The 142,841-nt window shown below is 49.3% G+C and overlaps 2 protein-coding genes and 1 long non-coding RNA gene across 3 annotated transcripts; 1 reads left to right on the top strand and 2 right to left on the bottom strand.

Moving 5' to 3' along the window:
- Nucleotides 1–76,292: 76,292 nt before the first annotated feature.
- On the bottom strand, nt 76,293–136,116 carry LOC105485217 (transmembrane protein 132E). The gene is made up of 9 exons (XM_024793912.2): nt 134,455–136,116; nt 88,553–89,483; nt 86,893–87,039; nt 86,398–86,590; nt 85,445–85,588; nt 82,699–82,904; nt 80,521–80,809; nt 79,409–79,600; nt 76,293–78,432 (listed from the first exon to the last, which is right to left on the bottom strand). Exons 1-9 carry the CDS (start codon nt 134,519–134,521, stop codon nt 77,377–77,379), a joined length of 3,225 nt encoding a protein of 1,074 aa, XP_024649680.1. The 5' UTR covers nt 134,522–136,116; the 3' UTR covers nt 76,293–77,376.
- On the bottom strand, nt 98,084–100,174 carry LOC139359560 (uncharacterized). The gene is made up of 2 exons (XR_011615612.1): nt 98,659–100,174; nt 98,084–98,171 (listed from the first exon to the last, which is right to left on the bottom strand). It is a non-coding gene; the product is annotated as an uncharacterized lncRNA (long non-coding RNA).
- Nucleotides 136,117–136,328: 212 nt separating the features above from the next.
- Nucleotides 136,329–138,849, top strand: TMEM132E-DT (TMEM132E divergent transcript). The gene is given in 3 exon segments (XM_011747378.3): nt 136,329–136,392; nt 136,395–136,719; nt 137,989–138,849. Coding segments are annotated over 3 exon segments (480 nt in total). The 3' UTR covers nt 138,080–138,849.
- The last annotated feature ends 3,992 nt before the right edge of the window (nt 138,850–142,841 follow it).

Here is a 142,841-nt window from a genome sequence, read left to right as displayed (position 1 = left end):
CAGATGTCCTTTACTAATAAGATGTTACATATATTTCATTCTGTTCTTGCCTCCCTACTGCCAGGACATCTTTGCAATGCAACTGGAAGCCCTTGGGGAGCCAAGCAGATGGGGGCTTAGAGAGATGGGGTTGGAATGAGGAAGGGAATGGTGGATGTTTTTTTCTTCTCATGCAGGTGCTGGGGCAGGGCAAGGGGAGAGAAATGGTTGGGAGAGATGTTTCTGCTTTCTCCAGGAAGGGGGTCCACCCTAGGGCCGGAGCCAGCTTCCTCTCTCTGTTCTTGGCATCATTGCTGCGTCCAGGGGTGTGCACCTAGATCACCCAAGACCAATGTGTGAGTATGTGAGTGTGTATATGAGTGTGAGTGTGTGAGCACTCATGCACAGATATAGCAGTATAGCAGAGATAATGGCAGTTAAGAGGTTCTGATGCCAGACTGTTCAAAATTCACATTTGGGCTCTAATTATGTGTCCTTGGACTAGTGACATAACTTCTCTGTGCCTTGGTTTCCTTATCCAAAAAAATAGGGATAATACATACTTACCTCCTACAGGTGTTGGAAGGGTTCAACCTGATGAATACAGCCCTATAGAACAAGGCTGGTGACAGCGAACCCTCTGCTAGCTGCATGTGTGCCCACTTGCCAGTGAGAGCATATGTGGGCATGCGTGTGTGCACTGTGGGCATGCTTCAGTGGAGAGAACACTAGATTTGGAGTCAGAAACCATGGATTTGAGCTGCACCTCTGCCACTTCCAGCCTGGGTGACATTGACAGGCTACCTTACTCCTCTGGGCCTTTTTACATCTGCCATCTGCCAGTGGGCTTGGGGATGAGACCTAGGCTTCTGAAGGTCCTCTCTGGGTGGGACTAAGACTCAGATGGGGGCATGCAGCCCCTCCTGGAAGCACTGGACACAGGTGAGGAGGCCCGCCTATGCATACCCACCTACTTACCTGCCAAAATACATGCATGTCAGGCTTGCAGCTTATGACGTGCTTCCAAGCAGGCAGGTGCATGCACCTGTGTGTATGAATGCGGTCAGGGAGAGGATCTGAAAGAGGCTTCCTCCATGTCCTACAGGGCCCTCCTCTATGCTCCTCTCAATCAGATCTTTCTCTGGTCTACAAGTGGACATTGTTTCCCCCAGGCTCCTGCAGGCCACTCTTGTAGACCACAGAGCTCAGTGGCCCCTCCAAGGGCCTGGTGGTCAGAGAAAGTGACAGACATAAGATTTAACATGTTCTCCTCTGTCTCTGCTCCCATCGAATGATGCTCAGGGTCAAGATCAGGACATGATCCAGCAGGAGCTTCTCTTACCCTGTCACAGGAACCCAGGCTTGGGGGACCCCTGGGCCTCTCCTAAAAACATGATTTCCTGGTTTCTGGGCTTTAATTTCCTTTAGAGGCTGGAGAACACATTTTCTGTGAGTCTCATCTTGGATATTTTTGCCTCCCTGGCAATGTTTGGAGAAGCGGGTGGAGAGGAGAAAAATGGACAGGGTCTGTGAATGAGTACTAGAAGGAGAATCATGCATGTAAAGTGCCTACTCTGTTCTGGGCACTGTGCACAGCACTTTGAATGCCCTGACCCATTTCATCCTTTAACGACACAGAGATACTATCATTAACACTTTTACAGGCGGGAACATTGAGATTAGGTAGTTTACCTAAGGCCACATAGCTAGCAAGCTGACGCTTAAGTCAACTGTGTCTGAAGTTTAATTCTGTCTTCTGCAGGTAATTGTGTGAGCTGCTGACAGGGCCCTGGAAAGTGTCAGGAAGCCCACAGCCTCTGCAGGAGAGAGCAGCTTCCCCTCTCTGGGCCTCCATCTCCTCCACTGCAGTGAATCAAATGAGCACCAGCAACATCTCCTGAGATGGGGTTTGGAGGGCTCCCTGGAGAACAGAAATAGTGCAGGGGTTTTGAGGGACTGGTGTGCCAGCAAGGGCCAAGTCAAAGCTGTCACTCACCCTGACTCATTAGTCCTAAGTTCACCTTTAGGGTATGAGATACAAGCTGAGGGCAGAGTCATAGCCAGGACCATTATTCACCACGGCAACACCTCTGCTGCCTGTTACCACACACTGGTGCTGGACTCAGCTTCCATGGAAAAGAATGGAAATTGCACTCATTTTCCAGGAACAAAGAGGCCAGCTTGCTGACCTTGCCTGTCTCCTCCCACTCTTGCTCTGTTCCCTGCCTCTGATTGGTTGCATGAGGACTTTCTACCCTTGAAAGACCTGGAGGGGACCCAAGAACTCTTGTTATTAGTCCCTCCTTCCTCACCCACTCTGGAGGGGAGTTGGGCATATAGATGGGGCAGGAAAAGAGAGGGCTGAGGAGTACAGGCTGTGGGGGAAAACGAAAGAGCTGGGGAAGGTCAAGAAGGAGCTGCAGATAGACTGCCATTGAGAGGAATCAGAGTTGGGGAAAAGAATACATCTTTTGACCATCTGGTACTTATGATGCACTTCCACACATGTCATCTCATTAAATCCTCACAGTAGCCTATCCTCACCCCCCATTTTAAACACAGAGGAAAAAGGTCCAGAGAGGTTAAGTGACTTTGCCAAGAACACAAAGCATTTCAGGTGGCAGGGTCAAGATTTGGACACCAGTCCTGTCTGACTTCAGAGCCCTTTCTACTTTACCGCAGTGCCACTTTCCTGACCAGGTTTGGGAGTTCTGAGTTTCAGAGATGAACATCAATGCTAAATTGCTTTGTGAATCCCTCTGAGCCTATATTTACCCATCTGTAAAATGAGAAGATGAAAAGAGATGATTTCTAAAGTCCTTTTTAGTACTGGCTTTCCATGCTAAAGACGTGAGTGTTCAACCCCATTAAAAAGTGGGCAAAGGACATGAACAGACTTCTCAAAAGTAGACATTCATGCAGCCAACAAACATGAAAAAAAGCCTCAATATCACTGATCATCAGAGAAATGCAAATCAAAACCACAAAGAGATACCATCTCATGCCAGTCAGAATGGCCATTATTAAAAAGTCAAGAAACAACAGATACTGGTGAGGTTGCCAAGAAAAAGGAATGCTTTTACATTGTTAGTGGGAGTGTATATTAGTTCAACCATTGTGGAAGACAGCATGGTGATTCCTCAAAGATCTAGAAGCAGAAATCCCACTAGACCCAGCAATCCCATTACTGGATATATACCCAAAGGAATATAAGTCATTCTATTATAAAGATACATGCACACACATATTCATTGCAGCACTATTCACAATAGCAAAGACATGACATCAACCCAAGTGCCCATCAATAATAGACTGGATAAAGAAAATGTGGCACACATACACCATGGAATACTATGCAGTCATAAAAAGGAATGAGATTATTATGTCCTTTGCAGGGACATGGATGGAGCTGGAAGCCATTATCCTCAGCAAACTAACACTGGAACAGAAAATCAAATACCACATGTTCTTATAAGTGGGAGCTGAACAATGAGAACACATGGACACATGGGGGAATACAACACACAGTGGGGCCTGTCAGAGGGGCAAGGGGAGGAAGATCATCAGGAAGAATAGCTATGATGGGATGATCTGTGCAGCAAACCATGACACACATTTACCTATGTAACAAACCTGCACATCCTGCACATGTACTTCAGAACTTTAAAGTTGAAGAAAAAAAAGAGTTGAGAATTTGGAAGCTTTCCCCAACCCAAAGTTCAGAAGGCTGAATGGCTTGGAAAGACATCAAGGCGTTCAGCCTGATCTTTGTCATCAGTGAACTAGGGAGGAGACTTTCTGCCTCTCAAGGCCATGTCATTGCCACCTCCAGACACCTCGTATACTTTGGCTATTGGTTCTGGCTCTGCAGACAAGTTACTGCATTCAGGAGGGGAGTAAAGGGACAGTCCAGCCTCAGGATTCCAGCAGGCAAGGAAATCTGAATATATTGTGTCTCTGGGGCCCAACAACTTCTGTTTCCTTGCCCCCTCCCTTCAAGCCACAGACTCCAATTAGCAGCTTAGCACCAAAGTTCCCAGACGTGTTCATGATTTTGGAGACACTGAATAATGGAGATGTTTCTGAAGTTGAGATGAGGAGGGTGGGAGGTAGGATGTGAACTTGTAAAAATGTAGTGAGAGAGATTTCAGATTCTTAAATGCTTCACTTTCTTTACACTTTAAGGAAGGTGTCTGGTTCCCAAAAGGACTCCTGGCCTCAGTATAATTTTCTTATAATTGCTCCATTTTTCTGAGCAATCATCCCAAGTATTGCAGAGTGAGAGGAAGAGACAAGGCTCTGCCTGCAGGAGGAGATGCATTCTCATCTTATGGGAAGTGCAAACCTGATGAGGGAAGAGTGGCTCCCAGTCAGAAGGAGCACCAACCTGGCAAGATATTGTGGCTATCTCCTTTATGGAATTCTTGGGCTGGTGGGGCAGATATTATCCTGGTTTCTGTTGGTGGGGTGCTGGTCCAAAGGAGTTAGGGGAATTGAACATAAAGTTCAGATGCAGAAAGATGACTAACAAAGAATATTCAACTGGATCCTAGAGGTAAGAGGACGGTCCCTAACCTCAGGTGGCCTTTATCTTGGAGAGAGGTGAGTCAAGCCCCTCACTCTTGGGGAGCACAGTAATAAAGGAGATCATAGTTGGGAAAAGAGTGGTGTGTGTGTGTGTGTGTGTGTCTATGTGTGTGTGTGTATCTGTGTGTGTGTGTGTGTGTGTGTGTGTGTGTGTGTGATTCCATGCCTAGGAAAGGAGCTCTTATTCTAAATTTGTTCAACAGAGAATGTAACAAGGAAACCTTGAGAAAAAGATTCTCTTGTTCTGTTCCTTGTCATTTGGGACAGAAACGCTCAAATTGGGAACAAACATATAAATATTATGTCTCACCCTACAGAGTTGAAGTCATTTTTACACTTTCTTGAGTTATGAGAAAATGAGCTGGCAGTCATAAGAACTCACCTGGTCACTGCATGACTCCGGAATAATTCTTGGGCCCCAGTTTTCTATCTTTGAAATAAATGATTTGATTTAGAAAATCTCTCAGGTCTTTTCCAGTTTCTGACACTCTAGTTTTTGTTTTTCTGCCATTCCGCTCAACCACTTTTCCCTTCTCTCAGCTGTCAGGAGCTGTCCACGGTTCTGAAGAGCTTGGGCCCGGGGAGAATCAACCATCTTAGATCTGGCCCAATTACGGTTGCACTTTTTTTTTCCCCATTTGTCAGTTGTCATGGTTTTTAAAATTTTAACTTTATTTATTTTTAAATTGACAAGTAAAAGTTGTATATATTTATGGTAAACCACATGATGTTTTGAAGTTTTGTGCATGCATGTGGTAAGTCTATAATCAGAGCTGTGGGTGACATAGCCAAAATCTAAGATGCAAACTCTGCCTCCAAGCAGCTTGTGCAAGTTGGAATATACATATAGTAGGATCGGTACTAAAGGAGATTAGAGGACATTTAGTCCAGCCCTATCACTTTATTGTAATGTTTACCCTCTGGTTGCACTGGTCAGGACTGCCGTTGATGCCTGTTTTCCCAAAATTTCCTGTGTATATGGCAGAGGAGTCATGAAGAGGAATTGTGGGGAACTGGAGAAGACAGGGAGCAAGTTATTTAGTCATATGCTCCTCCTTCTTCTTTATGGGATGAGTGTGAGTGTGATTCCATGGGTCAGGCAATAGTCCTCTCATCACTAGCTGATCTCCATGACCTCACTAGCTGATCTCCATGACCTCAAGGTTTCCCTCAGATATCTTTTTTTTTCTTTAAATACAGAGTCTTACTCTATCACTCAGGCTGAAGTGCAGTGGTGCAATCATAGTTCACTGCAGCCTTGACTTCTCTGCGCTTAGGTGATACTCCTATCTCAGACTCCTCATCTGGGACCACAGGCACATGCCAACACACCTGGCTATTTTTTGTATTTTTCATAGAGACAGGGATTCACTATGTTGGCCAGACTGGCCTTGAACTTCTGGGCTTGAGTGATACACCCACCTTGGCCTCCCAGAGTGCTGGGAATACAGGCATGTGCCACCACTCCTGGCCAGATATCTTAACAAGAGAATTGGCTTGAAAAGGCTTCCCTTTCCCCTCTATTCCTGGATTTAGAGCAGGCAAGGGGGTTGAGCTTTGGTAATCTGATGTTCAAGTGGCTTTTGCCTTCTTGGATTTCTTAGATGGTGTTCAAAGTCCCATTGAATATTTGAGAAAAATAAGACACACAAAGGAGGGTAGAGGAAAATCTATCATCTATTGAGTCTTCACCATGCTTTCAGTGTTTCACATTTATTATTTCATTTAGTCCTCCTAAGATCCCTGTGAAGAAAGATGTCTTAAATTCTTTGTGCTGCCATAATAAAATACCATGGATTGGGTGATCTATATAGAACATAAATATATTTCTAACAGTTCTGGAGGCTGGGAAGTCCAAGAACAAGGCATCAGCAGGTTCAGTGTCTAGTGAGTATCCGCTCTCTGCTTCCAAGAAGGCATCTTGAATGCTGCATTATCTGGAGGGGAGGAATACTGTGTGCCCACATAACAGAAGGTTGGAAGGAAAAAGAGAATGAGATAATTTCCTTGGTCAACCCCTTTTCTAAGGGCATTAATCCATTCATGAGGGCAGAGCTCTCATAACCTAAACATCACCCAACATGCTTCACCTCACAACACTATTGAACTGGGGACTGAGTTTCAAACACACGAATTTTGGAAGGGGACAAAAACATTCAAACCATAGCAAAGGATTATTGTTGTTGTCAGCTTGACAGATACGGAAGCAGAGGTACAGAGAGATTAACTGCTTGGCCCAGACTAACCAGGTAGCAAGTGACATATACTTCTCCCACTCCAAAATGCATACAGGTCCAGGAGTAGGAAGAAAATGGGCCTAAAGTAATCTCATATTGAGTTCTTCCAAATTTCCTGTCTTTCCTCACCTGCAGCCCCTGTCTTTGTTATAGCAGGTAAAATACCAGATTCCTTCTTGGGGTATGTCCATTACTCTTTCTTCTCTGGAGAGTGGAGCTGGAATGGAGCTTCTCCCTTTTTATTCTTGCCACCTACTTCTTAAATATGTCTCTTGAGAGAGTTTTTGTCACACTAAGTGACTTTACAAAATTAGAATGGTTCAAACTACATGTTCTGCTTCACAAGGGTCGTTTGGTGGCTCGCAAGAATAGTAAATCTGCAGGTGGGAGGCATCCTGCTGGGACCAACTTTACTCACCTAGTAGCTCCTGCTGGTGCCATCCTCTTTCCACTTATCACCTCTACACTGTGTGCTGAGATTATGTGAATAGCAATGGTGTTTTAGGGAGAGGATCACCTAAAATGTCCAAGGGAAAATACTTTCTTGTAAATGTTGGAAATGTGATAGAATTGTCAACATTACTTGAAACCCATTGCAGCAATTGTGAAACACATGTCATGATTCTGTTTATTCTGCAGCAGTGTAAAAATGCTAAACTGCCATCAGAAAAGGAAATACAATCAAAAGAAGGTTGAACAAGATTCTCCAGAATCCTAGGGTTCTGAGAAATAATCAGGACGTAGTTTGCAAGCATGAGTCAACACCATGGACAGCGACGGAGCTTGTCGCACACCCCGTTCCCTTGGCTCCTGCTTAATGATGCTGTGCCCTATGGCTAGGGTCAGGTCCTCCAACTGGCAGACCTCCTAATCCTGGTCTGTTTACCTGACCCCTTCCTCCCCTTTGCCCCAGCTAGGACATCTCCTGGGGCCATGAACAGCTGGCACTGCCCTGGCACATTTACAGGACAAACTTGCCACTTTCAAAGCTGAGACCTCCAACATGGAGGGCATCTGGGCTGTTCAGGCCTCCTCCCCACGGGGTAGGTGACCTTCTTCTTTGATGGAGGAGCAGGTGGGTTGATTTGGCTCTAGCGAGGATTTTTTTCTGTGACAGGTTGCCTAGAGCCATTGGGCAGAAGCCCTCTCCCTTCCCCCACACCCAGGAGACTCTGGCTACAGGGTAGAAGGAGAAAAATTAAAACTAAGACTTATTATGGAATTAGGGCCATAAAATCACAGGCTACAGCATGCAACAGCTACAGCCATAAACCTAGAGCCCATTCAATCATGGAATAGGTGCTGTTACATATTAAGTAGGAACATTTATGTACAGGTAACAGAGAATAACTCCTGATCTTGGATTTGTGGTAATAACTGGCTCTTTATGCAGCTTTTGTGGCTGCTTAATTATGGTGGATGAACAAAGAGGTCTGGGACAGAGAAGGTCAGTGTACGTAAAACTGTGGCCAAGGTTGAATTTCATGACCAAGGAAGTAAGTCAGTTTGTCCATGCTTCTGCCTCCAAGAATGATGGTGCCAGTATCTAGGTCATATTGGTGATGCTTATGTGGGGATTTAGGAAGCATGATGTTTTGAAATATTCCTTGGATTCTCCTTTCCTATCCCCCCAAAAAATCTTGATTCAGTAAGTCATGGTCACTGTTAGCATTCAGAACTCAGCTCTGAGTCTGGTCTTGAAGTTTAGGCTCCTTCCTTCCAATCTGCTGATGGCTTCTGGGGCCTCCCCTGATCCATTCAGCACATAGGACAGAGACTAATTTATGGGGTAAACCTCTTGCTGCTCCCTACTTCTGGAAAAGGCAATAAGCTACATTCTAATGACACATTCAACTCTCTAAATTCAACAAATATTTGCCCCACACCGTTTTGCTAAGCAGCTATGGTATGTGAGGCTCTGGACACAAGGGGTGTAAAGTGAATTTGACACAATTCCTTCCCTCAAAGAGTTTCTAATCTGGTGTGGGACTTGTAAAGGTAACAAATTGCAATATAGTGTGCTAGATGTAGTAATAAAACCATTGTTATTATCATTATATGAGAGTTAATGAATGCATTACCTGTGGCTAAAATACTTTAAGGCTGAGATGTGCTCACCTACCCCAAAGAGGCTTAGCAGAGGTGATTAATGTATATTGAAACCTGCTTTGTGAAGAGCAAATGTCTGTGATTCCATGTCAGAGAGTTGGATACGCTCCTACTTGCTTCACAACTGGAACAACTTCTCTCCCTTTTCTATCTCCACCCCTAGCTTCCTGACCCCAAGGTTAACTCCTTTCTGTAATTATACCCATCATCCCTGGCCCAATTTCCAAGCTCCTTCTGAGAAGTGAGCACCCCCAGGTCTAGAGCTCTTCTTCCCCACAGTAATTTGATAATATATAATGAAAGGTTACTGCAGTCTTGTTTTATTTGTGACTCAGGGCTATCTGTGGCTTCCCTCTACTCCTCTATGTTCCATTGCTCCATTTAATTGAGAGTTAGCCATTTATGCAAGGAACAAAAGCATCCTGGGAAGGAGAAGAGGATCAACAGCTAGAAAACTCTAGGCAGTTTTTCTGAAGGGAGTGTCTGACAGAGGGCATTGAAAGATGTAAATATATGCAATTAGCGTGGTTTCACCCATAGGAGCGTTGTAGGTGCTGGGGGATGGTATAAAGTATGTAAATAATTTGTCCTGTTCCACCCCCCTCATGTCTATTCTTGGGCAGTACCTGGCTAGGATTGTGCACAAAAGGCCCTGAGCATCTTTCACTGTCAGAAGGAACTGCAGCCCGACACACTCTGGAAACTGGCTATTGTTCATGCTTTCCAGAGGCAGAAAACGCCATACCTTTCCCAGTCACCCCCTGATCCCCAATGCACACACCTGTAAAATGTGTTTCAGAGAGTTGTACTGCCAAAAATAATCCTAATATGTTCACAGAACCTCACAGTTCTTGAGTTTTTGACTTGAATCTAACCAAAGCACTGTAGTATGGACAGGTTGAGAAATGATTATTAGATTGATTTTATAGACAAGGCACCTGAATGTTAGACAGACTCTTGTCCAGGGTCTGCCTTAGATGACAGAACTGGGACAAGAACTTAGGACTCCTGACTCCAAGGCAAGATACTTTGGCTTTACCGTATGTGAAGCTACATGTCAGCTGAACCTCAACTCCTACTGTGGCATCTGACTCTCATTTCTTTTCTTGGTCTTTGAGAGAATCCATAAGGGCAGAATCTCCACATGCTTTGAAGCTCCCTGGGCTTAGTCCAATTTCCTGAATAATAGCAACATCTAGCATTTATTAGACATAATTTGCAGGCATTATTCTAAATGCTGCACATGAATACTTGTAGCTGTGTATATATATACTTTACATGTATGCATACGACTCACACAACAACTCTATGAAGTAGATTGAAGACAGCTTTGTTAACCAACTTACCCAAAGTCCCATGGTTGGCAAACGGTGAACAAGATAGCTTGGCTCTGATGAAGAGCCCTTCCTTGAACAAAGTTAAGTCAGGCTCCCCTGAATCCTCTTCCCAACCAGGACTTGATTTTTGGACTTTGGTTTTGTCTTTGCATTGCCTGATTTTAGCAAGAATCCTGCTAAATTGGTTTAGCAAGGTCCTCCACCTTCAATATCTGAGCAAATTCCTCATCCTCTACCATTCCCCAGGTGATATCTGGTCATTCTGGCCTGCCTCAAGCAAAAATCTTGTTAGGTTGGTTTAGCCAGAAATCCCTTTTCCCCCCTGAAATGTCTACTTAGTGATTTTTCACCCATCAATCACCCCCTTTCCATCACACTCTTTGGCTATAAATTCCCACTTTTTCATGTTGTATTGGAAGTTGAGCCCTATCTCGCTCCTCTACTGCAAAACTCCACGGCAGTCATCCCTATACCAATTGCAATAGCCTTGAATCAAGCCTACCTTGAATCATGACAAGAGTTATGACTAATTTCTTCTTTCACAGCTCCAAGGTCTATACCCTTAACCATAATGCCACACTGCTTCTCCTGTGGAAGGAACACTGGAGGCTTAGGTTCAAGTCTTTATTCTGCATTTACTTGCAATGTGACTTTGGATGAGTCATATAATGCCTCTGGGACTCAGTTTCCTTCATTGACAAGTACCAAAAACAATAATTCACCTTTATAGGGTGCTTTGCAGTTTACAAAGTGCTTTGTCAGACATTGTTCTTTTTAATTTGTTTTTTTCTTTGTTTGTTTTGAGGCAGCGTCTCACTCTGTCACTCAGGCTGGGGTGTCCTGGCACAATCTTGGCTCACTGCAACCTCTGCTTCCTAGGTTCAAGTGTTTCTCCTGCACTTGAACCTAGGAGTAACTGGGATTACAGGTGCCCACCATCACGCCTGGCTAATTTTTGTATTTTTAGTAGAGACAGGGTTTCACCATGTTGGCCAGGCTGGCCTCAAACTCCCGACCTCAAGTAATTCACCTGCCTCAGTCTCCCAAAGTGCTGGGATTACAGGCATGAGCCATGGTGCCCGACCTTTTGATCCTCATTACTCAGTGAAGAAAATGACAGTTTTGATTGCGTATGTGAGGGAACTCTGGGTTTCAGGGTCTGACCAAGGTTAAATAGCTATTATGTGCTGGAGTAAGATCTAGAATCCATGCCATTGGGGTTTCCTTGCCATAGAATATATAGGCCTTGGACTAAATTCTCTCCAAGAGTCCTGCTATTCCTGATTCTCTCTGTGCTGGGAAATTAAGAAAGAGGGGTTATAGTGAGTTCTCAGCTTGGGGCCATCCCAAGCTGGTGGTACAGGTGTATATGACACTCAGTTGGGCTGTCCTTTGATACTGTCCTTTGCAATCTCTCACCTGTTTCAAGGCTTAATGGTGGCCTCTCACAGACCATCTCCCTCGTAGAAGATAGCTTTAGAAAATGGACATGAAACTGCGCTTTGACTTTCTCTTCTCCACTCTAAGCAGCCCTATCTCCTTTGCCCTTTCATCCTTTTCAGGTATCAACCCTGGGGTTGGCCAGAAGCATCTCAGAGCTGAAGATCTGTCCCTAGAGAGGCAGAGAGAGAAAGGGCAAAAATATAAAATAAAGATTATGCAAAAGAATTACCCTGTGTGTTCCTCCCACCTCCCTCATCTCCCCGTGTAAATTACCCTATTATTCGTTTCCCTTAGGACTCCTGATCGTCCTTATTTCTTCTTTTGAGCTAAAGTCATTCATGCAGTAAATTAGTTCTTTGGTTCAAAATAGCTCTGATTGTAGCAGTTGCTGCCACCACCAGCAGCAACACCACAGCCCCCGGACAGTTTCCAAAAAATAAAAAATAAAAAAATAAAATAAGGAGAAAAGAAAGAAAGGGGGAAAAAAGCCCTCAACAACTCGACAACTCTCCCTTCCTCCCACTCTATCCACATGCACAGAAGTACATGGGGTGCCCATTTCCTGGGAAATGATTTCTTCGAAAGGCAAGTACATGCTGAAAGGGAGTAAAGACGAAGTCGTAACCTAGAAACAACTCAGGTTGTGACAGGAAGAATTATAGTCACTGAGGTCATGGGTCTGCAGTTTGAAAACTTCGGCTCTGTTCTCTTCTCTCAGAAACTAGGTCTTGGTTCACCTTGGGTTCCTGGAGAAGCAGCATAACATAGAGGCTAAGAACCCAGGCCTTGATGTCAGATGCTGTAGGCCTGAGTTCTGGGTTCTGCCACTTTCTCGCTGTGTGACCTTGGACAAATATCTTAACAGTCCTGAATCTGTAATCTCTGACACATACCTGACTCCAGACTCACTCATATCCCCAGCTGCCTACTCTTGTGTACCAGATGCTGCCTACCCAGCATCTCCTCTTAGACATCTTAAATCAAACTTAACACATCCCTAAAGAAACTCTTGATATTCCCTCTTCTAACCACACTTCTCCCACAGTCTTTCCCATCTCCGTGTCAACTCCATCCATCCTTTGCCCAGGCTAAAATTCTTGATGTCATCCTCAACTCCTCTCCTTCACACACACACTAGTTTTATTCTGTTAGAAAATCCTGTTGTCTTTATTTACAAAACATGTTCAGAATCTGCCTACTTCTTACCACTTCCACTGCTGCATCCTGGGTGCATCCACCATCACCTCTCACCTGGTGATTTCACTAGCCTCCTAACTGATTTCTGCTTCTCTCCTTGCATTTTACCTCTTCAAAACTTTCCAATGACTTTTATCTTACTTAAGAATAAAATCCAAGGACCTACCCAATCTACACCCCTTCCCTCAAGGTGGCTATGGTTGTTATTCATTTTGTAGGTGCTGCCTATGAATAGTTGTTTGCTTTCTTACAGTTTTGGTCTTCTCTTAACATTGCAGAATAAATTATAGATTTGTGTGTGCGCATGTGTGTGTTGGGGAGAGGGGTTTGAGATGGGTTGGGAGAGAAGTGGCACTAAGAATAGGTGAACTCATTTCATAGTGAGACCTCCACCAAGTCTTTAATAGCTCTGGTGGTGACAGATGTGTACCCAAAGGTGCTTCTTAAGGACTAGTTTCACCTCTTTACTTTCTCTTCTCTACTCCTAATGGCATTCTCTCCTTTGTCACCTATGGTTGTGAGTCTCAAATTTTTTAGCTAGAAGCATAATTGAAAGATTTTTTTTTTAAACATGCTCGTTGCTAGTTCCCACCTGCAGAGATTCTGATTTATCAGGGATGTAGTGGTGTTTTTAACAAGTGACCCAGGTGAATGTGATGTGGGTGGTCAGTAGACCACACTTTTGTTAGGAGTACATAGAATGTATATCACCTCATAAAAGTATACATAATTTTATTGCTTTAAAAGGTTAAATTTTTGTTAATTTTCAAAAAGGAAAGTTTGGAAGTAAAAAACACATGTATCAATAAAAAGCACAATGCAAAAGTGGTCAGTACAGAGGGCCAATATACACATTTAGATTTATTATGAAACGTGTTCAGATGATGTCTTAAGTTGGGAATTTTGAGTGGAGCAAGAGGCCCATCTAGGAAGCTGAAATTTTTAAAGGTGAACTTCACCACAGTCCAAGGAAGAGATATGAATACAATGTCCATTATGGACTCCCTCACAGAGAAACAGGCTCAGAGTTAGTCACTCAAACTGATGTTTTTCTCAGCTTCTGAAGTTTCAGCTATGTACACAGCAATATTGTTGACCTTCTTCACTTCAGACAGCCAACAGAAGAGAATTGCTATTTTTTCAGTCCTTTTGGTCTGTCTTTTGTTTTAATCCCAATATTAGACATTATAATAGTAATTACTCCTAACAGACAATGTTTTAATTTACCCATTTATTTACTAATATTTATCTTTGCCAATTTCTTTGCTCCCCTTTCTATTATGCATCTGAGGTTTTCCTTCTGGAATTATTTTCTTTTTTCCTGAAGTAGATCTTTGAGAAGTCCATTTGGTGAGGTTCTGTTGGTGGTAAATTATCTCAGATTTTGGTCATCTACAAATATATTTATTGCACATTTGCTTTTGAAAGACAGTTTTGCAGGATACACATTTCTATATTGATGATTATTTTTCTAGACATTTTAAAGACACTCCACTGTCATCTGGTTTCTGTTGTTTATGAGAAGTCCACTGTTAGCCTAACTCTAGCTCTCTTATATATGATCTGTCTTTTCTCTCTGGCTCTTGTATCTGATTTCTTTTCTCTCGACACCATTTTGGTATCCTGTAATTTCACAATGATGTGTGTAAACATAAATTAAAAAAAAAATTCTACGTGATATATGTCATGCTTCCTATACTTTGGATATATTTCTTCTATCACTTGTGGAAAATTTTCAGTCATTTTTATCCACATATTTTTTTTCTTTGATTCTTTCCATTCTCTCCATCTGGGCCTCTTCTTTGATACCCTCTATTCTTTCCATCTGGGTCTCTGATAAATGCATGCTAGATCTCTTTAGATTCTATCTTCCATATCTCTTAATCTCTCTTTCATTATTTCACAGCATCTTATCTTTGAATAATTTCCTCAGATTGATTGCCCAGTCTACTAAATTATCTCTTCCGCTGTGTCTAATTTATTATATCCCCTTCATTTCTAAAAGTACTATTTAGTTCTTTTTTAGAGACAGGGTCTTCTCTGTTGCCCAGGCTGGTCTTGAACTGCTGGCCTCAAGTGATCCTCCCACCTTCGTCCCCCAGAGTGCTGGGATTACAGCTGTAAGCCACTATGCCTTGCTTCTATTTGGTTCTTCTTATAAATATTTCCAATAGTTTTTATGGTCCATTACTGTTTGCTCATTATTCTGATTTTTGAATTTCTTTAAATATTTTATACATATTTGTTTTTTATGCCTGAGTATTCATCAAATGTTTGTTTAGTGCCTATTAGATACCAGTCACTGTTATAGAGATTGACAATCAGCAGTAAACAAAACATAAAAATGCGTGCTGTCGTGAAGCTTGTATTCTAATAAATAACTCCGATACCTGAAGCCCTTGAGAGCCTGAATTTGTTGTTGGTTGCTTCTGCTGATTCTCACTTATAGTGGTTTATTTCCCGATACAGTTGTAATCTTTGATTGTGAATTCATATTTGGCTGCGCATGATATGTGGGAATGTGAAGAACCTAAATTATAGATGTCTTTTTTCCAGAGAATACTTATTTGCTTCTTCAGGAACCAGGGGAATGTTATTGTTCTGGAACCAATTTAACCTTTTTGAGAGCCCAGATTAAAGTGGGAGCCCTGGCTCAGTTTCTCTACCTTACCACCGCTCTTGGGTTTACTATTCCTATCAGTGGAAGCACTGATATCAGCAACTGTCCATAGGGAATGCTTGTCCTACATTTTTTTTGGTAGCAACATATAGGAACTGTGGCAAAAATTTAAAATTTGTGATTTTAACCATTTTAAGTGTACAATTTAGTGGCATCAATTACATTCACAGTGTTGTGCAAGTATCACTATCTATAACCAACACCCGAACAGAAACTTTCTACCATTAGGCCATGACTTCTGATTTTCTCCTTCACTCAGCCCTTGACAACCTCTGATCTAATTTTTGTCTCTACAAATTTACCTATTATAGATATTTCAAATAAATGGAAACATATAGTATTTATTCTTTTGTGTCTGACTTATTTCACTTACAGTAATTTTTCCAAGGTTGATCCTTGTTGTAGTGTATACCAGAACTTCATTTCCTTTTATGGATGAGTAATGTTAACATTGCCTGTTTATACCACATTTTGCTTATCTGTTTATCTGTTGATGGACTTAGGTTGTTTCCATCTTTTGGGTATATACCTAGTAGCGAAGTTGTTGGATTGTATCATTAGTCTATGTTTAGCGTTTTGAGAAACCAGTATAGCGTTTTCCGCAAAGTTTGCACCACTTTACATTCCTTCCAGCAATGCATGAGGGTTCCGATTTCTCCATGTTTTCAACCACACTTGCTATTTTCCACTACTATTTTTTATTATTGCCATCATGGTATGTGTACAGTGGTATGTTACTGTGGTTTTAATTTGCATTTGCCTGATGACTAGTGATACTGAGCATATTTTCACATCCTTATTGGTTATTTGTACATGCTCTCTGGAGAAAAGTCTCTTCAAATATTTTGTCCATTTTTTAATTGGATCACTTGTCTTTTTATTACTGAATGTAGGAATTCTTTTTTTTTTTTTTTTTGAGACGGAGTCTCGCTCTGTCGCTCAGGCTGGAGTGCAGTGGCCGGATCTCGGCTCACTGCAAGCTCCTTCTCCGGGTTCACGCCATTCTCCTGCCTCAGCCTCCCGAGTAGCTGGGACTACAGGCGCCCGCCACCTCGCCCGGCTAGTTTTTTGTATTTTTTTTTAGTAGAGATGGGGTTTCACCGTGTTAGCCAGGATGGTCTCTATCTCCCGACCTCGTGATCCGCCCGTCTCGGCCTCCCAAAGTGCTGGGATTACAGGCTTGAGCCACCGCGCCTGGCGGAATGTAGGAATTCTTTGTGTATTCTGGATAGCAAGCCTTTATCAAATGATACTCAAATATTTTCTTACATTTAGTAGATTGTCTTCACTTTTTTGATAATGTCTTTTAATGAACAAATATTTTTAACTTCGATGAAGTACAATGTATCTATTTTTTTTCTTCTATTGCTTATGCTTTTGGTATCATACCTATGAATCCATTGCCAAGTCCAAGATTATTAAGATTTTCCCCTATGTTTTCTTCCAATAATTTTATATTTTTATTATATTTAAGTTCTTTATCTACTTTGAGTTAATTTTTGTATGTTCTGTGAGATAGGGGTCCAACTTTTCTTTTACATGTGGAAATCCAGTTGTTTTAGCACCACTTGTTAAAGAGACTCTTTTTTCTTTATTGAAAAGACTTGGAACTCTTGTAAAAAAAGTCAATTGACCATAGAAGTATGAGTTTATTTTCTGGACTTTTAGTTCTATTCCATTGGCCTGTATGACAATCCTTATACCAGTACCACATTCTTTTGATTACTGCTGCTTTGCAGTACATTTTGAGATTGGAAAGTGCAAGCCTTCCGACTTTGTTTTCCATCAAGATTATTTTGTCTATTCAAGGATCCTTGCAATTCCATGTGAATTTGAGGACTGGCTTTTCCATTTCTGCAAAAAGTAGTAATAAAGAAAAGATGTCTGTTGGATATTTTGATAGGGATTGTATTGAATCCGAAGATCATCTCAAGTAGTGTAGGCCATTTGACAATATTGTATTCCTAACCGTAAGCGTGGGTTGCTTTTCCATTTATTTATTTAGATCTTCTTCAATTTCTTTTAACAATGTTTTGTGGAGTTCACTGTGGAGGTCTTTCACCTCCCTGGTTAAATTTATTCCTAGAAGTGTTATTGTTTTAGATGCTATTGTGAGTGGCATTGCCTTAATTTCCCTGTCTTCATTGCAGATGTATAGAAACACAACTGATTTTTGTATACTGATCTTATACCTTCAACATTTTTGAATTCTTGTGTTAGCTCTCATAATGTTCTTGTGGATTCTTCGGGATTTTTATATACAGGATTGTATCTTCTATGAATAGAGATTGTTTTACTTCATGCTTTCCAATTGGATGACTTTATTTTTCTTGTCTCATTGCTCTAGTAGTACAATGATGAATAGCAGTGGTGAAAGTAGGTGTTCTTGTCTTGCTCCAATGCCTGCATGTTGAATTGCCTTCCTACCTACTACTCCTCATCCTAGTTTTAATACATTTTGAGAGATGGGTGGGATTATTATGTATTTCTTTTACCTGTGTTGAGCCGAGAGATGTACTTAAGTTTCTTTTAGCAGAAGTTGGATGTTTTTAGGTAAAAAAGCCTTTAGGTTATCCAGTTTACAATCATTGGAAGGAACATAAAATCACCCTTTGAAAAAATCTGACAGAAAAGATGAGAGATTAATCCTCATGGCCTGGCTTGATAGCCCCCTCTCCACCTTACCCAGAATAATAAAAACAAGCTGTGTTAGCATAATGGGACTTGAGTCTCAAAGATAATCTGGAAGTTAGTCAAACTTATAAGGGTCTGGTGAGAAGGGGGGCCCATGGGAAACTGGCATGAAGGATGGGAGATAAATATACCTCATATCCCATATAATAACCAAGTTTGTTCCATTTCTCAGCTAGGTGTCAACTCTAGGTGTTTAATCATCCAACATCTTGGAAATGTATCATCAGTTGCTAGGGAACTTACTCTTGTGAACATCAGTCATACTTTAAGCTGTGCATCTGTGTATGCATATGCGAGAGAGAGAAGGAGAAAGAGATGGGAGAGAGAGAAAGATATGGGAGAGATGCACTACTTATTCTATGGTGTGCTCTAAAGAGGGAAAGTAGAGAACACACTTTTGGCTCTTCTTCTGTCATCTCCTGCCTGCACTTCTCCATACGATTCACTTTATTTTGCTTGAACCATCCCTCACACAGAGACCTGGAAAACTGGAGTGGTAGGCATTCTCTCCCTGGGTCCTCGGCACTGTCTCCCATTCCCTGACCCCATTCCCATCCTCAGTTCCAGTGGACCCTGGTGTGTGAAGGCACCTGTGCTCTTCCCTGCCAAATGAGCTGTTGAATGCTGTGACCTTTTGCAAATGCCTGGGGGTTATGTTGCCCAGCTACCGTTGCTGGGAGAAACTCACGTTAGAATTTCTTCACGTTAGGATGTGTAAAATCTCTGTCACCACAGTGAATTAATGCTGCTTTTTCCTGGTTAAATGTGAAACCCATATAAGTGTGAGCTCCTGGGATGATTGAAGATAGAGTGCTCCTGTTTGGGTGCATTCAGCCTGCAGAGCCCATGTGAGAGTCATGGGGGACACACAGACAAACTATTGCCAGTCCTCCAAGAAGCCCCTACCAGATGGCAGATACATCCAGAGGAGCCTTCTGATGATGGAATTAGTCCTGTCCTGAGGAAGCTCCCAAGTTGATGGAAAAGACATAGTCTTTATCCTAAGTGTGCTCCTAGTGTAATGGGGCAGACCTTGGTCCTGCTTAAAGTAAACTCCTAGTGTTATGTGGGGAACTAAGTCCACCCTGGAGGAACCTCTGGTCTGATGGAGGAGGTACTCCCCATCAGGAGATGCAGATGTGATAGAACCATTCTGTCTTAGATGTCCAATTGGATAGGGGGTGATCAAGCTGGCTGGGGGTAACTGTTGGGCTGGAGAACTTCTGGGATACATACTGACTGACTTCCTTACACATAAGGGCTATAGAACCCTAACTGAGCCATCACTCTCCCTGGGAAATCCTGATCACTCCTTCCTGCCCTCACATCAAGGCTATTCTGAGTTTTTTTTCCCCCCATTCTTGACCAGCCCTGCACCCCTTCTCCTGGCTTGCCTCTTCCCAAAGCCTTTTAAAATGAGATTTTAAAACATTCAGAACAATTGAAAGAATTGTAAATACTCATATACCCAGTATCTGGATTCTACAATTGTCAACATTTTGCCTTATCTCTTTCATCAAATACCTATGTGTATATCTATTCTTCAATCTTATTTTTGGTATTTTTTAAAGTAAGATGCAGACTTTTGGTATATTTTACCCTTAAGTAGAGTTCAATATTTGCTTGTAGTTCCGTATGTGTGAGGTGGGAAGGTTAAATTTACATCAGTAACGCCTAAATTATAAGTGTATCCTTTGAGATTTAACAAATGCTTACACATGTATAACCCAAATCTCTCTCAAGATATGGAACATTACTATCACACAGAAAACCTTTTCATGCTCCTTTTAATCACTGTTCTCACTTTGCAGAGGCAATCGCAGTTCTCATTAAAAAAAATCCCTTTCTAGAATTTTATATAAGCAAAATTGCCTAGTATGTACTCATCATGCTTCTATTTACTTATTTATTTATTTATTTATTTATTTATTTATTTATTTATTTACTGAGACAGGATCTTGCTCTATTGCCCAGACTGGAGTGCTGTGGTGCAATCTTGGCTCATTGCGGCTTCAGCCTCCTTGGCTCAAGTGATCCTCCCATTTCAGCCTCCTGAGTAGCTAAGACTGCAGGCATATGCCACCATGCCTGATTAATTTTTTTTTTTTTTTTTTTCTGTAGAGACGGGGTCTCACTATGTAGTCTTGAGCTCCTGGGCTCAAGCAATCCTCCTGCCTTGGCCTCCCAAAGCGCCGGAAGGCATGAACCACTACACCCAGCATAGTCGTGTTTTTGAGATTCACCCATGTTTTTGCATGTTTCTTCCTGTTGTTCCACTGAGTAGTGATCACAATTTGTTTACTAACTCTCCTATTGTTTTTGTTTTTTCTAGTTAGCAGCTCCTATGATTAAAGTTGCTATGAATATTCTTGTACAAGTCTTTTTGTTGGCATATGTTTTAATGTCTTTTGGGCAAATACCTAGAAGAGGAATCCCTGGGTCATAGAGTAGGTATATGTTTAGTATACATACCTTATTGTGAAATGTCCATGTAAATATTTTGTCCTTTTCCTTACTGAATTGTGTTTTTATTACTGTGTTTTAGGAATTCTTTTGTACATTCTTGATATGTCCATTAACAGATATGTTTTATAAATATTTTCTTCTAGTTTGTGACTAGCCATTCATTTTCTAAACTTTGTTTTATTCCAGATGTTTTATAGTTTTAGCTTGTATGTTGAGAAATACAATTCATTTTTAAATTAAATTTTATGCATTATGTGAGACAGGGGTCAAAATTCATATTTTTCCTTATGGATAACCAGTTGTTCCAGCCACATTTGTTGAAAAGATTGTTTTACCTATAGGATTGCATTGGTTTCTTATTGAAAATCAAATGACCATATAAATGTGGGTTTATTTCTGGGCTCCCTATTATCTCCCATGGAATTATATCTCCCTTTGTACTACCATCCTTTCTTGGTGACAGTATACTAGCTTTACAACAAGACTTGAAGTTCTGTAGTGTTAAGTCCTCCAACTTTGTTTTGCTTTGTCAAGTTTGCCTTGGGTATCCTAGATTCTTTGCATTTTCATTTCCATTTTAGAATGGGCCTATGAATTTCAACAAATAAAGCCTAATGGAAATTGGGATTGAGGTTATGTTGAATCCAAAGAATTAACAGGGGAGTTATTGATTGGGGAGAATTAACATCTTAACAACATTGAGTTTTCCAGCACAGAAACATTTATTTAAGTCTTCCTTAATTTGTCTCAGTAATTCTTTGTAGTTTTCAGTGTGTAAGTATTACTAATCTTTTGCTAATTTATTCCTAAGTAATTTTTTTTGCCTGATTGTGAATAAAATTTTTGAAAATTTCATTTTCCAGTAGTTTGCTGCTGGTATATGGAAACATAATTGATTTATGTGTAATGCCCATTTATCCTGGGACTTTGCTAAATTCCCTTATTAGTTCTAATTGCTGTTCTGTATATTACTTAGGATTTTCTGCATAAACAATCAGTCATCTGTGCATATGCCTTTTGTTCCTTTTTCTTGCCTTGTTGCTCTGGCTAGAACTTGCAATAAAATGTTATTGGACATGGTGGAAGTAGACATCATTGCTTTATTCTTGATGTCAGGGGGAATGGGTCTGATCATTTATCATTAAATATGATGTTAGCTGTAGGTGTTTCATAGATGTCTTTCATCAGATTGAAGAAATTCCCAATTTTCTCAGTTTCTTTTCTTCTCAATTTGCTCAGTTTATTTTTTTAAATGATAAACAAGTATTAAGTTTAATAAAAATAATTCTATGATTTTTTCTGCTGTATTATATTAATGTAATGAATTATATTAATTAGTTTTTGGGTATTCAAACAATCTTCTATTCCTGAGATAAACCTAGGTGATTATAATGAATTATCCTTTTTATATATTGCTGAATTTGATTTGTTAATAATTTTTAAATTTACATTAATGAGAGATATTGGTCTGGCATTTTTTTCTTTCTTTTCTTTTTGTAATGTGTCCATCAGATTTTAGTATCAGGGTTAATCTGGCATCATAACATTCTCTTGTATTTTCTTAGTTTGTGTAGGATGGGCATTATTTCTTTCTTAAATGTTTGATGAAATTCATAGTGAAACCATCTATTATTGGAATTTTGTTTGTGGAAAGGTTTTTGATTTAAAAATTACTTTAATAGATACAGGGCTATTTGAAATTTCTATTTTATCTTGTGTCAGTTTTAGTTACTTGTGTTTTTCAAAGAATGTGTCCAGTTTGTCTAAGCTGTTAATATTGTTCTCTTATTTTCCTTCTAATATCTCTAGGAACGGTAGTAATACTCCTTCTCTCATTCCTGATATCAGTAAGTTGTGTTCCCTCTTTCCTTCATCAGCCTAGCTTGGCTGGCTGTCCCTGCCCCTGCCAATCCCTTTTTTTTGTTTTAACTAATGCCCTTGCTTCTGGCTTTTATATAAAGGTCAAGGTGGATCTCCCAGGCTTATTAGCTCCCCACTCCCTACTTTAAACTGTCTTTATCTGTTTTTTTTTCTTCCTTCCCTCCTATATTAAAGAAAGCATAGTCCTTGATTTTTCCCATCTGAACTCTCCCCATATATATCTGACTTTAAGTCCATGACCTGAACTCTCATCTCCTTCCCCTTAGAATATTGGTCTAACACCCCCAACACAATATTCTTGATTCTTCCCTCTTTCCATATTACAACCCATACTGTTGTTCATGCAATGGTTCCTTTAGCTATCTCCAGCCTCAGCTCTGGCTCTGACAGCCTTGAGTATCAGCGTGACTTGGAAGTCTCCAGCATGTCATGCTTTTTGTATTTTTCTCATGCTTTCCTCTCCATATGGAGGATATTTCCCCCCTACAATCTCCCTGGAGAACATCTGCTCAGTTCACGAGTAACTTCCTCCATGAAGCCTGGTGAAATCAATCACCTCCTTATTCTGCAGTCTACTTGGACAGATTCTGTGGATAAAAGCATCTGTTATCCTTCATTGCATGCATTTGTTGATGTCTTTGCTTCCACAAAGTCCCTGAGAGCAGGAACTATGTCTATTCATATTGATATCCGTAGTACCTAATGCATTGTAGGTGCTCAGGATATGTTTGTTTATTGACTGTATAACATTTGCATTTTAGGAAGGTCAGGGTTTCCACGTGGAGTCACTCAGGCTTTTCCCCATCAGTTCCCTCTTCTATTCTCTCGCTCACCCTCTCTTCCTTAAAAGTGTGGAGCTACTGGTGATTCCTTGCTCTTCATTAGTTATCAACTTCTGCTCTGCTAGGTCCTTTGGGTTGCACTGCCTTATCTTTTTCCTCCTTTTGACCTCTGCTGTCTCTTCTACATCTTAAAGCAACATTGCCTTGCTCATGAACCACAGTCTCTAAACCAATCTCTTGACCTTCCCCTTTGTCCCACTCCAATCCATCTTTCCTACCACTCGATGATTAATTTCCCTGAAACTTATTCCTAACTCCCTTTTCATCCCTAAAGACTTGTACTGTCACATCTCCAGGCATGGATGCCCTGGATGGAAATTCTGGGGCCCATCCTTCTTCATCTGTTACTGTCTTCCAGAAAGGCCGTGTGCACTACTACCTGGGCTCTTTTCCTTATTGTCCTCCTACCTGGTATACTACCCACCTACCCTCTTTATGTCTGGACACTTGCCCAATTTTTGCCCCTTCCTCAAGCCTCATGCAGCTCTCACTTCTTCTGGGATGCCTGCCTGGTCACGCCATCAGGGATACAATGGCTCTTCTTCGGTGCTCTGTAGAACTTACTGCTGTTTCATTTCTCCCTGAAGTTGCTAGTTGCTTAAACTCAGTGTAAACCCTACAAGGACAGTGCCTCTGCATTCTCTTGGCCGGCACAGGAACCACAAACACAGCAGATCCTCACAAATGCTTATTATTGTACCTCATATCTGACTCATTCATTCACTCAATCTTTCTTTAAATAAGCACTAACAAGTACCAGGCATTAGAGAGGTGACTTAGAGATGAGAATGAGAATGATGATAATGATGATGATAGTTATCTTAGTACTGGTAGCTATAACAAAATACTACAGACTGAGGAGCTTAAACACAGCAGGAATTTATTTGTCACAATTGTGAAAGTTGTAAGTTGGAGATCAGAGTGCCAGCATGGTCAGGTTCTGGTGAGAGACTTCTTCTGGGCTGAAGACTTCTGACTTCTTGTACTGTTACATGGCAGAAGAGGGCGGGAGGACTCTCAGGGGCCCCTTTTATCAGGACATTAATCCCACCCAGGAGGGATCTACCTTTGTAACTTAATTACCTTCCAAAGTCTCTGCCTCCTAATACTATCACAGTGGGGGCTTAGGATTTTTAACATGAATTTGGGAGGAACACAAGCATTTAGTTCATTGCAATAGCACACTGCTACTGACTAGATTCTATTTTTAAACACTTCAGATGTGTTACAGAATTCAATCCTCACAATAATGAGGTAAGCACAATTATTAGCCTTATTTTGCAGATGAGGAAACCAAGGCACAGAGAGATTAAGACATTTACCAAGGTCACACAGTAAATGGCAGAGCAGGAGCCAGGCATCTTGGTTGAGTCCAATCCAAATTCTGCTGTCGGTTTACTATTGCAGAATAATTATAACTACCACTTACTTGGCATTTAATACATAAAAGTTTCTGTACTAAGCACTTTAAATGCATTATTCCATTTAGATCCTTTCAAATTCTTTTTTTATAAAGCCAGTATTGATTTACATTTCACATATGAGGAAACTGAGGCTCAGAGGAAGTTAACCTTCTCAAGGTCACACAGCAAGTAAGATGCAGAGCTGGGGCCAGAGCCCCGGCTCCCTGCATCCAAAGCACACATTTAAACCCATTGCATTTCGCCACCTCTACCATTGCAAGATCTCAGACTTGAAAGAGCCATCTTAGGAAGTCACCAAGCTCTATCTCCTACTTGTAGGGAAAGCTATTTTGAGAATTCTCCCAGTCCAGCTCAAATGCTTCGGGGAGAAAGAAGCCAGCTTCCTCACAGGACAGCCCATTTATGGTTGGGACAGCACTGATTGCTGGAGAACTTCTTCTTCTTCTTCTTCTTCTTCTTTTTTTTTTTTTTTTGGTATAAGCCCAATAAGTCAGCTTCCCTCCATCTCCAGGGCCCTCTCCAGAGCTGCCTGTATCTCTCTCCTGAAGAACTGCAGCTTTGCCTGCAGGAGAATTGGGTCAAATCCCCTGGGCCTGCCCAAGGTTGTGCAGTAGGAATGGGGAGCTGAGGAAGTTGCAGCATTCTCGGGAAGAGATGCACAAATGTTCTGGGTCTTTCATCTTAAGTGGTTTCTGATCTCTCTGACTGAATGAGTGCCTGGAGCCACCCCTGTTGAACATTCATTCATGTAGATTCCAGGCTGGTCTATTGCAGGAGTAAATCCCCTTGCTTGCCTTCATCCCTACCCAATCCCCAGCCCCTCAGGACAATCCCCAGCCCTCCCTGGTCTCCGTGGCAACAGGGCCATCTGTTTCATGTGGCATCCCAGGCCAGGGGAAGTTTATCCTGTCCTAACTCTAAGTAACAGGCAGTGCAGAAAGAAGTCCAAGAAGGAAGGGGATCAGGGAGAGGACGATGTGTCTTCATGGTTCCTTCTGGTCCCACTGTCATTTTGAGCAAGGCAGGTGGTCAGAGATGCAACAGCCCTCAGAGGTCTGCTGACACAACACCCTCATTTTATGTATTAAAAAACTGGGTTCTAAGAGGAAAAATGGCAGTCATATAGTACATTAGCCTCAGAGGAAGGTTTAGTGGGAAACTGATAAACCATTTGTTGAATGAATAATAGAATCATAAAGAGTTAGAAGCAGCCAACACATTATGATAAAATTCCCGTCTCATGCAGGAGTGTCCAGAAGTTATACTCTACAAAACATGGTCATCCAAAGTATGCTTGGATGCTTTTGGTGACAGAGAAATCATTATGTTAACTGATTCTATTGTTGGATATTTTGAATACAGAAAACTCTTCTACACGCTTCTACAGTCATACGTCACCTAATGACAGGGATGTGTTCTGAGAAATGCATGGTTAGGTGACTTTATCCTTGTGTGAACATCATAGAGTGTACTGACACAAACCCAGCTGGTACAGCCTACCACACATCCAGGCTACCTGGTATAACCTATGCTCCTAGGTTACAAGCCTGTATAGCATGTTACTGAATACTGTAGGTAACCATAACACAATGGTAAATATTTGTGTATCTAAACATAGAAAAAGTACAGCAAAAATACTGTGCTGTAATCTTATGGGCCCCCTGTGGTGCATGTGATCCTTTGTTGACTGAATGTCACCTGCAGCACATGACTGCACATCTTTCATAGCCTGCCTCCCTGTGATTTTACCCATCAGTTCCTGGTCCTGCCCTGTGGAACCACAGAGATTCAAGCCCTTCACGTGTATTGTCTTGTTGACATCGCTCTGGGAAAAGCCTGAGATGGTTCTCCATCTTACAGAGGTCTGGAGAAGTGAAGTTATCAACCAAGGCTCAGAGCTAGGTTAAGAACCCAAGTGCCCAGAGGTGTCTTGGTCCATAGTTGGGGTGGATGCGGGAGGGATATTATCTTAGCTCCTCTGGGTGCTCCCCATCTCTTCCCATCAATCATGCTGATATGGTTTGGCTGTGTCCCCACCTAAATCTTCCCTTGAATTGTAGCTCCCATAATTCCCACGTGTTGTAGGAGGGACCCAGTGGGAGATAATTGAATCATGGGGGAAGTTTCCCCCCATACTCTTCTCATGGTAGTGAATAAGTCTCATGAGATCTGATGATTTTATAAGGGGTTTCGCCTTTTGCTTGGCTCTCTCATTCTCTTGCCTGCTGCCATGTAAGACGTGCTTTCACCTTCTGCCATGATTATAGGCCTCCCCAGCCATGTGGAACTGTGGGTCCATTAAACCTCTTTTTCTTTATAAATTACCAAGTCTCGGGTATGTCTTTATCAGCAGTGTGAAAATAGACTAATACACGTGTTCTAAGGAGCTAACTTGGCCCATTTCTTGGCTGTGTGCCATCTGAGCTGTCCCTTTCACCTGCCCGTTCCTCCCCAGCCCTTCACCATGGATCTATGTGTCTGTAAGGCAAGAAAGCAGCCCCCCTGCCCAACTTCAGGCCCAGGTCTTGTAGCTAGGTGGAGGTGGTTCCTGGGCATGTCTCCTCAACCCAGCCCTGGCCTCTCAGCTCCTTCATCACTTCTAGAACATCCTCCATGTGCCTGGGGCGTATGCAGGCTGGGTTAATGAGGAAGGACAAGGTCTCTCTGATGTCGCCACTGGGAGAAATTCCATTCTACAGCTTTGGGGAGGCTACCAAGCTTTCCACAAACATTTATGCTTTTCCTCCCCAATACCCCTTAATGGGTCTTGTACTTCCTACAAGAAGCCCCAAGCAGGGGAGGGATTGTAGGGGGTGGGCCATAGGCATAGTATCTAAAGTGTGATCAATTGGAACTACAGCACCAAAGGAATAAGGGGTTGTCAGGGCAGGAGGCAGAATTAAGGCTGAGAAGCGAGCAGTAGAAAACTGTATTTGGGAGACAATTCTACTTTCTTCCTCTTTACCCATCTTAAACTCTGTCCCTCACTCCTTTCTTCCAATTAGGCTGAGAAACCCAGGATGGTTTTGCTCTACTCAACACACCATCTTTCCTAGTCCTCCAAATGAGCCGACTGCTTGTCACTGGGTTGATGGTCATTGTGCCCTCTGCCTTAACTGGGAACTAGTTTTCTAGTGCAGGCTGTAGCAATTTAGCCAATCAGTGCAGGCATGCAAATGAGAGAATCCTGAGTAGCCTTTTCCCTGGCCACTCATCAGCAGAGTTTTAACCTTGTCTCTCTGATTGGTCTATCAGAAGACAGCTTGGGAGTTTGGACTCAATTATCTTCTTTAATGGGCCAGTGGGCAACAAAAGAGTAGATGTTAGAATAAAGCAACATACTTTTAGTTCACTTGGGAATGCATTACATCAAAATTTTGCATTTTATTTGACTTCAAATATTTTAACAATTAGTTGACTCCTGCTGAGTCAGATGGTGTGGGGAGTGGGAAAGGGTGTGGGAAGGGCAGACCAGGACAAACATGGATGGATGTGGTAGCTATCCCCCACAACTGACACTTCCCACATCATATCTTGTCTCCTTTTTGATTGGTGTTAGAGCCCTCTCTGTTGCTCCCTCCCTCAGATGTGTTCACTGGACCTCTCCAACATTTAGCATCAAAGCCCCCGGGTGTGCCCAGAGCAGGGTTCTGTGTGCACAGACCAGTCATGAAGATGGATTGTTCCCTGCAATAAATATCGACTGATTCATAAATCTGGTTGCCAGATTCGATCAAAGTCGCTGCCTGCATAATCTGGGAGCAGGAAGACGCCAGTTAATTCTGTACCGGGCCGGCTGTTTCTCAGTGGAAGATGTATAAATGTCGATGTCTCTTAGCTCCCTGCAACTTGGGGGCAGTGTGATGGGGTCAGAGGAGAACAAATCGTCCCAGCCAAGGGGACAAGTCTCTGAATGGTGGTGAAGACTAGGATGATCCAAGGGACAGAAGGTTTCATAGGGCAGGACTGCGGTCCTTTTCCCCTCATCAGCCCCTGGTCTCCTCCGCTTCAACCCCTCCACTCTGGCTGAAAGTAGATAATGCTGAACATCTGGATGAAAAGCAGAATCAGCCAGCCCCTCACCCAGATGTTTCTTTTTGTACAGAGAAAAAAAAAAAAACATCCTGACAATGATGAGTTTTCATCTTTTTTCCAGACATTGAATGTCAGGTAAATACAGTCTTGGGGGTCTTAATAAAGAACCCCCTCTTTTTCCGTTGGGGTCCCACAAGCTCCTAATGGGGGAAGGCAGGAATTCTTGCTGTCATATTCCTTTTGGATGCCTTGGGGAGGTTTCTCCTTATACTGTGGCCAGCTCTGTGGCTAAAGCAATAAGGTTTTGTTTAAGGTGGGAGAGAGAAGGGAGCTGCCCCTCACTCTACCTCATTTCTCCTCCTCAGTCCCTCTGGCCCTTGTACTCATTTCCCTGCTCACCTTCTCTCTCACTTATTCATCTGCTCAGTCATCCTTTCATTTTCCTGGCAAATACTTGTTGAAGGTTAGGCGTGGTGGCTCACACTTATAATCCCAGTGCTTTGGGGGGCTGAGATAGGAGGATTGCTTGATGCCAGGAGTTCAAGACCAGTCTGGACAACAAAGCAAGACCCCGTCTCTACAAAAAATATTTAAAAATTAGCTAAGTGTAGTGGTGCATACTTGTAGTCCCAGGTATTCAGGAGGCTGAGATGGGAGGATCACTTGAGGCCAGAAGGTTGAAGTTGCAGTGAGCTATGATTGCAGCCCTGCACTCCAGCCTGGAATACAGAGCGAGATCCTGTCTCTAAACAAACAAACCACAAAAAACCTTCAAATACTTGCTGAGCATCTACCTCATGAAATCTCTACTTCTCTGAGGCATCTTTCTCATGCAGGGCTCAGGATCAACAATCCAAACTGCTCCCTTCTGTAGGAATGATTCCAGGAAACCTTGTCAGGGGCTGGGGTTCCTCATGCCTCTTAACTGAGAGACACAGGAGCTCAGTGTGGCCAGCCTGGAGGCTTGGGGAGAGCCTGTAGTATATGTGGCTACTGAGGACATGGGGTCTAATTCCAGCTTTGGTATCAGCTCTGTGGCCTTGGACAGGTCCCTGAGCCACTGTATCCTCGCCAGTACAATAGAGGTACTGGTAGTAATAGTATCTGCCTCACAGGATTGCTGTAGGATAAAATAAGTTAATACATATAAGAGTTTGTGGGATTTTTTTTCCCCTTCATCCAACCAGTTCTCTGATTCTCTAACACTGACTGGATGTCTAGAAATTCAATTTAAATCTGATATACTAACTATCTGGAGTTAGTGTCAGACTCCACAGATTGAGGACTCAGTCCCATAAGACCGCCCACACTTCTGATGCCAGTCTCAAGTATCAGGCTCTCAGGTTACCCTCACTTCTGCCCGACTTGGCTGGAGGATCAGCCATCCAATGGGTTCATTTTGCCCACTGGCCAGATAGAGCTGATTTATCAAGATAAGGGAATTGCAATAGAGTGTAATGCACCCAGGGCTGGCAAAATGGGAGACAGGAGCTTTATTATTACTCAAGTCAGCATTCCTGAAAATTCAGAGGCTAGAGTTTTTCAGGGATAGTTTGATGGGCAAGGGAATGGGTGCTACTGATTCACTGTGGATGCGATCATAGGGATGTGGATAATGGTCCTTGTGTGCTGAGTTGGCTTCTGGGTAGGGGCCACAAGACCAGTTGCATGAAGAATTGTGGGTCTGGGTGGAGCTATTAAACATCAGAAATGCAGAAGCCTGAAAAGACATCTCAAAAGACCCAATTTTAAGTTCTACAATAGTGATGTTATCTGCAGGAGTAAATGGGGAAGTTGCAAACCTTGTGACCTCCGTAATAATGACTGGCAGTCGTTTATGTCTATGTCTTAGCAGAATTCAGGCTCCTCTCATCCTTCTAACCTGGTGGTCTTTATTGTTTTACAAAGGTGGTTTAGTTTTGGGGAAGGGCTATCATCATTTAAACTACAAACTAAATTTCTCCCAAAGATAGCTTGGCCAAAGCCCAGGAAAGACTAAGGGCAGTTTGGAGCTCAAAGGCAAGATGGGAGTTGGTTAGGTCAGATCTCTTTCACTGTCCTAATTTTCTCACTGTTATAATTTTTGCAAAGACAAAATTTTGCAAAGGGCAAATTTCAGGGGTTCCCGCAATCCCTCTACCAAAAGTTCAATAATTTGCCACAATAATTCACAGAACTCAAAAAAATGCTATACTTACAGTTTATTACAAAGGATAGAAACGAACAGCCAGATGAAGAGGTTCACAGGGTGAGGTCCTGAAGGGTCCCAAGCACAGGAGCCTCTGTCCCCATAGAGTTGGGAGGTACCATCCTCCTGCCATGCAGATATGTTTGCCAATTTGGAAGCTCTTTGAACTGCATCATTTCGAAATTTCTATGGAGGTTTCATTACACAGGCATGATTGTGACCTTTGGTGATTAACTCAATTATCAGCCCTTCTCCCCTCCCAGGAGGTTGGAGAAAGGGGTTGAAAGTTCCAAATCCCTCTGTTCACATGTCTCGTTCCTCTGGCTACCAGCTCCTGTCCTGAAGCTATTTAGGGGCCCAAATATCACCTCATTACTATAAATTCAGGTATGGTTGAAAGGGGCTCTTTATGGATAATCAAAGATGCTCTTATCACTCAGGAAATTCCAAAGGCTTTAGGGGCTCTGCACCAGGCACCAGGGACAGAGACCAAATATACAGATGGGGTTTGACTTCACAATTTTTGACTTTATGATAGTGCAAAAGCAATACTCATTCAGTACATTCCTTGGTCTACCATGGAGTTGTGTCCAGTAAGCCCATTGTAAGTCAAGGAGCATCTGTACCATATTTTTCATTATATCACAAAGCTAAAACAGTGCCTGAAGAATGCATGTGCTCCAGTGTCAGTGGTTATTTCTATCCCGGACTGGAGTCCTTGGCATCCCATTCTACCAAGGATATATGTTAATTTTTTTATTTTAAAATTTTATTTTTAGAGATGGGGGTCTCGCTATGTTACTCAGGCTGGTCTCAAACTCCTGACCTCAAGCAATCCTCCTGTCTCAGCCTCCCAAAGTGCTGGGATTACAGGTGTGAGCCATCATGCCTGGCTTCATTCTACCAGGGATATAAAGCACCTACTGTGTGCAGGTCACTTGCTGGTGTGTGGAGGGTACAAAGATCAGTCAGAGATAACCCCTGACATACCCCCCTGTGATGTTCACAACAAACACAGACAAAGGGCATTGGGGCTGGGCTGGGTCAAATGTTCCAATTGTTTGGAGAGTTATGGGAAATTTAATGGAGAGAGGGGGAAATGGTCTTTGACTGGATCAATGGAGGATGAATAAAATGAATACTGGGACTGGGAGGGTGGTCTAAGAGAGGCACTAGCATGAGCAAAGTTATGGAGGTGGAAAAGAACCTGATCTGGAGAAGAGGAGATGAGAAAGGGAGCTGAGAGTGGGAAAGCAAGGAAGGGTGGTGTCACATCGTGGAGGGCCTCAAATGCCAGATGAGAGACTGAGGCAATTCTGTAGGCAATAGGAAGCCATGGAGGTACTTGCAGGAGGGGTAAAATCATCAGAGCTGAGCTCCAATGTGGTTTCTCTGGCAGTGACATGATGATGGGATTGAAGAGGGGCGAGACAGACGGAGAAGGCCTAGGCCACTCCTGAGTCTGAGTGAAGTTATGCAGAATGGACAATGACCCTACATAAAGCAGAGGGTAGACTGGGACACACTACCAGGAAAAAGAAGGGGCTGACCTCTTGGGCAAGGCAATGAAGCTGGACACACTATATCTCTTCTGGTAGTACCTCAGTTTCCCTCTAGTTAAGGAGAGTAGCTGCCTCCATTCAGGAAGGGGCTCATGCAATTTGGAATAAAACCCCCATAAATCCACAGAATATTAAAGTTGGATACCCTCTGAGAGATGATATAGTATAAGCATGTATTTCATGGATGACTAAAATGAGGTCTAAAGCAGGCAAGTGATGTTTTCACTGACACATGTCTGGTAAAGGGTATAGCCTGGACAAGCCCACCATGGGCCCTTGAGGGAGCTCCCAAACACACCCCTTCCCTTGGCCCAGCCAATTAAATGCAATTAAAACCAAGTCAATTTCTCTGTTGTGAATAGTGCTGCAATAAACATATGTGTGCATGTGATTTATAGTAGAATGATTTATTTTATTTTTTTGACATTTTATTTTATTTTTATTATACTTTAAGTTCTAGGGTACATGTGCATAACATGCAGGTTTGTTACATATGTATAAATGTGCCATGTCGGTGTGCTGCACCCATTAACTCATCATTTACATTAGGTATATCTCCTAATGCTACCCCCCTCCCCCCACCCCACGACAGGCCCTGGTGTGTCATGTTCCCCTTCCTGTGTCCAAGTGTTCTCATTGTTCAGTTCCCACCTATGAGTGAGAACATGCGGTGTATGGTTTTTTGTCCTTGCGATAGTTTGCTGAAAATGATGGTTTCCAGCTTCATCCATGTCCCTACAAAGGACATGAGCTCATTCTTTTTATGGCTGCATAGTATTCCATGGGTGTATATGTGCCACATTTCCTTAATCCACTCTATCATTGATGGACATTTGGGTTGGTTCCAAGTCTTTGCTATTGTGAATAGTGCTGCAATAAACATATGCATGCAAGTGTCTTTATAGCAGCATGATTTATAATCCTTTGGGTATATACCAAGTAATGGGATGGCTAGGTCAAATGGTATTTCTAGTTCTAGATCCTTGAGGAAACACCACACTGTCTTGCACAATGGTTGAACTAGTTTACAGTCCCACCAACAGTGTAGAAGTGTTCCTATTTCTCCACATCCTCTCCAGCACCTGTTGTTTCCTGACTTTTATTGATTGCCATTCTAACAGGTGTGAGATGGTATCTCATTGTGGTTTTGATTTGCATTTCTCTGACGGCCAGTGATGATGAGCATTTTTTTCATGTGTCTGTTGGCTGCATAAATGTCTTCTTTTGAGAAGTGTCTGTTTACATCCTTCACCCACTTTTTGATGGGGTTGTTTGTTTTTTTTCTTGTAAATTTGTTTGAGTTCTTTGTAGATTCTGGATATTAGCCCTTTGTCAGATGAGTAGGTTGCAAAAATTTTCTCCCATTCTGTATGTTGCCTGTTCACTCTGATGGTAGTTTCTTTTGCTGTGCAGAAGCTCTTTAGTTTAATTAGATACCATTTGTCAATTTTGGCTTTGGTTGCCATTGCTTTTGGTGTTTTAGACATGAAGTCCTTGCCCATGCCTATGGCCTGAATGGTATTGCCTAGGTTTTCTTCTAGGCTTTTAATGGTTTTAGTTCTAACATTTAAGTCTTTAATCCATCTTGAATTAATTTTTGTATAAGGTGTAAGGAAGGGATCCAGTTTCAGCTTTCTACATATGGCTAGCCAGTTTTCCCAGCAACATTTATTAAATAGGGAATCTTTTCCTCATTTCTTGTTTTGTCAGGTTTGTCAAAGATCAGATGGTTGTAGACGTGTGATATTATTTCTGAGGGTTCTGTTCTGTTCCATTGGTCTATATCTCTATATCATGCTGTTTTGGTTACTGTAGCCTTGTAGTATAGTTTGAAGTCAGATTGCTTGATGCCTCCTGCTTTGTTCTTTTGGCTCAGGATTGTCTTGGCAATTGGTAGCTTGATGGGGATGGCATTGAATCTATAAATTACCTTGGGCAGTATGATCATTTTCACAATATTGATTCTTCCTAACGATGAGCATGAAATGTTCTTCCATTTGTTTGTGTCCTCTTTTATTTCACTGAGCAGTGGTTTGTAGTTCTCCTTGGAGAGATCCTTCACATCCCTTGTAAGTTGGATTCCTAGGTATTTTATTCTCTTTGAAGCTATTGTGAATGGGAGTTCACTCATGATTTGGCTCTCTGTTTGTCTGTTATTGGTGTATAAGAATGCTTGTGATTTTTGCACATTGATTTTGTATCCTGAGACTTTACTGACATTGCTTATCAGCTTAAGGAGATTTTGGACAGAGATGATGGGGTTTTCTAAATATACAACCATGCCATCTGCAAACCAGGACAATTTGACTTCCTCTTTTCCTAACTGAATACCCTTTATTTATTTCTCCTGCTTGATTGCCCTGGCCAGAACTTCCAACACTATGTGGAATAGGAGTGGTGACAGAGGGCATCCCTGTCTTGTGCCAGTTTTCAAAGGGAATAATTCCAGTTTTTGCCCATTCAGAATGTTACTGGCTGTGGGTTTGTCATAAATAGCTCTTATTATTTTGAGATATGTCCCATCAATACCTAATTTATTGAGAGTTTTTAGCATGAAGGGCTGTTGAATTTTGTCAAAGGCCTTTTCTGCATCTATTGAGATAATCATGTGGTTTTTGTCTTTGGTTCTGTTTATATGCTGGATTACGTTTGTTGATTTGCCTATATTGAACCAGCCTTGCATCCCAGGGATGAAGCCCACTTGCTCATGGTGTATAAGCTTTTTGATGTGCTGCTGGATTCGGTTTGCCAGTGTTTTATTGAGGATTTTTGCATCGATGTTCATCAGGGATATTGGTCTAAAATTCTCTTATTGTTGTGTCTCTGCCAGGCTTTGGTTTCAGGATGATGTTGGCCTCATAAAATGAGTTAGGGAGGATTCCCTCTTTTTCTATTGATTGGAATAGTTTCAGAAGGAATGGTACCACCTCCTCTTTGTACCTCTGGTAGAATTTGGCTGCGAATCCGTCTGGTCCTGGACTTCTCTTGGTTGGTAGGCTCTTAATCATTGCCTCAATTTCAGAGCCTGTTATTGTTCTACTCAAGGATTCAACTTCTTCCTGGTTTAGTCTTGGGAGGGTGTATGTGTCCAGGAATTTATCGATTTCTTCTAGGTTTTCTAGTTTATTTGTGTAGAGGTGTTTATAGTATTCTCTGATGGTAGTTTGTATTTCTGTTGGATTGGTGGTGATATCCCCTTTATCATTTTTTATTACGTCTATTTGATTCTTTTCTCTTTTCTTCTTTATTAGTCTTGCTAGTGGTCTCTCAATTTTGTTGATCTTTTCAAAAAACCAGCTCCTGAATTCACTGATTTTTTGAAGGTTTTTTTGTGTCTCTATCTCCTTCAGTTCTGCTGCAATCTTAGTTACTTCTTGCCTTCTGCTAGCTTTTGAATGTGTTTGCTCTTGCTTCTCTAGTTCTTTTAATTGTGATGTTAGGGTGTCAATTTTAGATCTTTCCTGCTTTCTCTTGTGGGCATTTAGTGCTATAAATTTCCCTCTACACACTGCTTTAAATGTGTCCCAGAGATTCTGGTATGTTGTATCTTTGTTCCCATTGGTTTCAAAGAACATCTTTATTTCTGCCTTCATTTCGTTATGTACCCAGTAGTCATTCAGGAGCAGGTTGTTCAGTTTCCATGTAGTTCAACGATTTTGAGTGAGTTTCTTAATCCCGAGTTCTAGTTTGATTGCACTGTGGTCTGAGAGACAGTTTGTTATAATTTCTGTTCTCTTACATTTGCTGAGGAGTGCTTTACTTCCAACTATGTGGTCAGTTTTGGAATAAGTGTGATGTGGTGCTGAGAAGAATGTATATTCTGTTGATTTGGGGTGGAGAGTTCTGTAGATGTCTATTAGGTCTGCTTGGTGCAGAACTGAGTTCAATTCCCGGATATCCTTTTTAACTTTCTGTCTCATTGATCTGTCTAATGTTGACAGTGGGCTGTTAAAGTCTCCCATTATTATTGTGTGGGAGTCTAAGTCTCTTTGTAGGTCTCTAAAGACTTGCTTTATGAATCTGGGTGTTCCTGTATTGAGTGCATATATACTTAGGATAGTCAGCTCTTCTTGTTGAATTGATCCCTTTACTATTATATAATGGCCTTCTTTGTCTCTTTTGATTTTTGTTGGTTTAAAGTCTGTTTTATCAGAGACTAGGATTGCAACCGCTGCCTTTTTTTGTTTTCCATTTGCTTGGCAGACCTTCCTCCATCCCTTTATTTTGAGCATATGTGTGTCTCTGCATGTGAGATGGGTCTCCTGAATACAGCAAACTGATGGGCATTGACTCTTTATCCAATTTGCCAGTCTGTGTCTTTTAATTGGAGCATTTAGCCCATTTACATTTAAGATTAATGTTGTCATGTGTGAATTTGATCCTGTCATTATGATGTTAGCTGGTTGTTTTGCTCGTTAGTTGATGCAGTTTCTTCCTAGCATCGATGGTCTTTACAATTTGGCATGTTTTTGTAGTGGCTGGTACCGGTTGTTCCTTTCCATGTTTAGTGCTTCCTTCAGGAGCTCTCGTAGGGCAGGCCTGGTGGTGACAAAATCTCTCAGCATTTGCTTGTCTGTAAAGGATTTTATTTCTCCTTCACTTATGAAGCTTAGTTTCGCTGGATATGAGATTCTGGGTTGAAAATTCTTTTCTTTAAGAACGTTGAATATTGGCCCCCACTCTCTTCTGGCTTGTAGAGTTTCTGCTGAGAGATCCACTGTTAGTCTGATGGGTTTCCCTTTGTGGGTAACCCGACCTTTCTCTCTGGCTGCCCTTAACAGTTTTTCCTTCATTTCAACTTTGGTGAATCTGACAATTATGTGTCTTGGAGTTGCTCTTCTCGAGGAGTATCTTTATGGTGTTCTCTGTGTTTCCTGAATTTGAATGTTGGCCTGCCTTGCTAGGTTGGGGAAAGTTCTCCTGGATAATGTCCTGCAGAGTGTTTTCCAACTTGGTTCCATTCTCCCCATCACTTTCAGGTACACCAATCAGACATAGATTTGGTCTTTTCACATAGTCCCGTATTTCTTGGAGGCTTTGTTTGTTTCTTTTTACTCTTTTTTCTCTAAACTTCTCTTCTTGTTTCATTTCATTCATTTGATCTTCAATCACTGATACCCTTTCTTCCAGTTGATTGACATGGCTACTGAAGCTTGTGCATTCATCATATAGTTCTCGTGCCATGGTTTTCAGCTCCATCAGGCCATTTAAGGACTTCTCTACACTCGTTATTCTAGTTAGCCATTCATCTAATCTTTTTTCAAGGTTTTTAACTTGTTTGCGATGGGTTTGCACTTCCTCCTTCAGCTCAGAGAAGTTTGGTTGTCTGAAGCCTTCTTCTCTCAACTTGTCAAAGTCATTCTCCATCCACCTTTGTTCCGTTGCTAGCAAGAAGCTGCGTTCCTTTGGAGGGGGAGAGGTGCTCTGATTTTTATAATTTTCAGCTTTTCTGCTCTGTGTTTTCCCCATCTTTGTGGTTTTATCTACCTTTGGTCTTTGATGATGGTGACTTACAGATGCGGTTTTGGTGTGAATGTCCTTTCTGTTTGTTAGTTTTCCTTCTAACAGTCAGGACCTTCAGCTGCAGGTCTGTTGGAGTTTGCTGGAGGTCCACCCCAGACCCTGTTTGCCTGGGTATCAGCAACTGAGGCTGCAGAACAGCTAATGTTGCTGAACAGCAAATGTTGCTGCCTGATCCTTTCTCTGGAAGAGAGTAAAATGATTTATAATGCTTTGGGTATATACTCAGTAATGGGATTGCTGGGTCAAATAGTATTTCTGGTTCTCGATCCTTGAGGAATTACCACACTGTCTTCCACAATAGTTGAACTAATTTACACTCCCACCAACAGTGTAAAAGTTTTCCTATTTCTTCACATCCTCTCTAACATCTGTTGTTTCCTGACTTTTTAATAAGACATGGAACCAACCCAAATGCCTGTCAATGATAGACTGGTTGAAGACAATGTGGCACTTATACACCATGGAATACTATGCAACCATAAGAAAGAATGAGTTCATGTGCTTTGCAGGGACATGGATGAAACTGGAAACCATCATTCTCAATGAAGTAACACAGGAGCAGAAAAGCAAACACCGCATGTTCTCATTCATAAGTGGGAATTGAACAATGAGAACACATGGACACAGGGAGGGGAACATCACACACTGGGCCTGTTGAGGGGGTGAGGGGCTATGGGTGGGGTAGGAGAAATGCCTAATGTAGATGATGGGTTGATGGGTGCAGTAAACCACCATGGCATGTGTATACTTATGTGGCAGACCTGTGTGTTCTGCACATGTATCCCAGAGCTTAAAGTATAAACAAACAAATAAAAAACCCAAAAAGCCAAGTCAATTTCTTAAAACTGTACCAAGCACCTATTATATATACACCAGATGCCCAGTTACGCACAGGAGGTCCAAGTGAATGCCACAGTGTCTCCACCCTCAAAGAGCTGCAGCACGGGAGAAAAAGAGACAAGCATACCCATAACTACATACAATGTGACAGTGCAACAAGAATTTCGACAGCATGAGGTACCATGCTCAAGCAACCCTGCAAGATATTCTAGGGAGCTCTAGCTCTTCCTTTCACCCACTCTCATCTCATTTTCTGTCTATCTGTGGCTATCTGTTGGCTCTGAGTATCTTTTTCTAATTTTTTCTTTTAACACACACACACGCACACTCACACACAACCCCCAGTGTTAGTATAGACCCTCCTGATTGAATAGAAGCATATGCTGCAATGGAGAGAAATGTGCAGCTATAATTGCCATAATAGTTGGAACTACTCAGTGGAAATTTACTCCCTGGCCTGGCTTTGCATCCTGGTTTCCACTGCCCTCTCTCACACACCCTATCACAGCTGAGTGGTTTACAGGTACCTGGGTGTAACATCTCCTTGCCGTCTTCAAACACCTACTTGACTGTGATCAATGTGGCGCTAGCTAAACTGAAGACCAACCTCATTCAATGATGCACTTCTGCATTAGGCACTGTTGGAAACTGCAATTGCAAAGGCTAGGAGGCAGGGTGGTGCCTGTGGCCTCTGAGGAAGAGCAAAGCAGCTCATGTGGCTGAAGAGAAGTCTGCACTGAGGACAGAAGTAGGAGGTGAGGTCAGCGAGATCAGAAAGCCCAGGTCACCTAGGACCCTGACAGTCATGGCAAGAATGTTGGTTTTACTCTGGGTGAGCACCAATCACATAGGAAATCCTCTAAGACTCAAGCTCAAAAGAGAGATCAGTTTCATTTTCCTACCTGCAAGAGCTGCTGCCTCCTCCTCTTCCTCTCTGGTCTCCCTCTCCTTGCTTCCTTCATTCTTGGCTATGTCAGGAATGGGTGCAGGTGGCCTCCATGGCCCTGCACATTCAGCTTTCATCCAGCACTACTGTGATGCCACCCATGGGTTAGGGCCACATCCTCTGTCCTGGGGTCTTACTGCTTTCTTGGCCTTGGAATGACTGGTTTGTCCACTTGGGTACAGTCAGCCTCAGAGGGAAGTGAAGACAGGTCTCATCACAGTCGAGCATCTAAGCTGCTAGTGATACCAATGGGCCTAGCCAGGCTGGCAATGAGATCAGCTGTCTGCTGACTTGCTGGCCTCTGGCACTCCTGACAGCATCCTCACACCCCCAGCCATGTATATAACATTCCCTCAGTCCTTCTCATGTTTCCCCACCTGGCTGCTTTCCAACCTGCAGATTTTTTTTTTTTAATCTAATCTAAGGGCAGTTATGGGAAGAGCTCGGGCTCTTGTGCCTGATGGCTTCTGATCCTAGATCTACCCTATACCTGTTGTGTGATGTTGAACAAGTTGCCGAATTCTTCTGAGCCTCAGTTTCCGCACTCACAGAGTGGTCCTAGTGGCACTGGTGCTTACCTCATGGGATTGTTGGGAAGACTGGATGTGATGATGCATGCAAAGTTCCTGGCATGTCACCAGCCCTCAGTGAACCTGGGCTTCTATTATGGGAGCAGCCACAACGCTGGGTGGATCCTGGGATCCCTGCCTCCCTGGATGGCAGGGGGCCAGCGGCCCTAAAGCCTCTATTTCTCATGTCCAAGGCCCTGCTCAGGGCCCAGGCATCTCTGGAGGCAGCTGTGGTTCTAGCACTGCACTCTGGCCCCAGCCCTAAGCTTTGCAGTAACACAGTGACTGTCCTCATAATTATGCCAGTCTGTGTTGGAATCAGTTTGGCTTCAGTCCTCTCTAAGGTGACATTTGTTGGTCCAATCTCTTCCCGTTTTTCTCTTTCAGTGCATAGTTTCTGCAAGTATTAAAATATGACCATGTGCAGCCGAGTGAGGAGGGTACAAACAAGGGAGTCAGGAAATCTGGGATCTTGCCCTGCTCACGCTGGGGCCTGGGGAAGGCCACTTCTCCCTGTGTCTGAGCAATCATTTCTGTAAAAGCTCCAGTTTGGCCCAGAGGATCAGGGGGTCCCTCTGGCTGGGAAAAAAAATCTATTCTGAGGATTAAAAAAAAACAAATTAAAAAAAAAAACCCCTAAATCAAATCCAGGTTCTGGTGCCAAAGTCAAAAGCTTCTCATCTGTGAAAAGAGGTTTTAAATTACCCTGTGTTTAAACAGGAAGAGACAGGGAAAATATTAATGGAGCTTAGAATGGAAAGTCCAAGTGAGACCTTGCTCTTCCAGCAAAGCGAGCAAGGGAGGGCATGATTATTATTTTCAGCATTGGAGCATTTTGATGTAATCTTTGATTTTAAAGGTTTTGCAGGTGCGTGTGTGGGGGTGGAGGAAAACTCCCCCTGCCCAACCTGGAGGTTCAGAGTAGGTGTCAGGAAGGGGAGGGGGAGGAGATGGGCCTCCGGGGAGGATGGTGGGGCAGCTGGGGGAATCTGGCCAGAAAGCCCAGTCTGAGAGTGGGGGTTGTCCTAGAGACAGGGTTGGGGAGTAGTCAGAAGAGGGAGGAGAAATTTTCCAAATCGAGAGGAGTCAGCTTTGCTTTGGAAAGCCTGGCATTGCCGGCGGGGTCTTCAGAATTTGCACTTGCTTTTTCCTCATCAATGTGTTTGAGCATTGATGCTGGGTACCAGGGTAGGGGTGGGGATACAGACTAGGGGAAGTATGTTGTGCCAGTGCAACCTGGGGCTGGGCAGGACCAAATTGGGGAGTGCCAGGGGAAGAGCCTGAACAGGTCTGGAGAGCATCGTTGGATGGGGCAAGAGGTGGGGAAGGGGCATCTAAAGGCATCTGGGGGGTGGGAATTGTTACCCAGTTGGAGTACTGGAGAAATCAAATGTGGGCAGAGTGTTCCAGGTAGAGGGGCAGCAAAAGTCAAAGCTCAGGGACTGGCAAGTAGGGGTCGGCTTGTAGAACAGGAAGAGGTGAAATGTCAACCACGGCTTCTAGGCCCACTGTCCATTCTTACAGACCCAAGGCACTTAGAAAGGGCAGTCATGTACAGGGAACTCCATTCCTTGAAGGCACAGCTGACTGGGCCAGGGTGAACCCCTAATCTATGCTGAGCCAATCACAGCCCTGCTTCTCACAATTGAGAATTTGAATCCTGAGAACTAGTCAGATGGATGGCAGTGAGCAGGTGAGGTGACAGGAGACATAGCGTGGGAGTGGGAATTGGTGCCAGACAAGGCAGAGCCACCTGCCATCCCAGTGATGGGGCTGTGAGCAGGGAAAGCTGGTGTGTAGCAAGGAGCAGGAGAAGGGAGTAGGGCTAGGGAAAGCCCTTGGGACCTGATACAAGTTGTCCTGTTGGGTCCTTATGTTAGCTTAGAAACCCTTATGAGTGGGTTTCTATACCTGGCCACCAAAAATCCCTGGGCTAAGACCCTTGGCTTGCTACAGGATGTAGCATGTGTGCTGGGGAGGTGTCAGGTCTTTAGAAATGAATCTGAGGAGTTTGGATTGGGCCAGGCTTTGAATGCCAGGCTTTGAGATCACATGTACATTTGTAGGCAGTGATGGGTGGGGAGGAGTGAGTCACTGATGTTTTTGAGCAGATCTGGAAGCCCAAATGTAGTGGAAAGAAGGGGTCTAACCCTGAAGTTTAGGCTCCAAGTGTCTCCAGCCAGAGAGCCCAAGGGCTGGTTCAGAGTCTTCTCAGTGCTCAGTGCAAGGTGTGGGCCTAGGTCTCCACGGATGAAGGAGGCAGCTTCTGCCAGAGTCCCTATGACAAGCCCTCCTGCAGGATTGTCAGTCTTGAGTAACCTTCCAGCACCCTGCACCCCCACCACACACGCCCATGATCACCAGCCATCCACAGGTTCACCCCACCAGCTCCTGAAAACAAGATCCTCCTCGAGCTCCCAGCACGGTGGCGTCAAAAGAGCCCAGGATTTGAATTTTGATAGATCTGGGTTCAAATTCTGGCTCACATTTATAGCTGCATGACTTTCAGCAAATCCTTCACCCTCTCCAAGGCCTAGGGTCCTCATCTATAAACCATGAACAATGATACTTCCTCCTTGATTTGTCGCGAGGATTAAACAGGTGATGAATACAAGAGACCTATTGCATGCCTGACACATTGCGCAGACTCAGGGAGTTCACTTCTTCCCACAAGAAGGTGGACCTGGTCAAGTCTACACTGCTCTCACATCCAAGAGGGTAGGATCCAAGTGTATCATGGCCACTCTTCTATGTCTGGTGATGATGGCATGTCTGGCGCTTTATGGGTGTTTAATGCATGCTCACTGAATAAATAAATGAATGTATAAGTGATCCTGAGTGACCCAGGTCCTGGACTCCAGAGGCTATAGCCTCTTATCTAACTTCCTTTTCCCCCACCGTGAACATGCAATCTTCAGAGCTGGCCCTCTGCTCATGTCCTGGGAGCCCAGTTCCTTGTCAAGATTTGCAGGGCCTTCCCTGACCTGGCAGACTGACCCAGCCTTCTCAGGGTCCCCTGGAACCAGACAAAGCTTCCAGCAACTCATCTCTCTGCCCAGTGGCCTCTTCCATTGGCATGTAAATATCCCTTCCCCCGGCCCCACCCCAGGCATCTGGCTGAAGCCTTCTGCCTTCCCAGTGCTGGGCCCCTCTATGCCTGTCAGTGGCCCCAACTCTGCCTCTCACTCTTGTACCTTGATGTCAGTCTTGCTGTCCCCAATCCCTCATCCTCTCTTCTTTTACCCTGCAACACTCTCTCTTAGGGAAAACCACCAATTAGAACATAGCAGGTATCCTTCCAGACCTTTTTTTTCTACACAAAGTTTAAAATCCTCCCATAACATCCCCTTATACTTAACATAAAATCCAAACTCCATTCCATAGCTGACAAAGCCTTTTGTGATCTGGCCCTGCTTTCCTCTGACCTCTTCCTCCCCACTCACTCCCCAGGCTTCTGTCTGGTCGTCCAACACTGCAAGCTCAGGGCTTTGCACAGGTCATTCTCTTTGCCTGGCACAGTCTTGGCCTGGTTCTGACTAGCTCCTCATCACTCAGGTTTCAACAAAATGCCACCTTCTTGGAGAGGTCTTCCCTGGCCACACCATTTAATATTGCGCCCTATATTTTTCACAGCATGTAGTATTATCTAAAATTGTCACTTGCTGATTTTCTCGTGTGTGATCATCTCTCCCTCTGGAATGCAAGGCCCATGAGGACAGGACCTTCTCTTTTCCACGACTGCATTATCCCTAGTAACTAGATGAGAAACAGGCACACGAAGATCTCAGTAAATATTTGTTGAAAGAATGAATCTTTCCATGTACATGAATAGATAGTGTTCATTTACCAAAAATTGGGTCACTCTGTAGGGTTTTGTGGCTTTTTTCCCTGGTTGGGTGGCCGGGTGATTTTCTGCCTTCCATGTTCACTGCTCACTATCGGCTTACTTGTCCATCTCTGCCGTGCTCTGAGAGTCCCCGGAGGGTAGGGCTCACGCACAGAAAAGGGAATGGTCTGTCCTTTGCATCTGGCAGATCTGGCTTCCTGTCCTGCCCCATGCTGGCTCTGAGGCTGCAGGCAAGTTCCCTGCAGTTCTTGTTGCCTCAACTGGGATATTAATGGCTCCCACTTACAGACTGCTGGGAGTGAGTGATGGTGTATGTTCAAGCCTCTTCCCAGTCAGCTCCAGGCACCAGTGCCACAGACGAGGGGTTTAATTGGGTCTTTAGCAGCCAGATCGTGGCTGTAAACACTATGAGTGCTCCTCCTCCTTGGCCCCTATAGCTCTGACCTGGGGCTTAGAGCTGTGGCAGCCTCTGGTCCCCAGCCTCCATCCCCTGTAGGGTGACAGGTGGGAAGGGGATCCAAGGGCCCAGGTGGGAGACTAGACAGCCCTAAGCGGCCAGCCTGGCCCACTCCCCAGCACCCTCCCCTTTTCTGGGAAAGAAGAGAACAAAAATAAACCTCACAGTCATCAAGCAATTAAGTGGAAATCAAATAATCCTAAGGACAGAAAAGGCAATTAATAAAGGAGCAATGAAAACTAACAGAACTGCGGGGGCTGCGAGGAAATGCTAAGCAAACACAAATGGGGCAGCGGCGGGAGGCTGTCAGGAGAGGGCTGAGCTCTGGGCTGTAGCTTCTGAGGGTGAGGAAAAGGCCCCTGCGGGCTGGGAGAAGTTGGAAGGAGGAATCCGCTAGTCTGACGGGGGAGACACAGCTTAGCATGTGGGGAATCCTAGACAGACGGAGGAAGCGAAACTTCTGCCCTGGAGGATTAGGGATGGAAGTGTTTTAAAACACTGTTACATGTCAGGTCTTGCACCAAGTGTTTTTTACACAACATCAATTCCCAAGAAGTTTATTTTCAACTTGACCATTCCATCCAGCACCAAATCCAAAGTCCTCCCTCCCTATGGCTCACAAGGCCCTACTTAATGCAGCTCCCATCGCCTTCAAAGTCTTCATCTATAACCCGCTTCCTCTCACCACTCTGATCACCCTTCTGCTTCTCAAACACTCCAGGCACACTCCTGGCCTCTGCCTCAGGCCTTTGCTCTGACTGGCCCGCCTGCCTTGAACATCCTTCCCCTTAGAAATTCACAGGCCTTGATTCACTTCCTTCCTTTTTCTCGAATGCCACCTCTTCAGAGAGGCCTTTCATGACCACTTTTCCTAAAATAGCAACCTGCCCTGTCCTTTGGTCTTTATACCCTTTCCCTGATTATTTTTCTCCACGACAATTATCCCCCACACTGGACATTTTATATGTTGATTTGTATTTTTTTCCCCATCTTCCTCTTGCTAAGATATAATGTCCGTGAGAGGCATTTGGACTCTGATACCCAGAGCTATGAAATAATAAATGTATATCATTTAAGCTGCCATGTTTGTGAATGTGTTACAGCAGCAATGGAAGACTGATACCAATTATGTTTGGAAGCTGCTTGACCTCTGAGTGGAAGCCCTGGCCTAGGACATCTTCAGAACGGAGGGTGGACTTGCGGAGAGTACAATGCGCATGTCCTCAGTATCCTGGACTCGAGCCTCGAGGTTTAGAGGGGATGGATGACTGTGGACTGGGCTCAACAGGGAAGACCCACTCAAGGGGAGAGAGGGAAGGTGAGGTACAGTGGGAGGAAGTCTCAGGTCTGTGGCCTTGGCAACGGGCAGTGTTTCCCTTGCTAAGGCCAGGGCACGGTCTGGTAGCTGGTGGTGGGGCGTTGGGGTGGAGAGCTTTCGCCAGAGTACCATGAAGCCACGTCCCTGACCCACAGTCCCTCGGCCATTGCAGGTCACTCTGCCCTAATCCTGCCCCCTCTGTGCCTGCCTTTGGCTCACAATAAGCATGCACATACCCTGACAAGTGCAAAGTTTCGGCCTCTTGGCTCAAGCTGCAGTGGATCTTTGATTTTGATCCCGGCCTTAGTGAGGTCTGGAAGATGAGAGGCTATCCAGGGAAAGGGTCTGGGTTGGAAAGAGAAGCCAGCTAGGAAGGGAGGGAGAAGCAACAAGGGCAAATCCTGTCTTCCTGAGAAAGTCACTCTCCAATCTAGGACTTAATGCCTCATTCATAGAAATCAAACCTTCCCTGTTTGCCCCTCAGGGGTTACAAGGATCAACGTAGAGACTGGACATAAAAGCACTGGGTAGCAGGCAAGAGGTAAAATCTTATATTGAGTGCCCAGGTAAGGGCTCAGGTCTTGGATGCAGGCAGTTAGACAGACTTCAGCTCCAAGTCTGCACTGTTCAAACTCGCTGGGGGTTCTTGGGCACTTTGCCTAAGCCCTCTTGGCTTCCATTGTCTCATCCATAGAATGGGGACAATAACTCAGGTCCACATCTCTTACCCGCAATTCAGAAAACAGCAATCCCCCAAAACCAAACTTTTTTCAAAACTCATTTGGTGACAAAACTTGACTTGAAAGGACATGAGGCTGTAAATGTATAGGGTTTATTTGTTTTGCTTTGTGTGCAGTCACATATTTCACTGCAGATACATTCATGCATTTGATTACAGGGTACACCCCTGGAGGCATTATGAAATAAAACAGAATACGCACCGAATTACCTTTCAAAAATCTGGTTGCAAGAGTTTCTGAAGATGGATGTGGACCTATAGCACCTGCTCACTGGGGCTGAAATGAAGCAGTCCTCCTGTGACTCCCTAGACACAGCAGGCACTCAGGCAACGGCCAGATGCCCCTGTAAGGCGACAGTAGTGTTCCCATTTTACACATCAGAAAATAAAGGCTCGGGAAGGTTAGGTAACTTTCTCAGGATCACCCAGCAGGTAAGTGGCAGAACTGCATTCAAACACAAAATTCACAGTCTTAGTCATTATACAGGTCACTAAATAAAAATGTCCATTGTCAGGTGATTTGTTTTTCCAAGAGTCAGTCAAGGATGAATTCTATTCATGACTTATTCCCCTCCCACTTCCAGCTTGGCCCTGGCCTCTGTTGGACACAGGACTCAGGGAAAGGCTGGCAGAGTCCTGGGCTCCTCCTCTCTCCACCTGATGCAGGTGGAGTTTGGGAAGCCACAACTACCATATCTCTGGGTGATCTTTGGCCTTGCACAGAGAGCTGGGTTTTGTTTTATTTTTAGAGAAGGAGTCTCCTTTGTCACCCAGTGTTGTGATAATAGCTCACTGCAGACTCAACCTCCTGAGCTCAAACCATCCTCTCACCTCAGCCTCCTGAGTACTTGGGACTACAGGGGTGAGCCACTGTGCCTGGCTTAGAGAGCTGTTATATATCAGCACTGGGAAATGGATCTGTCCAGCCATTACCCTACCCTCCTCCCCTGGGCCATTCCCACCAAGGCCTCTGGGGATCGGAGGGGCGGGATCTTGCTTAATTGCACCTGGAGCTGGCGTGCAGGACCCCTCTTTGCTATGTGGAGCCTTTATGGGCCGGTTTAACCTAAGCCCTAAAGTCAAGGAACTGTGGGGCTTGGGTGGGGGGGGGTCAAGGAATGCTGGCTGGGGGAGCCTCAGCACCACTGGACCACCTTGGGCCATGTGGGAGCATGGCCCATGAAGCTGGGGCCTCCCGTGGGGCTCTCTGTGCAGCTGGGCGATTGTGTGCAGCATGAATGGAGGACTTGGTGGCAGCCCACAAAGGGATCAGCCTTGAAGAGTCAGGGCAGACAAGAGTCCCCTGTCCCCAACAACACTAGTGTCCCCAGCAATGCCCTGGAGCCCAGCCACCAAAGGCTGCTTAGGAACCAGAGGGATGGTGAACAAGCCCGATGACAGAATCAGCATCCAAGCAGATCTTGATGATTAGAGCAAAGTCCAGCATCTAAGATGAAGCTTAACAGAAACAAAGGGCAAATCCTGCTTTGGGGGTCTCAAGAGTCAAGGCTGGGGTCAGCAGGAGTGACAAATACCTGGGGGCTTCAGCAAACACACAGCTGACATCAGGCAGCAGTTATTTTTTGGAGGGGGAGGTATAGATACCCAAATAACTAATATTCTCCTGGGCTCTGTTAATACAGCAGCCAAACTGAAAGGCAAGATTATTCTTTTCTGGGCAAGTCCAATTCCCAGTATAAGACGTGGGAAGGACTTTGACAAAATGGAGTGTGTCAAGGGGATGGCCAGGAGGGGCCCTGAAACCATCATATTTGGAAGAAGGGCCTGGGGCCAGCACTGAACATTGGGGTTTAGAGTCAAGGATCTGGAACTCCTTATATGGGAGGCTGCCCAGTTTATTTTAAAAATTTTTGAGACAGGGTCTCGATCTATCTCCCAGGCTGGAGTACAGTGGCACAATCAAGGTTCACTGCAGCCTCTACCTCCTGGGCTCAAGTGATCCTCCAACCTCAGCCTCCTGAGTAGCTGGGACTTCAGGCGCAGGCACATACCACTATGCCCAGCTAATTTTTTGGAGTCTCGCTCTGTCACCCCCGCTGGAGTGCAGTGGCGCCATCTTGGCTCACTGCAACCTCTGTCTCCTGGGTTCAAGTGATTCTCCTGTCTCAGCCTCCCAAGTAGCTGGGATCACAGGCGTGTGTCAACATGCCTGGCTAATTTTTGTATTTTTAGTAGAGACACGGTTTCACCATGTTGGACATGCTGGTATTGAACTCCTGACCTCAGGCAATCTGCCTGCCTCAGCCTCCCAAAGTGCTGGGATTGCAGGTGTGAGCCACTGTGCCCAGCCTAGTTTTTGTATTTTTTTGTAGAGATGGGGTTTGCCATGTTTCCCAGGCTGATCTTGAATTCCTGGGCTCAAGCAATCTTCCACCTCAGCCTCCAAAAGTACTAGGATGACAGGCATGAGCCACCCTGTCCGGCCAGCCCCAGTCTGTTTTGAGACAGCTGTAACTGGTGAAATGTCAGGTCTAAAGGCTGAATGACACGGAAAAGCATGAGGACCTCGGGGTAGAGATGAAGAAGAACTTCCTAAATGCTTAGGAATACCAGCCAAGGTCTTACTCTCCCTCAGGGTTCTGTTAAGAAAAAGACCCCCGCTGTGGGATCAGGACAGGGGAATGGCTGAGATGCCCACTGGGTGTCCCACCCAGGCCCACCGAGCAGGGAAGAGAGGAATAGGGTGCGAGTGGGGTGAAGAGCCAGGGGTCCCAGCAGCCTCATCAGCGGGGTCCGTGGCCCCAGGTGGGAAGGAGGCAGCAGGGCGAGCCTGCGCACATGTTCTCCCTTCTAATTATTCCCCCAGCTGAACTGATCTTCCAGCCTCCTCTCCTGCTGGTAGGGAGAGGCCTTGTTTGCTGCCTGCATGTTTACCAAGCAAATGGTTTTTAAAAGCTTTCACAGACACGGAGAACCCATTTAGGAGCCTGGGTTGGTAAAATTATTTATAGAGATTAATGGTTATCACTCTCGTGCCTCTAGGAAATCAGGAGCCATATGCTGCTGCGTGTGATGGGGCGGGCGGGGTGGGGGTGTTGGGCCCCTCTGCTTCAGCTCCCTCCAGGCCCCACCTCCTCCAGCAGTCCCCCCTCTGCTTCCTTTCTCCTTTCTTCCTTGCTGCCCCCTTGCTCTGTACCTTCTCCCCTGCACCTGGTCTCTGTGTTTTGTTTGGAATCGCGTTCTCTCAGACTCCCTGCCACACCCCTTCCCATCTTCCTCCCTTTTTCTATGTCTGTTCGTTTCCCTGTTTTCTCACTGCCTGTCTTCCTCAAGATCTATATTGGGATTTGTAGATTTGTTTCGCTGCATGGTTCTCCACCTTTGGGATGCCCTCTGGCTCTCTCTGTATCTTTTCCTGTGGTTCTGTCTTGGTAAATCCCCGTATGTCTTTCTGTTGTTTAATTTCCCCCCATTTCTCAATCTCTGTCTCTCTCCCATGTGTCCTGTGCCCTTCCTCCAGACAACCGCCTCGAGCAACAGCAGGCAGCCTTCCTCACGGGCCTGCCACACATTCATCCTGTGCCAGTGTGGGGTCATGCACGTGGCAGTGGGTTTCTGAGTGTCCTGGGCCCGGCTGCCTCCACCTGGTGGGGATTCTCATGGCTCCATGTGTGCAGGGACTTGAGGTGGGATCCTCTGCTCCCCTCACAGAGACAAGGGGATAGGGTTTAGAGAATTGTCCCCTCCAGACCGCAGGTTGAAATGTGATCCCCAATGTTGGAGGTGGAGCCTGGGGGGAGGTGCTTGGGTCATGCTGCGAACCTCTCATGAATGGCTTGGTGGCTTCCCAGGGTACTGGGTACTGAGGGAGTTGTCTCTCTGTTGGTTTACACAAGAGCTGGTTGTTTAAAGGAGCCTGGCACCTCCTCCTCTCTGTCTTGCTTCCTCTTTCACCATGTGACACTTCCGCTCCCCCTTCACCTTCCACCATGGGGAAAGCTTCCTGAGATCCTGGCCAGAAGAAGATGTGGCTGCCATGCTTGTACATCTGCAGAGCCATGAGCCACATAAACCTCTTTTCTTTATAAATTACCCAGCCCCAGCTGCTGTTTATAGCAGTGCAAAATGGACGAACACACAAGGCCCGGGGTGGAAGGGCCCTCCGTCCAGGGCCGCCCAGTGCTGGAGAAGGGGAGCAGGGCAGTTGAGACTGGGAACCAGTGCACCATGCAGATCTCTTGTCCTCCTCAGGCTGAGACCCCCAGGACAGGAGCTAGGTCCCAAGGGAACGAGCAGGGCTCCCAAGAGTCAAGGATTCCAGGGGAAGCTCTTGAGAACTGGGTGGAATTTGAAGTTTCTCTGAGATCAGGTCCACCAAGGACCACTCAAAGCAGGCCCCCACCTACCAGCAAGCCCACCAAGTGCCCCCGGGCCCACCAGTCTCTGACGCAGGCCTTCCAGGGGAGGAATTCCCTACCTTTGAAGTGCTGAGTCTGTTTTTAGACAGCTGTGCTTGAGGAGGCATCTTCTCTACACTGAGCAGATACCCAGCTGGAGACTGCAGAAATTCTGGAAATAGAGAGTCCCTTATTCTGGGGGTACCTGGCTTGATGTGGAAGATGTGGCCTCCACATGTGTGGGTGGAAGGAGTGCTTGGTGTCCTGGAGTGTGGAGACAGACAGGCTGCGCTCCATTCCTGATGAAGGTGGCCCTGGTTACTAGCCGTGTGCCCTGGGCTACTCACTTCACCCCTTGGCTTCTTCCTCTGGAAAATGGGATTGGTGATCATGCACCTTCATTTCAGGGTTGACGGCAATGTGATATGGTGATCATGAACCCAAACTTGGGGTGAAGGTGGCTAAAGAACCCCGTGTTCTAATTCACACTGTCCTACTTTCTAGCTGTGTGGCCTGTACAAATTACTTAACCCCTCTGAGCCACAGTTTCTTTCTCTATAAAATGGTGATAGAGATAGTCCCTTACACCAGAGTTGTGAGAATAATTCAATGAGGTCCTGTACACACAGTGCTTTGTTTCAACAAGTTACTTAACCTGTCTGTGCTTCAGTTTCCTCATCAGTAACATGAGGATAATAACAGTGCTCCCTTCTAACAGTTGTGAGGACTAAAGGAAATAGCATAGAAAAGCATTTGGACCAGTGCCTGGTACAGAGGAAGCGTCACATGAAGGTCACCTATTGTCATTGGCGCGATGCTTGGCCCAGAATAGGTTGTGATCCACCTAAGCCCCACTCTCTTGGATTCTGACCCTCCCCTTCCTTGGAACCCTTCACCCTGATCCCTGCCAGGTCCACCAGGCCTGAAAGGAGAGGGTATCTTGGTTATCATCAGAAATGCCTTCCTGTTCCTCCTCTCTTCCAAAACTATGTGGGGGAAAAGTGGGGATACAGCCTGGGCCACAGCAGGGGAAGGTGGGGCTGTGGTCTCCTGGGAAGATCTCCCTCCACTCTCCTGTTCATCCATCCATCCATCCATCTCCAGGGCTGCAGTGGAGCCTCTAATAGCTCTTTAATGAGCTTCCATGAAGTCTTTCACATTACCTGCCTCCCAGGACACCTGCTTGCTGCTCCCCGCTGGCTGCTGCAGCCCAGAGAGTGCGAGATAGGGACAGGGATGGGGAGCCCCAGGTGGAGAGGCCTCTCACCCTCCATATCCCCTGGTGGGAGTGTTTGGAGCTGCAAGCTGAAGTCCCAGGAAGACTGCACTGCCTATGTGACCCCTCAACTACTCCAAGAGGGATACAGCAAACTGGGCACAGGACTGCTGGGATTTGGGGCACCCAGGCCTTTGTGGCCAGCCTCCTCTTCCTGCCCCATCTGCCTGTTCAGTGGTCCCAGCCTTTTATCTTCCCCAGGAATTGGTGAGGGGAATTCAAATTGGTGGTAGTGCTGCGGGTGGAGGTGGAGGTGGGGTGTCTCCAGGTTCTTGTTTTCTGGCTTTGTACTTGACATTACATTTAGAGACATTTTGGAATCTCCTTGTCATCTGGACCTCAATTTGCTAGTTTATGAGATGAAATTAAAAGCCCTGACCTCACTTAGCCTTTTATGGGAGCTGGGGGTGGGGTTTACTAATTAATAGTCTCTATAATAGCAGCCAGCATTTATTCTGAGTTTACTGTGTGCTGGGCTTATGATCAGATGTTTTACGTGGTCCCACTGAATGTTCACAACCTTATGAGGTAGGGGCTATTGTACTGTGGTCCCCATCCTCCATATGGGAAATTGGAGCGGTCACACAGAGAGTAATTGGTGGAAGAGCCAGGATTCCAACTTTGCTCCCGCCCAGTGCTCTTTTTACTGAATTATTATGGGAGACTCTAAAGACCTACGACCTTTGCTGGAAAAAGGTGATGATTTCCTCCCTGGGGAAGTAGGCCACATGTGAGAAAGCTTTCCCTTGGGGGCGAGAGAGTGGTCAGTGAGGTGGGTCAGTTCCCTGGAGTCCTGTGGGAGCCCTGCTTCCCATGGGAGGACTTATGGCCAGGTTTGCTGGGAGGGATGGGGTTGGTACAGAGGGCCTCTCTGGTTCCATAAAGCCCCACTTGAAGCCAGGGCCAGTTGGGCCATGAGTCATGAGTCAAGACCAAGGGAAGGTGAGAGAGACCAGAGCGGGGAGCCCTTCTGCTTGGACTCTATTCTCAGTGCACCTGGCACCTAGTAGGTGCTCGATTAGTGCTACTTGAGTGAATGGCTGACTGAGGACCCCCAGCAGAAGATCCTGAGTCCCCATTGTCTGGCCTCTAGAGCCCTCCTCTGTGAGACTCGAGGGCTGAGTATGACTAGGAAGAGAAAAGCCCTTTTCTGCTCAGAGTGTGGGGCTGAGGCCTCCCTTCAGGAGGGAACACAGAAGTCTTTCCACTCCCCTGTTTAAAAGAAGAAAAAAAACTTAGTGAAGCATTTGCTTCACTAAGGGAGGGATGATAGCAAGGGAACAACTACCTAGGAGCAGCAGTGCTGGGCCAGCCAGACGTTGAGGTGCACACCCCTGCCACTGAGGGCACCCTGCCCGTAATCTCAACCATCTCAGTTTCCAGACGAAAGCTGGCCACCGCCATCTTGGGAGCATTCAATAATAATTGATTTTGAAAAAGTACAATCATGACTCTCATAGGGAAATAAAATGAACATGTGTTAAAGATTGCATTTAACTCATTAATTAGTGAGGGACTCCATGAGATATTACAACCTGTTCAAAGCAGAATTCCAGGTACCGCCCATATATAGTCAGATACGGTATGCTGATGTGAAATTACAGAGAGATGCAAAGGCTGGCGATCTAGTCAACCTCCATAGGACAACAATCAATTGCATTCCTCTGCAGACAATTTGCATTTCTATGGACCAGAATTTTTTGCATTATGATACATTTGGGACATGAATGTTAGCAAGGCAAGGGGCCAGGAAAGGGAGGGAGCAATCAGAAGGGACCTCACATTTTCGTTTTCACAATGGACAGCCTCTACCCAGGCTTGGCTTGCCCACTCCCAGTGCTAGGGCACAGTGCACTCGCCCAGGGCACTGCGTACCGGTGCGTCATCAGGAAGCAGGCTGACGTGAGTGGCTAATCTGAGACCTGTATCTTACCTGTGGGTGAGCAGTTTGTGGCCTGAGCTCTCCACACAGACTAGGAAAATCATTCCCACAACCTCACTCCACCCTCTGCATTATGGGTAAAGCCCATCAGAGGTAGTGGGGAAGCAAATGGAAGGCCAGGTCTAGGAGGCTGGGGATAGAGAAAGGGGAGGATCCTTGGTGGTGGCAGAAGGTTGGGAACCCCCTGCGGGTGGTTCTAGTAGCAGGCAGGGGAGAGGGGAGGGAGGAAAGGTTTGCAGAGAGTGAAGGAGAACAGGGAGAAGAGGCAAAGAAGGGAGGAAAGAGGGGAGAAACAGAAAGGTAGCTTGATCTGAGAGTGGAAGTCCCAATCTGGCAACTTGGCCTTGGTGAGTGGAGCCCTCCTGGGCCTCAGCCTCTCCCTTGTAAAGAAAAGGTGAGATGAGAAAATTTGCATGTTGCACATTCATTCTGGCTTCTCTTTGGGTCTGCCTGTCATCATTTTTCCAAAATCATTTCATCTAATAGGAATTCATCAACAGCCTGCTAAGGCCCGGGCACTGAACTAGGCATGGATTTGTTCCCCAAATCTACCAGGCACTCCCATGCCTCTGTGCCTTTGCCCACATGATTCCCCTTAGCTGGAATGCCTTTTCTTCCTTGTCTGCCTGTCAAAGTCTTATTCACCTACCAAGGTCCATCCTTGTCTGAAAGTCACCTCAGCATTCTTAGGTCTTCCCAGGCATACTTGGTGGCTCCTCATTGCCCAGCTGTGGTCATCGTATAAGGTGGTAAGTGAAGAGTTAGTGACTTAATGCCCAACACACTGGGTCTGAACTCTGGCTCTGCCCCCGTTAGACACGGCCACCTTGAGCAAGAAATAGCCTCTCTGAGCCTCAGTGTCCGTACCTCGTGGGCCAGACTTATTTGCTTTATTATGAAGTTGGGACGTGAATGACAGCAGGGCAAGGAACCAGGGAATGGGGAAGGATATCAGAGGGACCCCACGTTTTTGTTTTCGCACTGGACAGCTTCTACCCAGGCTTGGCTCGCCCTCAGTGTTAGGGCACAGCCGCACCGTGCAGTGCACCGTGTATCTGTAGTGCACAGATGTGCTGAGATGGTTCAAGGAGATGATCCTTGTAAATCCCTCAGCTCTGTCCTTGGAACCTGGTAATCACTAAATAAATGTTGGCTATTGGTATACACGTGTAAGGAAACACATCTTTCTGGGCTCGCTGGGGTTAAATTCTGGCCACATGCCCCATGGAGTTGGGCTGTGTCTCGTTTATGTGGTATTTCCATGCCTAGTTCAGTGCCTGGGCCTTAGCAGGCTGCTGATGAATCCCTATTAGATGAAATGATTTTGGAAAAATGATGACAGGTGTGGAGGAGCAGGGAAGGAATGACAGGAGGAAAGACTCAGCTGGGCAAGGTGTGGAGGTCTGAGCTGGCAGGAGGAGCTGCCAGGACCAGTGATAATTGGCATGGGCGGGGGGCAGGAGGAGCCTAGCTGAGCCTGGCTGCTGGTAGGGGAGCTGAGCTCTGGTTGGGGACTTATCTTTCTATACAGGAGCCCTCTGGACTTCTTCCAGGACTTGGGAACCCTCCCTGGATGGATGGAGATGGGAGGTGGAAATCAAGCCACCTTGATTTCTCTAAGGAGAAAAAAGAAAACTTGATATCTGCTAAGAAGTGCTCTCCTTTTTCTCTGAGATGGGGTCAGGGAGCACCATATTGGCTTTGTCTTAGTGCTGCCTCATGTAAACTGAGGCACAGAGAAGGGGAACACGTTGGCTTAGGTCACATAATAAGTTGGCCCATATGTGAAACGTATCCCCTTGTGTGGTCTTATTTTACAGTCACAGAGTTGCGGGAGATAGGATCACAGAGCTTACTCTTTCCTTTTTATAAGTCAGAAGAGGGGAAGCACCAGCCAGGTCAAAGAAAGTTCCAGAGAGGAAGCAGCGAGTTCAAGATGACTCCATCTTGCCTTCTCTGTCTGGGGGTGGGGGCTTTGTTCCAGGGCCACTGGTGATCGTATTTGAGAGCCTGGAGCTTGGTGATGAAATGGATGAAGGATATTACTCTCGGAGCTCAGGCAGGGGCACCTCTGCCCGCTGGTGGCTGGCTTGGCAACATCTCAGGCTGCTTTGGAAACAGAGGGGCTGGGGGCTGCCAGGACTACTGGCAGCGTGGTGGCCATACTCTGGGAATGGGGAGAAGATGGGCCTTGGAAAGCGGCTCTGGGCCCTGGTCCAGCATCCTGGGCCTGTTCCTGGCAGTCCCCACCTGGATCCCAGCTGCTCTGAGCCTGTTCTGCCACCACACAGGGTCCACCCTAGCAGCTGACTCTGAGCCAGGAGCTAGAGCGGCCACCTCTTCCGACCCTCAGGCATGTTACAGGTGGGGACCAATTCACCCAGTTGCTCTGCCAGCCAGGGAACCCGGGGGCCCTGAGCCTTCAGCTTGTCTCTGTCCCTCTCCCTCCCTGTCCCGGCTGTCTATCTGCTTTCAGGCACCCTGAGCCCTGGATGCAGAGGCTACGGGGCCAGGTGAGGGTGGACTCTTTTTTTCAGCAGGTCCTGGGCCTTGCAGACGAATAGGGGAGGAATGTGTGTGTGTGAAGACTAACCCACTCAGTGTTTGTCTGTGCTTGTAGACGTAGTTAATCTTCACAGAAACAGTATGAAGGAACTAGCATTGTTCCCATTGTGCAGACCAGGAAGCAGACTCAGGGCTGATAATTCACCTGGGCAAACCCATAGAGCTTTGAGGTGGTAGAGCCAGTCCTCAAATGCAGGCCTTTCCAGGCACGGTGTCTCATGCCTGTGATCCCAGCACTTCAGGAGGCCAAGGTGGGGGGATCGCTTGAGCCAGGGAGTTCAAGGCCAGCCTGGTCAATATAGTGAGACACCATCTCTACAAAAAAATTTAAACATAAAAAATTAGCTGGGAGTGGTGGCATGCACCTACGGTTCCAGTTACTTAGGAGGCTGAGGCGGAAGAATCACATGAGCCTGGGAGGTCAGGGCTGCAGTGAGCCGTGATTTCGCCACTGCACTCTAGCCTGGGCAACAGAGTGAGAACCTGCCATGAAGGAAAAAAAAAAAAAAGTGGACCTTAAAGCACATCACCTCTTTGTTCATCCCCATACACCCCCCATACCAGAGACCTCTCAGTGGGAGGGACAGATGCAGAGGCAAAGGTGCCCACCTAACATGATGCACAAGGTAACAGGGGTGACAGGATGGTGCTATGGGAACTCAGGGGAAGGTGCTGCAAATTCAGATGACAGGGTAGGCTTCTGAAGGCGGGGCATTTGAAGCCAGGCCTTGCTGAATGACTATGGACTTCTGTGGGTGCAAGAGTGAGAAGGGCATCTCCAGCACTGAGGGCAGCAAGAATAAAGGCCTGAGTATCAGTCAAGGAAATTTGTGCTGGATCCTTTAAGTTTTCTCCCTTGTGGATGTGACTATTTGATAAATATCTGTCTCTTCTTTCTAATTTGTAAGCTCCATGAGGCCAGAGGGGATGTCTTTTTATTTACTTTTTCCTCGTTGTAATCCTAAAACTTAGCACACTGTGGGCAGATACTAGATGCTCAGTAAAGATTTGTTAATTGAATGGATAGTGCCTGCTTCAGCTTGGCACCCCAGGACCCCATTCCTCTGCCCCGCTCTCCCAGGCCACACTCCTGGGCTGGAAGGTAGAGGCTATTCTGCAGCCCTGGCCTCTGTTCTCTCTCCCTCCTTGGCCAGCCCATGCCTACCTACCATTTGTGGGCCCCAGGGCAAAGTGCAGAGGGAGGCTCACATACCACATGTCTAAATACCTATAAGTCATTAATTCAGCAAGCAGATTGGTAAACAAAATATGTTTTATCCATCTCCCTTGGCAAGTATACCTTCATAATGACAAAATGGAAAAATATGTATGAAGCTTTGGTGGCAAATATTGAAGACAACTGAATTAAATTTTTCCTGTACGTGTCCTGGTGTTCTGTTGCTGGGCCGCTGATGTTTAGATGAGTAATAATAGAAAAGCACATAAAAGAAGCCAGATCTAAGAGAGTAGATAATGCTTGATCCTGTTTATATGAAGTTCAAGAATAGGCAAGTGAATCTAGGAGGTCAGAGATCAGAAAAGCAGTTGCCTCTGAGGTGAGTTTAACTGACGAGGAGTATGAGGTGCTTCCTGGGACAATGCAGTTGTCTTTTATTTAGACTGGAGTGTTGGCATGGTGTAAACACTGAGCCAAACGCATTCAACTATATACTTAAAATAAGGGCATTTCACTGTATGTAAATTATACCTCAAGTACAACAAAAGCCTTAACGACATCAGAATCATGAGAAATTTAGAATAAATTGGTGTTAAAAATTACAGAAAAATTGGCCAGGCACGGTGGCTCATGCCAGTAATCTCAGCACTTTGGGAGGCTGACGCAGGTAGATCGCTTGAGCCTAGGAGTTTGAGACCTGCCTGGACAACATGGCAAAAACCCGTGTCTCCAAAAAAATACAAAAATTATCTGAGCATGGTGGTGTGCGCCTGTAGTCCCAGCTACTAGGGAGGCTGAGGAGGAAGGATTGCTTGAGTCTGAGAGGTCAAGGCTGCAGTGAGCTGTTTTCGTAACACTGCACTCCAGCCTGGGTGACAGAGTGAGACCCTCTCTCAAAAAAATGTAATGAAAATTACACAAAAATAGATGTACTTAATACTTAAGTTATTGCTCCATAAAATTTATTTTTCTTGCCATAATGTTTAATTGGTTAAAATTTAACACCAATTTTGTTAAAATGAGGATCTCCATATAATTTGTGTGGCACTGACAGTCGTGCTCTAAAGTAGCCTTGTCCAATACAATTATGTGAGTCAGAAATGTGGCTAGTTGTGACTCATATAAAAAGTAAAACGAAACAAGTGAAATTAATTTTAATAATATGTTGTATTCAATCCAAGATGTCCAAAATGTTATTATTTCAACAGGGAATCAATATTTAAAAACTACTAATGAGATATTTTTTGTTCCTTTTTTCATACTAGGTCTCTGGGATTTGGTGTGTATTTTACTCTTACAGTTCATCTCAGTATGCCAAGCCATGTGTCCAGTGCTGAATAGCCATATGTAAACAACAGATACTGTATTGGACAGCTCAGGTAAAGGATTAGAAAATAAAATGCAATCTTTTTCAGAGTCCAAAATTTGAAGGTATTTTTCTTAAACATTTAAGTTCAAGAATAGTATGAAATTGAAACATTATACTTACATATGCTCTCAAAAAAGTATCCAAAATCACCTATATAATTAAAAGGTATAATTCACATTATGATTAATGAATATAAAAAATTTAACAAATACCATTTGAGTACAGCTGAAATTTAATTTAATTTTTTGGAAAAGATACTTAACTACTATTAAATATTTTATAAAGATAAAACTGTTCACAACTGTAACAAGAAATGTGCCATTTTTTAATGAAATCAATCAGCATCGTACTTTTTACATGTAGACCTACATATGTACCATATGATTAATACAGATTGCTAATGTAGAAAAATGTTTCTCAGCCACCATGTCAACCATAGTAAATGCTACAAATAATAATTTGACAACTCGTGAGTGCTTCCAGAACCATTCATTGGAACAGGAAGACAGCTAGAGCATGGACACTTGGCATTACTTGGAAACGATACCTTTTCAAGAATCTATTGCATTCATGCTGTCAAAGAGCAAGGATTTGAAAAGCTAATTAATTATCTCCTTTCTTATCTAAGAGCTTCTGCTGCGCATACCCTCTCCACATTCTGAAGTGGAGCCTGATGTCACCAGCAGCAGATCCCAGGAACCTTCACAGCATTCTGACTCTGTGGTCTTTTCTTTTGAGAACCTAGAGCAAAATATGTGAAAAACATTTCCCTGGGGCCTGAACAGTGTTAATCATGAAAGTAGATGTTTAGGATTATGGGCTGCATCATGGCAGTGCTGAACATAATAATTCTGAGTGACAGGAGGCACCCCATGTTCTTTAAGGGTGTGTTTGTGTGGTGTGTGTGAGTTCCAGCAGACAGCTGCCTGTTTTTAGAAAGTCGTATCGGAGCACAGCCAGACCAATTTGTCCAGATATTGTCTATGGCTGCTTTTGAGGTAGAAGTGCAGAGTAGTTTTAACAGAACCTGGATGGCCTGCAAGCCTGAAATACTTATTTCTGGTCCTTTGAGAAAGTTTGTTAACCCTGGGCAGGGACCCCTTTTGCCTAGATCTGAGTAGTTCTCCTTCTTGAACCCCCTTGAACTGAGACCAGATGGACAATGGGGAGTCTGTCTAGACTTCTGCTGTAGCTGCAAGCTCCCTAAAGGAGGAGCCCCAGGGAGCTGGGAAGATCTCCCAAAGCAGCTCCTCCAAATGCATTCTGAGGGTTACAGTTGTTTTCTGTAGTGAGTTTGCTGTCCCCATGGCATTTGGGATAATATCCTCTAACCAAAGTAAGCCAGTGATCCGGGGCAAAGTGACAGAATGGTTCTCTTTGCTTCCTCCTTTTTGCGAGGCCCTCCCCGTCCTTTATAAGAACAGCCAGAGAGAATTTTCTACTCTCCTCTCAAGGAGCAGCGCTGACACTAAGCTCTCTCTTCTAGGCCCAATGTTCTGGAGAGTGGTGGTGACGACAGTGGTGGAATCTAGGAGAGCTGGACTCCTCATCTGCCTGGGTGGCCTGATTCAGCTCTAGAGGGTGTGGCCAGTGCTGCTGGAGTTGTGTGTAAATGGATAAAGGGCACAGCATGGGGGTGGGGGCTGCTCACCTTGTCGTGCTGATGGTCACAGCTGTATTTTGTTGGTTTCTGCATCTGTCATCTCCACTAGATGCATTGTTCTTGGTCAGCCCTTTGGGCCTACACAGTGCTGGCTACATAGTGGATCCCCAATCAGCAGAGGCAGTCAGCCATCCATGGCACATGCTGTATGCCAGGCACAGGCAGAGAGTTATAAAAATGAATCCAGAGGGTGTGCGCCCTCGAGTTGTTCACAGCCCAGTGGGAGAGGCAGAGATGCCAGAGCTCAGGCCCTCACCCTGAGGACAGAAGCCTCAAGGAAATGCTCATTCTAGGACTTCCAAGCAGAGTGCCAAAATTCAGCTTGGATGCTTCAGCAAAGAGGTGACAAACTGAGCTCCTTGTTGAATGAAAGCTCAAACAAATGAGTCTGATGCTGGGGCCGTGAACTTTAAAGATGTGGGAAGGGATTGCTTCTGAAGTTTTAAATTGAATTCATTTAAAATGTTCCTGGGCTGAAAGTGGGATGGGAGGAGAGGGCCGGAGGGAGGGGCTGAGTATTGAAGAGATGCTGAGAGCAGGAGGACCCGGGCAGACTGCCAAGTTGGAGGGTGGTCTCCAGGGTCCTTCCCAGGCTCTCACCCAGCCACGCCTGCGGAGAGCTGGGGGCAAGAGAGATGAGCTGTCCTCGCTGGAGGACAAATCTCTTTTAATTTTGTTCTCCAGAGGAGGGGATGGGGTTGGGCTGGTGCTGGAGCAAGAGATTGGCACTGTGAGTAATGGCCTTGCTGGCTCCACTAACACCCCACATGAGGGATGAGAGGTGAAACGCCCCCTCCCCTAGCCTATTCCGGGACTGGCTGCCAGGGGACAGCAGAAAAAGCAGGGACTGCTTTTTCTTGGCCTGTTTAGGGGATGCAGAAACTAGAAAGGGCATCTAAAAGTGGCCTCCATGGAGCTTTAAGGGGAGTCTATGGTCAGGAAGCAGTCAATGCCTCAACCACCCAGCTGGAAGGTGTGTAAGGGGTCCATGACCCCTCCCCAAGTTAAGATCTGGATTCTTCTCTCTTGCTTAACAGACAGGGAGGGAAAGGGGCTTGTCCAGTGTCACATGGGATGGGGGGTGAGCCCTGGCGGATGGGCTGGGTTGTGATCATCTTCATCTTTGTCTCCCCATGGTTTCTGAGGCCTCTGGCTAAAGAGGGGCATTGACGGAAAAGGATTGATTCAGGCCTCCTGATTGTCCTCTACGTGCCCTTTCTCCTGGTGAACCATGGGGCAGGAGGTCTGAGGGATAAGAGGTGGAGACAAGACCAGGGCTTTGAACAGAGTCTGGTGTGTGTCGCTGGATGGATGAGCCATCCTTCCCACTTCCTCAGAGAGTCCTGGAAGTAGGGAGGGCTCTGGTGTTCCACGGGACAGACTGAAAGCACCCGCAAGGGCCACCCACCTGGAGTGGCATAAATGTCATCTCTGCACTCCCCTAAAGGACACCTATAGGGGACAGGGGAAAGGGAGGAGGGCAGCCTCCTTGAAAGGTGACAGGATCAGAGACAGATTAGAAAGATGGCTCTGCAGTTAAAGGCTGAACGTGGGGAGAGCCGGGCAGGGAGGCTGAGTAAGAGGGTGTCATCATTGTCTTGGGGAGAACAAAGCGTGGGGAAACAGAGTAAAAGATCCAGCAGGGGCCTTATGCTGGTGCTGGGAACATTAAAAATGTGGGAAGGGACTGCTTCTGAGGTTTGAATTGAATCCATCCAGTCCTAATCCTTGCATTGCCTTCTTGTCACTTAGGGCAAGACTCATCTCTGCACTGGCCTCAGTTTCCCCATCTATAAGATGGGAAATCATCATAGCAGCAATCAACCCTTCTTAGCCAATGAGGCCTGAGAACAAGAGGGCAAGCAGGCATGCAAGTGCTTTGACATTGCAGAGAATAGATGGAGGGACTGTTGGCAAGGACTCGAGAAAGGTTTTATAGAAAGACATGAGGTGGGGAAAGGGGGAGGTGATGGAGAGTGTCAGGAGATGGACAAGTGTCAGGAGATGGACAAGTCAACTCCCCTGAGGTGTCCGATTTGCTTTCCTGGAAGCACAATGCATTTATTTGACAAGAGTATTTGACACAGTCTTCTAGGAGGCGGCCTCTTATTCGGGGGGGAAAAGGTGAGCTTTGGCTTTCTTTGTGTTCCAACCCAGTCCTTGATTGAGCTGGAATGCAGATAATTCACTATCGGTGAAGCTGACAGGGAGGCGGTGTGTGGGGGGTGGAGGTGGGATAAAAGCTATTCAACTACCTAAAGCCCAATCCAAAGATAAGAGAACCACTAGGAACACTGAGATCAGGCTGGGAAGATCTGGGAAGGCTCCTGGAGGAAGTGACTTGTGCGCTGGTCATGGGAAGGATTCCAAGATGGACGCGGAGAGAGGAATAGCCTGAGCAGAGGGGCCGGCTTCGGGAACCTCAGGGAATCCCAGTCATTTATCTCTGGAATCCATGTGAGAGGCGAGAATGAATTGGATGTGGAATCATGGCCCACCTGACTTTCTAACTTTTAGTTCTTGGAGGTGCACGTGGCAGCACCAAAGGCTCCCAGTCAGTGAGTCCTCCCCAAGGAGCCCTGCCATCGTGGGCCCAGGGACGTGGATCCAGTGCTTTGTCCCAGCCTCCGAGCCCTGTAGGAAGACTGCGAGCTGGGCTGGACTCCAGGCTGCTCTCTGCAAGGCTTGCCTGTTTACCACTTCACTGCAGAGCAGATGGATGACACAAAGGCAACATTTTTCTCCCATAGCAGTGGGAAAATGAATCTCACCAAGTGGTGCTGACACCATCCTCCCGGGTTCCACATCCATCGTGGACCGGGGCTGCTGACAGAGCACAGGCCCATCCCTCAGCCCCGCACTGGGGCCCAGGGGAGAGAGTGGTGACAGGGCGAACATTTAGCATCTTTCCCTTCCTCGGTGTAGCCCTTTCCCTCCCCCAAGATCCACCCACTCCACTGCACAGACCAAGCCTCATGCTGCTCCTCCAGTTCTGGGGGCATTGAGGGCACTTGGAAACAGATGCTCCCAGGCAGGGAGACGATGAGGCTGTGATCTGGGGAGAGGCGAAGAGAAGGCATTGGCTATAGACCTGACATCCTCACAGTCTTAAAGCATGATGAAGGGTGGTCATTTCACTGAAGCACCCAAAGGCCAAGTATGCCTGGGAGTGAGGCTACTGGGAAGATGGAAGATGGAACAGTGGTTAGGAGAGCTGGATTTGAATCCCAGCCCCTTTATTAATAAAACTTTAGGACTTTGGAAAAGTCACTCTTCTGCTCTGGGTCTTGTTTCTTCCAATATTGGAATAGATTCTTCCCGGTACTAAGGATTGGTGATTCCAGACTAACAAGCACACGCTGGGAATTTAAAGACATGGTACTCATGTTCACTATTTATTGAGCACTTATGATGTGCCTTAGACTGTATGGAAAGGATCATTGATCTCCACAACCATCTTTAGAAAAAGCCAACTTCAGCCCCATTTTACATATTAGACTTTGATACTGACTCAAAGTCACATGCAAGAAATAAGGTGAAGAACCAAGATTCAAATCCAACCCTGTTGAACTTCAAAGTCCTTTCTTCTTGCTAGATGACATGTCTGTCCCAGGGCACAGAGACTCCTGGAAGCCTGCATGTTAGGAAATCTTGTCGAGGAATTGAAATGAGGGATTTGGGAACCCTGAGAAAGCTGTTTGGGAAGTATTTCCATTCCTGGCTTCAGTTAACACCTAGCATAGCTTCATCTCATTTAGTCCCTGTCCTTCCGCCTTTCTCCTGCATCATATCTGTTGTTCTAAAACCTATTGGTCTAATCTTCTTGAGCCAGTCTCTTTGGAAAAGTCTCTCCTGGTACATTCCGGGTCAGGATAAAGTCCAGACTCTTAGGACCGCCTTGCCTACCTGCCCTGTCTCTCCTCTCCTGCCATTCCCAGTTTGCTCACTGAGCTCAGTGGGAGAAACCTTGTGGTTTTCTAAAATTTCCCAGGCCCCCTCTTGCCTCTGGGTCTTTTCTGGGGATCTAGATTTCTCCTCTTGCCAGCATGAGTTATCCTTATGTTGTCCAGAAGAAAGTTTTGAACCCTTACTAAAGCCTTTCCCCGCTACGCTATTTGCCCATCGGACTTCATTCCTTCCCTGCCCCACCCCCAACCCCTGGAAAGCTGTCCAGGTGAGAAGGTTGTCCAGGGCTTTTTACAGGAGACTGAGCCTGAGCAATCAAAGGCAGGGGTTCTCCCAGTCTGGGTGTTGAACTCGGCTCCTGCCACACCTGCCCAGAGACTGTGGGTTGTAGGCAGCTTAAGATACGCAGGAATCCTCTACTGGGTTGATTGGGCCCCGCAGGAGCTGCCTCCCAGCCTCTGTGGGTTCCCAGCGAATGATAAATAAAACTGTTGCACATTCATTTCCCTCCAGCAGAAGGATGGGGAGTACAGAGTATCCCAAACAGAATCATCATGCTCCAATTCATATCCACATTGTCTGGGAATGCATTATGGGCTAGTTGGGGTTAGAGATTTTATTTCATTTTATTTTGGTGGTAACTTCCACTGTCTGCTGAGGCAAGTGAGTGGCCTTGTTGACTGTTCAATGGATCCCCCTTCAGGTGTGACCTAGCGCAGGATTCCAGCTGGGACCCTGGAGCGGGAAGGAGAGGTGAGGAGGGCCTGGACTGTGACTTAAGCACTGTTTTATACCTTACCTCAAGTTCTCAATATGTTCAGTGTCAAGGCCACTTTGAGAAATGAATCAAATTCAGAAAAGCCAGTGTGCAAGTGCACACACCCACATTCCCTTTGTGAATCATTTCAGGGGATGTGGACTCCCGGACGTCCTTCATAAACCTCCAGTTAGAGCCCTGCTCCAGGGCTTGAATTCAGACTCCATACCCACTGCCCTCCCCTCGGCCATGCCCTTCCTTCCCAGTGCTTCTGACCAGGGCAGAGTCCCTGCCTGTGAGTCTCCCACCCCACCATTCTCCCCCTACCCCCAGCTAATGGCTGTCATCGTATTGTTGGTGATGGGGTGGTGGGTCCCCCCTCAGCCTGGGAGTGCCCTCAGCTACCTCACAGGCCCAGGGCAACCCAGAATGAAGCTGGCATGATGGGCTGGAGGCCTTGGGCCCCGTGAGCTTACTATGCTGGGCTCTATTTTTACCCAAGATGGAGATGCTCACTGATGGTGCACACCAGCCTGTGATGCTCAGTGGGCTATCCAGCTCCCTGAGTGAAGCCTCTGCCCCTGCTCACATCACCGCCAACTCAGAATGAAACACACATATGAAGTTCCTCCTGTGTGCCATGCCCAGAGCCAGATGCAGGGATACAGTGTTGACTAAAACAAGGTTTCCGTCCTCTTGGAGCCCTTCATCCTAATGGGGGAGAGACAGAGCATTAACAAAATTGGATGCCAGGTGGGGGTGGGTGCAGACAGGACATGGGCACAAGCTAGAGGGATGGAGAGTGACCCAGGGCTGCTATTTTGGGTAGAGGGGTCAGAGAAGGGCCCTCTGAGGGGGGGATAGCCAAGCAAGAATCGGATCACGGGCTTTTCCCGCTGGTCCTCCAGTCCTGGATCAAATCCTCAGGATATGAGTTTCCACAAAACTGACTTCAGGGACCAATGGTCCTGGGAGGAGACAAACAGAAGACAGCTTTTGGGTCCTACCCTGGGATCTGGTGGCCTCGGCCAAAGTCTGTGCATCTCCTTGAACAAACAGGTGGACACCCCCAAGACCAGAGGCTGCAGCCCTCCTAGGAGGCTCATCATCCTGAGGTAGGAGGTGGGACTTGACTCTGGAGGTGGGGCTCAGACACTGGACCAAATTAAGGCTAGCTAAAACAGGGATGAGGTGGGGGAGGTGGTAAACTGGCATGGTGGAAAGGAAGGCACCTTTCCATAAGACATGCCCACCAGTGCGCCTTGTCAATTTACCATTGCCATGGCGACGCCCAGAGGCTACTGCCTCTTTTCGTGGCAATGACCCAATGCCCTGGAAGTTACCATCCTTTTTCTAGAAATGTCTGCATTATCCTGCCCTTAATTTGCATATAATTAATGGTGGGTATAAATATGACTGCCACTCTGCCTTGGAGCTGCTACTCTGGGCACACTGCCTATGGGGTCGCCCTGCTTGGCAAGGAGCAGTACCTCTGCTGCTTCAATAAAAGTCACTGTCTAACATTACCATCTCATCTTTGAATTCTTTCCTGGGCAAAGCCAAGAACGCTCCAGGGCTAAGCCCCAGTTTTGGGCTCGCCTGCCCTGCGTCAATCCCAAGGAGGGAGCATTTGCAGATGAGGCACGTAAATGAGGCATGCTGCTCCCAGGTGGTGTCTTGCCATGGAAAGAGAGTCCTTGCCATCAGAGACAGTGGCAATTCCTGGTGATACCCAGCTCTGAAAAGGGTATAGGTTCCTCTTTCTTCTCTTGCTCTGGTTGCCCCAACTGCAGAAGCTCTTTCCTCTGGAGGGGGCCCAGGCTGGTGTGTCTGGCAGTCCCTGTCCCAGTGCACAGCCCCTTCAGGGGGATTAAGATGCAGGTCTTGGAAGAGGAGAGGAATGGAAGGATGGAGTGGGGAGAGGTGGCAGCCAGCCAGTTTGTGAACACAGCCCAGAGAAAGGCCAACTGCGATAAGCTCCCTACTGCCGGGCCCGGGCCTTATCTCCACCCTGAAGATAGACATCTCTGCTGGGCTAGAAGCTGAGGCCCACCATGGTCCTTGGAGCTCTGTGCCTGATTGAGGAGTGGGAATGGGGCTGTGCAGGGCCTGTAAGCTCCCTGGCCTGCCTTAGCTGAAGGCCTGGTTCTGTAACTGAGTGTCCAGGGCCTGCCCTGCTTAAGGATTCCTATCCCCAGTTAGTGTCGTCTAGACCAAGAAGACTAATTTATTGTGCTCCCTCCCCTCTACACGAAAGGTTCAGTTCAGACCCCCTCATTTTAGAATAATTCCAGGAACGAACCTGTCTTGAAGGATGCTTTAAATGTAGCTACCCTTGACACCACTTTAGAGTAAGCTCTCTTTTGAATTGTCAAACTGATGGCTTGAACTCCTCCTGCCCCAAATTAGCAAAACAACAATATGTTTCTTTGGGGTACTTCTAACATCTCCTCAAAAGTACCCCTGAGAGATGACTTAGTTCAAGAAGGAAGTCCTGCCTCTAAATACCAAACCAAAAAATGAAAAATGTTTTAAAAATTAGAGTATCAGATGGAGGATCAGATCAGATCTCCTTGTCACATCCCTTTAGAAAATTCATCTTTCTTTGGAAAATGATAAAATAATAGCTTGCATTTGCAGAGGTGAGATGTGGGCCAGACATTTTCTGTTATTCACAGACAATAACTCATTTATTCCTCACAAGAACCCTGTGAGGGAGGTGCTATTTTATCCCCATTTCATAGACAGGGAACTGAAGCTCAGAGAGAAATCTATTCTGCTGCCTTCCACAGCCAGGCCAGATGGAACCTGAGTCAACTGAGGTGCCCTTTCGCCCCATCCAGCCTCTGACAGACCTCTCTCCACAGGAGGGGTTTTAAACATCTCTCCAGGATCTCTGGCCCTTTCCTCCCGGAAGTCCAGGGACACCCCTGAATGAGGGCCTCTGTTCCAGGTTGCACCTCAACTGGCATCAGCTCCAAATAAATCATTTCATGAGTTAATAACATAGTCCCTTTAACTGCAAAGTGTTTTCACATAGAGAGCCCACTAGTCTGCTTTAATGAACAGATAAGAATCTTTGTCATTAACTCAGTGTTGGCTTGCATGCAAATGGCTATTCTTCTGAGTGCCATGAGACTATTTATTTATTATTTTAAGTATGGAGTAGATATGCTCCTGGTCACCCCTCCCTCTGAGAAGCTCTTATTCCAAAAAGGACCTCTGAAGGCTATTTACACAGATGGGCAGCAGTTCCCCTCTGCGGGGACCCCATGGGTACACTAGAGTCTGGAGGGCTGCTGTCTTCACTCCAGCCCCTCTCCATTGGGCCCACGCCTGGGTTTGGCCAGCACCCCTGTGAACTCCTCCTTCCCATTAGCTGCCTGGTTATTACTGCACTAGAGCTGTGTGGCTCTAGTAGCCAGGGTGCACATCCATATGCACAAGTGCTCATGTGTGGTGGATGTGCATATGTGCGCCCGCATGTCTGCACCCTGTGAGTGTGGCAGGTGTGTGAGCAGAGTGCTCAGAGAGTGTGCCTTTACAATGTGTGCCCTTTGAGCATGCAGGGAGTGGGTGTGCATGCGTGTGCCCTGCGTGCCCAGTGCCCACAGAGCCCGTTTCCTGTCTCCTGACAAGGGCTGCACTTTTATCACCAGGTACGACTGATGTTTTGCTGTGTTTTCTGGGAGTGGGGTTTTCTAGGGTGAAGGGTCGCCCCGGGGCCCCGGCATCACTAAAGATCTCGAGGAGCGGCAGCTGCTGGAGCATTCTTTCCTCCCCCTCCTCTCCTCTCTCCCCAATCTCTGGGACATGTGATCCCTGCTCAGTAGGCTAACAAGATTCTAGCTCTCCCACCCCACGGGGCCTGCCCCTTCCTTGGCAGAGTGCCATCCCACAATGGATGATTCTGGAACTGAGCCTAGAGAGGGAGGGACTTTGGAAGGAGGACTTGGTGGGCAAGTGTGTCTATATGTAGAGGGAGTGGGCTCAGGCGGGCCCACCCCCGACATCTTCCAGGCTCCCGTCAATGTTGATGAATTGCATCCCACCAGGGGAGGTGTGGGCTGGGCTCTCTGCTTCTTGGAGTGGCAGAGTGCATTGAGATGGAGGTGGCAGGTAGTAAGAAGGGCAGAGGCAGGAAAGAGGAACCCTTCCCTTGCCACCTTCCACCATTTTCAACCTTCTAAACACCCTTCTGCCCTCTCTCCCCTTCCCCTCTTCTGTGTCTGGATGTGGAAGGGTCTGTCAGGTGGGGTCAACCCTCAGGGCAGGGATTGGGCCATACAGTTCTGCTACAGATGAGGCCATGGAGGCTGGCTCCCAGGACATGCCCACTTTTCCTTTGTTCCCTGTCAACTCTCCTCGCTGGCAGCTTCGCACACCTCGCAGCTTGCAGAAGCTATGGAAGCAGCCCCAGTGCCCCTGTCCCATGGGAACCACAGGAGGGCTGTTGGAAATGTTTGTGATGGAGGAGAAAGGAAGCCATTCTAGAACTGCAGAAGGTCCAGAGGGAAAGAGGCCTTCCAGCCCCACAGTGGGGCCCGAAGAGGGCTGCAGGGGCTGCCTCAGGTCACACAAGAAGGCAATGGCACAGACGAGGCTCAAATTCTGCTGGTCTCATCCTCAGGGGACTCTGCAGCTGTCTGCCTCCTGCTCCAGAGCTGGGATTAACACAGGGGGCTGAGGCCCACTCTGTGCTCCAGCCCTGCTCAGTGACCAGGGAGGGCTGTTAGACAGCAGTGATGGTGATACTTGAATCCGCTTTGCAGACAAGTTAGGGTTGGGCCCTGAATGGCGAAGACACTCAGAGAACATTTAGTCCAGATCCATCTCACAGGAGGGCAGAGACCCAGGAAATTCACACTGTGACTGGAGGTGCCCAGGGCTGCTCCAGGCTCTGAGATGTGAGGGAGGGTCACCTCCTCTGCCTCCCTACACCCACCCCTCCTCTCAGCCAAGCCCCCAAGACTCCAGCCCTCCAGCCAGGCTAAATCCATCCCCGCTCCTAATCCTCAGCTTGTTTTGGACATCCCAGCCATCTGGTGGGCCCATTCTAGTACCTCTCCTCACACCATTTCTACCCTTCTCCGGGCTACCTCTCTGATGAACTGCCTGGCTTCTGCATTTGCTCCATTTCCTCTTCTCAAATTACATGCATAGGTTACTTTGCACTTATTTGTATATTTCCCTGAATGATGACATCATTTCTTCACAGTATGGTTAGTCTCCCCCATCAGACTGGGTATTCCTCGTGGGCCAGTGTCTTGTTTTCTCCCTTAGCCTGGGAGCTGCTGTAGGACAGATCCTTTTTCTCTTCTTTTGCCTGAGCACTCCTTGTGGGCAGAGGATAGACGACTTGAACTTTCCAGCTCTGTCTTAACCCTGAGACTCACTGTCATTCTGGCACACACAGCAAAGGGGTAGTTACCATTCCCATCCTCCCTTTTTCCTTCACAATGCCCAGCCTCCTCCAACACAGCAAACCCCAAACCCACAGGAGCACCCGCCCATGGCAGCACCAAATAGAGGATGGCAGAGCTGGCAAAGCTTGGAGGACAGCTGGGGACCCCTGACACTTGTTACTGCCCACTTCTGCCACCTCCCACCACACAACAACTGTCCAACAGGGTGGGTGAAGGGAGGGTGTGAACTGGCAGGTCTGGGTGTGCCAGGCTTCATACCATAAGGCCCAAGAACCATCAAGACTGAAGGGACAGCACTGGAGGGACCATCTGGCTCCTGGCCTCTTGTTGAGGGTCTTGGCTTGCTCCAGATGTGGGCGGTACCAGGCTCATGGCCACATGACCAGTCAATGCCAGAGTGAGAACCCCACTAAGCCCCTGTAATCCAGTCTAACACTCTGGCCACTGCATCAGAATGATTATCTGAACTGCCAGGCTCCACTGAGGAGGGCAGTGTGGAGCAGCAGGGAGACCGTAGAATTTGGGACTATTATAATGAATCCTGCCTCTGATATTTATTTGCTGGGTGGCATGAGACAAGTTATGTAACTTCTCTGAGCCTCAATTTTATCATCTGTAAAATGGGTATAATAATAATACCTATCTTACTTGGTTATTGTGGGGAGTCAATAAAATGACAGCTCTACAGTGGTTAGTATGTAATGAGCTCTCAGTGAATGCCAGCGGTTATTTAATACTCCTGCTTCCTCTGTGCTTGCCACTCTGTCAGATCTATGGCAAGGGTATAATAAACATTCACTGAGCTGATGTGGCAAGGATGAGGGCCATAGGGGATGGTTTCCACTGCCCAGTTTCTCTTGTTTAGCCCAAGAGGCTGAAGGAACAGCCAGTATCTCAAGGGAAAGGGCAGGTGCTGGCTTATGCCCATCTCCCTACATGAGGCATCTCCACTTGTGCCACCAGCTCTCCAAAGAAGCTCAGATCAGTGCCTTGCTCAGGAAGTTCTGCTGGTTCTCTGCTTTCAGAAGCTGATGGTTGTCTGCTGTGATAGTCAGCTAGGGATGGAGTTCCCAGTGGAGGAGGGAGTGTGGTTACTCCAGCAATGGCAGAGGCCAAGCATCTATGGCATATTCACAGTCTTCCATCTGCCCCAACACTATCCCCAATCTGTGACTTAAATGGGGGTCCCACAGCCTTGACCCCACTACTGAGCACATCAAATCCTTAGAGACCCTTCCCTCTTCTTCTCCCACTTAAAAATCTCTCCAACCTCATTCCCTTCACTTTCCAACATCATCAGTTGCCTCAGGATGTAGCAGAAAGCAGGTAGGTTTGGAGCTGCCCACCAGGTCACTTCTAAGCTGAAGGCAAGTTACTTGCCCTCTTTGTGTGCTTGCCTCCTTATCTATAAAATGGCCATAATTCCTATCTTCCATGACTCTTATTAGAAATACAAGTGTTGCCAGTCATGGTGGCTCACTCCCACAATCCCAGCACTTTGGGAGGGGGAGGCAGGAGGATTGCTTGAAGCTAGGAGCTCAAGACCAACCTGGTTAACACAGTAAGACCCCACCTCTACAAAATATAAAAAATAAAAATGTAGCTGGGAGTGGTGGTGCACACTTCTAGTCCCAGCTACTCAGGAGGCTAAGGCAGGAGGATCGCCTGAGCCCAGGATGTCCAGGCTGCAGCAAGCTGTGATTGTGCCACTATACTCCAACCTGGGTGACAGAGCAAGACTCTGTCTCTAAATAAATACATAAATAAATGGAAAAATAAAAAAAGAGAGAAAAAGAAATACAAGTGTTGAAATAGCAGGGCCTCTTCAGGGAGGCCAGTAGACACTGCCTAGAAGCAGTGATTCCCATGTTTTTATGTATGGGGACACCAGGGCTCAGAAATGGTGACATATTGGCTAAAGGTCACATGGCAAATGCACTGTCAGACCCCACAAGTCCCTTCCAATGTATCTTAGAACGTTTTGCCCCTTCAGACGAGAGTTTCCTTCTCTAGCCTACTTACTGTGTTTTCCATTTTCTCAACTGGGCTCCAAACACACCCCCCACTCCCCACCCCCTGAAGCCTTCTCTTAAGGGGAGCACACTGGGCTGAAGTTAGTGTTTGTTAAAGACAGGCATGGAGGAGCGTCCAGGGCTGATGTGGAGAGGACAGCGGGCAGCGTGGGGCTGGGGCTGCGGCAGGGTGGGCTCCGGGCAGTTCCTCCAAATCTCCCGGTCTGCCTTCGCCAGCCCTGGCTGTCTGAGAAATCTCATTTTGCTAGTGATCTGATTCATGGGCCTGGCTCCCTGGTGCTCCCTAAGCAACTCTCTGTCAATAACTATTCTTTACAAGGTCCCTCGATTCGTTTTCGGGGTTGAAGACAAATTTTTAAAGAGGAGTGCAAGGACCGAGGCCATTCCAGAGGGGCTGTTAACTTAATGTCCTGCTGCATTCCCACCAAGCCGGCTCCCGCTTGAACTCCATGAGGGTCAGGAGTTGATGTTTTTTGCAATTGCTTCTGAATTCTCCCATTTGGACAGGGGGTGAGGGATGAGGAGAGAGGGACACAAATTACAGGACAGGGCAGTAGGCATAGCTCTGGCTCTGTTCCGAGTTTGTTGTGTGCCTTTGAACCAACTGCTTCTCCTCTCTAGGTCCTCGTCTCCCTGTTTGTGAAACCCTTGGTGCCTGCAAACAGCATTCCACTTTCCTGCTTGGGGTGGCCTGGTGTCCGAAGTTTATCTGGGAAAGAGATGTCTGCAGCCAAGCAGCTCAGGTCTCCTCCTCATCGTCCCCGTGTGGGATGTACAGTTGGCGAATTCTGCAGCCGAATATCAGTTTGCTCCCAGCTCTCTGTACCTACTGCTCTGGCGCAGGGCCTCATGCTTTCTGCTGCAGCATCCTCTTAACGGGTCCCCTTTCCCCTCCATCCTTCCTTCCTTCACAAGAGCGGAACCTCAAGTCTGAGCCTGATTCCTGTCCTTGCTGGACCCATCACCCTCTCTGGCCTCCGCACCTTTGCATGTGTGTTTTCTGTGCTTCCCCTCCCACCAGGGACTCGTGTTCCAGGCATAGGGAAAGCAAGTGCAAAGTCAGGCAGCAAAACACAGGGTGTGGAGTCTGTAGCCTCTGTCCTCCTTACCGGACTGTCCCTGGCCTTGTCCTCAGCAAACTCAGCTTCGGTTGTCTTCTCCTGTCCTCCTTTGTGCCCTGTCAACCTAGGGTAAAGGTCTGTCATCATCCCAGACGACAGTGGGCAGCTGACTTGTCCATCTTCCCTATGGGCTTGGGGGTTCCTTGAGGACAGATCCAGTTTTGCTTCCCAGACTCCCCATCAGGGTCCAGGGCATAGGAGCTTAATGCATTGAGGAAACAAATGGCTCCATGTTCCAAGTTTCACACCAGCAATCTACCCCACCTGGCACACATCCCCAACCTAGTGTATTCTTCCTCGACTCACATCCCTGCCCTCCTCACCTCTTATAAGAACTCCAAGGGAATGAGGTGATGAACCTCAAGTAAGGTGGTAGAGTGAGCAAATCCCTCAATACGGGATAATGTGAAAACCATTTAGAGTTTGCATTTGGACTTAATTTGGTAGGCAATCATTTGTCGAGCACTTGCTGATTCCAGGCACCAGGTTAAGCACAAGGGGGTTAAAAAATGACTGAGACCCCCATACCCCTCCAGGAGCATGTAGTCAGGGCAATGTTTGAATGGCAGATATCTGTTGTTCTGGGAACTCAAGGCGAGCCCCCTGCCAGGCTCCCCTGTGGTTCTGCTTTAGGCTCAGCTTTCTGTTAGCTCCTTACTTGCTGCAGAGCTGCACCCTTTCTTTGTTGCCAAACGTATCTTGGGCACAGCTGGTCAGTCTCTAGTCTTCCTTTCAGACCTATGCCTTGCCTGAAAATTAAGACCTGGTTGTGGCGAAGTCGGTTCATTGATACCCTCTATGCGCAGCTGTCTGTACTAGGCATGCTGTCTGTGGGAGCTGTGCGGAGTGCTCTTCATACATGATCCAATTTAATCCTCACAACCACCCTGGGCTGCACCATCAGCTGAGCAGATGATTGTGGGAGGCCAGGCTTCCTTCCATAGTGAGCAACAGCATGTCTGGGCAGGTGCCAGTGTAGCCCCAGTTCTGCTGCTGGCTGCTTCTGGGACACATGCTGGTTACTGTTCCTTTCCTTTCCAAAAGTGACTGCCAGAGCCACCTGTCTATGGGCACTGGATGCTGGCCAGGTAGCCTTGGCTGAGCTCCTGCCCTACTCACGCCTGAGCTCCTGTGCCCCCTAGGTTGCTGCCTGTGCTGGGGTGTGGGCTCCCAGGGCCTCATCAGGGGCTGCATGCACACTCACGGGTCAAGTGTGGCATGAGATGCAGCTAGCCCATGGCCCACTGGTGGGGAGGGGCACCCCAACACGCATGTGCTCTCTCCTGTCTGGTTTCTAACATGTAGATCCCCAGGCTTTCTCCATCAACCCCAAGGGGGAGAGAAGGGAGGAGAGGTGGTTACAGGGAGGGCCACCTCAGAGGTGGGCAGTGAAGGAAGCTGGAGTAACTCAGGTGGGCACACCAACCCTCTCACCTCTCTCCTTATTTTTCTGTGTCCCCCCAGAAGATCTTTCTCTGCAGTTCCGAGGCCTGCCCTTCCCTCCCCTGAGCCAATCAGGACAGAGCCTTAGAGGAGGCACCTCTTTATAAGGGCACATTTGTGGGTCAGCGGATTCTTCATCCCTTGACCTGGGCATCCCAAAACACCAGAGGGTCTTAAGGGACCTGCATGTTGGGGGAGGAAGAGCAGGACCACAGCCTGGTCTAGCCAAGTTTTGGTCTCATGTCATGTAGTGTGCCCACAGTGTGCGAGTGTGTGTGCATGCATGTGTGGACTTGTTTGTGTGTGTGTGTGTGTTTGCCCATGCACACAAGGAAGATACAGAGCCAGCCACCGTGTACTGTTTGTTCATGGGAGCTGCTGCCCCCACCTCCAGTCTGACCACTTCCATTTATTTAAGAAAAATCCGACACAGTGGTGGGTAGAACCCGAGAGAAAAATGGCTGTGGGATGGGGTTGGGGCGACACTGGCTCCCTTCTGCGTTTGCTCACCCTAAAGTCCCTCACAGCATTCCCCGGTGCCCTCTACTCCCCTCCTGGGTTCTGTCTTGTGGGGGATAGGTGGCTGCCTGCCCTGTGCTGCAGAGGGAAGGCGCGGTCAGCAGGGTGAGGGGTGGCTAAGGCGTAGTAGTGTTGACCTTGCTGTAGGGGAAGGGGAAGGCAAGGAGGTCCCCAGGCCTCTGGCTCTGGGGTGTGATTTGGCTAGAGATGGATCCAGGACTCTTTCCCCTTTAGGTCCCTGCCCAAAGCCCTTGGGGCCGGGGTGGGAGTCCTGAGAACTCAGGAAGGTGCCTGGCTTGGCACCCAGACCTCTCTGTAGAGTCAGCTCCCAGGTCCTGGGAGGCACGCGAATGCCGGCAGATGCTACAGCTGTCCCCCTAGCCCCCAGATATTTCATCCACAGCAAGATCCTTGGCAGGGCAGGCAGCCGCCACCTCCCCACCCTGCAGGACAGAAATCCCTGAATATTAGTTTGAGGAAAGTCTTTGTGCAGCGTGTGACACAAGACCCCCACAGAACCCCCTGCACAGGGGGACGACAGGGGGGACGGGAGGCGGGGCCGGGACACAGCGTGGGCCCACGTGACCCCAAGCTAGACCTCCTTGCCTCAATCTTGGGGCAGGGAGTTGCTTAAGATGGGAGGAGATTTGGAAAGGGTAGAACAGAGGCTGGGCTTGCTTTCCTCCTTGCGAGCCACTGGAGGAAGAGCCCTCCACCTGCAGGGGGCAGAAGAGGGTAACGGTGTGAGGCGAGGGAAGACCCAGACACTGAGGCGGCCCGACCCGCACAGAGTCAAGCTGCAGGGGCAGGGAGTACAAAATCAATTCAGCCGCCCAGAGTCCGTGTGAACCGGGGGTCCCGGCTGTGTCCTACCCCGAGCTGACCCCGATGGGGGAGTCCCTGCTACTCCGGTTGGCGCCTCTATGCAATCTCTTTGATTCTGCGCATGTAATTGTGCAGGTCCGGGGGTGCAGTGGGCCGCGTGGTGCCCGCCACATCCGGGCAGCCCCAACCCAGGTCCTCTTCCTCCTCCTCGTCCTCTTCGCCGGCGGGCACCGAGTCATAGGCCAGCTCTTCTGACGGCAGCGTGGTGAAGGTGGTGAACTTGACCCGCTTGCGCTTGGAGGTGGGCGAGCTGGCGGGATCCTCGGCTTGGTCCCGGGCTGAGCCGCCCGAGGAGCCGTCGCCCCGGCCGTGCACCTGGCTCTGGACGCTGGTCTGAGAGCTGCCGCTGCTGTGGTGGTCGCCGTGGCAGCAGGCGGGCACGGTTTCCAGCGGGTTGCCTGCCGGCGGCGAGAGCTCCCCTTGCACTCGCAGCGGCTGCCCGTTGCCCAGGAACACCCAGTGGTGAGAGTGGTCCATGCTGGTCTGGCCTTCGGGCGGGATGCGCTTGTGCCGGTAGCGCAGCACGAAAACGATGCAGTTGATGAGGAAGACGAGGATGGCGAGGCAAAAGACGCCCAGCAGCGCGTACATGCCAATCTCCAGGTCGGTTAGACCCCGTGGCATCTGCAGGAAGCCGGTGGGCAGCGGCAGGAAGTCTTCTGTGGGTGGCACGACGGGGCTGGCGGTGCCCGGGCCTGGGGCCTCCGGTGCGGGTAGCGCAGAGCCTGGCGGGCCGGCTCCCCGGGCCTCGTCCTCGCCCCCGCCAGGCCCTGGTTGGCTGGGGCCCGGGTAGTCATAAGTGGGGTCCTCCTCGTCCCTCCCAAAGTGCACCCGCAGGCCCACAGGGGTCGTGGCCAGCACACTCTTGCGTCTGGTTTTCTGGCAACTCTCAGCGATGGTTAGCTCGGCGCGGAGCAGCTCCCCTGCCCCCTCGGCCTCAGCCACTACCAGAGGGAAGGCCCGGTCCTGGGTCACAGTGGCCACACGCTCATCCAGGCTGCTCACTAGCAGTCCGTAGTCTCGGGGACTGTAGAGGGAGAGTGGGGCTGTGGTGCCATCACTGTAGGAGAGCCAGAGGCTCAGTAGGGCTTCCTGGAGGAGGAGGAGAAGGAGGGGTCAGGAGTCAAAGAGCTTGTTTAGCTGGCTTCCTGCTAGATCCTGGGCTCTGTAGGGGCGAGGACCACAGGTCTCTGGCTCCCTGCTGTATTCTCAGCACTGGAACTGTGCCTGGACTGTGGCAGGCACTAAGAACTATTGCTCAAGTGAGAGTCCCCCTTACAGGGTGTGGGAAGGCTAAATCCCTGACCATGGCATCCAGGCTCATAACGCTCTGAGGATGCCGTTGTCCACTTCACCCGTCTCCCCTGGATAAGCGGAAGGTAAGTTTTGCCTTGGGTCTAATTCAAGTCCCTTCTGCTGCTGGAATAGCTCCGTATCTCCATGCCTGACCTTGGGTTTGCCCCCGTCAGACAACAAGCTGTTGAGAATACACACCCACTCCCCACTTCTGCCTGTTGGCTAAAACCTTCTGAGAATTGCCCTTGCTCCAGATGAGGAAGTAGGGTTCAGAGAGAAGTGATTGGCTTGGGGTGATGGTATGAGTTAGGGACAGAGGACCCCTGTGTCCTGACTCTGGGCTCAGCACTTGATGCTCACCTCCTCACTCCCCAGGACTCACACCTGTCACCTCCTCACTCCCCAGGACTCCCACCTGTCACCTTTCCACTTTTGTCCTGTGGCTATCCCCATGGTGTATAATTGGGGCTTCAGAGATAAGTGAGGGTACTTCCTGGGGGTGATGTGGAGGTGACAGCCCTCTGTGAATCCAGGAGGGAGACCCTCAGAGGAAACATCTCAGGTGGCAAGAGCAGCAAGCGAGACCTTGTTCTGACCTCCCATGTAGATGCTGTGGCCATGGGGTGGGCAGGTGTGCAGGGCATGGAGGGCAGAGATCCTCTGTTTTCTAAAGTCCTAATTTGGGGACTTTTGGTGCTAGGGCAAAGCAGAGTCCCCAGGTCCTCCTTCCGTACCACCAAATCCCTGGCTGGTGGGACAAGCAGCCAGTTACCTGCTTGAGGAAGCTCAGGGTCTGCTGGGCAGCTGTGGTGGCTAGGATGGTGTGGCTGCTCCCAGGGCTGGGCCGCAGGGAGAGGGCCAGGCTGGCCACCACCTGGGCCTGAAGCTGTGTGATGCTGACCTTCTCCTCCGTCACTGTCAGCAGCGTCTCCCCGAGCACAGCCTCCGTCAGCGGAGACACCACCTGAGGCAGAGCGGGACCGGGATGGGAGAGAGCTAGGAAAGCGCAACCCCCCTGCCCAAGATCCCCAGCTAGGGAGAAATCCCAGCACTGCTGCAAGAGGGGCCTGAAGGGTGAGGCAGGCTGGGAGGCAGGACTTTGCAGCTCTGGCTCAGGTCTGCAACCAGGAACCAGTGTCCAGAGGTCATGAGAGTGTTAGGGGCTCATAGGAGTCAGGCAAGAACACAAATGAGAGAGGTGGGCCAATTCTAAGGAAAACAACAACCCACACACAGTGATAAGCAGCAATTGATGTGCAACCTCAATGTCAGAGAGACAAAAGGGAGTGGTGAGGACTGTGGAAAATGAGGGAACTCATTCTCACGTATAGGAGGCACCAATACCGGCTTCAGCTGATTGTTGCCAGATTCATTTTTTGTGAAACCAGAATCTATATGTATTTTTTAAATGAGAAATCTCCCAATTGAAAACACGTTGGATCAATTCTTTTACAAAGAAGATATGTCTGCAGGCAGATTCTAGCCTACAGGTCACAATAGTTTCTTAGGTAGATGATTTCTATCCAGACACCCAATTGTCAGGGTTGAAACAAGTCAGGAAAGGTCAAAGTTCAGTTCCTAGATCACCAAACGCACCTTCCTGGACTCCAGCCTGGCTGACTCTCACCTGCTCCCCCTCTGCTCTCAGGGAGGGGTCTGCTTGAGTCACCCACACTGAGGATTGATAAAGGTTGATACAGCTTGGAGTGAGAACTTTTACCAGGATGAAGCTAAGGGAGCTTGACCTTGGAATTTCAGACAAGGGGCAGGCAGGGAAGAGTGTTCTGGGGGCCAGTTGGGGTTGGGAAAATCTGAGTTCTGCACCCACAGGTAAATAAGGCTCCCAGCACTGCCCCTTTGTGCGGGGACAGAGCCCATACCTACCTTAAAGGGGGTGGTGCCTGGCTCCAGCCCTGCCAGTGTGCTGCTGTCCACCATGTGTGCCACTCGGGGGTCGCCCACCCGCATGAAGTCACTGACCAGGTCAGTGACCTCCACCAGCCAGTCCGGGCCTAGCATGGTGACCACCTGGTCGGTGCCCTCGGATGATGTCGTGTGGAACTGGGTGAAGACCTGCAGGGTGGCATGCTGGTACTGCAGGGTGCAGCCCCGGCTTGCACTCTGCCGCCGCTCCTCCTCTTCCTCGTCCTCGTCCTCGCTTTCCCGGACTGACCTGGGGTGGGGACATGCCATGCTGAAGGCTTCTCACCTGGACTCTCACCTGCACAGTTCACACCCCTCACCCTTGCCCTGTTGGGTCCTCCCAGCTTCCCAGAAGCTCTGCAAAAGCAAGCCTCCTCTCTGGTTCATGCCTTTCATCTCTAAGTTTGGAGCCAGGAGTCCCAGTCTTTTCTCTCCTAGAAAAGTACCTTCTCGACCCTACCTCCTGTTCCTATTTGCCTCCTCTTGGCTTAAGCCAAGCCTGAGAATAGCTGGTGTCAAATCCTAACAGCAACTGCTGCCTCTTCTTCAGTACTAAGTTTGCGCCTGGCACTGTTTTAAGCTCTAACCTGGAGCAAATGTGATCCTTTTTATAGAATGCCAGAAATCTTAGCTGAATTGTGTTCTGCGGTTGTGAGGAAGCTAAGCAGAACCCGTAGGTGATGAACTCGGACATTTAACTGAGAAGATTTCCAAGCAAGGTGTGGAAATTGTGGCCTGGTTTCCTTTAGCTGCTTTTAGTCAAATGTGAGAGGAGAGAGACACATAGATAAACTGTTAAGCAAAAGGGAACCTGGACTTGATGATTTGGGAAATTCTCAGCCTGTGCACATTGCAAAAAAAAAAAAAAAAATGCTAAAATTGAGAGGTTTACTGCCAGGAAGGTGTGCTTTGGTGATAAAGCCAAGTGTTTCTCTCTGTAGCTAGTGCTTTGTTGGTGTACTGGAGGATCAAGCAACTAGAATATTCATTTACACCGAGAGTTCTTTTACCTGGGTTAATTAATTTATTCCTCACAAAAATCCTATGAGGCAGGTGTTATTGTGCCCATTTTACAGATATGGAGATGGAGGCACAGAGCGGTTACATAAGTAGCCCAAGTTTACACAGCTAGTAAATAGCAGAGGCAGGACTTAAACCAGGCTGTCTGGCTTCAGAGTCCACTGCTACTCAAAGCAGTATCGCTATCACTCAGGAGCTGGTGAGAAATGCAGAATTACAGGCTTTACCCCAGACCTGCCCAGTCAGAATCTGCATTTTACCCCGATCCCCAGGTGATTCATGTACACATTAAAGTTTGAGAGGCACTGGTCTATGCCACAGTGCTCTTCCAAACCTCTCTGAGTTGAACTCAGCCCATTTCTCACTTGGCTGCCTGTTTCTCTCACCACCTGCTTCTCTCTCCAGCCCCGCCCACCTCCTGCTCTTAGCTGCCTGTCACTTTCCTCTCTTCTCTTCCCTGCTGGGCTTTTCTCTCCAGCAGCTGAGTGGGTGATTGGAATGCGGTGAGTACACACGTATATGCCCCACATATGGGCACCCAGGTGCCTGAGCTTACAAGCCCACAAGGGAGCCTGGGTATGAGTCACAGTGTGCCTGCACTCATGCACTCACTAGTGTGTCCTTGATGTGCCCAGGCTGGGGCACACATGTATAGCTGTGTCTGCTCCATTTTGTCTGCCTGACTGCAGGCAGTCTCTTAACCTGTCTCCCCAGCCAACTCCTTTCAGTTCATTCTTTAAGACTTAGCTCAAGAGTTGTCTCTTCCAGGAAGCCTGCCTTGACTTCTCCTGGAGGGAGAAGCGGTCCTCTCCTTGTGCCACTTGATTCCCTGCACACAGGGCTTCCCACCCATCACCATGTTCTGTGGTACGCACATGCCTTCCTCCCCTGCTGGACTGAGAGACTGGCATGGTCAGGCACTGGTCACAGTCACCCCATCTCAAACACTTGCCAGTGCCTAGCTCACAGTAGCTGGTCAATGAAAGTTTGTTAACTGCACAACCAACCGACAGACTATGTATACCAAGGGCCTTATATCCATATGCAGGTCAGACTGTTGGCCGAGGTTGTATCCACCCATGAGTATCCCAAGTATCTGCCATAGGAGAGGGGCTGTACCTCCGGTCGGGGAGGATGGGTACCCTCCAGCCCTTCACTTGGCTGAGGCGGGCATCTGAGAGCTCAATGTGCAAGGGCAGCTTGGGTACCCAGACCGTCATTTCCAGGGGGGCATTGAGAACGTCGTAGCGGAAGGTGACCCTGGCGTTCATGGACCCTCGAGACTCTTTTCCGCTCACAAACACGTAGTCGCAGCTGCTGGAAACCTGGGGGAAGGGAGGAACAGTTGGCACGTCTTGCCGTACAGGTCTTCCTGTGAGGCAATGCAGGGAACTTCAGTCTGACAAGCAGGGCTGGAGGGAAAGTCCTAGGAGGCTGAAGGAGAGGCGGCCAGTGGAAGGAGGCATTGACTCCTCTGGGAGTCCCGGCTTCCATCACTGCTTTTGCTCTTTCTCGAGATCACCTCTTGGTGCCCACTGGGGAAGGCTTTTGTTCCTTAGTAAGGAGCCAACATGCAAATGCTTTTCAGGGGCTGTTCCTGATCTGCCAGAGCCACACTTTGGAGGAGGCTCCAGGGTGAGGGCCTCTCAGGGCTGGCTCCCCTCCCCTAGCAGGACTGGCGGGGCTCTGGATCCAGGGGTCTGGCAGGTAGAGTCCTCTATGGTGCAGAAAAGGACATGGGCACTTAACTGGGAAGGGAGGACATTGAGGTGGAGGGGATGGGGATGAGGGGCAGGCCCATGTCCTCCACAGCCTCTCTGGCATGGTTGCCCCAGGAGAATGGGCAGGTAGTTAATTTCTGGTGAGGGGGGCTGCTTAACCAGGTGTGGAGATGAGGGAATGGGAGAGGAAAACTCAGGACCAGAGAACCCCAGGCATAGATGGGTGGATGGCTGCCACCAACGAATGTGGCTGTTGTAAATGCCTGCCCACCTGGATACCAACTTGCATTCCTAGAGGTTCCCTGGATGGAAACCACACGCCTGCTGAGTACATCTTGGTGGATACCTGTGCCCACTCACAGAGGTGTCACTGCCAGTACTTTAGGGCAAATGCAGATGGCTCTGTGTGTTAAATATGCCCACGCACACACCTGGCAGCCCAGAACGGATGCTGTGTGTACATGCATCTAGGTGCTCATGCTGGCGCACGTCCATGGATACATGGTCTTGAGTTTGGGAGCAGATCTATCATTCAGCTGGTGGGTTGATGATGCCCTGAAGGCTCTGGAAGGACCCAGGGGCGTTGGGACTATGGCTTATCCATGGAGATGAGCCCCTGGGGCATGCCAAACCCTGCCAGCTCCCATCATCATCTCAGAGGGGTGGGTGGAGGGATGGGACAGCAGCCCTGCCAGAAATGCTCATTTCCCACCTCGGAAGGCAAAGAATTCCAACTGCAGACCTGTAAATTCCACTTACAATGTGGCAGACTCCATAAGACCTGAGTATATTTCATCGAGATTTGTAACCAATTTCATTTAACATCTTCTCTAATTCTCCTTGGTTCTGCTCTGGAGCTGGGGTGGGGGAGTCTGGGTGGCAGAGAAGGTGCTGGGTGAGGGCCCTTGGAAGCAGACCTGTTTCTTCCCATCCCAGTCTGCCAGCCGTGGACAGCCCCACAGACTTCTGGTGAGGCTTCTCTGAAGGGGGTGATGCAGTGGAGTGGGGGGTACCAGACCATCTGCTCTGGCTCCCTTGGAAGGCATCCTTCCTGGATGATGGATAGAAGAGGTAAGCCCCATGCTCCCCAGACTTGGAGGGACCCAAAGGCAAAGCATAGAGAGAGAGAGCAGGAGCGAGCCCAAGTGACCAGGAGGAGGACATCTGCATTCCAACTGTCCTGCTCTTCTTCAAGCTGAATTATTTACAGGAGCAAGAACGAATTCAGTTGTCTAATCATCTGATTTTGATGCCTGCTGGAGGGTGGCATAGTGAGCGGCTGACCCACCCCACAGGTACCAGGGCTGGACATCTGCTCACACCACTGCCCACTCTACTGCCTCCTCTTCCCAACTCACTTCTGACCACCATTCAAAGCCAGGGGAAGGAGCGAATCTGGAGTCCTCTTGGGGAGGTGGCAAACTGGGTCATTGAGTCAGATGAGTGTCGTGTGGGCTGGGCTGTGGAGGACCTGGGGCCAGAGCAGGTCCCTGGGGAGGAGCTCAGAGGTGGGCTAGGAGCTCACGGCTGAGAGGAGCCTTTAGGAGCTGGAGGAGCTGGAGCGTGTGTGCCGGGAGTGGGGCCCTCAGTACACAACCTTCACGCCTGGCCTTACTCACATACTTCTTGAGACTTCTTCCTGAGCTATATTGCCTTCATCCGATCACTCGCACTCTGGGTTCAGAGCAGGTCTTTGAGGGGTTGTCTCCCTCACCCACCCCGTTGCCTTGCCAGGTGTCTGCCACACACCAAGGTTCAATAATGTCTTGCTAGATTGATTTCAAGTTGTTGACACTGCCTTCTCCCCTCTGGCCTGACAGTCTGTTTCATATTCCTATAGGAAGCCCTCCAGGACTGGCTAAAGCAGTATCCAGGGGCAGGAAGACGGAGTACCATGGGAGTCAGTAGACTTGGGAATGAACCCTTTCAGAATGGTGTGGTGAAGCTTGGGATGAAGTAAGGCCAGTGCTGTAGGAGGAAAAGGGTGGGGCAGCTGCTGCAACAGAAGGGGTCCCAGCACAGGGAGGCATGAGTTCTGTCTTAGAGGATGAATAAGAGTCAGCCACCTGGACTCTGGTCTGAGGTTCTGCTCTCCTGAAGGCCTAGGGCTTCTTCCCCAGGGGCCCCACCTCCAGGATGCCCACCTTGATGATGTCTTCATTGTCTGACTCGCATTCCACTAGGGCAGAGACGTCTAGGACGAGGCCATTCACCTCAATGGCAATGACCTTGACAGGGATGGCCACTGTCCTGCCAGTCAGAATGGCAGTGTTGATGATCTCTGTGTCCTGCAGGGAGGAGAAGCAGGGAGGGGGGCTCTGCTTGTGGTCCTCTTCTGTCCTGGGGCACACTAGCCAAGGCCCCAGCTCCTGGACACCCCCCCCACTTCTCAGATGCACATCCTTCCAGTGGGGACACTTGCACACGTGTGCAGGGATAGGCAACCACCCCGCCTCACGCTCCTTGACAGATGGTCTGCTCACTTGGGCTTTTACAGGAACCTCAGGGTCCACCTCACTGTGCTACCAGGAAACAATCCTTCCCCAGGCCCCTGCCGTCTCCTCTTAAACAGCTTCCAGGCTCCTCAGGACTCACATAGTAACGTCCAACACATGCCCCTGGCCATTCAAGCTGCCCTGGGCTGGCCCCAGACAATCATTCCAGCCCTACCACTCCATGACGCTCTTTCTAAATCTATAGTTCTTTTGAACAAACTACTCATATTCTCACTACTGTACCTTTGTCCAAGTAATGCCCTGCCTAGGACACACTGTGCATCTCTGGGAGCCCTCCCTCCCAGGTGACCTCCAAGACTCAACTGCATTGCTACCTCCTCCTGCAAACTTCCCATCAGTGGTCCCTCCATGGTGACATCTCCCACCTCTGCCCCCACGAGCATCAGCTGTCCTCATGGCCTCACAAATATAACACACATGCACACAGCTTCTCACACAGGCATACCTGGGCATGGCAGGAAGTCTCACATATACACACATGTCAATTTGTACATATACTCAGTGGTTCACATTCTTGTCACACAAATGTGCATGCATGCATAGACTCAGGCATGTTCTGGGCTGGTCACCTGTCTGCTCACCATGGCCAGGGGTAGAATGGCTTGCACATCCCGCTGAATGACCGTCAGCTCAGTGACTGCCCGCTCCAGGTCAGGCAGGGCGCTGTGGCCACGGTAGTCAATGTGCCACATGATCCTCCGCTTGACCGACTGGCTGGTGAAGTTCTCCATTTCAAAGTCCAGCTGCAGGATCTCCAAGGGGCCCTGGCCCTCCCTGCCAGGGGAGGGGAGGGAAGGAGAGCAGAGGATGAAGGGCTGGGAGTGGCCCAGGAGCTCAGAAACCCTCAATGGGGACCCCACCCCTCCCCGGGAGCTACCTGACGGGGCCCTGTGAGCCTTCTCCAGCCCATCTGAGGTGCTCCAGCCCCAGGATGCCACTGAGGGGCCTGGACCTCAGAGACCCCAGAGGCCAAGCCCCAGCCCTCCCCAAGTCCAGCCTCTTCCTTCAAAGATTCCCCACCCCTCTCAGATGGCTGCTCTGCAAAGAGGTGGGTAGATGCACCAACTCTGGCTCACCAGGGGGGCAGGGGTGTGCCCTGAGCCCAGGTCACATCCACGGTGGCTGTTGAGTGCTTTGCCCCAGTCAGCAGCTCCGAGGTCACATGCCACTGGCCACTCCTTGACTTGGTACCTAAAAGGGTCACACCCTTCTTGGCCTTTACCCTGGGACAAAGTGGGAGGAAGAAGAGGGAGAGGGTCAGGCTACAGCCCAAAGCTGCCCACCTGGCCACCATCACTAGGCTGTACTGGGGGGAAGGGGACAGATAAGCTAAGTTACCCTGAGTCCTGGAAGTTTCAGATGAATGTTTCAGATGAATTTGGGGAATCTGGTATCACACAGCTGAAAACTCTGACCCTCGGTGAAAGCTGCAATTCCTTCTACCATATCCCTGCCAAGTCTTTGCCTCATCTCTACTGGCATACCTTAGTGACAGGACTCACTACTGCACACATCTCATTCCTTTTTCAGAAAGCCCATGAAAACTAGAAAGATCTTCCCTGGATGTGGTTGAGCTAAAACAGCCACAGGTTCTGCTGGGCAACAGAGAACAATTCCCCTCCATCTTAACTGTAGTAGTTCTTCAAAAAGCTGGCGAGGTGAGTAGGTGTTCTCTGAATCTTCTTTCCTTCAGTTCCTCCAATTGTTTGTTGCCATAATTCTGAATCACCTCACAGCCAGTCACGCTCTTCTGGACACTAAATGTGAAGTGTCCCGTACTAAATACAACACTTCAGCTGCACCCCAATGAACATTGGCTAAAGTGAGGTAATTGCCACCTCTCTAATTCTGCAAGCTCTACTCCTATTAATGCAGCCCAAGATCTCTGATGACTGATTTAACTTATGTTCACATTCAGGTATCAATCACTGAATCAGGCATGACTCTTTCCAACAATATTTAAACTTGAAGGTAGGACACTGAGGAGACAGGGAAATACTAGAAGTTGCAGGCTAATGGTGATGTTTCAGGTCCCATGCATAGTGTCTGGGGGTGGGGAAGCATTTTGGTGGGTGTCCTCAGAGTTACACAACATAGGTCAAACCATAGATTCCTAGTGTGAAATATTATCATGTTTTGGGGGGATGTGATACAATCGAAGGCATTTTTGAGTTTGCAAACTGTGTCCTTTTCAAGATGTAGAAGGATAGAAAGAGCTGAGAATCCTGAAAATTTTTCTCCCAACTCTAGGACTGGAGCAAATGTCCCTAACACACACACACACACACACACACACACACACACACACACACACACACACACACTCTCACGCTTCTGTTGGCTCCCAGCCAAGAGGCTGCTCTCTGGTCCCCATTTCTCTTCCTTGGTCTCAGTCTCCTTGTCTGTAAAATGTCTAAGGGCACTTCTAGTCCCAGTTCTATTATTCTGGACATCTATGATTGTGAAACTGATATTTCCTCTTTACCATGATGCCATTTCTATGAGATCCAGAAATAGGGGCAGGAATGTTTGTTGCCATTAGACAGATAAGAGCACTGCAGCTCCAATAAGCGAGGTATCTTCCTGAGGTTACTCAAGTACTAAATGACAGACCTAGGATTAGGAAGCTGGACAGGGATACAGCTGGGAGGTCCCCCCTCCCACCCACCCACAAGGAGTCAGGTATGCATTTGATCTTGGAAGGGAAACCAGATCCCCACCCATCTTCCCTACTACCTGAGTGTAAAGTGCTCCACGCTGGGGCTGGAGGACGAGGAGGAGTTGGGGGCCAGATAGAGGAGGATGCTGAGCACTTCCCCGGGCTTGAGGGGCCGGTCTGGCAAGCGGATCATCAGGTTGCTGTCCAGCCTGTGCTCCTGCAGGGTCCTCCTGGGGGGCGGGCGGAACAGGCTGATGCTCCCGATGCGCAGCAGGGGGTGCTGGGTAGGGCTCTCCGCTCGGGCCCCCACCCCGGGCCCGGCCCCACGGCGGGAGCCCCCGCAGCCCCCTGACGCATCAGGGGCGTGGAGCGTGTAGTAGAGCTCGGCCTGCTGGCTCTCCCCTGTCGCCTCGGGCTCCAGCCCGTCCGGGGACTTGCGGCGGGCTGTGGGCGGCGCAGCCGGGGCTGGGGGCCCGAACCAGGCCAGGGGCAGCTCGGCCCGCACGAGACAAGTGGCCAGGCCCCCGCTGAGGCGGCAGGAGCTCTTGACTTCCCGGGCATCCCGGAAGGCGTGCAGGCGGACACAGGGTAGCCGCTCCGTGACGCCGAAGTCGTCCCAGTCCCGGCCGGCCACGTAGAACAGCACTTGGGCCACGGGCTGCGAGGCGGGCACGCGCGGGCGGACAATGAAGGCCCGCACCTTCCAGTTCACCGTCAGGCGCTCGGGGATGTCCAGGGTGCTAGAAGGCTGCAGGAGCTCCCGCGCCACCACCTGGCTGGTGCTGAAGGGCCCCAGCGAGACGTTGAGGACCGGCAGCTCCTTGGTCTGGAACACCACGAAGGGCTCGGAGCGCTGCAGGGAGCTGTTGGCGACCGCGGGTGACGGGGGCCGCGCCTCCCGCAGGAAGAAGGCCAGCCGCGTGTGCGACAGGCGGTAGCTGACCGGCAGTACCGGGCTGGCCTGCGGCCCCGGCGGGCTGGGGCTGGCCGGGTGGGAGCGGCCAGAGGCTGGGGACAGACAGAGGAAAGAGGCCCAGGGTGGTCAGGAGAGGGCACGCTGGGACCCCCGGGTGCTCCCAGCCTCGTCTCGCCCACCCCACAGAGGGCTGCCCACTCTTCTAACTGGGCAGGTTCAGCCTGGCTGTCTATCCTCCGGTGGGCCCGTAGCCTGGCTCAGGCCTGGCTCCCCGAACTCCAAGCCTGGCACCCCCTTTGCTCGTATGTGAATTACCCTCTCAGCCACCGCTTCATGTATTTACCTGCGACATAGGTGTAAAGCCAATACCATCGCAAAACCTTGTGAACCTTCAGGAGGTTCTATCCCCAGCGTCCTCACTTGTAAAACAAGTATAAAAATTGTTTCTGCCTCAAAGTGCCATTGTAAGGACTTTCAAAGTCGTGCAAATAAAGGACTGAGTGGACTCTGGTGCTGAAAAGAGTCCCTGTGATCCCTGTGTAACCTGCACTGCGCTCCGTGTGGGACAGGCGTTACTGTATTTCATCCTCAGATCAATCCTTTGAGGTACGTATTATTATGATCTCCCTCCACGCAACCAGTTTTCTATCACTAACTTCCTTTTTGAGTGCCAATTCTAACATCTTACAGATAAATAAACTAAGGTGCAAGGCACTTAAATAATTTAACCAAGTTACATGGGCAAAGGGGCCAGCAGCGGGACTCGAACCTGGGGTCCCCTGACTCTCAAACCCAAGCTCCTTAGTATTGCACCTGCTGTCTCAGCTGGTGTAGGGTCCCCAGCAGCTGTCTCCCTTCTCCCTTTGGCCACAGACTATATAAGCAGGAAATTTTATTCTCAGTCTCGCACACCTAAACATGGGCCTCCTCCCTCCTCTTAACTCCCTCTCCCCACCTACCAAGGAGGCTGCCAACTTCTGGCAATTCCACCTCGGGCTGCCCCTTGCCCTCCCTCCCTGCTCCCATTCTGGCCTTACTTTTGTCGCTATGACGACATACCACTGGCCAGCAGGGTCTCCCCTCCTCCCTGGCATTCTCCTGCCCCACAAAGCAGCCAGAGTGTTTTCTCTCCTGGACACAAATCAGACACTGTTGCCCCCCTCACTCCCAGCTCAAAACTTGTTGGACACTGTCAAGGAACAGGAAGGACGCAAGTGGAGGCTTGAGGTTTGAAATCTTATTTTGGATCTCCCCAAGAACCTCCCGAGTCACATTCCTCAACTGTAAAATCAGGACAATGATAACAGTAATGCTGGTCTCGCAGGAGGCTGTGTTGTCATTTGTTTTGTTTCTGAGAATCAAATAAGAAAGCACTCTATGAATTGTGCAACACAATGCAAATGTGTATATATCAAAGAAGCTCTCCCATCTGCTTACAAAATAAAACCCAAACTCACTTTTGTACCTGAGCGTGACATTCAGGGCCCCCTACACAAAGCATCAGGATCCTTTTTCTCCTAGGATTCCTCCTCCCAATGCCCTGCTGGTGGCTTAACTGGACAACTCACTGACCTTCACACTCACGGATGCTGCCTTATCTCCCCTCCTTTGCTCATGCTGCACCCTCTGCATTAGATTCTCTCCTTTCTTATTTGTGCACATCCAAATCTGAATCTTCCTCCAGGGTCCAGCTTCAATGCCACCTCCTCCATGAAGCCCTCCAAGATGTGCCCTCAACTCCTGGGAGTTTCCTCAGAGCTTTGTCCTTCTCTGCGGGGACCTCCCATCCTGCCTTGTGTAGGAGTTGTTACCTACCTGGCCTTGCACCAAGAAAGCCTTCCACAAATCATGGCTGATCTACACTGAGTGATCTGCAGAGACCTACGTCCCAAAGAGGAGACTCCTAGTCAGTACTAGACATTACTTGCAGTTTATGCATATTTATCATTTTACCACTGTCAATTAAACCTTGGCAGTTTCACAAACTTTCACATCCAGTTCCTCGCAAAAGCAGTGAACTAAAAATTCCCTGCTCTTGAGGCTCTGGTCTCAATATCCTTTAAAACAAAATCTGCAGTAATCTTCCTCGTTCAAAAAACGAGGCAACAGGCTTGGGGTATGACGAAGGCTGTTGGGGTCAGTTGTTTTAAGAGGCGTGGCACGTGCTCTCACCACTTCTCCTGTGGCGTGCTCGGGAGGACCTGAGCAGCCCTTAGGACCAAGTGGGGAAATCATTGGCAAGAAATGCTGGGAACTGACGGTGGGGTGCGGGTGTGCAGCAGAGTCCAAATGAGGACAGGAAGTTGTTTGCAGAGATGGGGAGAGCCTTTCTGGCTGGTGCCTGAGGTCTCATAATGTGTCCCTGCAGCCTGGGGAATGCTGGCCCCGAGGCTGACTGTGGAAATGCAGGATCCACATTTGGACCCTGCTTTGGAAGCAGCAGCAAGCAGGTGAACCAACCAGCTTTGGGACTCAAGTGCAAGGCCTCTCTCTGCCACAGACTCACTGGGCAAGTTGCTTTCCATTTTGAGCCTCAGTTTCCACCTCTAAAGTTGCGGTGGTGACATCAGTCCCTCCCCCTCGCAGGGACATTGAGTAGCTGAAAGACCAAGAACAAGACATCCTCTGGGACCTGCAGAGCCGCTCAGGGCAGGGGCACTGCTGCATGTATGGGGAGGTACAGGGCCTTTGAGTACTGGGGTCAAGGTGGGGCCCCACGCTCCTCCCTCTAGGCTGGGAGAAGTGCAGCTGCGGTCAGTGAGCTCTCAGTGCTCACTATCCAGGCTGCAGAGGTACAAGGTGGTGGGGGGGGACTAGCCCTGCCTTTGTTATCCATCCCCTGGAGACCCCAGAGCTGCTAAGTGGCACTTAGTCCCCTTTGCCCTCTCTTACTGTTCCAACTTCACGACTGACCATCTGGATTCCTTGGAGGCACAGCAGAGGCAGAGACCACCAGATGGGCACCGGACTCAGAGGGGCATGAAGGAAGGGATTGGGGAAGTGTGACTGCATCCCCCACCTGAATCCCCTCACCCCGCTGGGGGAGGAGCTGGTCTAGTAAAACCAGGATCCTGGATCATCCAAACCATCTGCTGTTCTTGGAATATAATGAGAAAATATTTCTACCCCAGGGCCTTTGCATTGCTGTTCCTCCTGCCTTGAATTTTCTCCCCTTGATATTCACATGTTTCTCTCCCCCTCTCTTTTTTTTTCTCTCTCTCATCAATCTTTGTTTAGGGACATCTTCCTGATCATTTATCTAAAGTAGCACTGTCTTTCCCCCATCCGTGCCACTGATCTCTCTCTATCCCTTTTCCTGTTTCATTTTCTTCATAGCACTTACCACCACTTAACTCTATATTATATGCATGTGTCTGTTTCTGCCAACTAGAAATTAAGTTCCATGGGGGCACAGACAGGGCTTTGCTTCCTGCTCTATTTTAGTGCTTACAACATGGCCTGGCACATAGCAGGCCCTCAATACATTTTTGTTGAAAGAATGAAATTCTCTGAATGAACAGCCCAGCACTGACTGGGATGCTGTGGGGGTAATGAGTTCCTTGTCAATGGGGCATCCAAGAGGAGACTGGGTGGCCACTGAGGGGAGGGCTCCTGGCCCCAGGCCTAGGGGCTCTGGACCCTGTTAGCAACCTTGCAGATAAGAAAGCTGAGTTTCTGGAAGGGGAAGTAACCTGTATCAAGAAAACAGCTGGCATTCAGAAGAGGGAGCCAAAAAGCTGACATTAGGGCATTGCAATTTTTATATGTATGTCACTGTGGCCCGCAGCAGCCTCTCCCATCACCACCATGAACCACTCCATCCTGCTGGGGCCCTATAGTCTCCTCAGCGGTGGAGCAGCGTGGGTCTCTGAGATGCTAGCACTAATCTATGCTCTCCCACTCACCTATTCTGGAGCTTAAAGGATCCTGCTTGATCTCTCTGGACCTCAGTTTTCCCCGGGAGGTGGGGAAGGCCCTTGAAGCCTTCTGGTGTGGCTGGAGAGGGAGGAGGTAAGACTGGTGGAATGAATAGACACATGGTCCGTCAAGTTTTCAGAGACACTAAGTGTGTGCTTGAGTGTACACATATATGTGTGCTGACCCGCACTCCGGCCTGCCTCTCGGCACAGAGCTCTGACTGCCAGACATCATGGAGCATGGCATGGGAGGAAAAGCTACTGGAAGGTTCCTTGAAGGAAGACAGATGTGGGGTGGGGAGAAGGGAGGCTGATCAACTTAGAGACTGAGGTCAGGCCAGGACTGGAGGTGGAAGAGGGGAGAGATCGGGGTGGAAGGCGTTGCGTGGACCCACCTTGGACGCACAGCACTAAGGAGTGCCCATGCCCTCCAGACTGACCTGGGAGGACACACACACACACACACACACACACACACACCCGCTGGTACCTGTCTGCCCCTCACCTCCACAGCAGGCTGCCCATAACAGTTCCGTGGGCCTGGTTCTGAACCCTGGCCCCACTGTGCCCCCAGGCTGCACTGCAGCTCTGTTTTGACCCCAGTTTGCCCTGCAGACCAGTTCGTCTGCTGCTTTCCTGTTGATGGCCTGGGCTCTGACTTGGTCTTCAGGCATTTGGGTCTGGCCTTGGGACCCTATCCCTTGCTGCCATCTCCTGAGAAAAGGAGCTTCTCCATGTCTTCTCTGACTTATGGTGGGGTGTTATGGGCTGAACTGTGCCCTGCCCTTGAAATCTTAACCCTCAGTATCTCAAAATATGACAGTATTTGGAGACAGGATCCTTAAAGAGGATACTAGGGTTTAAATTAAGCTGTGAGGGTGGGTCCTCATCCAATATGACCAGTGTCCTTATAAGAAGAGGTGAGGATGCAGACACACACAGAGCGATGTTGTGAAGACACAGGGAGAAGGCAGCCGTCTATGGGCCAGGAAGACAGCCCTCACCAGAAACCAATCCTGCTGACGCCTTGACCCCAGACTTCCAGCCTCTAGAACTGTGAGAAAATAAATTTCTGTTAAGCCACCCAGCCTGTGGAATTTTGTCATGGCAGCCCTAGCAAACTGATACATGAGGATTACTATTTCTGCCCCTCCTAGCCTCAGATTCCCCCAGTAAGATGTAGAGACACCATACAGCGAGGGTCAGCGGGGGGGTGGGGAAGACAGGCTGGGATCATCCAGCTTTTGCACATGGGGATAACGATGATGCCTGAGGCATTCCGAGTTCTCTCCAGCATCCCCGACCCCTGCCAGATTGTACCTAGCGAGAGACCCTTTCCATGTGAGCTGGACCAGCCCTGTTCTTCTCATAACCCAAAGAGACAAATACATGAATAGTGGTTTCACCATCCTGGCAGGAGGGCATCTGACCCAACAGGACCCAAGAGAAGACTTGCACGTGGGACGATGTGGGGGTTCCCTCATCCTTCCATGCCCAGCTCAAGCATCATCTCCTCCCTGAAGCCTTCTCTGATATCTCTCACAGCCACCATCCTGGGCAGACAGCCCCTCCTCCTCTCTGCTACTGCTCTGCTCTGGCCAGCTCTGACTCTGACAGATCAGGAGGAGCCTGGCCTTGGTATGAGTGAAACGCACGTGATGTGGGAACTCTCTCATTAGTCACTTCTGTGATTGCTCCCCTAGGGCCATGAGACACTGGCTCCTGCGTCCCTGTGCCTGCACAGAGGCCTCTCCAGCTGTCTCCACCATTAGATGGCACATAGTTATTTTTCATACCTCTGCCTATCCAACTGAACTGGGATATGGGTGGACATTGGTGCTGGACCAGCTTTGCATAGTACAAGGTCAGCTGGCTGAAGGAGAGGTGATGATTTGGGCCCAGTGGGCCCCGAACACTGCCCTCCCTGACCACCAGGACGGGGCCTCTATGTATAATACTACTGAACAGTTGGTGTCTTGGACAAAGATGCCCAGCTCAAGTGGCACACAGTGGGTGCTTAACAAATGTCAATTCCATACCTTTCTGAGGCTGGGGGTACCTGCTCAGGCTTGCCCTAGGTGCCTGGGAGCACAGCAGGGGCCCTCTGCCTCTCCCAGACAACCTTCTCCCCAGGTGCAGAGGCAAGCCCCCACCTTCCCGGGTGCATAAATGAATCTCTGTGGAAGCTAGGGCCAGGCAGCTTGGGGGTGGGGGGCCCCCCTGACCATCTCCCTGCTTCTAATCAAGATCAGATGCCTCCTACTTCTACCTCTAATTGTCTCCAAATTAAAACTAATCTCTTGCAAATCAGAAAAAAAATTGTCATTAGCTTTGGTGAGTTTGTGGTTCAGGGGCACAGCAGGTATGCCAGCAGGGCTGGAGGGTGCTGGGCTGTGCTGGGAGAGAGCTTGGCCTGCTCACCTGTGTGTGTACACACACAGATGCATCCACACCAGATGTCAGTGTTTAGGGATCCGTTAGCACTTGCTCCTGGGTTTGCCTGAATGTAGAAATCAACCACAGCAAACAAAACAACAGCAAACAACGCCTAAGGAAGGGCCCAGGCTTATACAGTCAGAATTTCCAGGGGACAGGCCTGGTATCTGTATGTTTATGAAGCATCCCAGGCATTGTTATCATGGCAGATGCTTGGATCATAGCGCTAAGTAGGAAGGGTTGGTGAAGACGCTGAAGAGGCTGTGACTTGCATAGCGTTAACGTTGGTGTTGTTGATAGTTAATGATGACAAGTACCCAGAGCTTAGAACAATGCCTGGCCCATATAGATGCGAAACACATCTTTTTATTAAATCTATGAATGAATGAATGAATGAATGAATGAGAGGGGACATGAGCCATGATTAGTGCTGGTGGTGAGAATCCCAGGTGCCATGTGGTCCATGATGCAGAGGCCAGAAATAGCCTCTGCCCGGTGACCCCACCCCAACCCAGACTTGGAGGACCACAGGAGGGTATAACCTAAGGAAGTGGGAGGGACTGGCCCTGGGGAAACACCCCCAACCCAGGAGAGCTGCGGTGGAGGAAGCTGAGGCCAAGGGTACAAAGAAGCGGGCTCTGAACTGGGAGGAAGGATGCCTGGGTTTCAGGCCTGCTCTTCCTTGGCTGATTGGCAAGTCTGACCTAGCAGGTTATTTCTGCTCTCCAGGGCCGTATTTCCCCATAGGCAAAAGGAGAATTATTAGCCTGTGATATCAAATTGTTCCTGTGTAGCAGAGTGTCACAGTGGGAAAAACCTAGGTCTTGAGAAAGATGTTTCATTTTTTAAAAAATCAGTGATACCCAGTGTTAGCAAGGGGCTAAAGAACTGGCGCATTCCTCTGCCCTCCTGGTGGAGGGTGAACTAGGCAAGCTTTCTAGAAAGCAATTACAAGATAGGTTTTAAAGGTCTTAAAACTGTCCATGCTCTTTGACCCAAGAAATTCCACTTTGGGAATCTAATAAACAAAAATCTGCTCAAAGATTTACAAATGTTGACTGGGCACGGTGGCTTACTCCTGTAATTCCAGCACTTTGGGAGGCTCAGGAGGGAGTATGGCTTGAGACCAGGAGTTTGAGACTGGCTTGGACAACAAAGAGAGATCCCATCTCTGAAAAAAAAAAAATTGCCAGGCATGGACCTGTGGTCTCAACTACTTGGGAGGCTGAGGCAGGAGGATCACTTGAGAAGTTCAAGGCTGCAGTGAGCTATGATTACGTCACTGCATTCCAGCCTGGCCAACAGAGTGAGACCCTATCTCTAAAACAAACAAACAAAAACAAAAAAATTTACATAGATGTTCACTGTAATGCTATGTTTACCAGTAAAAAATTAGAAACAACCTAAATGTCAAAAGCAGAGTTAAATTAAATAAATGCAAATGCATAAAAACAGATATATGCAGCCATTGTAGATCAAGTTTTCAAAAAAGAATATTTACTTGAATGGGAAAGTGTTCACAAAACAGTGCAAATTAACAAAGCAGGGCATTAAACTGACTATATAGCATAATACTGATTTTATATAAAAAGATGTAAACACTGGGAAGAAATATATCAAAATGCTAATGGTGGTTATCTCTAGGGGGTGGGGATTATGGATGATTGCTATTTTTTACTTTATGTTTTTATGTATTTTCCAGTCGTCTGCAATGAACACACATTGCTTGTAAAATTAGGAAGGAAACAATAAATACCATTAAAAATAAACAAAAGTATTTGAAGTTGTTCCAAGAATTTTTTTTAAAGAGGAAATTCTAAAAAAAAAAAAAAAAGAAGAAGAAGAAAGAACCTGTTTGGCTTTGGAGTCACATAAACTCTCACTCAAATCCCAGCTCTGATATAGCTGTGTGTCCTTGGGCAAGTTACTTAACCTCTCAGAGCCTTGATTTCCATACCTGTGAAATGAAGATCTTAGAATCTATTTCATAGAGTTGTGATTAAATAAGCAAATTGCTTGATGTAATTTCTGGTACAAAGTTGGTGCTCAGTGTTCATTCGTTCATTCATTCATTCATTCATCCAACATTTATTGGTTATTTAGTTCTGAGAGGTGGGAAGTGCTGACCTGTTCTTCTCCTGCACTGGATGCATTGTCTGGCTCACGCAGTTCTTCTGCTAAGGTCGGTTAAGTCAAAGTAAGACAAGTACAGAGATGACAGGTACATGGAGCAGTGTCCCAAAGGCCTCCAAAGAGGCACTGAGGCTGGAAGGAGTGCCAGCTGTTGAGGGGCCCTAGTATTCAGCCCAGAAAGCTTTGTCACTGATCTGCTGTGTTACCTTGGGCAGTTTCTTTCCTCTCTCCGGGCCTCAGCTTCTTTCTTTGGGAGAAGCGGATAGTCCCTGCTCTGCATGCCACATGGATGACCTAGAAGTGGGTAAGGGTTATGTCTGCAGGGAGTTCTAGACTAGGTAGCAGTCAGCTGGCTGAAGGAGAGGTGATGACTTGGGCCGGGTGGGCCCTGAACACTGCCCTCCCTAACCACCAGGACAGGGCCTCTATGTATAATACTATTGAACACTTGGTGTCTTGGACAAAGGTGCACAGCTCAAGGAGCAAGCAGAGGTTAAAACCCAGCCCCGGCTCTGCTCACCAAGCCCAGTGCCTCGCGAGGGGCTGCTTCTGTATCGTTCTAAGATACACAAAGATACCATCTAAGCTGGTCCCCACAGGCATGTCCCCACCCCAGGCTGGAGGTGTAGGAAATCACACTGGGCCAGCGGGGTGAAGAGGGGCCCAGCCCGGAGACAGAGGAATGAGTGCCTTCCTGAGGTCTGGGGTCTGAGGGAGATGTCCATCCCATCCCCAGCCCTGTAGCACCTCCCTCCTCCAAAGCAGCTCAAACCATCCCCACCACAAAGCTGCAGCCCCATCTCTAGGACCAGCCTGGGTGCTCCTCTGGCACAGGCTAGTGGCTCCTTCGTCAACCTGGAGGCTCCACTTTTCTCTCCCCGCTGTACTCCCAACACTGAGTGCCTCTGGGTGACTGCAGCCTGGGCTGGTCTGGGAGCAGCAGGAGCCCCAGAGCAAGGACATGCAGCCTGGGAATACGTAATCGCTGACTCCATGCTGCGGCCACTCCCCCAGTGGGTGGGTGGGTGGGAGGAAGAGCCACTGAAGCCACCAGCAGCCAGCATCCCCCAGATGGCTCTTGCCTACTCCCTGGCAGGTTGTAAATCCTGGAGAGGCAGCTTCCCAGTACTGTCATCCACCCCACCCCCATGCCTGACTGGAACCCAATGTTGGAATAAAAGTCAGCTGTGGGGAGGGGCCAGCAGGAGGGACGCCCCTCCTCCACTTTGCCCTAAATCCCCTCCCAGGAGACCTCCTGCCTGCTGACTCCCAGCAGCTCTGGTTTCCTGCCATCTGCCTGGGAACTCCCCATCTCTTAGCTGAAGGGATGTCAGGGTCCCTCCCCTACGCCTCACAGATGAGAAAGAAGGGTCACAAAGGTTTGGGTCAGGCTGGCTCTGTCATTTATTAGCTGTGTGATCATGGGCAAGTGGCTTCACATCCCCCACCTCAGTGTCCTAAACTGTACAATGGAGTGAGAATAGCCCCTTTTTCACTGACTTGCTTTGCTAACAAAATGCCTATGTTATGAGATTACCTGGGAAATAGTTCAGCAGTGCCTGGCACACAGATGGCCCTCTTTAAATATTAGCTATTCTCTGAGCATTATTATCATCATCATTAAATGGATCCCCACATGGCCTCTTGAGTCAGGAGGCAGAGATCCTCCAAGACCCAGCGACCGACTCCCCTCTATCCTGTGTGTGAACCCAATGCGAATCCTCCTGTGCTCTGACTGGGGCTCCACTTGCCTGCCGCTAAGGGTGGACATCCTGCTGTTTTTTAAAATCCCTGGCACCTCGCACATGGTCTGTGCTGAACAGAGGATTGTCGAGTGAATGAATGAGTGAAGGAATGACTGGGATGGCCCTGGGAGGTGGTTGTGGTTGTGCCTGCTAACACACACACACAAACACACACGATCTGTGCCAGTCTTCCCCTTGCAGGCACCCCTGCTGTACCCCATCCTGGGACATCTATCTTAAACTGGCCACTCCTTTTACTCCCTCAGCCTAAAACAGGACCAAGGCTGCTGCTCAGTGTGACTTCCTCATTTTTGAGAGGAAGGAAGGAAAGAAATCACAGAGACCTAGGCAGAGGAATTGGGGAGGGGGGTACTAAACTACAGACTGGTGAGTGAAAGAATGAATCAAGCTCAGCTAACTTGGGGGATAGGTCTGTTTCCCGAAAGCCTGAAGGAGGACCAGGGTACCAGAAGGACAGGTGGCCATGAGACCCCAAGAAGCTGCCACCAGGACAGCCCCTGAACTGGCCTTCTAGTCCTGCTCCTGGGGAAACCTAGGCCCAGGGAGGCAAGACTTGCTCAAAGCATACGGCAAGGTAGTAGGAGAGACTTACTGAAAATCAGGGCCCTTGTTTCCCAGTTCCCTGCTAGTCTCAGGGGTACCTTCCTCTGGCCCCTGGAGCCTTGTCACCTATGAGGAAGTAATCCCAAGAGGAGGCCAAGGAAAAGTTCCCTGGTCCTGGGAGATCAGCTGGGCCAGGGTCCCTCCCTTCCCCTCCAGCCTCTGCTCCCATGGGATCCTGTAAACTGCATATGGCGCTGAGGGGCAGGGCCTCAGGGCACATGATAGAGAAAGAGGGTGAGAAGGAGCGGCGCAGGACAGGGTGATGTGGATCTCTAGGGGCAGGGACTACAATATATACAACTCAGGCTGGTGTCCCTGGACTGGAGGGGTCCCAAGGCAGGAGGGGCTTGGAGTTTGGAGGCCCAGTTGTTGCACGGAGAGTCCAGGCAGAGGAGAGATATCAGATATAGGGACAGAAGCTCTGGCCCTTCCAAGTGCACAATGACCCCACGCCCTCTGCGGTACCTGCTCTGTGAGCCTGTCCTGCAAGTTGTGAGCCTGTGTCTGTTAGTCTGTCTGCATCTGTGATTTCAGGATCAGAACCAGAGACATCAACAGGCTTATGAAGACAAGAAAGGCCTTGTCCTTCCATTCAAGCATCGCTTACCCCTGGGAACAGTTCCTTTATTTCTGAAACACTGGAGGGACCCCATCCTCATCCTTACCCCAGCAGCGACCTGCAGGGCAAACCCTTGGCCCTAGACCTCAGTCTGCTCCGTTGTAATGGGCTCTGATGTGAGGTCCCTTCTGTGATAGAAAGGGCTGCGAGGGGGTCTCAGGGATGTAGGAATAGGGGTCAGGAGGTTTATTTGTCTCCAGGTCTGGAGTTGGCCAGTGGCTGTGCAGCTAGAGACAAAAGGACACTGCTGAAGAGCCTCTCGCTCCTAGTGGAAAAGATACTGCCCCATGCCCGCTCCAGGCCACATGAAACAGAGGGCTGTCTGCTCCAGTCAGCATGCTGAGAGCCCTCACCTTCACCCCCAAGCACCCTCGCCTCCTGTGAGGCCCAATTTCTTGGATCTCAGGATGACCACGAGGGAATGGGGGAACGAGGCAGTGAGGGCACACTGATGTGCTCGTGGGAAGCATCTTTTGGAGACAATGGCCTGCCTTTGCCAGCCTAGTCCTCAGCCAAAGAGTGGGCTGTGGTTGGCGGCGGGGGTGTCAGGGAAGGCAGCTGCAAGGAGGACAACCTCCAGAGGATCAGGCCCCAGGGAGAGGGTCTGAACTACCCCCTACAGTCACGCCAGACTGGAGAACTGCCACCAACGCCCCAGGGCCTGGAGCACAGGCTTGACCTGCTCTGCTGGGCTACCCATGGAGGGCTGGGGAAGGAGAGAGACCCCCAAAATAAGGCAAGGGTGCAGAAGCTGGAGAGAAGGGCTGAGAACGGGGAGAGGGAGAGAAAGCTAGGGTTCAAAGGAAAGAGACAGGGAGAGACAGAGAAAGAGGGGACACAGAGAGGAAGGAACTAGGAGGTAAGGCTGGAGAGAGAAAGTAGAGAAAACCCTATCCTGGAGTAGAGGAAGGCGGTGGGGGCCTTGGGGACAGCTGGATGGAGTAGTAGTGAGGTAGGGCCGGGGCCAACCAAGGCGGCCCGGGAAGGAATCTGAACAAACCTGCACAGCCCTGGCCTGGGAACCCAGCTAGCTGAGCAAGAGCGGCGGGGGAGGGGAGTGCAGGGGAGGGGAGTGCAGGGGAGGGGGCTGCTCTCCGAGTTACACTAAATGGCTAATGTGCATTATCCTAATTATAGCGGAGCAAGCTGAGCCTTCCCACTGGCGCAGCCGCCTGCATCTCCTAATAAACAATTAGCTGCAAACAACGGAAAAGGAATGCAAGAACGTGTGTGTGCGTGTGTGTGTATGTGTGTGTGGAGAGAAACAGAGAATGTGTGAGTGCCACCATAGGCCTGCATGGGTGGAGAAGGGTTTCGAGCTGGGCCTTGGGAGGGGAGGCTCTGGGGGGAGCTGGGGAACCACATCACCCCTCCAGCCCATTCAGCCCTGGGCAAGGTAAGAACTGCAACAAACAGCAGCCTTAGAGGTGTAAGGTGGGAGACATGGGGTCCCCTAACATTTAGAGGCTACCTCTGGAGTGCTAGGTACTGGCTGAGTGTCACCCCAACCTCACAATAACTCCGGGGAAACAGCATCTTTCCCCCCCCCCCCCCAATGATGGAACCAAAGCTGAGAGGCCAAGAGCCTTGCCCAAAACACACAGCTGGGGATAGGCCCCACTGGCCCTCCTGATTTCCCTGGCCCTGGGCTCATTTCATGGGAGCAGTGAGCTGGAAGTCGGGGACCAGGCGTGGAGACCCCCTGAGCTATGTTCCCAGACCTGAGCTGGAGGTGGGCTTGGTCGTGAAGGTGGGACTTTCTCACTGCTCTGCCATGCACTTGTGCGTGAATGATCTCTGATGTTTTGACAACATTCCTGAGAATTGGACCATCTTCTGATCCCTGTTTTAACTAAGGCCTAGAAAAGGGAAGATATTTGTTTGAGATCCCAGAGGTTTAGTGGCAGAGAGTGGGCTTTGGAACTCATACTCCTACCCCTGGGTGGGGGCTCCGTAAGCCAGGGCCCCTGCTGGAAAAGTCAGGGCATTTCCAGATGGGGAAGAGAGTGAACCAACAGCAGAGCACATTCCAAGCCCCTCTGGGCACCTGCCCCTTGAGGAGGAGCCTGCTTTCCTCAGCCCTGAATTGACCCCTTCCTTTCTGTGCTTAGTCTTTGAGTCTTAGCTTTCTTTCCCTGACTCAGTTACACGCTCTCTACTTTCCTAGTGTCTTCAGTGGCCTCCAACTCAGGACCAGCTCACATGAAGCCTAGAGAATTGGGTGGCTGGGAAGGAAAGCCCCCTCCTGACCTGGTCCCCAGGCAGCAGGTATGTGTGCGTTGAGAGTGGGGCAAACTCTGGGGGCCTAGAGTACTGCCACCTGCCAGAGGTGACTTGGGCCTCAGTTCGCCACCTGTGGAATGAGTAGGCTGACCAACTTGTCCTGATTTGCCTGAGACTATTACAGGTTTAATAATACACCCTAGGTCCCAGGCCAACTGGGACAGTTAGTCACCCTCAGAACAAGGCTAACCTCCCTTCTCTGCCCCCATAGAGTGGTGAGAAGGCCCAGAAAGAGACCTGCAAAGTGTGCAGAGGTGACTGTGGACTGGGCCAGTTTCTTATGTTGGGGGTGGAGGATGGAAGTCCCTGAAATCATCACCTTTAATTGAAGACACTTAGTCTTTGAACCTCAGCTTCCCTATCTACAAAATGGGGCCAACAAAACCTACTAATACACAATTGTTGTGGAGTGAATATGGGAATCCAGGCAGAGTGCTTCTCCTGGACCCTGGCTCACATGTGACATCCCCACTCTCCAGCTGCCTGGTCTTCCCCACAGAGTCCTCCCTGATGGGCTCTTCCCTGTTCTAACCACCCTCCAAGCCTATGCCTTATTATACCTGGTTTATCTTGGCACCATATTGATTGATTGACAGTTGTCTGACTGCTGCTTCATCAGCACTTCTAACTCAGTGCTGGAAAGGGGCTTTCAAGACTCTGGTTCAAAACACTTAGTTTCCAGAAAAGACTAAGGTCCAGAGAGGAGAAAAACCCTGCCCAAGGTCTCACAGCTCTCTCCTCTCCCATCCGCCACTCTGTCTCATTGGAGCTCATTTCTCATCTCTGAGGGCTGCTTATCTTCCTATTTCCCAATCCAACTTTTCCACAAGTGTTTCCTTTGCCCCACAGTACTTGGCATCATCTACTCCTGCCTGCTCTTGAATTCTCTTCTCCTACTCCCCAACCCACACCCCAGGTCTGGGCATTTCCAGCCATGCTCTTTCTGCCTCTGTGCCTTTGCACATGCTGTTCCCTCTCTCTGCTGTGTTGTTCCTCACACATTCCACCTGGTAGGTGTTGAGACAAGAATAAAAAATTCCAGGCAGCAGTTTCACATGACTAGAGGCTATGGGCTGATAAGACTCTGAAAAACAGGGTGTGAATCAAGTTGCCTAAGACCGACTGGACCCAATATGGCACTGGATTTGATCTAGGTTTCACCTACGACCTCATTATCCGCTCATTAACACACTAAATCACACATCCACCAGTGCCATGACAGTTCTGAGAACATCCATATTTGGTATAAAAATGAGTAGCACACTGCAGTTCCAAGAAATCTCCACTTTTTCAGGAGTTTTCATGAATATTCCAATTCTCAGTTACAGAAATCCATAAACGTAGCAGCCCCAGCCCACTTGCATGACTCTCTTTAGTATGCTCCCGCTCCCTGTTCTTGAGTGTGCACTTCTCCCTTTGCAATAAATCTTTGTGATTTCACTATTATTTGACTCATCCTTGAATTCATTCTCACAACAGTGTCAAGAGCCTGGACACCAGCTAGTTTCCACTGGTTTGGGGACCTCCCTCAGCCCACCAGTATCAGTGTCACATGTCCTTTAACTTCTCCCAGCATCACCTCCTCTTTGAAGCCTTCCTTGACCACTCCACAAGGCTGGGTTAGGCAGGATTCTGGGCTGCTCACATCTATCATTCTGTATTTTTTTCTCTGCATTGCAGCTGTCAGTTTGCATGTTTTGCTTTCTCTTAGATGGAGACCCTGCTGTGGGCAGAGACCAGGCCTTTCACTGTGCAGCCTGACTACTTAATACAATACAGTGTAACTGACACTCAGGAAAGATATATAACAAATAAATATTTATTCAGCCCCTTCTCTGCACCAGACCCTGCTGGGAACTGCCAGGGAGACGGAGATAAAGACGATAGTTTCTGCCCTTAAGGGATTTGCTGGCTAACAGGGAGACCAGACAAGTACATAAATAACCATGCTAAAAGGTAGGAAGTGCTGCTAGGCTTCGGAGAAACGCAGAGCTCCCTGAGCATCTAAGAGCCAGATGCCTACACAAGAAACGCTTTCAATGGGAGGAGTCATTTGAGTAGTAAGATCTTGAAGAATGGGTAGAAACTCGAGAACTGATTGGGTGTGGTGGGACCTGGGTGGGGGGCAGGGATGGAGGGAACAGAGTGGCAACTGGGGTCCAGGAATTAAAGGCAGGTTTGGATTGAGTGGCATGGAAGAGGGAAAGCACAGAGATGGGGCTGGACTGGCAGGTTAACACCAAGAGAACAAAAGGCTCTGAATGCTAGGCTAAGGAGTCTGTGAATTTTATCCCAGAGGTTTTGAAACTGTACTCCTTAGAGCCCTGGGGCTCTGCAGAGGAGTCCCAGGTCCCAGGGTCAGCTTTTGTTGTTATAATTTTTCACATAGACTGTTGGAAAAATGATAGATCCTATGCCTTTAAAAGTTTCCCCATCGGGAGCCTTTAGGGTTCTTGAGCAGGGGAATGAGACCATGAGGTGGTGCTTGTCTTTGTCTCCTCCACATCCACACAAACCACACACACTTGGACAGCAGGGCCAAGACAGGGGAGGCAGATAGAGCTGCTGTTCCATGGGGCTGGTGCATAGGGCGAGAGGCAAGTGCTGTAATTAAGTTCTCCAGCTTAAGTTATCTCAGCAATCTGTCAGGTCCTGGGGAGGAAGGAGCTCCCCTGCCCTGGCTTTGCTCAGGCATCCCGAGGTAAAGGGGCAGCCACTGCTCCCCTCACCTGATGGCCTCATAGTTGTGTTCCTCTTCCTCCCCATGCCTCCCCATCTCACTTCACTTCCATCCATCTCATCCTCTTTCTCACATTCCTCGCCCTTCCTGGGGCCTTACCCAAGCTCTGCAAGGAAGGTTCAGGAAAGGCAGGGCAGCCGGAGGTTTATCTCTTCCAGACCACATACAGAACTGAACACAGACATTCTTCAGAAACCCCCCAAACTCCATACTCAAAACATGCTTTCCTCACATCTGCTTAATGTGATTCACCTCATTTTACAAGATTCTGAAATCCCACCTCCTCCAGGAAGACTGTCCTGACTGCTGTAGAGCCAGGCTGGTTAAAAGGTTTTTCTCTCTCATGCCAAGGAGTCTGATATGAGGAATGATTCAGGATCTGAGTCCAAACTCAGAGGAAGAAGACAGCCATGACTGATTAAGGCTGCCTGCTGCAAGTACTGGGTGAGAAGCAGGGGCCTCCGTGTCATAGCTTTACTATCCTTACCCTTCTGACTACAATAATCAGATGGGGTATTGGGCTGGACATTTTTAAGGTTCCCTATGAGGCCATACAAGAGCAGATGATATTGACATCTTCTTCAATGCTAAGGCCACCTGCTCCCCTGTCTCTGCTAAAAAGACGCCTTATGTGGTTTGAACGGTCCACAGCTGGATCTTGCTGCCAAGCCCCTCCATCCTGATTTCTGAGAGGAAGAGACAAGAAGGCAAATAACAGAGTCATATTCCCAACAGTTCTTTGCCCACTCCAACATAGTGTAAGTGTACAGTCCCACTTGGAAAGACAAGGTTTTAATTTCACAAGTGCAGATGTGCTGAGTGCTAATTCCATCCTGGGTTGCATAATGAACAATAATAACAATGGCCACAGCACCATTCACTGAATTCTTGCATGAGCTGAGTGGTTTATGTATTCTACCTTCCATTCCCCCATGAGAATATGCGTCCATCTTCTCAACTGTATACAGAAGGACACTGCAGCTTAGCTATGTGCAAGATCATCGCTAACAGATGATGGATCTGGAACTCAAACACAGGTCTGACTAGCACCAAGGCATCTGCAGAGCATCCTGGGGAAGGGTGACATTGTGACGTAATAAGAAATATATATTTGGTTTTCACCCCTGTTCCTGACACAGAGCTCCTAAAACCCTTGGAATTTCTGAGTGATAGAGGTGAGAGCAGCATCTTTTGTTATTCATGATAAGCCCCTTTCAACCAAACCTGAGTTTATGCTAATGGGGTGACGCCAGGAGGCTGTAGCTGGTTGCCAGGGAAACCAGCTTGTGATTAGAAGGTTGAAACCTTCAGCCCCACTCCCTGACCTCCAAGGAGGGGACAGGGGCTGGAGACTGAGCCAATCAACAATGGCCAATGATTGAATCAATCACGCCTACATAATGGAACCTTTATTGAAATCCTACCTAAACTACGGGGTTTGGAGGTCTCCCAGGTTGGTGAACAATATATCCATGTGCTGGGAAGGTGGTACACCCCAGCTTCAGGGGGACAGAAGCTCCTGCACTCGGGACCCTTTCAGACCTCACCCTATGTACCTCTTCATCTGATGATTCATTGTATCCTTTATAATAAACTGGTAAATAGTTTTAAAATAAAAGTTTTCCTGAGTTCTTTGAGCCATAGTAGTAAATTATTGAACTTGAGGAAGAGGTCCTGGGAATCCCCGACGTAGCTGAGTCAGACAGAACTGTGGTACCTGGGCACTCAATACTTGCAACTGGCATCTGGAATGGGCAGCAGTCTTGTGGGACTGAGCCTTTAACCTGTGGAGTCTGTGCTAACTCCAGGCAGTTAATATCAGAAACTGAATTGTGGACACCCATTTCGTGCCCACAGAGAACTGGAGAATTGCTTGGTGTGAGGAATAACATCCTGCACATTTGGTGTCTGAAACGTTGTGAAAAGAGGAGCGGGATTTTCCTTTGGGAAGAGATTTGTTTGTTGCTGCAGGAAGAATAGGGGTCCTCCCCAAGTCAACCCTGGTTCTCCCGTCCTTCTCTGCCCGAGCACATGTCACCTCGCACCGTGTTGCCATGTCTGTCTCCCCTGTGGTCTCTGGGCCCCTTGAGGAGGTGCACAGTGACCCTATCTCTGTATCCCCGGTCCACAGCTTTTACATAGCAAGTTCTCCTTAAATATTGTTGGAGCTAAGATCAGTGAAGAAAAATTTGGGGAAGGCTGTCTTGGAACTAAAAATGGGTTAGTAATTTCTCAGGGTCAGAGCTGCCCAGTAATGGAAGGAGCTGCCTTGTAGCGTACTGAGCTCCCTGTCCCAGGAAGGATCCCAGCCACCTGAAGCTGACTGATTCCCATCAGGGATGCTGTACAGAGCCTTCTGCACAAGCAGCTGGTTGGCCTGGATGATTTTCCAGCTGTGCAATTCTGGGAGGCTGCCATTCTTCAGAGCTGCTGCCTGCTGTGTGGAAGGCGGAGGAGGAAAGGAAGGAGGCCAGGAAAGGAGGAGAGAGAGCGCCAGTGGGTGGCGAAGAGGAGGGCCTCTGTACTGTTTTATGGGCAGAGGAAGTGCAACCAGGCAGGGCACACAGGGTCGGAGCTGGGAAAACTGAAACAGCCATGTCTCTCTGCTCATTAGTGGAGGTTCTGGGTTCAGGATTGGCACAGCACCGCCCCAGCCCCAGGTGGCCCAGCTCCTCCAACTTGCCAGGGGACCTACATAAGAATCATGGTCTGAGAATGAGACTGGGCTCATGTCTCCCTAAGCACCCCTCGTCCAGGGACTGGGCTTCCCAGAAGTCCGCGAGGGCGAAGGAGAGGTAAAGCTGTGGGGCAGAACAAATCTGCAACTGGGAGCATGTGTGCTTCTCCTGGTTCTGCCCAGCTCTTGCTTTATGGTTTGGACAAGTCTCTTCCCCTCCCTGGGCCTCAGTTTCTATGCTTGTGACTTCTCAGGCCCTTTCCAGGTCTGACTTCTGGACTACTCTCTTCCTGTGTGGTAGACTGAACTATCAGTCTCAATCTTTTATTTTTATTTTTATTTATTTATTTTTTGAGATGGAGTTTCGCTCTCGTTGCCCAGGCTGGAGTGCAATGGTGCGATCTCGGCTCACTGCAACCTCTGCCTCCCGGGTTCAAGCGATTCTCCTGCCTCAGTCTCTCAAGTAGCTGGGATTACAGGCGCTCACCACCATGCCCAGCTAAGTTTTTGTATTTTTAGTAGAGACAGGGTTTCACCATGTTGGCCAGGCTGGTCTCAAGCTCCTGACCTCAGGTGATCCACGCGCCTCAGCCTCCCAAAATGCTAGGATTACAGGCGTGAGCCACTGCGCCCAACCCGGTCTCAATTCTTCACGTTGCTCTGGAATAGCATGACATAGCCACACTCTTGCCATGGCGCTGTGGTGGGTGGAATCTACTTCTCCACCTCCTGATTTGAGGCTCAGTCATGTGACTTGCTTTAGTGGATGAGATTTTAGCAAATGGGATGCCTTTAGAGGTTGGAAATGTGCTCGCACAACTGGGCCTTTTCGCCACAAGAAGAATACACCTCAAGTAGTGTCAGTTCTAAAGAGGAGGAGAGAGGCATGAACAGACCGAGACCAAATCAGCAGCTGGGAGTCCAGCCGGCCGAACCCAGCCTAGAGCAGCCAAACCCCAGACATCTGGTCGACTCACGAGAAATAAATGCTCACTGTTTCAGGCCATGGGATTTGGGGGTGGTTTGTTATGTGGCATTATTGTAGCGATAGCGAATAAATCTTCTTTCCTAGATGCTTGGAATCCTGGTGCTGATGGTGGAGGCTTTGAAGGAAAACCTCAGCCCTTCCCGTGTCTGCAGGCAAGGCTGTCGCTTAGGAGAGCCACAGGGCTGTTCCCTGTCTGTGTTCAGCCCAAGCGGGACAGCAGGCTGGGGTCAGGATGCTGGGATGCTGCGGATACTCGGGGTAGGCTGGCTCAGTGGGGCCTGTTCTGGATGGCGAGGGAAGGTCTTCCATAGAAGCTAGCCTGGAAGGGGCCACCCCTCCTGGCTGACCCCACCCACAGAGGTGGGTGCTGAGTACGCCTGACCCCTTTATTCCAAAAGGAAATACCTTTCCTGGGCCCAGCTTTGAAGCACCACATGGTTCCGAAGCTGGGCTGAGCCTCACTCATTACACGGTTCATGCTCTGAGGGCCCCAACAGCCCGTGCAACAGTTGGTGACAAGGGACCTGAATCCACTCACTTAGGACTTCATGGCCGATTACATAAGCAAATACAGGCAGCTCTTTAGGAAGTGGAGGACCGGCACATCCCTCTCAGTGTGGGCTACGAATCCACAGGCCCCATCCAGGATCACCCAGTTATTCTGGCCAGCTTCGGCAGGTGGGTTACAAAAAGCAAAGGTCTCCAGCTTAAGTTTTGGGCTCAGATAAACCTGGCTTTGAATCCCAGTCCTGCCTCTTTCCAGCTGTGTGACCTTGAGAAAGTTGCTTAACCTTGCTGAGCCTCAGCTGCCTGTCCTTTAAAGTGCTGACAACAGTAACATCCAGCTCATGGGGCTGCCGTGAGCAGGAAATGCAAGTGCCTGGCACAGAAGTGCTCAGAAATAAACGTTAGCTGTTGCTATTAATAATAAATCATTCTCATTAGACTTTGGACTTCATCTTCCTCAAAATGCATTCTTTCCCTTTTTTCGGCCCCTCAAGGACTTACCGTGTGCCAGGAAGGGCACAGAGAGGTCAAAGTTGGTCTCTGAGTGGGAGAGACCCACAAGCGGCTAGTGGAGATGCTCCGGGTGCAGAGCTGGAAGCCAGCAGATCCTCAGCTGGGAAAGTGACAGGAGTTAGCCAGGCTGAGCAAGGGGCCGACAGAGGATGAGGGGCTCAGTGAGCTCAGGCACTGATGGTCCTCTGAGTCGGGGGAGGGGGCAGAGGGTGTGCACATGTTTGGAGGGGGAGAATGAGCTGCAGGTGATGACACAGGAAAATAGGCAAAGTCAGGTCACAGGGGCCTTGGATGCTGCCATGAGGAACTGGGAGGATCTCATCCTCCACACAGGCAATGGGAGATGGAAGCTATCAAATGTGGAAGGATGCTGGTGACATGGCCAGATTTTCATTTTGGAAAGGGCTCTCTTGGCGGATGGTGCGCTGGGGAGACTAAGACTAGGGACAGCCCTCAGAATGCAGCTGTCATGGTCCAGGGGAGAGATGTGGAGGCCCCAACAGGCAGTAGCAGCAAAGAAGGACTGAACCCTTCCTAAGAAGCCATTCTAAAGAGCTCAGACTCTGCCTTCACTTCGTCCCAGCCCCACTGTTACCAGTGCTGTGTGACCTTGGACATGTTACTGCCCTCTCTGAGCCTGTGAAGTGAAGACAGTACAAATACTGTTGTGAGGATTAAACGAAGACCTTAGAACAATGCCCAGCACTCAGGAAGAGGTTTACTGTTGCTGTTACTCTAAAGCAGCACAGTCCAGGGGGCTCCAGGGCAGGAGAGAGAAGAAGGAGGGGTGCAGTTGTCTGGCTTTGGCTTCTGGGTGGAGGGAGGGTGGCTCCATTGAGTGAGGGAGGGGGATGAAAGAAGGGACCAGGCCTGGCAGTGGAGGGGGCTGACACCCACAGTGAGGAACTTGTGGAATAGCCACAGGAGGCGGTGGACGAGTGGTCAGCTGGAGCTCAGACAGTGAGTATGGCTGAGATGGCCAGGGATGGAGGCCCACAAGGGCATATCACTGAGGGTGGCAGGCACTGCAGAGGAGCCACCATGAGGCTGAGAAAGCAGTGCTCAGGGAAGGGAGGACAGGAACACCCAGGGGGAAGACCTGGCCAGAGGAGGACCCTGCCACAGGGAAGGAATAGCCTCTGAGGGTGCCCTCCAGGGTCCAGACCCAGGTCCACTCAGCATCGCTGCCTGACACCTCTGTGTCCTCTGTCTGCTGGATCCCTGTGCAGGAGCAGGCATGGCACATAGCCCCTCTTCCTGCAGTCCCTGGCATGGCATGGAGGTTTCTAAAGTATGACTAGGAAAACAGTGCTCAGCTAAGCCTGGGAGTCATACTCTAGTCTCTGTGGAGCACATCTGCACAGTGTGCTAGCTGGGGAAAGCCATCTGGCCTCAGTTTCCCCACTAGTAATAATAAGAGGGGGTTCAGCCAGCCCTTCCCTCAGGTTCCTTCTAGGGGTCTGAGGGTCTGTGAGTCTGTTACCCTCCAGGCTCCTGCCCTAGAGGCCCTAACATTGCAGTGGAGGACTCTGAGTTTACACACATCTGATACAGACACTGGCTTAACCCCTAGGAAGATGGCTAGGAGGTCAGGATCTCCTCCGTGCATCACTATCTCTCAACTTGACCCCTGCCCATCCCACTTTCTGTGAGCCTAGATGCAGCCACGAAGAGGAGTTAATGCAAGTGACTTAACACCAGGAGATGACCCCCTTCTTGTGTAAGACAGGCCTAGGCTGGGATGACACAGTTTCTGTGCCTCCCCGGGAGGCAATGCCACCTCCCAGCCCCACGTAGCTGGCTCTGGTGTTTGTCACCAGCACCTCCAGGAAGATCTTGGAGAGGCAACTGGCATCTCTCTTTGCAATGACAGTCCACTTACTTTCATCCCACGTGGATCTGCTTCCCCAGCTTCTGCCCTTGGCGCCAATGATCCTGGCCACAGATGGGTCAAGGAAGCCATCTCGTGGAGTTTGAAAGGGAAACTCAGCTGATTCTGTCCTTAGTGGACACTAATCCTGCTGTGTACAGTTCCTGGGTTCTCCTCCCCAGAAACCACGGTTCCTTCCCTTTTGACCCCACTGCCCTGGGCGAAGCCCTCCCTCGGCCAGATTGGCTCCATGGGGGATGAAATCTGAGCAGCAGTCTCCTGAAGGGGATGCTGAAGCTCTGGGTTTTCCTGTCCTTGCCAGTCTCCAGTGTGACAACATGTCCCACCTGCTCTCACCCGTCAAGAGTGGAGACAGAGAGGAAGCACTCCATCTCCTGGGCTAGAAGGGAGAAAAGCCTCCTCCTCCACCTCGGCCCCTGTCAGGCCAACTCTCCAAATGTGAGAGCTGCAGGGGCCTACTGCAGCCTTCCTCTTCAGCCCCTGTGATGCCAGAGATGGGTAAACTGAGGCCCAGAGAAGTGAAGGGGCCTCAGAATGGATGGAGCCTTGTGTCAGCCTCATCTCTGACCTGTGCCCAATACCTCAATCTCTTTTGTGGGCTGGGTCAGCCCTGGGGGCAGTGGGACATGAGCGCCAGCTTCAAGGCAGCACAATTGTTCGTTTCAGACTCTGTCCTGTCCTAGACTGGGAGGCCACCCACAGGCAGCTGTCTCTCTCTGGAGAAACCATTTTTTGGTCCCTGCCTCCCCCAATTTTGGGTGCCAGATGAAGCCTAATGGGCTGAGGAACTGGTTTTTAAATGGTGTTCCTTGGAACCCCTCAGGGGGCCATGGTAGCAGGACTCCCAAGGGGCCAGACCATGAACCCAGTGCCTTGTGGAGACTGGAGAGGAGCAAGAGACTGTGAGTCCAAATGCTGGGTTCCCCCATCTCCCACTAACTTGGAGTAGCACCCTCTCTAGAGAAGCCCTAATTGCTCATCTGTGGAGATTAACCTTGAGGCATCTGCAGGGATGACAGCTGTGGAGGCCCTTGGGGAGGACGATGAGAGGGGTCACAAGGTTGAGGAAGGTACTTGGGCCTGGGGTTTTGAGGTGGGGAAGGGAGAGGTAGTCATGTAGCTAGGGGACCACTTCCTCCCTCTTCTCTTCCTTCTGAAGCCCCAGAGGGGCTGGAGCCATTACAGAGGAGAGACTTCAAGTCAACAAAGACAAATTGGCTTAATTGACCCAAATTAGCAGCAGGGAGGGCCCTGATGGCCCAGCTGCTGGTGCATTTAATCACTGTCACCCTGTGTGGTCAGGGACAGCCCCCTCCCACAAGGACATCAGGGTCATCTCCCTTTTGAATGGCTCCCTCTCTGGAGTCCTCCATCAGTAAGGAGTAGGGCTGGGACTCTGGGGACAAAGACAGCCCCCAGCCAGAGGCCGGAGTTGCCTGAAGAGCGGACAGCCAGACTTCAGCAGAGACAACCCAGCCTGGGACAGGGCAGTCAGGGACTGGGGGATCTCCTCTAAGACCCTCACTCTGAGTTCAATGGCTGCCCCAGGGAGAGGGAGGGATTCACTGGGAAAGGCTGACTGTAGCACCTCCAGGAGATGCTGCCTGCCTCCTGGGCTTTCCAGAGGCTCACAGAAGGGTAGGCTCTTCCCAGGCCTCCGGACTCGCTCTGCTTCTCTCTCTTTCAGCTTTTTAACCTATTTCCTTACTAATGCTGGCATAGGGGGTGTTGGGGATGTGGCAAGAATCAAACTGAGATTTCCTGAAATCCTCTTGAAAACTGCACCCCCTAGGATCCCTGTTGGCTGTTGCTGTCCAAATTTCACAGTGAGAAGGTAGGAAGGCCATTTGTCCAGCCCAATGGCCTCCTGGACTCTGTTTGCTCCCCAGTGGAGACCAGCCCTTCTTCTCTCCCACAGCAAACATGGAGAGAGAGCGTCTGCCGTGAGCTGGCGAGGGCCTAGGGTAGGGGCTCCAGGCTGCCAGCAACCTCCTGGTTCCATGACCTCATGGCCTGTGTCTCACAGCTCCGCCTCTGCAGCTGCATCCATCACTTTCCTGCTTGGAACCTTTGACCTGCTGGGTTGCTCTCGCACACTTCAGCAAGGCCATGTGCAAGGCATCCTGCGGCTCTGGGTAGTTCACAGCTCCATCCTGGACCCCCAGCTGTGCCAGGGCCGCACTCCAACTGCTGGCCCTCCTGCCCTAGACCCGTCAGCCTTCCTTGGCTTCTCCTGGCTGCTTCTCTCCTCAGCAGTCACTCAGGCCCTCCTACCCCGACCTTGTTCTACTTTGCCATCTCCATAAATGCCCCACTGGGAATATCAATCCGGGTGCCCCATGGCAAACCTCAGGGCAGACTCCCAAGGGTGGATCCCCTGCTGGGTTCATTGAGAGCAGAACTCTCTCTCCCCTACCCTGCCCCCACCCCCCCCCACACACAGTCATATACACTCAAACTTAACAAATGGGCTGCTTATCAAAAGTTCATTGGAAATTAGCTATTAGAGCTCGGAAACACATTTCAATACTTCCCCACACAGGGACAATACTATCAGTAGTAGTTCAGTAGTAGCAGCAGTTATCAGTCGTTACGTTTCCGGGTTAGCCCACCAAACAGAGTTTACCCATAATTCCTTCAGTCAATATTTATTGAGCATCTACTATGTGTCTAATGAGACTAAAGAGTGGTTCTAAGAGCATTGTCTTGGATTCTGGGTCCTGGAACAGGGGACTAAGTGAGCAAGAGGAAGAAAAGAAGACAGGAAGTGAATAGTTTCCCTTTCAAATCATTTCAAAAGAAGACATGCCTATCTTCCACACTTTTTCTATGTTCTTCTTCCTTCCTGGGGTCCTATCCTCTGGCCCCAGGGTCTCCAAGCTTCCTTCCCCACCAGGGCCCCCAGCATCAGGAGATCTCCTCTAGGCCTGTCACAATGCTGGGGGGCCTTATAAAATGCAGTTCCTGGGCCCCTCCCAGCCATCCTAATTCAGAAGGTCTGGTGTGGGTGCTGAGAAGGTGATTCTGGCCCCCTCCCCACTCCCTCCACCACACTTGGGAAGCCTTGCTCTGACAGTGAGGCTCAGTCTTGATTTCCCACTAGAAGACCTGGGATCCCTGGCTGTACCCAGATTAGTGAATTCAGAATCTCTAGGGCTAGGACCCAGATACTGGCATAAAAAACATTAAAAATATAAAAAATAAAAATAAAAAATAAAATTCTTGAATGTGCAGTCAAGATTGAGAAGCACTGCCTGAGTTCTAGTTTTCACAAGAGCGTTGCCTTTCCCTGCATCTGAATCCACCAAATTCATTACCAAATTCATACCTGCCCTGTCCCCCTACTCTCCTCTCCACCCACCGCTGGCAGAAGCAGTGGCATCAGCCATTCACTTTGCAAGTGTCATCAATGAGGTTGGTATACTCTAAAAGCCCCAATACAAAGGCGACCATCAGATAAACCAGCCCTGAAGGTGAGGACTGGAAGCGCCCCATGATGGTGCAACTGTGCTTACGGCTAGACAGTGGGGGTTGACCAGCATTAGCGGGCACCCCATGGTGGAGTGTTCCTTCTGCAGGTTTCTAGAATGCATCCTAATCTGAGTCATTCATCTTCCATGCTCTGATTCTCCAAATACCCTCCTGCCGTAGAGAACCCCCACCTCAGTTTCTTCTGAAGACACCCACTCTGGACAGAACCAGGAACCTCACTCCCACCTATCTTGCAAGGTTTTGCCTAAGGTTTGCAGTGTTCCAGTTGGGGCCCTCCCTCTCTGTTTCTCCTTGGGACCCCTGTCTATGCCTCGACCATGCTACTTATTTTCATGCGCCTGGACTCAGGTCAGCTCCTATGAGCAAGTGTCTGTGAGCTCTGGGAGTGTAAATAAAGGTTAGCTGAATGAATATCTGAGGCTGGGGGCCAGGGTCTGCAGCAGCTAGGGGCTGGACTGGCTCACCCAGCATCTCTTCTGGCAGGGCAATCAAGAGTGCTGTAGTTCAACACCTCCCCATCCCAGGGAAACCAAAACTGCTAGGCCAGGGCCAGGTCCCAGCCTGGGTCTCAAAGGCTTCTGCTGAGAGCAGGCTCACATCCCCAAGTTGGTGGAAGGTAATTTCAACATTTGTAACAATTATTCACTTAATTGGGTTCCAATTACATCAGAGAGGAAGCAGAGGGCTGTGTCTATGTTTGTTCTCCTCCTTCCACCTTCTGCACATCAAAGGGAGTGCAGGGAGGATGACAAAGGGGCTTTATCTCATCTGGAACAATCCTGCCTTCTGTTAGGGGCGGGCAGGGCTGTCCTGGGTAGGCCCCGCCTCTGCCTGCTAAGCTTGCCTGGGGCCTGCATTTCTAATCAGGTGCTGGACTCATTCCAGTCCTAGAGGGTGCTGGATACCCAGCAAGAGCCAATCCTTCTCCTGGGCTTCACCCCCGCTAGAAAGCAGAGTGGGGCCCCAGGGAATCAGGGGGCAGACAGGTGATGGGACTCTCTGACGGGACTGTCTCCCCCACTGTGCCATGTCTCCCTCACTGTCCCATCACCGGATGAGCTCAATAGCACCATCCAGAGCCCTCTCACCATGGCACAGTGGAAGTGGCCTTAGGAAGGGATCAAGTTCACCAATGACTTGCCAGCGGGGCTCTCTGGGGGTGTCTCAAGGCCTTCCATGGGGTGACAGGGGAAGGTGGGACAGATGAGACCTTAGGGAGGTACCCCCACTCTCCCTTCAACCAGTAGTTCTGCTTTTACCGTATCATATATGCATTATATATAATACATGTATTATATGTAATGTATATTATATATTGTAATGCATTATCTATTACATATATACTTTACTGGCTAGAAACGTTTTAGAAAATCACTGATTTAGTCCAATTCTGTCACGTCTCAGACAGGGAAACGGAGGCCCAGTGGGAGGGAAGGGACTTGCTCAAGGCCACACCGTCACTTTAGGGGCTGAGCTGCTAGGACTGAGGTCTCTGGGCAGGATCTCAGCCCCCAGTGGCCAGGAGATGGCAGAGCTGCATGGGCAGGAAGTGTGGAGGAGAACGTGAGTGGAGATTATGGATGGAAATGTGGGCCAGGCCAGAGGCTCATGGGAGGCACTTGGCCTGGAGGGCCAGGCCAGAGCTCCTACCTCTGGCCTCTGCTCCCTGGCCCACACTGAAAAAAGGCTGGGTTCACCTCCAGGGGGGCGGCTACCACAGTGCCTGCCTCGGGCTGGATGCCCTACCCCAAGAAGAACCATGCCTGGGGTATCTGGCCGCAGGATCTCCTCAAAGGGACCACATCTGCAGAAGGACACATATCCAGTCAGTGTCTGGCACATAGTAGGTGTTCAGGAAACCTTTGTAGAATGGAATGAATCAATGAATAGTTGACTGAATCAATGAAAAAGATCCTAGTATCTTTTTTCCTAGGAATCAGGACCTAGATTTCTAACCTGGGGTAAAATATGAGGCTCTATAAAGGAACTAGATGCAGAAAGTTAGACTCAGAGGGGCTTCTGAGTGCCTCTGGAGCCCTGCCCCGAGGGAATCCCCTGTCTGACAGGGCAGGCACAGCCTCTCCTGGGGAAGCCCCTAGTCTGAGAAGGAGGTAGTTGGAGTTCCCAGATTGATGAGGGAGGTGCAGGTCTCTCCTGGGAGAGTCCCCAGTCTGGTGGTGGTAGGGGAAGGGAAGGGGAGGATACCGCTGTCCTGAGGAGCTCCCTGTCTGATATGGTGGCTGCAGCCCTGACTTGGGCAGCCTCCTGCCTGAGAGGCGAGGCAGGGCTCAGGCTGAGGCATAGCTCCCCCTTCCTAGCTTTGGAGCAGAGGGCCTGCGTGTCTGGATGCTCAGTGGGAAGGAGCTGGGAGGTGCAGCCAGGCAGGAGGAGAGCCATCGACATTCCGGTCAGGCAGTCAGTCGCTGAGTTATTATTATTTCTTTCTTCCTTTTTTTTTTTTTTTTTTTTTTTTTTTGAGCTACTTAGAGCAATTTACAGAAATCATTTAGGGGCCGTTTAGGGAGAAGAGAAAAGATGAAGACTTTTAAAGGCAAAGCCCAGGGATGGTTTTATGCTGATCGGCTTTGCAGAGATGTGGAGGAGAATCTGGATTCTGAGGAGGAGCTGCAGAGTTCTGTCCCACACATCAGGGCTGGGAGACCCCTTGGGAATAGCCAGGGACCAAGGGAAAGGAAGCAAATTATGGACCAAGGGCTGAGACACGTGAGGAGAAAAGCAACTGCCAGGAATGAGTCAGCCATTCCATGCCTCAGTGTCCCTTTTTTGTGACTGGGGCACCTGCATGGGTAAATTTGATGACACTGGGACCAAGCTGAATGGGTGTGACACATCCTCTATGACACCAGGGGCTGGAGGAGTGGTCTTGAGGCCTTGAGGGCCCAGGGGGAGTAGAGGACAGTCTCCTGAGCTAGAGTCTTGCTCTGCTAATTCTGTCTCTGTGACCTGGTGGTCCCTTCCATACTCTAAGCCTCAGTTTCCTCATCCATATAATGGGAATCATGATTGCCAATTTCATGGATGAGGCTTACATGGTATAAGATGTTTAGCCATTTTTAAACTGCCAAGGGCTCCACATTCCTTGGTCACAGTGGGCAACAGTAGTGAACTTCAAGGAGCAAGAACCTGATCTTCAAATACCAATTCCCCTTGCCCACACCCCAGACAGGGGAAATCTCTCTTCTAAAATCCCTTCACTGGGCTGGAATCAAAGGCCTGCACCAGTTGCCTGGGCAATGCAGGTCGTGTGTGTGTGTGCGTGTGTGTGTGTGTGTGTGTGTATGTGTGACAGAGAGACATGAGAGGGAGAGAGGGGTTGGGGTCCTAGGGAGGGGAATGGAGGGAAAAATAAGAAAACCAGTCGCACATTTAGCAAAGCCTTCCCCATAGTTCACATTTCATGCTGTTTGTGATGTGATTATTGGAGATGGAATCTGGTTACTCAGTGTAAACACCAGGCCTGCTGGGGTACCTCCCCAGATACAGTCCCTAGGGAAGCCAGAGGTGAGGGTACCCACAGCTGTGACCAACCAACTTCCTTCAGCAATTGTTGGCCTTGCTGCCCCTGTCAATACCCTCATGTGAAACCAAAGGAGACACAAGAAGGAGCCCACTGGCCTGGGAGTCAGGCACGTGGGTCTTAACCCTGGCTTTGTAACTCTCCCCTCTCTGGACTTTAGTTTTCCCATCTTTAAAACAGAAAATGGTTCCAGGTGAGAGGGGCCTGAATCTCCTGGCCAGCCCCCATCCCATGTTTCTTTGACTTTAAGGATCACACCTCATTGTGCAGCCCTCTGTGCCACAGTCCAGAGAGGAATTCAGAGTACACAGAGGCTCTCAGTGTAGGTCCACACACACAGATCTAGTGCCAGCTATATGCAGGGCACCCTATAAGGAGGTCTTCCCATTGGCTGGTACCAATAATGAGGATAATCAGAGTATCTCTCCTGTTTATTGAATGTCCAGGCACATGCTGGTACTTTACATCCATCAGCTCATTGAATTCTCATGATCTAAGAGGTGGGCACTGTTCATTACAGACCACCTTACAGGTGAGAAGACTGAAGTTTGGGGAAGAAAAGTGACTCCCATCAGGTTGCTGTCAGAGCTGAGGTTCGCTAATTCCTAGGCTGTGCTCTTTTCAGCACACTGCAGTGACTGAATGGGAAAAGCCCTGGATGAAATGTTACGCCATGGTGCTGATGGAGCTCAACTCACCAGTTCACATAGATTTTGGCAGTGGTTCCAACAGAATGACAGGAAGCCGCACCTGGCCCTCTCCAAAGTCCGGGTAGGCCAGTCCTTGCTCTTCCCGCACCCTGGCATCAATCACACTGCACTGAAATTATTTGCATCCTTGTCTCATATCAGCCAGCCACGGTGTCTTCGTCTCTGCCTGCCTGGTGTTTGCTACAGTGCTTGGTGTGCAGTAGGTGTTCAAAAACATGCTCACACCTGTAACCCCAGCATTTTGGGAAACTGAGGTGAGCAGACCACTTAAAGCCAGAAGCTCGAGACCAGCTTGGATAACATCATTAGAATTCCATCTCCAAAAATAAAACTCCAAGAAACCAATTAGCTGGGCATGGTGGCATACATCTGTAGTCCCAGCTACTACGCGGGAGGCTGAGGCAGAAGGATCGCTTGAGTCCAAGAGTTCAAGGCTGCAGTGAGCTATGATCATGCCAGAGCAAGACCCTGTCTCTAAAATACAAAACAAACAAACAAAGAAACAAACAAAAAAACATGTGCTGAATGAAACAATAGTGAGTGTCTATTTGAGCACTTCCTACAAGCCAGGCGCTGCTCCAAGCACTTTACATGCATTAACTCATTTATTCATTACAGCAACTCTATGAGAAAGGCACTCTTATTATCCCATTTTATAAATGTGGAAATGGAGCCACAGAGAATTTAAGCAATATTTCCAAGACCACACAGCTGGGATATGGCAGATGAATGTGTTAATGAGTGAATGAAGGAATATATTTTCTCTCTGGTTACTGCCAATCATGCCACCCAATCTGTCTTCCTAGCGACTCCTTGGTTCGAAAGAGTGAGCGGGTGGGAAGGAGCAGGCTCCCAGGTTCATTCATTCATCCCACAGATCATTACTGAGCATCTCCTCTGTGCCAGACCTCAGCAGTTGGGGATACAGCACTGAACAAAACAGAGATGACCTCTGCTTTCAGGGGTTCATGGGACACATAACCACGTCATATGTCAGGTGAAGGGAAACAGCGCAGGGTCAGGGGACAGAGTGAAAGTGAACAGGGCTGCTTTACATACAGGGTGACCAGGGAGGGACCCGGAAGAGGTAGGAGGTAAGAGTGGGGAATCGTCCTTGAGGCTCTGTGCCTGGCATGTCAGGGCCAGAAAGGAAGCCAGCATGACCGGAGCTGAGCAGGTGAAGGGGAAGACTGGGTTACAGAGGTAGTGTCGGGAAAAGGGACAGATCATGCTGGCGGTGTGAGCTGCTGTGAGGACTTTGGCTGTCACTCTCAGTGAGGTGATTCTGAGCAGAAGGGTGATGATTTGACTTGTAGTTTACAGGATCTCCTGGCAGAGGGGAAGGGAAAGTGGCCTTGGGAGGCAGCTGGGAGCCGCCTACCCCGGCCCTGGGAGCTGCTGCCTCTGAATGGATGGGAGTCATCATCGCCAGCACAAATCATGCCAGAGCTGAGGAAGGGCTGAGCAGGCACTGAGCTGGGCAGTGGATTTCCAAGGACAGCAGGAGGTGAGTGGGCTCAGTTCATCAGTCCCAGAGCACTGACTCCTGGGCCCTGAAAATACCTCCAATGGGAGAACTGGGTATGGATAAGCCCATGGACAGCTTACAGCCCTGTACTGTCCTGTTGGGTGGCCACTCACCACATGTGGCTGTGAAGTAACTGAAATGTGGCTAATTGGCATGAAGATGTGCTGCCGGCAAGGGCAGAATGCACAAGGGATTTTGAAGATGTAATACAAAAGAAAAGAACAAAATATCTCATTCATAATCTTTTATACAGATTACATGTTTTTATTTTTGATTGTTTTAATATAATGTTTGTTTTTTTAAAAAAATGTAGAGATGGGGTTTTATTTTGTTGCTCAGGGTGATCTCAAACTCCTGGTCTCAAGGGATCCTCTGGCCTCAGCTTCTCAAAGTGCTAGGATTACAGACATAAGCCACCACGCCTGGTCCCGATTACATGTTGAAATGACAATTGTTTGGGCATATTGGTTAAAACATACTATTAAAATTAATTCCACCTGTTTCTTTTAGCTTTTTCTCATGTGATAACTAGACAAGATTAAGTGAGACACGTGGCTGGTGTGACATTTCTATTGGACAGTGCCGATGCTGCTCAGCAACCTCTATTTCAAAGACAAGAAAACAAAATTCCACTGAGAGGAAGGGTTTGTCGCAGGGCATGCAGTTGGTTGAGAGAACAGCAGTGGAAAGAGCAACACCAGAGGTGGGAATGTGGGGAGGTGGGGGACCCTCTGGGTGGATCAGGATTGTCTGAGGTGACGCCTAAGGGTTCCTTGATGCCAATGATACCATTATGAAATAATGATTATGGCAACCATTTACTAAGCAAGCACTGACAGGGCATAATTGCAGTGGCCCCATCCTCAACAACCCTGCAAGATGGGTAGGATTTTCTTCTTATTGTTTGCACATAAAGAAACTGAAACTAAAGAGTAATATGCCTGTGGTCACCTGGCCATCCTGCTAGGAGTGGACGAGGAGGCTTCTGCTCCAGGATCTTCAGGGTTCAAGCCTGTATCTCTCCCCACACACCTTCGGGCTGCAGATTAGGGAGGCCTGTATTCCTTGCCAGAAACTCCCTATAACCCTAGACCTGCTATCCGGCAATGGCAGTGCTGTCCTGGCAGTGTGTACACAGATTTTATACCCACCTTAGGGGCCACTATGGGGAGGATGCAAAGTTCAGGAAGCAGTGGCCTTGCCTGCTGGGTATAACTTTGGTATTGTGATGGGGGCCGGCTGCTGGACCCAGGAATGCCTCCTCCACCCCGGCTGGGCTGAAGAAGCACTGGGAACATGGGACGATGCCTGTGACTGCTTTCCTGGGAAGGAAAGTGGGGAGGGAGGAAGGGAGGGGGCCAGCATCTGGTCACTGCTGTTTCTAAGACAAGCAGCATGTTGCTAAGAGGCATCAAGGGTTAAAAAAAAAAAAGATCCCAAACAAAACAAAAAACCCCACCACCAGAACACAGCTCTCCAGGAACGCTCTGGCACTGTCTTAAACATGCTTCCCAGCAGTAAGGCCTGGCTCTAGGCAAGAAAGGATGGAAAGACCCCGGTTTACCGAGCCCCTCCAGCAGGCACGTAGCGTTTGTTCTGGATACTTCCAAACACACCACAGGATCTCATTCATGTGGCAGCCCAGCCTGAGAGAGGGTATTACTCCCAGTTTGCAGATGGGGGAGGAGAGGCTCAGGGAGATGTCAGCCAGTGCTCCTGGGTCACTCAGCTACACCGCAGCAGGGCAGGCAGCCCACACCATTTCAACCTACATTTGTGTGACTTGAAGACCCACCACGATTCTCTGACATGATTGGTTCCTAAGGCCTTCCTGGGGCCCAAATGCTGAGAGTGATACCTGTGTGGATCCGCTCCTTCAGCCACTGGCTGATCGTTGGGTGAGGAATGACGAGGGAGGCTTCCTCTCCATTAAAAATAGTGAGGAAGCCTGGATGTGGTGGCTCATGCCTATAATCCCAACACTTTGGGAGGCCAAGGCCAGAGTATCACTTGAGGCTAGGAATTCGAGGCCAGACTGGGCAACGATGGCAAGACCCCAGGGAGAGAAAAAAATTAAAAATTAGCCATGTATGATGGCATGTGCCTGTAGTCCCAACTGCTTGGGAATGTGGAGGTGGGAGGATTGCTTGAGCCCAGGAAGTTGAGTCTGCAGCCACCTGTGATCACACTACTACACTCCAGCCTGGGTGACAGAGCAAGACCTTGTCTTTCAAAAAAAAAAAAAAATAGTGAGGGAGATCCCATCTCTCTCTAGGTTCTCCTACTTGGTCATATTCTTCAGAACTCCTGACTGGACCATAAAGATGCTCCTGTAATCCAAGTAGTCAGAACTGGCTGTGAAGTCACAGGCATGTCCCTTCGGCTCTCCAGGCCTTGGCTGCTAAAATAATGAAGACACTTCCAAGTACTGAGCCTTCGTGCTGCGGGCTCCTCACCTTCAATCTGTCATCCAGTCTTACGGAGGTGGAAACCAAGGAGTAGAAACCTAAGTCAGGCTGCTGGTAAGCGGTAGAGTCAGCACTCACACTCAGATGCATCACTCTGGTTCTTTTTTTTTTTTTTTTTTTTTTTTTGAGACGGAGTCCCGCTCTGTCGCCCAGGCTGGAGTGCAGTGGCGCGATCTCGGCTCACTGCAAGCTCCGCCTCCTGGGTTTACGCCATTCTCCTGCCTCAGCCTCCCGAGTAGCTGGGACTACAGGCGCCCGCCACCTCGCCCGGCTAGTTTTTTGTACTTTTTAGTAGAGACGGGGTTTCACGGTGTTAGCCAGGATGGTCTCGATCTCCTGACCTCGTGATCCGCCCGTCTCGGCCTCCCAAAGTGCTGGGATTACAGGCTTGAGCCACCGCGCCCGGCCGCATCACTCTGGTTCTAATGGTGAGCTCTTTGCCATGTGGTGGCGCCTCGAATGACTTCTAGTGCTAATTTCCCATCCCAAGACCCCCACTCCCAGAACAGATGCTGCCAACACTTCCTTCAGCATTGCTCCAATCTGCCCATTGTTTTCTGACCAAGTAATTATTGAGAACCCTGCTTTGATGATGTCACTCCCTCACTCCATAACTCTCTACAGCTCCCCAGCACTCCATGGAACATTGGGCCAAAGTTCCGAGGGGTCTTTAAAGATCACCCAGGTAAACAGTTACCAATTACACACCATGAACTCATCATCATATCATGCTATTTCTTCACAGGCAGCTTGGCTCTCTCCCACCAACACTCTGAGAGTTAGCTGGCCAGTGACCATTTTTGCCCTGTGTTTTTATCTTACCCAGGGTATCAGACAAACAGTAGATGCCGATCGATTAGTCTTCAGAAGCAGAATTCTTGAACTTAATCAAGGGCTCCTAAAGTGGCACTTCTTCCATGAAGCCTCCCCGGGTCCCTCTAACAGTTATGAGATTTCTCCCTCTTCCTCCGCAATCCTCTGTATCCTTTGCAACATCTCTATGACTCTGCATTTTATTACAAGCTGTGCAGATGTGGAAGTGAGGACAGCAGACAGGTTGGCTTCAGAGCTGAGTATAGGGAAAGGGTGAAAGTGGAGGAGGAAAGCTATGAGTGTCGGGACCAAGCCGAGAGAACAGAGTCCACAGCCAGCTCTGGGGGGACGACTCCTGGTGTCCAGCACACGGTGTGGCTCATAGCGGGTGACCATTGAAATAACTAGGTAGTGCAATAACTGCTCAGACACAGGTGCGTGGCCAGTGGTGGCTGGAGTTGGGGGCGAACTTCCCAGGCAGGAGGGCTGGCAGTGCCCCAGGAGGGAGCCCAGCCCTCTGCACCATGCCAGTCCCCTTGCCTCTCACCCCACAACCTCCCACAGCATTTCGGACCTCTCATGCACGGGGCTGGCTGATAGCAGTTTTTCTCCTGCCGAGCACAGCCACAGAAAATTGAGATCATTTCTCTGCTGTGTTGGCAGCTGAGAAAATGGCCATTTTTCCTATTTCCAATCCAATAGTTACTTGCTTTTGGACAAAGACCCCATAAGCCAGCCTCTCCACAGGAGGGACAGGGCAGGGTACAATGTGGTCATCCTAGGGCAGGTCACCTCCTTGGATAGGAGTCGTGGGCCACAGCGGTCATGAGGTGGCAGGGCTCCAGTGGTGGGTGGAGGGACCACCAATTAAGGCATTTGCAAACATAGACTGGCAACAGGCAGTGAGGTCAGAGCAACAGGTAACCCAGGGCCATTGTGGGGTGCTCAGGGACTCAGAAGAAGTTGACTTTGCAGTCCTTGAACACAAGGACCTCCACACCTGCCACTGTCACACTCCCCAAATCAGTGGTGTAAGATCAGACAGGCCAAATAAGTGCATGCAATCCCTGCCCCTGAACTGATTTTTTTGTAAAGGTAGGTAATTAGTAAGAAAATCCAAATCTGCGAAATAAATTGAAGGTTGCTTAGCATCCCAAATGCTCTGGGCATATGAGAACAGCCGGCATGTGGCCTCCATCATGACAGCTCCCTATTTCCCTCAGCCTACCAGTCACTGTTCCTACAAGGGCGCCCCCAGCCCCATCATCCCCTCCCTCCTGGTCCATCCAGGTGCTCTGCCCCACTGACCTCCTTGCTGTTCTTTGAATGGTCAAGCCCACTCCCCCTAGGGCTCTTATCCTGGCTTGTCCCTCCACCGAAGGCTCTCAGATATTCACTTAGTTTCTCTCTCACCTTAATGTTTTTGCTGAAGGATGTACTATCAAATGATCATTGGTATCAATGCTGCGCATCCCTCCCCTGACACACACACCCACCTCAGAATTCCCAGTTCTCCTTACCCCGTTTCCCTGTCTTTTAAAAAAAATTGCACTTGCCTGTAATCCGAGCACTTTGGGAGGCCAAGGTGGGTGGATCACCCGAGGTCAGGAGTTTGAGACCAGCCTGGCCAACATGGTGAAACCCCGTCTCTACTAAAAGTACAAAAATTAGCCAGGTGTGGTGGTGCACACCTGCAGTCTCAGCTACTCAGGAGGCTGAGGCAGGAGAATCACTTGAACCCAGGAGGCAGTGGCTGTAGTGAGCCGAGATGGCGCCACTGTACTCCAGCCTGGGCGACAGAACAAGATTCCATCTCAGAAAAACAACAACAACAAAACAACAATGAAAACCACTTGTTGCCTTTGAACATATATAATTCACTTATTCAACGTATTTATTATTTACTGTCTGCCTTCTCCACCCCCAATATACATAAGAATGTATATTGTGCATCCCTCCTCTGACAAACATACCCACTATGAGTGCAGGAATTTTTGTTGTGTGCACTGACTACAACCAAGTGCCTAGAACAGTGCTTGGCACATAGTAAGCACTAACTGAATACTTGTTGAGTGACAATGTCTCTACGTGCATATATGTGCACAATGGTTTGTCCACTGGTTCATTTGACAAGTCATCGGCTGCCTATTTTATTTCAGACATCCCCTCCCAGACAGACTCTGGGAATACAGAGGCAGGGAAGAGATCACACACGGTCCAGATCCACTTGAGCTTTCAGCCAGCAGGAAGCCGGGCAATGCAGACTTAAAACCACAGCAAATCTGTCATGAGTTGCAGTGGGTCCTTGTTCTTCTTAGATTAGGGATGGGGTTTCAGGAAGACGTGGTGGATATGCTCTGCCCTGAAAGCTGAGTAGGCAAGGGAGTGGAAGAGTGTTCTGGTCAGAGGGAACAGCATGTACAAAGACCGTGACATGCAAAAGAGCATGACTTATTCAAGGGACTGAAAGAAGCCTGGAGGGTAAGGGGAGATAAAGGCTCAGAGGAAACTGGAGGGTCAGTGGGCCCTGACAGCACCAGGCAGGACTCACTCAGGTATATGGGCCCGCATGGCAGGCTGCCTGCATCTCTGCTGATTCTGTTGGCAGGAGACAGAGAGGTATGACAATAAGACCTCTGATGTTAGGGTCAGAAAACCTGACTTCAAGAGCCAGTGTGGTCAGGACTCTGTTGAGCCTCAGCTTTGCCTTGCCTAAAAAAGGGGATCACAGTGCTGCGTTCAGATAGCAGCCACTGTGACAAAGTCATCATAGATCTGAACTGGAGAAGTGTTAGAATGTTCAAGGTTAGCAGTGTGTGGCCATGACTGAGTGGGTGTGCACATAAGTGTGCATCTGCGCTCCTACCTCCCACCAACGCCCTTCTTCCACCATGACAAAGTCGTTGCATCACCTGTACCAAGCCACTAAAAATACACTGGCTTCTGGACCAGAGCCAGGCTCCCCCAAAACCCTGGGGGCTGAGGTGGGGAAGGAGAGACCAGGAAGGGCTGAAAAGGTTGTGAGGGCCTCAATCTCTGGGCAAAGTGGTCAGTCACTCACTATCAGACCCTCACCATGCAAGGAACAAAGGCTACCACTGAGGTCTTGAGCTGTGCCTCCCTCATCTTATTGGGGCCTGTTTGAAGATGGGAATGTGCCTCCCTTGTTATACTGGATGCTCCCCAAGTGCAAGAACCATTTCCCCCACCCCCCACCCCCCACCCCCACACCACTTTTCTTCTTCAGAATAAGAGAGAGTTTGCCACTCAGTGTGACTGTGACTGATTCTATTTAAGGGTTGGCCAGCTCCAGGGCTGTGTTCCTGGGGAGGGTCTAGAAGTAAGGGTGGGGTATCCTAGCTGCCTGTTCTCTCAAGGCCAGGGCCCCATGGGGTCTGATGTTCAGTTCTGGGAATTCTTGGATGGAGATACTGCTGAGAACCTGGGCCATTTTAAGAGACATCCTATCCATCCTGGTAACACTGGGTACCTCATTCTCTAACTCCAGTGGTCACGAAAGACAGGCCCAGGGAAATAGAAAATCTGAGAAACTCTGCCAGCAAGCATACATCCTGCCCACTGCCATTAGTTTGAACTGAACAGAAAAAGTCATGTAAGAGAAGAGAATAACCAGCCGCTCATTCTCACAGGCCAAAAAAGTGTGGGTGAGAATGCAGCAGGAAGGATTAAAGTTTGATAAAAAGCAGAACTTTTTGAGGGCAAGTAATGTCCTAGATAATTTAGGCAAAAAGAGATTTCCTTCAGTTATCTTTTCTACTTCCTTTTTTTTGTGCATTGAATTATTCATCCTTGCACTCATTCATTCATGCAACAAGCATTGAATTATCTAGGTAACTGCTTCCATTTTCCACTTCATCTTGCTGGGTTGTCTGATAGCCAGCAGGGCCTGGGTGGAAGTGTGTATGGCAGAGAGTGGGTGGGAAGTGGTGGTGGTGGAGAGCTGAAAGGGGTTTAGAAGTAAGGGTGAGGTATCCTAGCTGAGACAGCAGAAAGGAGATAAACTCGGACTGTGGGTGCTGAGACCACTCTAATGGCTTGCTTGTCCCCACTTGTTGCAACAATGGCCTCACTTGTCTCAGTCCCCCCTTTCTTTGGGGGTTCCATTTGTCCCCCAGAGACCCCGTGCAGTAGCTAGATGAGTGTTGGCTCTCTGTGATACCCTGTCCAATCCTTGGGGACTGCTGGAGTATGGCAGAGCCAGCTGAATTGGTGATAATAAGGCCTACTTTTCTTTTCATTTAAAAAGACAGAGAAGGAAAATTTTTAAAGAAATTTATGTTCCTAAAAACACACACACACACACAGCTGGTTCATTAATCTCTTATTAAAATTCTGTGTTGAGCACGGGCAAGGAAGAGGTAAGGAAGACCCTGGGGAGGAAATGGGGAGGAAGAATCGTATCCACTTGTTAGCATCGGCTGCAGGAATCAGGGGAGAGAGGTGTGGGCTCGGGCAGAGAAAGATGAGGGAGTTAAGAAGGGGCTTCTCCATCACAGAACAAAAGAGTTGGAAGGGGGCTTGGAGGGCACTGCCTCCTCTCATTTGGGAGAGCAGGAAAACAAGACCCAGAGAAGTAGGTGAAATTCCTGTGGCTACACAGCAAACTGATGACAAAGTCAGGATTTGAACCCAGATATCCTATATCCTGAGGACTGTGTGATTTCAAACCGCTTTGAATTTCAAGACTTTGGACCTTTGTCTCATTCACCCCGGTTGGACTTTGAGCTACTGAAAGAGCTGGGGATCAGGTGTGGAGCCCCTCACATTTCTTTCATAGCACTTGGTAAGGTTTATTAATGAATGCTACTAGTGATTGATTATCATGACTGCTTGCAACCAGAGGCCAGCTTGAGGCTAGAAGCCCACCATTGGAAGAAGCTGCAGAGAGCGGGGATAGTAGAGGTGGTGGAATCTGTTGAGAAGTCTGGGGCAGACAGCCAAGCCAGGAGCCCCATTTGGGCTCTGGTGCTTGTTCTGATCCCAGAACAAACTTGCAAAATGACCTTGGTCAGTCCCTTCTCTGTGTGTCCATTTCCTCATCCACATGAGGCTGAATTTGGCGGTTCTTCTTTCAGTGTTGTGGACATCATTATGTGCAGGGCAACAAGGTGAGACTCTGCCCCCAATGCATACTCCCCTGCCCCAGGTAGGTGGTCCAGACCCCAGTGGTGGGAGTTGGTGCCTCTCAGGGTTTCAGTTTCTGCAGCATCGCCAGCACTCACTACCAATCTCAGGTCCAGGGTCTATCAGTTCCAGACAGGCCCCTGGCAAGGGCCTAGGAGACACCCAAGTTCAGCTCTGGTATTCCACAGTGGCCTCATCCCCCACAGCGAAGCACCAGCCATTCTCAGAATGGATTCCAATAAAGCTCATTTTCTGCCACCAAGTTTATAACACATCCCCACCTACTGGTCTTAAACATTAACAAGGCTGTATTGTGAATATGGCTGTGTGTGGCCAGAAGAAAGATGGGTGTGGGAGAGGGGAGACAAGCATCATCCCTCACGGCGGGCAGTAAGGGGGTCTCCCAAGGGCTGATGCTTACCCTGTCCTGCTGTGTTCCTCCTGCATCTCCAAAAGGGCTCAGGGCTTGGGCGATCGGGGATGGGGTGGGGTGTGTGGACACAACCCACAGGAGAAACTCAAGGTTGCTGGGCTGGGGATCATGGAGGTGAGGACACGTTTTGAGATAATGTATTCAGAATGATCCTGGACACTACATTTGTATCCTGTGAGACCATGTCATAGCATGTCACCTGAGACACTTGGATCTTGTATGTGCCCACTCAAGGGGCATGGCATGGGCCTGCTCCATCCTTTTGCTCTCTTTGTGGTATCTCTGCCTGTCTCCTCCACTGCCCCTCTTCTACCCTGTACCCTAGAGCTCCCTTTTCAACTGATGCTGGCAGGGTCCCTCAATGCAGAGTTGTTCTCCTGCCCCATCCATTTCTTCTGGGCACCTGCTATGTGTCAAACACTGGAGAGCCATGCAAACACGTGGAAGACATGGCTCCTGCCCTAAATGCAAGAACGTGGGGATCAGGAGGATTGCACAGGTAAGCATGCCCATGTATACCCCTCACACAGCAGCTTATGAGGAAGAAGTGCTAGAAAAGTTGCATGAAGTACCAAAGAAGTCATGGAAAAAGTTCATATTATTTCTATCGCATCATGGGGACTGCTGGTGAGAAGCTAGGGGGTAATCTAGGGAGGCTCCCTGGAGGAGGTGACATTTGAACTCAGCTTTGAAGGTTAAGTAAGAATTTCTGGAGGCAGAGTAATCCAGATGGAGGGGCTGGTGAGTGCAAAAGCAGAAAGGCAGGAAAGTGAGAAAAAGCAATACCTCACGGGGCACATGGAGGATGGCGAGAGGCCATTATCACGGAAGTGAAGATGTGGATTGGGACATGATCATAAAGGGCTTTGGAGGCCAGGGCAATGAGTGTACCCTTTATCCTAGAGGCCGTGGGGAGCCAGCAATGGTTCCTGAGTAGGGAGCTGACATAATCAACTCTCTAACAGATTTATCCACCACGCTGACCTCCAAACTCCTATTTGAACTAACGATGGGACTGGGAGTCTCCCCAAAGATTAGATACAAGAAAGTGGTCTTCACAGATGTTCCCTGGAAGAAGCCTGGAGACTGGGAAGTGTAGAGGTGCCCAGACACACCACTCTGCCTATCTCATGGGCTGAACTGGGCCCTGAAAAGGTAGTGGGGCTCCATTCACACATGGTCTCTGTCCAGGAGTCCTGGCAGAAACTGGGAAGGGGAGAGATGGACCAGAGACCATACTGCCTGTGGAAATGGGGAATGTGAGGGAGGCAGCCCAAGGTCACCCTGCCCGGTGGCACCAGAGTCAGAGTGAAACCCAGGCTACTTGGCTCTCAGTCTGGCCGTGTGGTCAGAACCCTGTGATCTCAGTTGCCTGCCAGGCACAGAAAACTGCAACTGTCCTTCTATCCCCCAGTATTTTAGAAAAGCCCAGGAACCCCAACCAAGAGTCAGCTCAAAGGGAGACTAAGTCCCTGTATCCTATTCTTAACAGAGGGAAGGGTGGCTAGGTGGGTGTCAGGCAGCCCTGGAGGAGGAGGGCGGCCCAGAGGAGAGGGGGTTTTATTGTGGGGGGATTTTTATCATACTGGCCTTACCCATCTGGGGGATCTCCGAAGTCTTAAGTATCTGCTGGCACCCTTCTCTGAGGCAGGGGAGACTGAGACATGGGATGGAGAAGAGAGTTCAGGACTCAGGGAAGGAGCTTGGAAATGGAGCCATATAGTCAGGAGGGGAAACGTCTGCTCAGTGGGGCGATTCTGACCCTACCTCCTCAAATACCTTCTTTCTGCTCAGGCAGCCAAGCCCTCTGTCCTTATGTGTGCTGTCGCTGTGTTAGGCACTGGCTGTGTGGAGAGACAGGGAATAAGCCCATGGCTCTGCCTCCACCAATCCAGGGCTACTGGGGCACAGAGAGGGCACTGGTGCCTAAGGAAAAAAGGAGGCCAAGGCCAAGGCCAAGGGAAGGCAGCCAGGACGCTAAGGCCCAGCTGGAACTGCGTCTTAGGAACAAGCAGGATTCTGGCAGGTGAGGAAGGGAAAGGGATCTTTAATTCCAGTCTCAGGGATCAGGAAGGTGGGCAGAGGGGCCCTAACGACAGAGTTTGAGCTGCCCATCAACAGCGTTTGAGGTGAGGCCGTGGTTGGGCTTTGGGAAGGGAATTCTGACAGCAAGATGTAAGAAGAGGGGAAGAAGCCACCTAGACTCAGGCCTGGGTTTCTGGGCTTCCTCCTACTGGGCAGGGAAACTCCCTGCCGGCCAGTGCTAGGTCACAAGTGCAGTCCACGCAGCTCCAGCGCGCAGACAGGCAGCCCACCTCCCTCTCCCCCAATCCCATTCTCAGCGTTACACACAGAGCCTAGATATTTCCGGTTCCCCGCTATGCTCCCACTTACCCTCATCTCACCCTCGTCCCTCTGCTGGCACGCTGCTCTGCCCATTCCTCCCATAAAGAACTGAGGTTAGCCGTCTCTGGTGAACTGAACGCACAACAACCCCCCTGGAGTCACCTCAGCCGGGAATAACCAAGCCACCCATAGAGGGAGGTCCTCCTGCTCCCCTCCCCCCTCCTAGCCCCAGGACCCTACAATTCCGAGAGCCCCTTCCTTTTCTTATTCTTTCAACCTTGAGAATGCGCTTTGGTCAGGGTGAAAGAGGCCGCTGGTTAGAGATCTTGGGCACACTCCTGGCGAGCTTGGGCAGGCTCTTAGGGACTGGGCAGATCTGGGCAAGAGCTGAGGCCGGCACATCGAGGGCGCTCCACCAATGCAGACAGCCCACTGCCCCCTCCATCTAAGTGCCCTCCATCCTGCCTGAGGCTCAGCCCTCAGCGTGGAGCACCGAAACACCCTCGCCCCCCAACCCCGCCACGCCTTGCTGGTTGAGAAAATGTATCCCAGGTCTGCTGGTTTCACGTTAGGAGGGAGCAGAGGGCCCCGCTTCTCCATTCTCCCCTCGGAGCTGTCTCCCTCCCTCCTCGGTCTGCGCCCCTCGCCTCCTGGAGCGTTTCCAGCTTGCGGAAGGCCCGCTGCAGCCTCCTTCCGTCTGGTCTGAGTTCCCACTCTTGGGGGCTGTTCAAAGCCCCACTGCCCGCCACCCGTATGCCCGCTATCCCACCGCCAAAGCGCACCATCCCCTGTCCCTCCTTCTCCCACCCGCTTTACCGCGGAGCCCGGGGTGAGCCTGGGGAGCAGACGCAACAGATTGCAGAATGCGAGAGCGCGGAGCCCGCTCCCTTCGCGCGCCGCCCGCGGCCCCGGCCTGTACCGGTGCCCAGACCCCCGCCCTCCGGGCTCGCCTAAGCCGGCCATTTAGATGCAGCTCACAGGACCGTGGGCGTGCGAGCCGCGGCGGCTGCCCGGCCCGGAGTCAGTCCACTTCCCTTCCCGCGGACCGCGGCAGGAAGCGAGGCGCGGGGCGGCGCGGCCCCGCACCGGCCTGCGCGCCCGGGGCGGGGAAAGACGCGATACCGGCGGATCCCAACAGCCCCCAGGCTGGCTGGCCGCAGGGGGAGACTGGGGCGGGGGGCGGCCGGGACGCGATCGGGAGGATCTCTCGGATCCCTCTAGATTTCCGTGGGCGGACACGCCCCCAGACCCTCGGGTTCGAACCCTTCTTTATAACCCGGAGAGACTGGAGCGACGCCCTCCCCCCACCCTTTCCTGGTGCCGGGCTCGGTCCCCTCAGCTGAGCTCGCCGGAGGACTCGGGGGCTGGTGGTAACTCGAGCTGCAGCCCGAGACGCCAAACCCGGAGTGGCGGCTGCGAGTCCAGGCGGTGTGGGTGCTCTTCTCCCCAGTCTTCCCCGTGCCCCCTCCGGTGGCGCCTGCCGCATCCTCACCCCGAGTCCGCGCCGCGACACTTACCGTGGGCGAGCAGCGCTGAGAGGCAGAGCAGGGCGGCGCCGCCGCGGCCCGACATCCCCGGGGCCATGGCCGAGGCGGGGGCGGGAGGGGTCCGAGAGGGCAACAGTCGACGACGACTTGGCCCCAGGCTGGGCTTGGTCACATCCAACTCAGGGCGGCCGTGGCGCCCGGCTGTCTCAGATGCAGCTCCGGGGCCAGAGAGTGCAATTTGGGGACACTTTGCAGGGAGGGGGCGTCCCAGGCCCTGGCGGCTACACCCTCGGAGCCGGTGGGGGCGCAGCTCCGGGCGGGAGGAGCCTCCACCTCCCCCAGCTGGTGCCCCCTGCAGGATCTGCGAGGCGCGGGGGGAGCCGCACGTGCAGTCCCGAGCCCGGTGGCCGCGGGCGTCCCGGAGGCTACCTAGAGCCCAGTGCTGAATCTCCCGGCCCCACGGCCCAGCTCCAATCCGAACTCACTCGAGGGTGCAGACTTCCAACGCAAGCCCCAGTTTCCTCGGTTTCGGTAGTAACCCCACATGGATAGAGCCGCTGTCTTCCTCTAAGCCCCTGCAGCAGCCCAGCGTAAAAATCCCAGGTCAGGTGCAAATGAATGCTGTCTTTCTCAAAGAAAGAGAAAATCCGGGGAACTTTAATCCATCTGGAGAAGGAAAAGTTTCCGTGCGGTGCTGAGACTGGCGACGCGGGTCGCCACCACCCTAGGCGACGCCCAGACCGGATGCCCGAGGCGGGCGGCCAGATGTTTGTCCCCTCTGCAAGCCTCGCTCCTCGGCTCCAGCGCGCTTTCTCCAGTCTGGATCAGGGCCCGGGCTCCACACAGGCCAGGTCAGCGCCTCCTGCCCAGGCAGCCGCTCGGCGGTTGGGGCAAGGGTGGCGAGGCCAGAACCGGCTGCCCCATGTAGATGGGGCTTGGAGAAGCGAAGGAGCGAGAAAGCCGGCTAATGGCCCTGCCCCGAGCCCTTCCCGCCCAGGGCGTCGACTCCGGCTTGATGACCATAAACGCTGTAAGATGCAGAGGGGCTCCGGCAGCTCGCGGCAGCTTCGGGCCACCCCGCTCTCCGCTCAGGTCTCGCTGTCTCAGCAGAGGTGCGCGCTGCCCCGCCTCGCTCCTCGCCTTCCCTGGGGGAACCTGCACAAACCTTGAACTTTTCTGGGGTTCAGAGTCTCCGACGCCTCCTTCTCCCCGCCGCCCTCGCCCTGCCCCCGGACGCCCGCTCGCCCGTCGTCTCGGTGCTGCCGGGCATCGGCTCCCGCTCTCTCCGAGTCAGTTTGGGCGAGCGGATCGCCGCGCCAGTCCGGGCTGCGGGCGGTGAGAGGCGGGCGCGGCGCCAGGGGCCAGGGCAGCCGGCACCAGCGCAGCCTGCGGCCAGGGAAGCGGCAGCTGGTGCCTACGGGGCCGCGAGGAGAGGAGGTGCCGGCAGGGGAGCCGGCTCCCCATGGACGTGTGTGGGGGTAGAAAAAGAATCGAGGAGCAAAAAGGAAGAGGAGGTGGGGGGAGCCACAGTTGCACGAAGCAGCAACCGCCGCTGTCGCCGCCTCCTCGGCGCTCGCGCCGGCTGCTCCGCCGTAAATGACTCGAGAGGGACAAACACACTCGCGCTCGCCCGCCCTCCTCCTCCGTCCGGGATTCAGCGCCCACCCGGGCAGAAGCGGGCCCCGAGCTTGGCGCGCTCGCTCCCACCCCTCCCAGATTCCCCGTGGTCACGTGGGCCCGAAGCGCGCGGCCCACGGCTTGCGCGCCACGGAGACTCCCCCCACTCCTAGCTCCCCCTCCTCTGTCCACGTGTCCATTCCGCATTCCCAGCCTGGGGGCGCGCGCGGCTCCTTAATGAGACTCTGGCCAAGGGCCGACCTCGCGATTCCGCTCGCCCCTATTTTATGTTTGATTTTTCCTTCCCAACGCCTGCTAGCGCTGGGACCCGAATGGGGCTGGCCAGCTCCGGCAGCTGCGTTTCTCCAAGGCAGACGCCAGCGCAGTCACTGATGTCCCTTTTCAAAGGATGCACGCTCCCCACCGGGCGCCGGAGGTGTTTTGCAGCCGCTCTGCCAGAGGCGCGGGTAGGGGGCACCCTACACCCATCCCCAGAGTCCGCTGGGCACAGGCTGGGAATCAGCCTCGCTGCTGTGCCCAGCTCCTCTCGGGCTGCGGGGGCTCTGGGACACAGATTCCTGCGGGATGGGTCCGGGGCGCAGCTGTGGGAGACCTATTTATTCCGCTGCTGGGGAAGGATGATGGAGAAGAGGAGGGGACAGTGCTTTCCTACAGGTTGTTTAGCAAGCCTTTAAAGAGGCATGCCGTGGGGGTGGAGAACTGCCCCTCTTGCATACTCACCCAGGCACCTGCTGACTAGGGGGAGGGGTGGCTGGAGTGATATTTGTTCCGCTATCAGGCCCTTTCCATTAGAGTGCAACCTAGATCAGACCCGACAAGTCAACCTTCACCCCTCATCTGTCAACCAGGCATCGGATCCATGGCAGTGATTTTATAGCTTCATTGGGTATCAGGCCCAATCCCCAGAGGGTGCATTTCAATTCCACCCTACTCTGGAGGGACAGGGTCTTCAACCCCATGGGCATATCCCTACTGGGGAGGATATGGATCTTGAGGGTCACCCTTTTATACCTCTGCACTCAACTGGAGTGAGATTGTGGGGCCAGATCAGAGCAAAGCCAGCTGGGGTGCTCAAACCCTACCCTCCATCTGCCTGACTCCATGCTAGCCCTCTTGACCCTGAGAGTTTCCTTTCATCCAGGACAGTGACATTTTGTTTTTGGAAAATGTGTTTGCATTTTTCCTGGAAGCCTTCCTCCTCCCTGGCTGCTGGCTGTTGCTGCCTCGCTTGGTACCAGGGCCTATAGAGGGCTGCTCTGGCCCTTCCCCCACCCCCACATCTGTCTGAAGTTGGGGGAAGGTGCAGCCTGGGGAGAGCTGGCCAGCTCTTGGAGGCCCTGGGGATAAAAGGTGCTGCAGTCGTCAAAGAAGATGATTCTCATTAGGCCCCTAATGCCTGATGGCAATTAATGTTGCCCAAGGGCTTATTCACCAACCCACTGAGAAGCAAGCTAGCAATCAGGCTCTGTGTTGGGGAGAAAGGGGAAAGATCCACCTCCTGAGGTAGGGGAGGGCTTCAGGAAGAGGAGGAAGGAAGTAGGGAGGGCCCTCCATCCATGCCCAGTACCCTATCAGAAGGGACATGGAGCCTGAGCATGGCCAGAGGGAAGAGATGAGGTGCTTTACCGAGCCCAAGACACACCTCACTCTGTGTTGTGGATCAAATTTCCTTTCTCCTCAAATGTTCCCAGCTGACGCTGGGGTCTGAGGGGCAGCAATGCCACCCCTCTCCCAGCTGTCTGTGGAAACAGCACGGTGTTCTGGTCAGGGTGAGCAGGGACTCAGACATCGAATTCTTCTCTCTGCACCCCCGTCTCACCCCACCCATAGCTCTTACGTGATAGGAAAATAGACCTTCCTTCGAGATTGTTTCTCCTCCTTCCTCCCTCCCTTCCTCTCTGTCTCTGTCCCTCCCTTTCACAATAGTACGGTGCATATCTCCAACATCACAGGCATTGTAGGTACAACAGTGAGCAAAACAAAACTAGCTCTTGTCCTCATGGAACTTACTGTCTAGAAGGGAAGGCAGACACTAAGCTTCTAATTGCCTGCAATTGTGGTGTGATTTGGCATCATGCACTTTGCCCATCTTATGGAGAAGACTGAGGCCTGTGGTTGGAAAGGGTGAGGGAGCAGCCTGCTATCTTTAGAGAATACAATTTCAGCCCCAGGTTCTTCCTGTACCTCTGATATGGAGCTACCCTTCCTGGATCGAAGCCGTCTGCCAAGTCAATGGGCCTGATGATCATCTGACTCTCCAAATGCCAGATTTTCCTCCTCCTTGCCTCAGGGAAGTGAAGGGCAGCCGATAGCCCACCTGAGGAATAAAATATGACTCCAACCTCTAGTGCTCCATGGACCTGTCATTCTCAGCAGTGTAAATCCTATGGCCCAGAGAGAAGGCAGTTGGCACAAGGTAGACAGCCAGTTGTTTCAGCTATTCCAATCCTGCATGTCATGTACCTGGAAAGGGGTTCTATACATTCCCTCTGCCTTTCCTACTACCCCAGCAGACTGCCCTCAGCCTTACCTATGAGTCCTAGTTATGGATTCCCAACCAGTGATGCCACTGGAGCCTAGATAAGGGGAAGTCAGAGGAGCCACCCCAACTGGAGCCCAGGCTGGAGAAAGGACCTGGCATGTGTGTACCCTTCCATCCCAGATGAGCACCTTATCAACTTAAGGTGGTAGTGTCTCTGCTGTTTCCATTCTATTTGTGTCTTTCTGGACAGAGGATTGGCAATGGTTGGAGGTTATCTCAGTCACCAGTTCCCAGGTGATGCCTGGAACAGCCCTGTCCTCCTGCCAAGGAACCAGGCAGCAAGCAGGGTTCTGTCCCAGGCCCCAGTGCCCTGCATGGATGCTTATCAAGGACCCATATATAAACTGACACCCACTTCCTCCCATGCCTGACCTGCCCTCATGATGGGCCAGGTGACATCTGTCCTTCAGCATGCCTCTGTTTTTCAGAATGCCTACCATCAGGAGACAATCAGACGGGCCAATGTGGAGCATCATGAAGACACGTTCCTGGGATCACCCTGGAATCCTACTCTGTCTCAGCTCAAGGGGGTTCCGAGATTTCCTAAGCTAGCCCTTTCATTTTACAGCTGCAAAAATGGAGGCCTGTTAATTCAGTCATTTTATGAAATCCTGTGAAATTTTTATTGAGCTCTAATTGTGTGTGAAGCATTATGGAATGCTTCTGTACTGGAATGCATAGGTTGAACAAGACAGATAAGGCCCAGATGGCAGAAGTTCAAGAGCTTTCACAACCTATATAGAGAACCTAGAAATATTAATGGCTAATCTTAATGAGTATGTGCTTTTTATGTGCCAGTCACTGTGCCAGGCATTTTGCATGCATTATCTGAGTCCTCACTACAACCCTGTTAAGTAGATACTGTTATTATTACCATTTTCCGATGAGAAAACTGAGGCTCAGTGAAGGTAAGTTTCTTGCCTAGGGTCGTAGAGCTAGAAAGTAGCAGAATCACAACTCAAAACCACATCTATGTGATTCCAAAGCTCAGGTACGTAACCCATTTAGCCATTTTCACTCTGATATGCGAGGGCCCAGGATTTCATATATGACAAAGCTATCATTTCTGGGTGGACATGTTTATGGGCAGTGGGGTACCAGGCATAAATAGGCCATTCAACACGGGGAGGGCAGTGTGTGAAGGAGGCCAGCACAGGGGCCCTGAGAGCACAGGCACCTCTGATGAGAAGGTAGTGTGCTTTCTGCAGTACTGTTCTGAGCAGCTCACCCTCTTGTTCCCCTTCCCCAGTACCCAGATTCACACCTATATGCTGTTGGACTTTCACCCCATTTAGTACACAGTTATGCATACACATGGCTATTGTAGCAATTGTCCAGCCTTCACCATGCAGCTGGGCTGCTTTGCCTTCCCCTGTAGGCTGAGCTCCCAGCTCAGATTCCAGGACCAATAGCGAATGTCAGCAGTGAAGGGCAGGAGAATGTCAGCAGTGAAGGGCAGCGTGGCACGATGGCCAGCACATGGTTTTGCCAAGCAGAGACCTGGGTTCCAGTCCTAGAAGGCAAGGCAACTGTATCAATTTGCTCATGCTGCTGTAACAAAATACCACAGACTGAGTGGCTTAAATGACAGTTTTTTTTTCTCACCATTCTGGAGGCTGGAGTCCAAGATCATAGTGCTGGCAGGGTTGGTTTCCCCTTAGGACTCTTTCCTTGGCTAGAAGATGGACACCTTCTTGCTGTGTTTTCACATATGGTCATTTTTCTGTGTTCATGAATCATGGTTTATCTTCCTCTTGTTATAAGGACACTAGTCATATTGGATTCAGGCCCCATGAAAATGGTTTCATTTTAACTTACTCACCTCTTTTAAAGACCTTACCTCCAAAGATGGTTGCATTCTGAGTTACTTGGGGTTGGAACTTCAGCATATGAATTTTGGAGGTAGAAGATATATTTGAGAGTAAAAAGGGGTTCTGTTAACCCATTTATGCCTGAGGTTGCAATTTTTTGAAGTTTTGCAATTGGATTTTGGCAATGACCTGGAGCAGTAGGATATAAATAATTCCCACATGCTTAGCATTCCAATAATGGAACACTGGGCATAAATGGGCTAAAATTACTTTGGAGCAGCAGTCTTAAGTGGACCATTTAGGGCAAAATGGAACATAGGGACACCCTAACATTCTGGCCCCATCACTCATTCTACAGCCTTCTTCTTTTAAACCACCACACCTCTCTGAGTCTCAGTTTCTTCATCTGTTGAATGGAGATAATCATACCAACTCCCCCAAGCAGGCACTTTAAAAATACTAGTAAATGTATACTGATTACCTGACTGTACTGAGCACCACTGCATGCTCTGTGTAGGTTAACCATTGCTATTATTGAAACCAAACTGCTCAATAAGGTTTACAGGCCTATGTGACTTGACCCCTAGCTGCTTTTCCAAACTCATTTCTTCCCCATTTCCCCCTTCTATTTTCTTACACTGGAGCCACAAAGGCCACCCTGCAGTCATGTATCAAGCACATTCCTGCCTCAGGGCCTTTTACCTGTTTTTCCCTCCACCTGGAATGCTCTTCCCCTAACCCCTTGCTCCTTTACTTAATTCAGGTTTTTGTCCAACTGCTACCTCCTTGGAGATACCTTCTGCGGTATACGATGAGTTGATACAAAATAATGCAACTATTGTTCTACCTCCATTGCTTTATTTTTTTATGCCACTTTAATTGGATTCATAGCAGTTGGTATTTTACTTTATAATATGCCTGTGTATCTGTCTCTTCCGACAGAATGTAAGCTCCCCAAAGGCCAAGATTCTATATGAACCATTCACCAATGTATCCCCAGTGCCCAGAATGGTGCCTGGTATATGTGCTCAACAAAATAAACTGACTAGATTATTTATCCATATTCACTGACTTCAGTAACTGGGTCTTTGATTTTACCCAGTCCCAGTAAATGGGTCTTGGGTCTGTGTTCCCATAAGGACCCTGCCTGGCACCTCACTTCCGTGATCTTCCAGAGCCTGGGAGCCCACAACCCACGCCCCTGATGCTTCTCTTGGCAGTCCCAACTCTTACTATGCCCTTTTACTTGCTGAGGCTGGAGTTCCTCCACCTGCCATGTCAGCCTCACCCTGAGTGGTAGGGTTTGGGCTGGGACCTCAGAGCCCTGATTCTTCCCACCACTTCCCACCCCTACCAAATCCTGCAGGACAGAGGCATCTGCATCTCCTACCATTCCCCAACGTGACTCCTCTGCTCCAGCCAGGCCAAGCCGAACTCCCTGCCACCACCATCATGAGGAATGCTCCTCTTCATGCCAGCCTCATTCTTCCCTCCCCACCTTTGTTCCTGCTCTACCCAGCTTCCTTTGTGCTCTTCTCCACCAATTAAAATCCTGCCTATCTTCACATTTCAGCTCAGGGGTCTTCTTTATGAAGTTCGCAGACACATTGCAAAATGGTTATATGTCCTCATGGAAAAAAGGAACAAACAGAGCTTTTGGAATCAGGCAGAGTTCAAGTTCTGACCACATTTCCTTCTGTTTAGTTTCTCTCCGCACCTTGAGTGCCTAGTCATCACTACACAGTAAATCCCCCCTGCGATGGGGTCATGTTCTCATTAAGATTATTGCTCAGAATCCACCCCCTTGCTATTTTTGTAATTAAGAAACCCAAGGCCCAGAGAGAGCTAGTGACAGGCCCAAGTCCACACATCCAGTTACTGGCACAGACAGGAATATAACCCCATGTAAGGATATGCCTGGCTCCCTGCCCCACAGTGTGCCCATTCCCAAACTTTCACTGCCTGGCTCAGCCCTGTCTTGGACTTGGAAACCCATCTTTTCTTTCCTGGAGAGAATGAGGCTCCTTGGGTAATTATTTCAGGGATTTGTCCCTGATGCAGTGCAGGGATTTGTCCCTGATGCAGTGTGGATGCTGGACTGAACCAGACCTTGGACTCCAATTCTATCAGTTGCATTTATGTACTCATCCAGTCATTCAGCCTCACCTTGGACATTTATTCTTCTCTGAAACCTTCCCTGACACTGCCCACCCTCCCATCCCTATTCAGTTCACCTGTAAGGCCCTGTGTCTCCCACATCTAAGCAGCTTTCAGATTGTGTTGATTTGCTTGTCACCTCCCATAAAGGGGAGACCCAGGAAGGCAGGCACTATCTGCGCTGACCCTTGTCATATGCCCCTTGCCTGATGTCTGTTGAGTATTCAGTTAATGGCTACTGACTAAGTGAATTATTAATCACCTACTGT

The sequence above is a fragment of the Macaca nemestrina genome, chromosome 17 (assembly GCF_043159975.1).
Source record: "Macaca nemestrina isolate mMacNem1 chromosome 17, mMacNem.hap1, whole genome shotgun sequence".
Classification (NCBI taxonomy): domain Eukaryota; kingdom Metazoa; phylum Chordata; class Mammalia; order Primates; family Cercopithecidae; genus Macaca; species Macaca nemestrina.
Note: the sequence above shows the minus strand (reverse complement) of the source record. Positions and strands in the feature narration are given on the sequence as shown.

Excerpts from the sequence above, each read along its gene's own strand:
- LOC105485217 (XM_024793912.2), bottom strand. The coding sequence starts at position 134,521 with ATGGCCCCGGGGATGTCGGGCCGCGGCGGCGCCGCCCTGCTCTGCCTC. Across the intron at positions 89,484-134,454 it reads CTCAGCGCTGCTCGCCCACG|CCTCTGGCCGCTCCCACCCG; the intron begins GTAAGTGTCGCG and ends GTCTGTCCCCAG. Across the intron at positions 78,433-79,408 it reads CCCTGAGCTTCCTCAAGCAG|GAAGCCCTACTGAGCCTCTG; the intron begins GTAACTGGCTGC and ends CTCCTCCTCCAG.